This window comes from Thermobia domestica, chromosome 18, assembly GCF_964235325.1.
Source record: "Thermobia domestica chromosome 18, izTheDome1.hap1.1, whole genome shotgun sequence".
Taxonomy (NCBI): Eukaryota; Metazoa; Arthropoda; class Insecta; order Zygentoma; family Lepismatidae; genus Thermobia; species Thermobia domestica.
Window position 1 is genome coordinate 181273293 of NC_137471.1, and position 144179 is coordinate 181417471.

The following is a 144179-nucleotide window of genomic DNA, read 5'->3' on the forward strand; positions in this document are numbered from 1 at the left end:
AGGACAATAAAGTCGAATGTTTGCGTGGTTGGCTGTAATGCACCCTTTTACAATTGAAATGGAGTCGTACAGCAATTGGCATCAATGCCACACTCACAAGGGAACCTTCCGAAAATGATAGTTGCAGTAAAAGATATGGCCTATGCCAATTGAAAGAGCTGTAACAGAGATGAGCACTCCCAAAAAATTAGCTGCCCATAGCAATAGGTTTAAGAAATATAAGGGGTGGAAGTTCGGGAAACAGCAAGGTTGAACAAGGGAAAAAAGTGCAAATTCCTAAAAAAAAAAAAAAAAAGGGGGGGGGGCACTGCAAAATACAATGCTGACAAGTGACGTATAGAAAGAGATTTGCCACAATAGGGAACAAATGAAGGCCACCAGTACGGTTAACAGTGTTGCCAACTGCAATGAAAAGTACATGTTTTGCAAAGAGCACTATATGAAGTGAGTGCAATATTCAGTGTCATGTAGAACATAAGATATAACGTGTATAATCAGTGGTACAATCTAAGAAAAGAGAACAGAAAAAAACAGAAGTACGAAAAATACGGAAAAGACGAAGTTGGCCATAATGCGCCACATTTGATCACGAGCTGTGCATATTAGAATGCACAAAACAAGAAAGCACCAACTATGCAGGAAACCGACGTATCTGGAATCGAAAAGAAAAACGAGTTCCAAAGTTGGCAGCACTGGCCATGAACATCCAGACAAGTCTAGTATAGTTAGCCCACTCGCTTCACAAAAAGAAAATTCCGACAACAGGCATTACTTGGAATGCATCAATGCTAGAGTGATTGAGCCAATGTCAAGTCGGGGAACATGAAATGGTTGGGTTGAGCCAACAACCGATACTAGAAGTAAACATTATGTCATGGTTGGGTCGTATGTGGGAATATACAGGGTGTCCCACCAAACTTTGTGACCTGAAAGATTTGAGAAACGAACAAAAATGTGACGGATCCAGTTGTGCAGAAATGTACCAATATCAGGGGGTGATAAAAGCCTGTGAGAAGCAAGTGCCCCCAGGATCCCCATCATAGGGCCCCAGGATCCCCATCATAGGCCCCCAGGAGCCAACTTCAAACTTTCTAATGACAACAGAGACCGACTGGTACCTCCCTCGATAGATCATGGAATGTGCAACAACACATATAGGAAACATTTGCTATATGAAGCATGTTTTTCAAAATGACCGCCACAATGTTGTGTCTTAACATGGCATCGAACATTGTGATCTCAAATTGCTGCGAAGCGAAAAGAGATGTTGCAAATCCAATTGCACAGGAATGTACTCATGTCGAGGGTCAAGAAAACTTTGTAAGAAGCAAGTCCCCCAGGGCCCCTATAATAAGGCTCGAGGGGTCAACCGCAACATTTCAAATGGGAACAGGGGGCGGATGATATTTCTCTGGATAGATACAACACCGCCTATAAGAAACATTTGCCATATGAAGCACGGGTTTCAAAATGGCCGCCAAAATGCACGTTGTTCTTGTCACCGAGCAGATATTTTTGGCGGCCATTTTGAAATCCCATATAGTAAATATTTCTGATATGCGTTGTTGCATATTCCATGATTTATCGAAAGAAATATAACTCGACCGATGGTGCTATTTTAAATTTTGAAGTTGGCCCCTGGGACCTTATGGTTGGGGACTTGGGGGCACTTGCATCTCACAGAAGTTTGTCCCCGCTGACATGGGTACATTCCTGCACAACTGGATGTGTCACATTTTTTTCGCTTTAAAACTATTTCAGTCGCAGAGTTAGGTGGGACACTCTGGATATATCATATAGGCGGTGATAGTACTGCAGACAGCAACACACAGCAGATCGAGCCTTTGATTATGTTTGCTTTCTACAGGGGTTAATATGTGATAGAAAGACCACCAAAGGTTCCGACACCTCTAGAGTACTGTTTCGAGACATTCACAGGCGATCATTGTACCATGTGTGACGGATTGGCAGTATTCCGCTGTGCTCACTGCAAATGTATCTTCTATTTGGACCATTGTCTCATCGAACAATTGCACGTACAATGTGGACGAGCATGTACAAATGATGCGAATACTAATGCCTCTTGCCGGAATTTTCTTTTTGTGAAGCGAGTGGCCTAACTATATTAGACTTGTCTGGATGTTCATGGCCAGTGCTGCCAACTTTGGAACTCGTTTTTCTTTTCGATTCCAGATACGTCGGTTTCCTGCATAGTTGGTGCTTTCTTGTTTTGTGCATTCTAATATGCACAGCTCGTGATCAAATGTGGCGCATTATGGCCAACTTCGTCTTTTCCGTATTTTTCGTACTTCTTCTTAGATTGTACCACTGATTATACACGTTATATCTTATGTTCTACATGACACTGAATATTGCACTCACTTCATATAGTGCTCTTTGCAAAACATGTACTTTTCATTGCAGTTGGCAACACTGTTAACCGTACTGGTGGCCTTCATTTGTTCCCTATTGTGGCAAGTCTCTTTCTATACGTCACTTGTCAGCATTGTATTTTGCAGTGCCCCCCCTTTTTTTTTTATAGGAATTTGCACTTTTTTCCCTTGTTCAACCTTGCTGTTTCCCGAACTTCCACCCCTTATATTTCTTAAACCTATTGCTATGGGCAGCTAATTTTTTGGGAATGCTCATCTCTGTTACAGCTCTTTCAATTGGCATAGGCCACATCTTTCACTGCAACTATCATTTTCGGAAGGTTCCCTTGTCAGTAGTGATCCTAGCTTGAGGAAAATTTCCCCCAGCGCAGGGAGATTTGGGAAAGATTTTTAAAAGAGGGAAAAAGGGAGATTTTATGAACATAAGATAAAATGTAGGGAAATTTAGATTTTCAATAGATGTTATATTAAGCACTACGGCAGTTCGACTGAAGACAGCGGCTTCTTTTCACAATCTCACCATATGCACAAAATACAAATACAAAATAAGAGACTCTTCATTCCAACAACCCTTCTATGATCTTACTAGAAAATATCATTGCCGAATATGTCTTTGAAATGGGAATGGATCAAAAAATGGAAATGGATCAAAAAATTGTACAGAAAGTCAACTGTACGTGTTGCTTATGGATTGGGTGGCATTATCACAGTAGAAAGAAATGTCTTCAAGGGTGTTTCGCCCTTGTCATAAACAGTGTCACCACAGTTCGATGAGCATAAATAAGGACTGAGCAAGATCAGTGGGTAACTGTAATCGAAAGGTCATTAGGATCATAAGTTTTTTTTTTTTTTTTTTTTTTTTAGAACTCTGTTAATCACAGCAGCGCATACATATGCTCGTTGAATTATAATAGTGTAACAAGCATTATCAATCCATTCTCTGGTATTAAATTTAAATTTAAATGGATATTTTTAAACGTTTGGTAATAGTCTTAATGCAAAGTAGAGTTGTTTTTTTTTAAATTATTATTAATAGTTACTTGTGTTCAGGGATGCATCGACGTAGGTGACCCGAGAGTCTGGATCCCTGAGAACTTTTAATTTTAAGTAAAAGAATTTATTGTAAATTCAGGGTGCAAATACACAAAATTATTTGCATTTTGCAGGCTAGTCCGAAAAATCTTCGGGCCAAAAAGAGAAATCTTAAGTATGCCACTGCTGTTTATACTGTGTTACTCATTGTCTGATTTTGAACGCCTATGTTGGAAAGAGATATGGAAGGATTGAGTTGTTTTATAGACCTAAGGAGCTCTGAAAATAATTTTTGCGGGGGAGACCTTATTTTGAAGTTCCGCCACTGAAACGAAGACAAATTAACCCTTAAAGGATCCTGGCTTTTTGGGCTATTTTTTAGACTTTCAGTCAAGCAGCTACTGTATGGTCACTATTTATCCTAGGATCATGGTTCATACCTCATTCTCTTCAGAATATAGCTGGTACCACTTGCATGCTCATACCATATACCAGAAGCGGGAAAAAAATTGTCAAAGTGAAAATTTCGGAGGTAAAAAAATTTTTCTCGAAATTTGCCCCCCCGGACCCCCCCTGTGTGATCGTAGTCATCTAAAAAAAATCTGATAAATAGTACTTGGTATACTGAATGTGTGTGCCAAATTTCAAGTTTCTATCTTGAATAGTAAGGGCGGGAGAATTTTTATCAAAAATTCCCACAATGCCCCAAATTACCATAAAACACTATGATCTCAGGGAAAAAATTCCTGAGACATCTCTAATTACCCTAGGACTATAATCCGCCAATCATTCTCTTCAGAATAGAACTGTCTTTCAGGCGGTACCATTCACATGTCTCCATCATGTATCTAAGGCGGGAAATTCCTGAAAAAATGGATTTTTTGGGGCAAAATTTCCCTTTTTTCAACTTTTGCCCCTCTGGACTCCCCCTGTTTTTACGCAGAAATCGGGAAAAAACTTCTGGTAAATACTACTCGGTGGACTGAATGTTTGTGCAAAATTTCAATCTTCTACGTCAAAAAATAGGCCCGCCAGAAAAAATTTCCCTACCATGCCCCACTTTTACCCTATACAGAAGTATATTTGGATAAAAATTCACTGAGACGGCCCTAATTACCCTAGAATAATAATTCGACCGTCGTTCTCTTCAGAATGGAACTGCCTTTCAGACGGTATGACTCGCGTGGTCCTATCATGTATGTGAGGCGGGAAAATGACGAAAAACGGGATTTCTGGGGTAAAAATCCCTTTTTTTAACCCTTTGCCGCTCTGGTTCCCCCTCCTGTTTTAACACTGACATCGGAACAAAAAATCTGGTAAATACTACTCGGTGGACTGAATGGTTGTGCAAAATTTCAATCTTCTACGTGAAAAAATAGGCCTGCCAGAAAAACTTTCCCTACCATGCACCACTTTTACCCTATACAGAAGTATATTTGGATAAAAATTCACTGAGACGGCCCTAATTACCCTAGAATAATAATTCGACCGTCGTTCTCTTCAGAATGGAACTGCCTTTCAGACGGTATGACTCACGTGGTCCTATCATGTATGTAAGGCGGAAAAATGACGAAAACGGGATTTTGGGGGTAAAAAAATCCCTTTTTTTACCCCTTTGCCCCTCTGGTTCCCCCCTGTTTTAGCACTGACATCGGAACAAAAAATCTGGTAAATACTACTTGGTGGACTGAATGTTTGTGCAAAATTTCAATCTTCTACGTAGAAAAATAAGCCCGCCAAAAAATATTGAACATAGGCTTAGAAAATGAGAAAAGAAATTTTTGACTTATGACGTCATCACCTCCTATGTCTGGACGCAGGACGGTCTGAAACCATACGTAATGTCTTCTACAAGGCCTCTGAACTTGGAAAACAAAAAAAACCGGACGAAAAAGCTCAAATAGAAGAGAAATAACGCAATGTACCATGAAAAACGCGTATGGTACAAATTGTACCATAGGATCCCCAAAGGGTTAAATGTCGATTAAGGCAGACACACTTCTGTCATTTGTTGTGTATTAAACACGTTCAGCTGGACTAGCTTTGATGGCCATTGAAAATGACATATTCTATGAAATGGATTCGGATGCAACAATAAGAGAGTTTGCCAAACTGAAAGTCAGAAAAATGTCTTTGTAACATGAACTTTTCAGTAACAAAGAAAACGAGAAATCAAGCTAATTCCCAGACCACTAGAAAATACTATGAAAATATGGTTTAGATGAAGCATTGTCAAAATTAAACCTGTGTTAATGTTACACTTGGAGCTCGTGAATTTTATTCTGTTTTGAGTTCTATCTTTCAATTGTACTTGTTAAAGTACATCTTATGTATATATTTTAGATGTGCCTTGTGCTTATTTAATAAAAAAATGCTATTAGTTATTAAAATTGGAACTTTGTTCAGTATTCATCTTCAGTCAATTACTTATAATTTTGCCCTGAAGAGATTTGCAGTTGTAACAATTATTCGAAAATTTTTTGTCTATTATAACTTTCTACTCTTTGATTATCATTTAGGTGGGGACGCCTAAATATTTATTGTTTGCTTACACTTAAGAAATGTCTAGAAGCGACCCTGACCTTACTTCAACTCTTACGAGTGTTAATAGTTTCGTAACGACAAACTTCCCCTCCGACGACATAAAACTTCTTAATCAGGTGCAAAATGTCCTCAAAGACTAAAAGAGAATTCACAATCTAAACCAATGATCTCCAAACTTATAAAGCTTCCGAGCTACCGTACATATTTAAATCATACTGTGAACCACCAACCAAAACAACCTACCAACTTAAAAAAAAAAAAAAAATTACATTTGTTTATTGCCTATTACATTTCCAGTAAATATGAAATCAATTTTAATTAAAATGTATAACAAAAAGAAACTGGAATTGAATCGTACATAAGAAAGAAATTGAAATAAACAAATGTAATGACAGATTTGTTTTTCTTATCAGACTTATTAACCTTAATGAGAAGGATGAAGCTTTTTTTGTCATCAACAAGTGTTTTTCTAGAAGTCGAATCCCCTAGCGACTTTTACCCAAAATTGGCAACACTGATCAAGGTTAGCCAACCGGACCGTTAACGCGATCTACTGAAAATGTCCCCGCGAGCTACTAGTAGCTTGCGATCGACGGTTTGGAGAGCAATGATCTAAATTATATTTATTACAAATAAAATAATATACATGTGTGTCTGCGTGTTTCTTCATCAAAAGCAACGGCTCAATTATCTACAGAAATAGATCTCTGTTAGATCTAATCGTGTACGAAGCCATTTTTCGATTTTCAGCTGAGGTTCAGATTTGGGGGGTAAAAATGTAGGCATAAAAGGAGATGATAAATACCCGGGACAACGAATGTTGAAGTGTAGCATTCTTTTCAGCAGCAAGGCTATATGAGGCGTGTACCTGGAGTTTGACGAGGAATTTGAACCACATGCTACCACCGGAAATCGAACCTGAATCTACAGCGCCTAAGGCGCGTGAGCTTACCATGTAGCCATGAGACAGCTCCTGAAGGATATTTGTGTCAAATCAATAATTTTCAGAATCGCTAAGATGAATAATGGTACTCCCAACGCCGTTTAAGTTATCTTTAGCCTATCATCATCGAGGGTGGAGAGAAAAATATCATTCCAAGTTACCGATATTAGTGTCGAAATCAAAGTTCTCGTGATCATTATGCTGTTTGATGACAGTCCCAATGACATTTAAGCACAAATTTAGGTAAGAAGGGACACATCAGCTGGCCCGGAAATTGCCAGGAGCAACGTCAACCGTTTTGAGAAAAGCGTTTTTAGCAATCGATTCACCGTCCCAAGAATAGGGCTGTTCCGATAATCAAGTAATCGATAACAATTCGATAAAATTTCAAAACCGTTTCATCGATAAAGAATTTTAATTTTATCGAATTATCGAACTCTCGAGACTTTTGAAATGTTCGAGACGCTCGAAATGTTCGAGGCACTCGAAATGTAAGAAACATTAGACAACTTCGAGACACTCGAACTGTTCGAGAGTCTCGAATTGTTTGAAAGCAGTAAATACAGAAATATATCAATATGATCGCATTTGTCAAGTCGCTTGAACATTTTGAAAAGTTCGGGATTATCAGAGTGTTCGGAAGAAACAATGTATTCGATGTTATCATAGTTGTATATAATATGTACTACATATATGCAGGGTGTATGCACTAACTTTCATACGATATGCAAGTTGAACCCCCTTTCCATTTAAACATTTTGAGTTGGACCCCGTCTTGGACCCTGCGGGGGACCCTGTGACAATTTATTGTACTTTGATATGTTGGACTCTTAAAATGATGAAAGACACGTTTTCCTGTTTTCATATCTGTCACACCGTTTCAGATTCTTCGGGGCTGCAACGGACTTTATGGACACGCTTAAAGGATTTAATAAAAATGAGTGAAGTGCACTGAGAGAAATGCATACTCCAGTCGGCATGTAAATGCTGTGTTTACCAGGTTACGCGCGTCACCTCATTAAGTAATGTTGTTTCATCCGTAGTACTGTCTACACCACCGTCCAGCGAAAATTTTGTATTGTAGGACCACCATTTCAAATCTAGAATTAACGCCATACCCATTCCGACGGTGGTAACTTACGTATATAATGTTGTTACCACCTTCCTACGATTGTTCCCTCCTGCTTCTTTCTAAATCTGTGACTCCCTACCTTACGAGAGTAATAGTTTTTAACACGAAACCAATCATATGAATAAAATTATCCAATCACAGCGAGTCTAGTTCGACGCTGAACTCCAGACTTGGCATGGTGTTCCCACTTGCTGTACTTTTATACATGAAATTACATTACTTAAGGAGCGCACCCGCGTAAATACGATGTATCCACACGGAAATCCTAGTCCTTTTTTTCTCAGTGTGCTGTCCTCAAGCAGAATGCTTGAGACCTCCCCAATTTTGGTAACCGGTTTTGATCTTACCTTGACCCAAACTTTCAGGAAATATATACATCACCCCCACTTTGTGGGTTCAGGTTCAAATACATCCCGGGTAAGAGGTATAGTATAGCAGTTTTGTATATGGAACAGAAGGCAATCTAGTAGTGGTAGTAGTAGTAGTACTAATATAAAGGTAACCAAGAAAGTTCTGTCACGTTTTCACCCACCACCTTCGAACATCGATATGTCACATAAGACATACCTGGAAGATCAAAAATAGGCTCCGTCAGCATCGACGACCTTTTGCCAACGTTCTGGAAGGCTATGGAATCAATCGCGGTAGAACTTGGTGGGCCGTGAAGCAAAGAAGGTATCAAGTGCATTTTGCACCTCTACTAGGAATTTGAACTGGCGTCCTCTAACGTGATTGTCCAAGGAATGGAACGGATAATAATCAGACGGGTCAATGTCTGGGAAGTATGGCGGATGGAATAGTGTCGCCCATCCAAGGCATAAAATGGTGTCCTGGATCATCCTAGCCACGTGGGGTTTAGCGTTGTCTTGTAACACGAGGGCCTTTGCGATTCAGAAGTGCTGGCTCCAGAGTTTTGAGTTTTTCTTGAACACGGCTCAACTCCTGACAGTATACAGTTGCATTGATACTCTGACCAGCTGGTAGCAGCTCCCGATGCACGATGTCGCGAGCAGTACATCAAACACACAGGGAGCCTGGTTTCGTCTCTTTTGGAACCGGTTCATGGGATGCTAATCAATGATGACAGCGCCGTGGAGCTTCATACAGGACCCACTTCTCATCACATGTCAACACTCTGTCCAGAAATGGTTCCTTCCTCAGATGAGACAGCAAAGAAACACAGATACCTGCTCGCGTTGCCTTCTGGCCCGGAATCAAATCATGTGGAACCCATCGACCTAACTAGTAGTGCTTCCCAAGTTAATGGGGCTGCTGCCAAATGGTTTCTCCACTCACAATGAATTGTAGTCGCTGTTCCTCAAAAGTCTGGCCACTGTTCGCCTCAATTACTGCCTGAACATTTTCATTTTGTACATGTGTTGGTCTTCCGGCACGTGGTGGGTCTTCGAGTGTTTCGTCACCGTCCTTAAACCTGTTAAACCACCGCTGCGCTGTCCGCGTAGTCATGGCACCCTCACCAAATGCCTGGTATATCTTCCGCCCCGCTGCAGCGGCGTTTGACTGCAGTTTGAACTCGTATAGCATACACGCCCTTATGACGCTCTGTGGTGTCCCATGTTAACTCTGTGTTTATGCAAGTTCGCAGTATAACTGAACTGCCACATCCAGGTATTATGTTGGATATATCCACATAAAGAACATACCTTCGCCTTATCTCCATTCGCATTCAAGTCATAATGTGAGGGCCAATTGAACAGAGGCATCACATAAAGCGAGAGAACTTTATTGGTTACCTTTATAGTATGAAGCTGTTGAGAGATGTGTGTAGTTTTGTAAAAATGATGTGGACTCGAAGAATGAATATTTCAGTTCTTGGGGGCATTTTCCAAATCGAGTTGAGTTTAGTTGATTTTGATTTTACCGCCCCTTTCAGCAGCGAGGCTATATGAGAAGGGACCTACTGATTAACGTGAAATCCGAACGACCTGAGCTCCCGCCGGGAATCGAAACTGGTACCCCACACCAAAGGCGCATACGCTAACAGCTTAGCCACGAAGGAGCTCATTTTCCAAATTGAATTAATACATCGATTACAATGGACCTTTTACAGTATTGCACATCCGCACACCGAGAGCTGCTGGTTAGATTTTAATCAACAAGGTTTTTACAAACGAGGCGTGAAACTTGAGCTTAACGTGAAATTACCTCCGAATGTACCCCTCAGTGATGATTTTACGTAGAAGATTTATCCCGGTAGAACTTTGAAAACATCCGGGGGTGAAAGTATCATTGAAAAAATATTATTGTTGTATGGAATTTCGTAGCTCGTGAGTTTTACGTCCGACGGTTATGAATTTGAGGCTAAAAGAGACGCATAATTAATAAAAATGAATGAAAATAGAATATGTTTGTAGTCAAGAAATGTTTATGGACATTTATATGTTTGGGGCCAATCCTTTCGATAGTGACTTCTCGGGAAAGATGCCGTTTTCACTGATCGATTGCAAATTTTGTGTAAATTGTTCAGTTCTAATTCAACATTTAAAAATATGACCATTATTTCTTTATTACATTTTTAGGGTACAATGGAAGTGTTGAAATACCCTATGAGTTATACATTCCAACACCACATAGTTTAAATAGGGATTGTATATCTCTCAGGTATTTGTTTCATGGCCAAATGATAATGAAAACGAAGGATAACCATTTCTCCAGTCTAAGATGAATCTTTATTGTTTGCCCAATGAACACCATATATCGCTGACGTTATAATTAATTGTGTATTATGTATTTGCTTATTACATACTGCATGGAAGGAGAAAGAAAACAGCTATCATTGTTGGGCTATTCAAGACCTATGCCGTGTACTTAAAAGCTGATTGTTTACTATTAAACTTATCCGTATCAGTAACTACTAATAAAATGAAGGCCTATGTTTAGCAGAAGGGGTCCAGCTCTTTTCTCTAAAAAATGTTACAATTTTGGTAATTTCTGCTCACATTCGGTTAGTTTGGGGTAGGGTTGGTTAGTTTAAGTTAGGTTAGGCTAGTTTAGGTTACGTTAGGTTAGTTTAGTTTATGTTATATTAGTGTAAGAATCCCGCATAATTTTCCAAAAAATGATAGAATTTCGCTTATTTCTACTAATATTACGTTAGTTTAGGTTAGTTCAGGTTAGCTTACGTTAGTTTATGTTAGGTTAGGTTAGATTTGGTTACGTTATGTTACGTCTAAGTACTTGTATCACTCATTTCTCCTGTAATTTTTGCGTTTTTTACGTGCTTCTGGACCCCTTGTACTAAACATACCCCAAAATGAATATCGAAACTCTTCTCAAACCTACTTCAATCTTTAATATGTGTATAAATCTCTAGGTAAACACACATACATATGACAACCACTAAGGTTCGGAGACATCATCTTCTCAAATAATACAATCTTGTATTTTATGCTTTGCAGCTTCTCCAAGCTAACTACTCATCAAATGATTCATACTCAAACCAGTGATGCCCAGCCCCCCTTATGTCCATGGCACCCCCCAATTGTCTACCCGTAGGTGTTCTTTTATGAAAAAATCTTTTTTTTCGATTAATTTTTACACTCCCTCAAATATATTTATACAGATTTTTACCCCCCCCCAAATATTTCAATGACATACTTTGCGTCATTGCCCCCCCCTTGTGGGCACCCCTGCTCAAACCACTTTAATCACTTAAAACTACTACCAAAATCTCAGGCATATATCGCCCAATTCTTCCAACTCAACCTAATTTTCGTTACAAACATAAACATGAATATAGTTACGTCCTTCAATTGTTCTGCTATAAAATTAACACCTTGCCCTATAAAACGTACGTAACACTCACCTAAACCCCAACAATCATACATGAATTAGAAACTGCAACCGGATGTAGACTCAAATCTTGCAAACGATGCGAGAAATTGAAAAAGTAGTCGGGAAACGTCTCCCCTTTATGATACCCCTTGCCGATTTTCATCAAGACATCTTTCACTTGTGTTGTAAAGGGACATGTACAGGTGTTGTGAGGAATGACAAGGAGGTTCATGCTCATATGTGAATGATATGGTGTGTAGGGAGCGCACGTTCAGCTAATTATTAATAAAAATGACTGATAATAGACTAATTAGTAGGATTCAAATGTGAGAGGGAACGAGAGAACTCTACCACAAACTGAGATGTTCTGGGATCAAACTAGGGACCTTTCGTATCAGAAGTGAACGCTCTATTACTGAGCCACCATGCCTCTAGGCCCAGTTATGAAGCAGAGACTGTTTCCAGTTAATCATTATGTGTCTTACAGAATTTTTAATACTAATGATAATAACATTAGTGTTCATTGTATAGAAGTAATGGAGTAACAAATGAGAAATTTATAACACAAACTGGCATTAAAATGAAAACCATCGTTTCATATAAAACATGTGCTAAATACTGTTTCCGCCTACAACTTCGGAATTGGGCTGCGACTATCGCTTAATATCAGCCTGAAAAATCTTCTGAAGAATCAAGAAGAGTCATTGAATCAGCCTACTTGTTACAGATAAAATATGAGATCACTTATCATATGATGTTGTTTGTATGTGGGTGTGTATGCTTTCAGTTCTCCAGTCATTATATATCATTATGACAACCATATATTCTTCACTTTTTTATGGTTCATTTATTGGTGAATTTATTTCTTACATAGATGAAAATGATAAGTGAAGCGATTTAGCGGAAAAGTACATTTTTCTTACTTTACTATAATCACCATACATTGGTTTTAAGCCTTGTACTCGTTAACCTAATAATAAAGTATTTCTCAGATTTTTGTCTGCACAGGTCACTTCTTCAGTATCTCAGACAAAAGTGTGTTCGCGATATGGACACATGCATTGACGAAACTATTGTCCTCATAAACCGTGGAGGCTGAGCTTCCTTGTAGGTCCTCAACGTACACGTCTTTGACATGGGAGACCCAGGGTCGATTCCCGGTAGGAGCTCATGACATTTTGATTTCACCTTAAGCTGCAGGTCCTCTACGGCTCATATAACCTCAAAGCGGACATTTCCCTGAACTTTCGTTCAAAGTTCTACAAATATGGAACTACTTTTCTCGCATGAGAACCAGACGAACGTAACTCCCAAAATGCGGTTTCCGTTTTCTTCATGTTTGGACCAGGGGCGGATCCAGGGGGGGGGCGATCGGGGCAATTGCCCCCTCCCCCAGAAGAGGAAACTTTCTTATTTTCTATATATAAATAAAACCCATCGCAAAGTTTGGAGCCCTTAAAAGTAGCAGTATGACAACCCACCGCCCCCCCCCCAGAAGTCGGCCCTGGATCCGCCCCTGGTTTGGACATAATTTTGAAAGCCCCACTTGGTGTAAATGGAACGTAACGCCATCTGTTCTCCTTGTAGATCATCTGTTGTAATGTAGCTGAATTACCATCTTATTAAAAACATACCTTTCTGAGAAAATAATATTTTTGTCCTCTCACCTGTAAGCCCAGGAAATTGAATTACGTCCCTCTGGTTCTCATGCGACGTTTTGTTCTTCTCCTTCAATGTTTTTCTCGCCATTCTTATTCTACCTTTCACGTTTGTACACTAGCCATTGTTGCCCGCGAGATGACACATTTCTCTTCCCGTCTCGATTCTCATTTCAGAAACGAAGTAACAATAATACAGACTAGACTAATAATAATAATACAGACTCATCTAGTATGCATTATAAACTCTAAAGTAAAGTCACATACTAAGATAATTATTATATTTTGTTAAAAGTTCAGAGGTTAAAATATGTCGCCTATTATTTGGCTGCAATAAAATTTTAGTGCTTGTAGAGTCCGCAGATAGAAACATGCAACATGAGCATGTAAGTTTATTGTGAAACTACGCCTAACAGCGCAAGGAATCAACATAACGTCTAAATGGTACGGATCAAGCCAGGACAAACCTCGGCGTCCTCCCCTGCACACTTATTTTGGAGCAAAAGACTTCGTCGTTCCAAAATAAACTTACATGCTCATGTTGGGGTTTTTTGCTGCGGACTGTACCATACACTGCAACTTTAAAATTCACATTTTTAAAAATATAATCGGAGTTACCCCTGCGATGCATTGAAGAACAGCTAGAGCGTACACACATGAACAGGTGAACATTCAATAATACTTTTCCGGGATATGTGGAATTAGAGCTTCAGTTGCTGGTTATTAGAATTGAGATGGAAAAGACGGAAAGAACAATGAGAAGTCCGTAATATAGATGGAAGGTATAGAAATAAAAGACAATCTAAGACCAAAAGGTGGAATTTGGAAAGTTCCAACATATCTGAATGCAGCTAGCGCTTCTGACATTTTTAATAAGTTGATTCAGTGATGTATCGTGTTCTTTACGATTTGCCATTCTTCTGAATAAATTGAAAAGAGAAAGAGACATTCTTTGATAAAGAACTGTGTGACGTTATACAAGATGCAGTGGCAGGAAAAAGAAGGAAAAACTATAAAAGTTACAGTTCATGAGTGATGCTAAAACAGAAATTTCCTTTCTTCAAGACTGTGATGTATGGAAGCTTCTGAGTTAGCAGGAAATGGCCTCCATTGTTGACATAGTACCTCTGATTATCATTATGATGATTTTCCTTATCATTTGAGAACCAATTGAATAATACTATAATATTTAAAAGTATATTTCTTCTGTACTCTTCAAATAAGAAGGAAATTTGTTGAAAATTTCTTTCATACATGATAAATCATTGTAAGTTAAAGATGGAGTCTTACACGACGGCAAAAGCCTCAGCATTTTTACGACTTGTAATATTACTTACATTGCAGATCTCGATTGGTTGGCTTTCCAAATTAATTAAGACGATAATACTCAGTAACTAATCATTGAATTCACTTTTTATAAGAGTACGTCTTCACTTAGATGACCACCAAAATATCCTGTTTCGCAAGAGAATCGTAAATTTGTTTACAAGTTACGTCCTTGATGTTAGTTGTATCTCGACCATGATTTTTTTTATGCAATTAATAATCACTCTGTTATGTTCATCTGTCCACGCTCCATTTATTAGCGAAACAATTCTTCCAACGTTACAATAACGAAAGAAACGGAGGAAAATTGCCAAAGAGTATCAAAGAGTACAGAGAAGAGTGAAAAATTGCCTTCCGAGAATCTCTACCATGTAACGTTATCAATGTCTCCCAGTTATGAAATCAAATTTTTACGAGCATTGCGAGAGGTAAAAATAATGACTGAACCACTGATACCTTCAACTCTCTGAAATAATTCTTGAGTTAGACATAAAAGTGAAATTGGGATATTAATCAGAAAAAAAAATCTAATCTAGCCACTCATTTGACACGATAACATTGTGTTTGAGTATACACGGATATTGTTCGTGATGAACATAGATCTCTCACATTCACCTTAATATAGATTACCTGGTTTCCTTTGCGATTACTTACAGTTAAACATCTAGCAGAAGTCATTGCTTCCAATCTCAGTTCATTTGTAACTTGAGCATGTTTCTGATTATGTAAATCTTTAATGCCTTGTCAAGAGAGAAAATTAATTTACAGTCTGTTTTGATGCTGTATAACAGTTCACATAGGCGGCGATTAGGGGGGCAACTGCCCCCATTTGCCCCCCCCCCACTTTTTTGAAGTGACACATTAATGTATATATCTAGTTTCATTTCGAAATGTAAAATTATTGTACCGGTATGTATTACTGGTTCATAGAAAAAAATATGCCATATAATATTTGCTGTTGCGTGAGTATGTATTGGTTGTCTTCCCGTGGAATTGAGAAAGCTACAAGAATTGCGTTGTGATTGCCACGAAAAATGGCCCAAAAATTAATCTATTGGAGCGCAATTCCAGTGTACTTTCATTTCTTCTTACAAAGTTATTCGGCTCGATATATTAGTCAGCCGCTTTGAAGCTAATTGAGAGAACATTTCACAAAAGAAAAAAGTCTTTCATAAAGTTATTCTTTAATTGCAACAAAAATTGACAGTTTCTTAAATGTTTTTTCTTCTTTCTAATAGTAAGGCATACTGATTAAAAAGAGAGTAACATGAAACAACTCCTAGCTTTTCCACTGTTTTGCAGTGTAATATAAGAGTCAAGTGGTGTGTTTAGGGATGTACGAGTATATACAATTAAATTTAGTGAATTCAGCATAATTCTAGGTTTTAGGATTATTTTGTATAACTGGAGTGTGGAGTGATTGTAAGTATTTTGATGTGTTCGAAGAAAGTGAAAACTGCACCTAATGGCAATGAACATGTTTCGGGAAGCTGTAAAAGCAAATATGTCTTTAAATGTCGTAGCATATTAAGAATTTCATTTTCATTCTGTTTTTCATTTTCTTGAGTAATAACATACATTTTATAACATGTGTGAATTAAAAATATAAACTGTTTATCAATCCACAGTTTCAATATAACTATTGCAAAACAAACCTCATTATTTATTACTATGATTAATATTATCCTTTCTATTTATTTATTTTGCAAATTTGTTATTAAATAGCTACCGGTAATCTGATCACACAATTTTCCAGACAGAATTTTAAGATGTTCATAAGCAAGAAATCAAATCTCTTCTTACACCTTCGTTGTTTAAGAGTACCAAGGGTTATAGTACCTACTTGTGTTGCTCTTCTCAATTTATTTAATAAAATATAAAATACGATGTACGGTATTTTAACTGAAAAAGATAGTATCCTATTAGTTATACAACCTTTCGTCAAACAAAGTGTTAGAAACAATCAGCAAAACTAACATTGATATACAAATACTCAGATCATGTCTTACCACCCCACTTTTAACGTCCAACCGCCGCCACTGAGTTCACTTAGAATACACTCGATACAGCGAATTCAAATAGCACTACATTATTGACATATAAAGACCGAAGCTTAAGAAGGCGACTAATGCTCATCATAGTTTTCCCTGTCACAATAATCCACTGCTGATTTGTTCTCGAAGTGTTACTAGTCCTTTCTGTCCTCTCTGGTCGCCATTTTAAGACTTCCGTAATATTTTATAATGGTAAATTTTGCTTATGTTTAAGTAGCCATACACTTGACGTTGATGCACGTGCAGCCTACATATTTTCAACGATTTTAGAAAATACATCCGAAGAGAAATTTATTTATAAAAAGAAATCCGATCAATCCAAGCCTCTATTTATATATTGTGTGCCCCTGTCCTCTAAATAATTTGCCGCCCCTCGCACAAAATTTTACCCTGAAAACGACCTATATTAGAGTTGAATCCACAGTATTTGGAGTCACTGAGATGAATAGTGACAGTTTTAACCCAACTTAAGGTAATATTCCACACCGCAGGGAGGGGGCGAGATTTTAAAAGTAATTGAAAATGACAGATACTGGTGTTTAGTTCATAGTTTTCGAAAAAAAAAAATGACGCTGAGTCAGATTTCAAGATGTTTAAGTTTATTTTTACCCCTTGGAGTGGGGGTGGGAAAGGATGTCTTTTTAAAGTTATCAGATAAGCTAGCTAATTACTAACTACTATAATTAGTGCGAATTAAACACATGAACATATTTTCTCACGCTTCCGCGGGACTCTGCGGCTTGCTATTTTGTCAATATTACTTTATTGTGAATTTTACAAAATCCAAAATTTTGTGCCCCCTAAATTCTGCCGCCTTGTGCTCGAGCACAGAATAGCACTTATCTAAATACGGGCCTGGGTCAGTCATTTCATAAAATTAAATATTGCTATTTTTCATAGTAGGGTGATAGTGTCTTAAAGGATTAGCCATGCCATCTGTGGAAAATTACATAGCAGCGAATTGATGTGAGGATTTATATTTTACGTGATAGTGTAAGTTACATAAACTTTCGTTCGTACCAAGACCCTGGGGATAATAACTAAGAAGGAGAGAGTAGGACAGTTTGTTTTGATTGCATGCCAGCTCAGGTAGACTGAATAGCACTGTTGAAATATTAAACATTTTCAGTTCGAACAGCCGCGGTGACTCAGTGGTTCACCTCTGGTGCTTGGGGTCCCGGGTTCGATCCCAGCCCCCACCAAGTGAACTTTGTGGTGGACAAACACCGTGTGTGTGGGTTTCCTCGGGGTTCTTCCGTTTCCTCCCACTTTCTTCATTCCACGATTTTCATTCATTACTCATCATCACTGTCTCCTTGAGCGTAACGTGGAACGTAAAACTCAAAGATTTCATGTCATTTTTGCAACGGCAAATATTATATGGTACATTTTTTTCTATGAACCAGTAGTACATACATAAACTTTACATATCAAAATGAAACTATGTACATTAAGGGATCACCTCAAGAAAGTGAGGGGCAACTGCCCCCTCTTGTCCCTCTAATCGCCGCCCTGCCATGTGAAAAATGAAAATAAAATAAAAAATGAAAATCTTATTACGCTATGCATTGGCGTCTCTGACATGTAAATTTTTTTTGGGGGGGGATCAAAGGAAATGATCTAACTGCTAGTATCTCAGCGGAATTTTAGATTATGTCACTTCAAAATATTGGGGGGGACACGTCCCAACGTACCCCCGCTAGAGACGCCCATGAAGCTATGCATTATATTGAGTTGTTTGGAAACCGAATCCTTTCTTCTGTCCTCCTTCTGCCTTTCCTAACTGTGTACCGTATCCAATTCCTTCGCTATCAAACCCTCCGTTTCGCCACCACAAGCCGTAACCTTCTTTCAGCCAACAACACTTGATTACATTTTAAAATGAAGACGGGAAACCAGAAGAGAGAAAAAAGCCGACAACGTGACCTACTATGTTTTCCGGTCCTCTTGAATACTTTCCTCGCGGCATAAGACGGTCTTACTTTAGACACGTAATAAGTAGCGCATGATGACCACAGTTTCATTTCATACCTTGACGCTAACACTTCTTTTTCTTTTGCAGAATTATACATTCCGCAAAAAAAAATTCTTTCTCATTTATCCATCCAATTTGATCTCAAAAGACGAGTGCGATAATTACGTCTATTCAGCTCACGAGAACATCTCAAAGGCGGAAGGATTGCTTTTGCAGATCTATTGTTTTTATCTGTTTTCATTGTTTAGTTCTAGTAATTGGATTATAAGGAAAGAAACTGATCTTTCAACGGGTTCGTATCTGTAAAGCTTGAATTCTGATCTAAATCTCTGCTTAACAAATACGAAATGATACGGTATTGTGTTTTACAATATCAAAACATCGTAATTGACAATTCATGTTCGAACTATGAAAACGCACATTATCATTTATATCCATGTAATGAACACTTTTTAATGTCTACGACGAACATAGTGGCAACAGCCCATTAATATACTAATGAACTTAAATTTATTTAAGACAACTGGCATAGCAGGCTAATTTATAGTGATATACGATAATAATAATAATTTATATATATATATATATTACAATTTTAAAGAAACAATCACAAGAGTAATTACAAAAATATTCTGGTGTGCAGGAAGTAGCCCCCTGTTGGTAGTGTGCAGGGTCGGATCTACGAAATACTGCGCCCGGGGCAAAGAAGTTTTTCTGGCGCCCCCTTCCTCCCAAGTCTAAATACTTTATGTTAGGAATTGGAACAAATCTTGTGTTAAAGTATATATATTTTAAAAAGTTTTTAATTATTGCCATCTTTCTCCCTTTTATAACTTTTACCAAACTGTGTGTACACATACGAGCTTCAAACCAATTAGGATACGTAGGCATATCCAAAAGTTGAAAAGTGAGAAGTATTAAAAGTCATTTTATCGTTTAATCAACACACAAACCGATACATTATGCAATGTTTACGTTTTATTTATATTAAATATTTATATTTATTAACCCTTAAGAGATCCGGGGTTTTTGTGCTATTTTTTAGACTTTCAGTCAAGCAGCTACTACATCGTTACTATTTATCCTAGGATCATGGTTCATACATCATTCTCTTCAGAATGGAGCTGGCTTTCAAATGATACCATTTGCATGCTCATACCATATACCAGGAGCGGGAAAAATGATGTCAAAGGGAAAATTTCGGAGGGAAAATTTTTTTCTCGCACTTTGGGCCCTCCTGGAGCGACCCTGTGTGAACGTAGCCATCTAAAACAAATCTGATAAATAGTACTTGGTATACTGAATGTGTGTGCCAAATTTCAAGTTTCTATCTTGAATACCAAGGGCGGGAGAAATTTTATCAGGAATTCCCACCATGCCCCAAATTACCATAAAACACCATGATCTCAGGTAAAAAATTTCCTGAGACATCCCTAATTACCCTAGGGTCATGTTTCGCCCATCGTTCTCTTCAGAATAGAACTGCCTTTCAGGCGGTATGACTCACGTGTCTCCATCATGTATCTAAGGCTGGAAAATGATGAAAAACGGGATTTTTTGGGTCTAAATATCCTTTTTTCAACTTTTATCCCCCCTGGACCCCCCTGTTTTAACGCAGAGATCTGAAAAAATCTGGTAAATACTACTGGGTGGGCTGAATGTTTATGCACAATTCAAATTTTCCAGGTGCAAAAGTAAGCCCGCCAAAAAAAATATACCGACGTCCCATATTCCCGTATACAGAGGGAAATTTTGAAACATTCCCTGAGACATCCTTAATTACCCTAGGGTCATGTTTTGCCCATCATTCTCTTCAGAATAGAACTGCCTTTCAGGCGGTACCATTCACTTGTCCCCATTATGTATCTAAGGCGGGAAAATCCCATGAAAGGGATTTTTTGGTAAAAATTTCCCTTTTTCAACGTTTAGCCTCTCTGTACCCCCCTGTTCTAACGCAGAAATATAAAAAAAATCTGGTAAATACTACTCGGTGGACTGAATGTTTGTGCACAATTTCAATCTTCTAGGTGCAAAAATAAGCCAGCAAAAAATAGTACCGAAAATGTCCCAAATTCCCCTATACAGAAGTATATTTTGATAAAAATTCCCTGATACTTCCCTAATTACCCTAGGGCAATGTGTCGCACATCATTCTCTTCAGAACAGAACTGCCTTTCAGACGGTATCATTCACTTGTCTCCATCATGTATCTAAGGCGGGAAAATGAGGAAAAACGGGATTTGTGGGTAAAAATATCCCTTTTTTCAACTTTTTGACCCTCTGGATCCCCCCCTGTTTTAACGCAGAAATCTAAAAAAATCTGCTAAATACTACTCGGTGGACTGCATGTTTGTGCAAAATTTGAATCTTCTACGTGCAAAAATAAGCCCGCCAAAAATACAAGGTCTGTATGATAAGTAATGAGACTCGCCGCGCCGCGGCGCGCGTGTCGCTGGAGCGGGTTTGTCGGTGATGGAGGATGTAGGGGGGGGTCCGAGCAAAGCAACGCACCGCGCGTCAGTTGGCTCCGAGCCTTAGTGGAGCGCGGACAAGCCTTGGACAAAGCCCTTGTGAACATTCTTGTCACGGCGGAAAATCAACAAACATGGAGGGTTCCATCGAACAGCGTTATGCGATCAAATTTTGCGTTCGCCTGGGGAAAACGGCTACTCAGACGCTTTCTCTCATCACGGAGGCCTACAAAGAGGAAGCCCTATCCAAAGCCCAGGTGTTTCGTTGGCACAGTGCGTTCCGGAACGGCCGGGAAAGCGTTGAGGATCTGGAGAGGGCTGGACGCCCGACAACAGTGACTACGGACGAAACTGTGGCAAAAGTGAGGGATCTCCTGAACTCAGACCGTCGATTATCGTTGAGATTGATTGCTGATGAACTCGATATGAACCACACAACAGTGCACAAGATTGTGACGGAACAATTGGGAATGAGAAAAATCTGTGCGAAACTGGTGCCGCGAGTGTTGACTGACGAACAAAAGCAACGACGTGTTGATTGTTGTCAGGAACTGTTGAACCTCATGAACAGTGACCCTAACTTTGAAGATGACGTCATAACAGGTGACGAGTCGTGGGTGTTCCAGTACGACCCTGAAACGAAACGTCAAAGCGCGGAGTGGCACACTCCTGCGTCCCCGCGCCCCAAGAAGGCCAGAATGTCGAAGTCAAAGGTGAAAACAATGTTGATTGTTTTTTTTGACAATGTGGGGGTGGTCCACAAGGAGTTTGTACCCCAAGGACAAGCCGTCAACGCCGCCTTCTACAAACAAGTCCTTGAGAGACTGCACAGGAGCGTCAAGCGGAAAAGACCGGCGATCGCTAGCCGGTGGAAGTTGCATCACGACAATGCCCCTGCCCACACCGCCTTCTTAGTGACCTCCTTTTTGACCCGGATTGGGGTGGAAGTCCTTCCACAACCACCCTACAGCCCAGATGTGAGCCCGGCCGACTTCTTCCTCTTCCCGAAGCTGAAGCCACGCTTGAAAGGAACCCGTTTTGCAGACGTCACAGCCATCCAAGCAGCCGTGACCACATTTCTAAAGGACATGCCGGCTGCTGACTTCCAGGGGGCGTTTGCAGCGTGGAAACATCGATTGCAGAAGTGCATCGACGCAAGAGGAGAGTACTTCGAAAGCTTTTAAGTCCCTGTACAGATCAGATCAATAAAACAATGTTTCCAGACCTGGTCTCATTACTTATCATACAAACCCTGTACATTACATAACCCCCCCCCCAAAAAAGTATTACACGCAAATATAAATTTTAGACTTATGACGTCATCACCTCCTATGTCTCGACACAGGAAGGTGTGAAACCATACGTAATGTCTTCTGCAATGCCTCTGGACTTGAAAAAAAAAAAAAAAAAACGGACGAAAAAGTTCAAATAGGAGAGTTATAACGCAATGTACCATGAAACACCCCGTATGGTACAAATTGTACCATGGGATCCCCAAAGGGTTAAAACTTAAATTCTGAAACCGGTTCCTTTGTTGAAGCTCATTTATTTTGAAAATAAAATACTCTGTTATACTGAAAACAAAATTCTCAAGATTTTCCACATAAGGAATACATAGTTGTAGAAGATGTAACTTTGTTACATACATATGTTGAGACCTATTGTGGAATGTCCTTCAGATTTTAACCCAAAGTAATATTAGTGTTGTACTGAAGAAAAACAAAAGAAATACATAACAATTTAAACAAGCTATAAAGGTAACCAAGAAAGTTCTGTCGCTTTTCGTGGAGGTCTGTGTTTATTTGGCCCTCACATCGCGAGTTGAATGCGAATAGAGATAGATGAAGTTCAGTTGTTGGTGTGAATATATCCAACATACTACCTGGTTGTAGCAGTTCAGTTACACCGTGAACTTGCGTAAGGACAGAATGAACATGGGACCTCCACAGACCGTCCTAAGGACGTGTATGCTGTACGAGTTTAAACTGGGGTCAAACGCCGCTGCAGCGGGGCGGAAGATATGCCAGGCCTTTGGTGAGGGTGTCGTAACTATGCGAACAATGCAGCGGTGGTTTAACAAGTTTAAGGAAGGTGACAAAACACTTGAAGACACACCACGTGCCGGAAAACAAACCCATGTACAAAATGAAGATCTTCAGGCAGCAATTGAGGCGAACAGTGGCCAGACATGTGAGGAACTGGAACTACAATTCAGTGTGAGTTGAGAAACCACTCGGCAGCACCTCCATCAACTTGGGAAGCAGTACAAGTTGGGTCGATGTTCCCACATGATTTGACTCCGGGCCACAAGGCAATGCGAGAAGGCACCTGTGTTTCTTTGCTGTCTCGTTTGAGGAAGGAGCCATTCCTGAATAGGGTGTTCACATGTGATGAGAAGTGGATCCAGTATAAAGCTCCACGGCGCCGTCATCATTGGTTAGCATCCCATGAACCAGTTCCAAAAGAGCCAAAACCAGCACTACACCAGAAGTAGGTCCTCCTGTGTGTTTGGTGGACTGCTTGTAGCATCGTGCATTGGGAACTGCTACCAGCTGGTCAGAGCATTAATGCAACTGTGAACTTTCAGCAGTTTGGAGCCAGCACTTCCGAATCACAAAGAGGTCCTCCTTTTACAGGACAACGATAAGCCCCACGTGGCTAGGATGACCCAGAACACTATTCTACGCCTCGGATGGGAAACATTATTGCATCCGCCATACTTCCCGGACATTGCACCGTCTAATTATCACCTGTTCCTTGTTCCAATCCTTGGACGCCTTAGAGAACGCCAGTTCAAATCCCTAGTAGAGGTGAATTTTGACACTTTCTTCGCTTCACGGTTCACCAAGGTCTACCGTGATGGAATTCAAGGCCTTCCAGTATGTTGGCAGAAGGTCGTCGATGCCGATGAGGACTATTTTTTATCTTCCAGGTACATCTTAGGTGACATATTGATGTTCGAATGTGGTGGGTGAAAAAGCGACAGAACTTTCTTCGTTACCTTTATATTTAGAAACATTTTTCTATGAATACGGGCCCTTAACTTGATAATCTGTAGCTTCCTCTTCTTCTGTTGGCTCAGGAAATTCTTCATTGATTTACTTTATGATTCCTCCTGTGTGTATATTGGTTTTTCAGTTGTATGCTTGGCTTCACTTTATGTGCGGGCCTTCCACCTTTGTGTAGATAAGTATGTAACTCAAAATCAACTTTTCTCAAGTGATATGGACTTTTCTCATGTGTATATTGGCTTTTCACGTGTCTATATTGCCTTTTTCTCGCGTGTGTATATTGGCTTCACTCTATATGTGGACCTTTCACCTGTGTGTAAATAATTCTTCTACTAATATACTTAAGTTTAAGGTAGGTAGTTACACACGTTTCACATCCATTTATATGTAACAATAAATATAGAGAACAAATACATTTATTTATAGTATCTATTAATAACGGTATTCTATATAATTCCCTTCTCGTTTTGTAACATGCGCTCACAAAAATAGTTTTTTGGCTTTCCTTTGTGCTAAGTCCTCAATATTTTTTTCATGAGATGTTGATTGAGCAACCTTGCTCTCTATAACTAATGTTGCCAAATCTGAGAGCCTTTCCTGTCCCATGGATGAACGTAAGTATGTTTTAATGAGTTTTAGTTTGCTGAAACTTCTTTCACAAGTTGCCACACTGCATGGAAGGATAAGCAAATTCTATGAGCCACTGAGACGTTTGGACAGACACTTTGAAGGCCATTTTCGGTAATCATGTCGAGTATATTCCTTAGGGTGGACTTTTCGAGGTCCGGCAAGAATACAGCAACCTGGTCATTAAGACACTCAATTTCTACACATAATTCTACAGCATTCAAATCGTCTTGGTATTTTAAAGCGATATCCGAGCACGATTTTTTCAGGTCCTCCGAAGAAATTTCACACAATGAGCTTCCTCTGAGGAAGCTGAAGTTCTTGCTTACTTCTTTGAACCTGTCCATTCTACTAAAGAGTTCTTCCCGTAAAAGGTCAAGAATTCTAAAGAAAGATTGTCTAAGGCGATCCTCTTCAGTAAAAAGTCTTGTTCCATCCTTTCCTGACATTCTCTTCTTCAAGATACACTTTTCTCTGAACTGATCTTCTACATCGATCAAATTAACAGTAACCTTCGCTTCCGACAGTGATCTGTCAAATCCATAATTCTGAACCTGGAGATTGTGTTCAAAAGATAAGATAACTAATCAAGAGACCTTTGCAAAGTCAAATCCTCATTCTCAGTGTTTCTTCCAGACATGTTTCTAGGTAGGCACTACCCACCGGAGCTTTCAGAATGCCCTTCCGGAGGAGAACAAAATAATACGTCTATAATAATAAATAGAATAGTGCCGTGTGAAAATAATATGTGCCCCTTCAAATACTGTGTGTGTCCCAAAGGAACATTTTTTTTTCTAAAAGAAACACAGCTTATTCTGTATTTCTTTGTTATCTCCATTTATTTCATGCAAAACCGAGTCCCAAAATACTAAATTAATTACAAACTTCAGATCTTTGATTGATTTCAGTTTTTGGCAACTATTTTAGAATGCAGACTTTTTTTTCAGTTTTTGATTGTGCAAATAAATTGTAGATGTGCAATAAATAATCACAAAAGACTCACGCACTGAGGTTTATAACAGTCATTCCCGCTAAAATAAATCAATAACGATTTGAAAATTGGAACATGACAAACCTGCATCCATTTTTTAAAAATTCAATTACGTTTACGAGGAGCTGGACATGCTGTTGTTCGGAGTACTGATAATAAAGATTTAAAAAAAATAGTGAGAACACTCTGTCGACATCCGTCTTACTCCCCAGATTTAGCATCATGCGACTTCTGGCGCTTCCCAAAAATTGAAACCGTGTTTAAAGCAAGATGTTTTGACACCATTCCTGGCATTGAGAGGAATACGACAGAGCAGTTGAACGCCTTTCCAAAAGAAGGCTTCCAGAAATGCTTCCAGTCATAGATTCAACGTTGGGATAAGTGTATTGCTAGCCAAGGACAGTATTTTGAAGAAGATTAAATCAAATTTCATGTAAGCTTCTTAGTTTGTTTGTTATAAAATAATTCACTGTATTTTTTGATCACATCTGGTATATTTTGTGTATATTCACGCATAATTTGGACATAAGTTCACTTGCTTACATTATTCTTTTCTGCTTAAAAGAGTAGGGTTATTGTTGCCTGCTAATCCCATATGAACTTCACAAGGATGGAACTATAGTCTTTGCAGATAGAACTTCTTAATGGGTGACAGTGCTCATTGTATGTTCGATCACCCATAACTTCTATATAGCTACATCTTGTTTTATTTGTTCGTTGGAAAAAGTATAGACCTACTTTAATGGTGGTTCCATATAAATTTCATTGGAATCTAACGCCAGTCTTTAGAGCTAGAGCATCAAATTCTTCAACGCCTGACTGTGTTAATTCACGCATAACGTAACTGCGCGATAGATTTCCATTTTGATTATTCTTTTTCAGTTTTATAGAATATATTTTCTCACAGATTCCATATACATTTTTTCATGATCTAATGAAAGTCTTTAGAGTGAGACCATGAAACTTCTGAAGAGACGATGTGTTAATACCGTGTATTGTCATGTATAATTTCATAACGCGTGAGTGATCATATATATATATAGGCCTATATATATATATATATATATATATATATATATATATATATATATATATATATACGGTATATGTATGATCACTCACGCATGTTTCATAGGCCGACCCATTTTATAGGAAGTTACTGTAGTACCTTCAGTTTAAGTATCTCTAATCAAACTACTGAAGGCGAGGAAAAACTGGAAAAATTAAATAGACTTGAGAAAAATAATCAACTGCAACAACGTACTAAAAAGCAGAAAATATTTTTTTAAAGAAATAAAATATTAAGCAGACTTGCCAAACTCAGAGAACAAAATTATCGATTTTTATAATTAAAATCGTCGCATATTATAAAAAAATGTCGTGAACGCACGTGATAATTGTAGAAATACGTGTAATACTACTAATAATAGCAAAAATATATAATATACATATCTAGTAATCTTGAGTTTCGAACTCCAAATCGGCGGCCATTTTTAAAATTCTTGTTAACACTAGAACAACAATAGTATCCACCCCCTCGTAAACGTAATTGAATTAAAGAATGGATTCAGGGTTGCCATATCCCAATTCTGAAATCGTTATTGATTTATTTTAGCGGGAATGACTTAAAAACTTCAACGTGTGTGCTTTATAATTCTTTAATGCACAGTTACAATTTGTTTGCACATTCAAAAACTGCAAAAATGTGTACATTCTAAAATTATCGTATATTCATCTATTATCGCGAGGGCATTATTGTATATAGCATCAAGGCTGAAATTATCGTATATCACAAGAAATTATCGTATTCGTGCACGATATATCACGAGAATATCGATGGCAAGTCTGATATTAAGCGACCAACAAAAGCGCTAAAAGCGAGGGAATAATAAAAACGCTAAAAGCAGCATATAATTCATCACTATTACATATAAAACAATTTGAAGTAAGTGTCAAGTCAAACAAATTAATATCTAATATAAAATACTGTAGTTTGAATGATAATTTTACGAAACATTAACTCGATTGACTGAATTTTTTGTAGGTAATACTAATAAATCATTTTCTGCTTTTAACGCTTTTAGTTCTCGAGTTTTAAGGGTTTTAGTTGAAGGTAGTTAGAATTTTTTTTTTTCTTAAATTTTTATCATTATTTATTGAGCACCCATTTCTTATCGTTTCCATGGAATCCTAAAAGGCATAAAATGGGAAGTGTATCTCTAAAACTAAATAGGCCTTATGCAGAGTCATTCTGATGCGTGATTAGTATCATACTAACGAGTTCGACTAACATATGTTTCGTGCAGTAGTCAGGCCTTTAGCATGACGCTAATAATTCGTCAAAACGACTCTGCATAAGGCGGAATAAATTTAACTTCCCTTAAATCAACCACAACTCGTAACTTAATAAAAGAAGTAGCAGCGTGACGTGTACACCACGAGAAGGAGTTTGCTTTCTCTGGCTTGATATTTTCTCAGTTAATATTGAAGCCACAAATAATAGTAAATTTCTACAACCTCTGGTTCCACCTGAAATCAAACGAAATCTTTCACTTTAACATTCGACAATTATGCCCTTGAGGCTAAGGGACACAATGATTAATGCAAGTGAATAATTATGGAAGAATTGGTGGAATGGGGATGTGGGAGGAAACGGAAGAAAACGCACAAGCACGATGTTATCCACCACAAACTTAGCCGGGAATCGAATCAGAGACCTCACCCACCAGAGGTAAGAACTCTACCGCTGGACAACCGTGCATCTCTGGTTTTAGTAGAGACATTAGAGATAGAATATATTCTTGAGACTGTTAAATGCTTACAGGACACCGCTTCTCGCAATTTATCATCATCGCTTTTACTCTATAATAATCAACTTTAAAACCGGAAATAGTTAATTTCTACTACTTTCGGTTTGAATAAATGGTTAAAACAGAAGATGGGGACTTACTCTTGTAACCCTTACAACGTCAATTTTAAGGAAAACGCTTCTTACAGTTTTTCCTCCATGTAGATCAATATTGAAACCGGAAGTTGTAGTGGATTTCTATCACTTCCGGTTTTAGGATGGAATAAAATGTATTCTTGGGACACTAAATTGATTGTAGGAAAGCGTTTCTTGCTATCTGATACCATTTTTGCTCTATAATAATCAATGTTAAAACCGGAAATGGCTAATTTCTACTACTTCCGGTTTGAATAAAAGGTTAAAACAGAAGATGGGGACTTACTCTTGTAACGCTTACAACGCTGATTTTAAGGAAAACGCTTCTTACAGTTTTTCCTCTATGTAGATATATATTGAAACCGGAAGTTGTAGTGGATTTCTATCACTTCCGGTTTTAGGATGGAATGAAATGTATTCTTGGGACACTAAATTGATTGTAGGAAAGCGTTTCTTGCTATCAGATACCATTTTTGCTCTATAATAATCAATGTTAAAACCGGAAATGGCTAATTTCTACTACTTCCGGTTTGAATAAAAGGTTAAAACAGAAGATGGGGACTTACTCTTGTAACGCTTACAACGCTGATTTTAAGAAAAACGCTTCTTACAGTTTTTCCTCTATGTAGATATATATTGAAACCGGAAGTTGTAGTGGATTTCTATCACTTCCGGTTTTAGGATGGAATAAAATGTATTCTTGGGACACTAAATTGATTGTAGGAAAGCGTTTCTTGCTATCTGATACCATTTTTGCTCTATAATAATCAATGTTAAAACCGGAAATGGCTAATTTCTACTACTTCCGGTTTGAATAAAAGGTTAAAACAGAAGATGGGGACTTACTCTTGTAACGCTTACAACGCTGATTTTAAGGAAAACGCTTCTTACAGTTTTTCCTCTATGTAGATATATATTGAAACCGGAAGTTGTAGTGGATTTCTATCACTTCCGGTTTTAGGATGGAATGAAATGTATTCTTGGGACACTAAATTGATTGTAGGAAAGCGTTTCTTGCTATCTGATACCATTTTTGCTCTATAATAATCAATGTTAAAACCGGAAATGGTTAATTTCTACTACTTCCGGTTTGAATAAAAGGTTAAAACAGAAGATGGGGACTTACTCTTGTAACGCTTACAACGCTGATTTTAAGAAAAACGCTTCTTACAGTTTTTCCTCCATGTAGATCAATATTGAAACCGGAAGTTGTAGTGGATTTCTATCACTTCCGGTTTTAGGATGGAATGAAATGTATTCTTGGGACACTAAATTGATTGTAGGAAAGCGTTTCTTGCTATCTGATACCATTTTTGCTCTATAATAATCAATGTTAAAACCGGAAATGGCTAATTTCTACTACTTCCGGTTTGAATAAAAGGTTAAAACAGAAGATGGGGACTTACTCTTGTAACGCTTACAACGCTGATTTTAAGAAAAACGCTTCTTACAGTTTTTCCTCCATGTAGATCAATATTGAAACCGGAAGTTGTAGTGGATTTCTATCACTTCCGGTTTTAGGATGGAATGAAATGTATTCTTGGGACGCTAAATTGATTGTAGGAAAGCGTTTCTTGTTATCTGATACCATTTTTGCTCTATAATAATCAATGTTAAAACCGGAAATGGTTAATTTCTACTACTTTCGGTTTGAATAAATGGTTAAAACAGAAGATGGGGACTTACTCTTGTAACCCTTACAACGTCAATTTTAAGGAAAACGCTTCTTACAGTTTTTCCTCTATGTAGATATATATTGAAACCGGAAGTTGTAGTGGATTTCTATCACTTCCGGTTTTAGGATGGAATGAAATGTATTCTTGGGACACTAAATTGATTGTAGGAAAGCGTTTCTTGCTATCTGATACCATTTTTGCTCTATAATAATCAATGTTAAAACCGGAAATGGCTAATTTCTACTACTTCCGGTTTGAATAAAAGGTTAAAACAGAAGATGGGGACTTACTCTTGTAACGCTTACAACGCTGATTTTAAGGAAAACGCTTCTTACAGTTTTTCCTCTATGTAGATATATATTGAAACCGGAAGTTGTAGTGGATTTCTATCACTTCCGGTTTTAGGATGGAATGAAATGTATTCTTGGGACACTAAATTGATTGTAGGAAAGCGTTTCTTGCTATCTGATACCATTTTTGCTCTATAATAATCAATGTTAAAACCGGAAATGGTTAATTTCTACTACTTCCGGTTTGAATAAAAGGTTAAAACAGAAGATGGGGACTTACTCTTGTAACGCTTACAACGCTGATTTTAAGGAAAACGCTTCTTACAGTTTTTCCTCTATGTAGATATATATTGAAACCGGAAGTTGTAGTGGATTTCTATCACTTCCGGTTTTAGGATGGAATGAAATGTATTCTTGGGACACTAAATTGATTGTAGGAAAGCGTTTCTTGCTATCTGATACCATTTTTGCTCTATAATAATCAATGTTAAAACCGGAAATGGTTAATTTCTACTACTTCCGGTTTGAATAAAAGGTTAAAACAGAAGATGGGGACTTACTCTTGTAACGCTTACAACGCTGATTTTAAGGAAAACGCTTCTTACAGTTTTTCCTCTATGTAGATATGTATTGAAACCGGAAGTTGTAGTGGATTTCTATCACTTCCGGTTTTAGGATGGAATGAAATGTATTCTTGGGACACTAAATTGATTGTAGGAAAGCGTTTCTTGCTATCTGATACCATTTTTGCTCTATAATAATCAATGTTAAAACCGGAAATGGCTAATTTCTACTACTTTCGGTTTGAATAAATGGTTAAAACAGAAGATGGGGACTTACTCTTGTAACGCTTACAACGCTGATTTTAAGGAAAACGCTTCTTACAGTTTTTCCTCTATGTAGATATATATTGAAACCGGAAGTTGTAGTGGATTTCTATCACTTCCGGTTTTAGGATGGAATGAAATGTATTCTTGGGACACTAAATTGATTGTAGGAAAGCGTTTCTTGCTATCTGATACCATTTTTGCTCTATAATAATCAATGTTAAAACCGGAAATGGCTAATTTCTACTACTTCCGGTTTGAATAAAAGGTTAAAACAGAAGATGGGGACTTACTCTTGTAACGCTTACAACGCTGATTTTAAGGAAAACGCTTCTTACAGTTTTTCCTCTATGTAGATATATATTGAAACCGGAAGTTGTAGTGGATTTCTATCACTTCCGGTTTTAGGATGGAATAAAATGTATTCTTGGGACACTAAATTGATTGTAGGAAAGCGTTTCTTGCTATCTGATACCATTTTTGCTCTATAATAATCAATGTTAAAACCGGAAATGGCTAATTTCTACTACTTCCGGTTTGAATAAAAGGTTAAAACAGAAGATGGGGACTTACTCTTGTAACGCTTACAACGCTGATTTTAAGGAAAACGCTTCTTACAGTTTTTCCTCTATGTAGATATATATTGAAACCGGAAGTTGTAGTGGATTTCTATCACTTCCGGTTTTAGGATGGAATGAAATGTATTCTTGGGACACTAAATTGATTGTAGGAAAGCGTTTCTTGCTATCTGATACCATTTTTGCTCTATAATAATCAATGTTAAAACCGGAAATGGCTAATTTCTACTACTTCCGGTTTGAATAAAAGGTTAAAACAGAAGATGGGGACTTACTCTTGTAACGCTTACAACGCTGATTTTAAGAAAAACGCTTCTTACAGTTTTTCCTCTATGTAGATATATATTGAAACCGGAAGTTGTAGTGGATTTCTATCACTTCCGGTTTTAGGATGGAATAAAATGTATTCTTGGGACACTAAATTGATTGTAGGAAAGCGTTTCTTGCTATCTGATACCATTTTTGCTCTATAATAATCAATGTTAAAACCGGAAATGGCTAATTTCTACTACTTCCGGTTTGAATAAAAGGTTAAAACAGAAGATGGGGACTTACTCTTGTAACGCTTACAACGCTGATTTTAAGAAAAACGCTTCTTACAGTTTTTCCTCTATGTAGATATATATTGAAACCGGAAGTTGTAGTGGATTTCTATCACTTCCGGTTTTAGGATGGAATAAAATGTATTCTTGGGACACTAAATTGATTGTAGGAAAGCGTTTCTTGCTATCTGATACCATTTTTGCTCTATAATAATCAATGTTAAAACCGGAAATGGCTAATTTCTACTACTTCCGGTTTGAATAAAAGGTTAAAACAGAAGATGGGGACTTACTCTTGTAACGCTTACAACGCTGATTTTAAGAAAAACGCTTCTTACAGTTTTTCCTCTATGTAGATATATATTGAAACCGGAAGTTGTAGTGGATTTCTATCACTTCCGGTTTTAGGATGGAATAAAATGTATTCTTGGGACACTAAATTGATTGTAGGAAAGCGTTTCTTGCTATCTGATACCATTTTTGCTCTATAATAATCAATGTTAAAACCGGAAATGGCTAATTTCTACTACTTCCGGTTTGAATAAAAGGTTAAAACAGAAGATGGGGACTTACTCTTGTAACGCTTACAACGCTGATTTTAAGGAAAACGCTTCTTACAGTTTTTCCTCTATGTAGATATATATTGAAACCGGAAGTTGTAGTGGATTTCTATCACTTCCGGTTTTAGGATGGAATGAAATGTATTCTTGGGACACTAAATTGATTGTAGGAAAGCGTTTCTTGCTATCTGATACCATTTTTGCTCTATAATAATCAATGTTAAAACCGGAAATGGCTAATTTCTACTACTTCCGGTTTGAATAAAAGGTTAAAACAGAAGATGGGGACTTACTCTTGTAACGCTTACAACGCTGATTTTAAGGAAAACGCTTCTTACAGTTTTTCCTCTATGTAGATATATATTGAAACCGGAAGTTGTAGTGGATTTCTATCACTTCCGGTTTTAGGATGGAATAAAATGTATTCTTGGGACACTAAATTGATTGTAGGAAAGCGTTTCTTGCTATCTGATACCATTTTTGCTCTATAATAATCAATGTTAAAACCGGAAATGGCTAATTTCTACTACTTCCGGTTTGAATAAAAGGTTAAAACAGAAGATGGGGACTTACTCTTGTAACGCTTACAACGCTGATTTTAAGGAAAACGCTTCTTACAGTTTTTCCTCTATGTAGATATATATTGAAACCGGAAGTTGTAGTGGATTTCTATCACTTCCGGTTTTAGGATGGAATAAAATGTATTCTTGGGACACTAAATTGATTGTAGGAAAGCGTTTCTTGCTATCTGATACCATTTTTGCTCTATAATAATCAATGTTAAAACCGGAAATGGCTAATTTCTACTACTTCCGGTTTGAATAAAAGGTTAAAACAGAAGATGGGGACTTACTCTTGTAACGCTTACAACGCTGATTTTAAGGAAAACGCTTCTTACAGTTTTTCCTCTATGTAGATATATATTGAAACCGGAAGTTGTAGTGGATTTCTATCACTTCCGGTTTTAGGATGGAATAAAATGTATTCTTGGGACACTAAATTGATTGTAGGAAAGCGTTTCTTGCTATCTGATACCATTTTTGCTCTATAATAATCAATGTTAAAACCGGAAATGGCTAATTTCTACTACTTCCGGTTTGAATAAAAGGTTAAAACAGAAGATGGGGACTTACTCTTGTAACGCTTACAACGCTGATTTTAAGGAAAACGCTTCTTACAGTTTTTCCTCTATGTAGATATATATTGAAACCGGAAGTTGTAGTGGATTTCTATCACTTCCGGTTTTAGGATGGAATGAAATGTATTCTTGGGACACTAAATTGATTGTAGGAAAGCGTTTCTTGCTATCTGATACCATTTTTGCTCTATAATAATCAATGTTAAAACCGGAAATGGCTAATTTCTACTACTTTCGGTTTGAATAAATGGTTAAAACAGAAGATGGGGACTTACTCTTGTAACGCTTACAACGCTGATTTTAAGGAAAACGCTTCTTACAGTTTTTCCTCTATGTAGATATATATTGAAACCGGAAGTTGTAGTGGATTTCTATCACTTCCGGTTTTAGGATGGAATGAAATGTATTCTTGGGACACTAAATTGATTGTAGGAAAGCGTTTCTTGCTATCTGATACCATTTTTGCTCTATAATAATCAATGGTAAAACCGGAAATGGCTAATTTCTACTACTTCCGGTTTGAATAAAAGGTTAAAACAGAAGATGGGGACTTACTCTTGTAACGCTTACAACGCTGATTTTAAGGAAAACGCTTCTTACAGTTTTTCCTCTATGTAGATATATATTGAAACCGGAAGTTGTAGTGGATTTCTATCACTTCCGGTTTTAGGATGGAATGAAATGTATTCTTGGGACACTAAATTGATTGTAGGAAAGCGTTTCTTGCTATCTGATACCATTTTTGCTCTATAATAATCAATGTTAAAACCGGAAATGGCTAATTTCTACTACTTTCGGTTTGAATAAATGGTTAAAACAGAAGATGGGGACTTACTCTTGTAACGCTTACAACGCTGATTTTAAGGAAAACGCTTCTTACAGTTTTTCCTCTATGTAGATATATATTGAAACCGGAAGTTGTAGTGGATTTCTATCACTTCCGGTTTTAGGATGGAATGAAATGTATTCTTGGGACACTAAATTGATTGTAGGAAAGCGTTTCTTGCTATCTGATACCATTTTTGCTCTATAATAATCAATGTTAAAACCGGAAATGGCTAATTTCTACTACTTTCGGTTTGAATAAATGGTTAAAACAGAAGATGGGGACTTACTCTTGTAACGCTTACAACGCTGATTTTAAGGAAAACGCTTCTTACAGTTTTTCCTCTATGTAGATATATATTGAAACCGGAAGTTGTAGTGGATTTCTATCACTTCCGGTTTTAGGATGGAATGAAATGTATTCTTGGGACACTAAATTGATTGTAGGAAAGCGTTTCTTGCTATCTGATACCATTTTTGCTCTATAATAATCAATGGTAAAACCGGAAATGGCTAATTTCTACTACTTCCGGTTTGAATAAAAGGTTAAAACAGAAGATGGGGACTTACTCTTGTAACGCTTACAACGCTGATTTTAAGGAAAACGCTTCTTACAGTTTTTCCTCTATGTAGATATATATTGAAACCGGAAGTTGTAGTGGATTTCTATCACTTCCGGTTTTAGGATGGAATGAAATGTATTCTTGGGACACTAAATTGATTGTAGGAAAGCGTTTCTTGCTATCAGATACCATTTTTGCTCTATAATAATCAATGTTAAAACCGGAAATGGCTAATTTCTACTACTTTCGGTGAACAGATCACCTCTCCGAACTTAACGAACTCGATACCCTCTACATCCTGGCTAAAAGTGCTGGAAATCGAGAGGTCGATCAAGAATTTCTTGAGAATTTATACCTCATGAACAGACAAAGGTTTTGGTAAACAAGATTCCTTAGAAACACAAGTGGCGCACATTCAAGTAGATGTGCGACCAGTGGTAAAACATTTCTTTTCACGACAGATCCCGAAATGTGTCCAGTGAACTATAGTCCGCGTCACCCGAACTGGCGTGTGGCATCAGCCAATAAGCTCGCAATGCGCTGTTACTAAACCTTCAGGGAGGAATCTAATAATTCGTAATTGTCCACAAATATGAACAAAATCAATTATGAATAATTATATTGCTTCCTGAAGGCTTAGTAACAGCAAACTACGAGCTTATTTTCTGATGCCACACACCAATTCGGGCGACGCGGACTATAGTGGCTATTATAAATCAGAATCAACATTAGCGTCGCCAGGAATTCTGCTTTGGGGTTTAGACGATTTGTGTTAAGTAAAACTTGTAAAGTTGGACATTGTTTCAGAAGCCAAAAGATATAAATATCTATCATTGCTATTAGAGTCACCTTGGCGTACTCAGTAAAGTGTCTATCTACGAATCAAATAGCCAGGGTTTGTTCCCCGTTGTGGAAAGGAATTATTCTCTCATTCTACCATTGTTCAATTCTAGCTCAAGGTTTCACCCCCTTATCCGAATGGAATGTACTTTAATACTAATATTACTACTACTACTAATAATAATAATTCCTAGCCCGCTTCGCTGTTTGAGTGGCTAGCACGAGCGCCTTTGCTGTACGTTCTGTGTTCGATTCCCGGTGGGAGAGCCACGAAAATTGATTTTACAATAATTCATTTTCATTAATCATCCGTCTCTAAGCCTAAGGGACATAAACGTGAGACGTTATATATATATATATTTTTTTTAATAATGATGCATTGTTAATCGTCAATTTGTGTAAGCTAGGTCATTTTATTGGAGCTGGTGGCCAAATTAGGCTCGTTTCATTGTATGTCGGATCCTCTGTGAACTATTTAATTGTTTAGTTGTTCTAAAACTTGGTAACTTTCTGATTAACAAACTGGTTTCCAAAATCAATCACTTCTCATCCTCTGCCTCTTTATAGATTTTTGTAACGATTCTACTAGCACTCAATACGTTGCTGTCTGCAACAAAGAAAGTTGACTCGAGGGATGATCATACTGATTTATTATGTTGTTCTGAAGGATTTGCTTTAAGGTATACATTCCTCCAATACTAAAACAAGGATTATATGAGGTCAATATTCTAGCTACGAGTTATCGTATTCTTTAAAACAAAATTCCTATGTAAGTTAGTGTTTTTTATATATAGAATGATGTATTTATGTTATTATTTGCATTTCCTTTTCTTTAGTTGAAACACGGCATTTGTAAAAACCAAAAAGCGAATGAAAGTAAGAAACGATTGAATAATTTTGTACGTGTTGCGTGTTTTTTGTGCGTTTGCTCTTGCATACCATTTCGTCTGCGCTGTATTTAGTTCCGCAGGTTGTGGAGTTGTTCCGCTATGTTGCTTGCAGGCATCTTCAATGCCATTGCGGTCTGTCGGTTGCGCGTTGTTTTCCTGTGCTACATGGCGGTGAGGGTGTGAACTGGGATGTTGAGAGCTGCTCTCACGATGATCAAAACTATGAAAACATTACGGGTAATGAGAAGTGTGTATTGTGATATTTTAATCGTTGCTTGTGATACTTAAGATATGTCATTGAACATGTAATCTGATTGTGGTAATTTGAATAATAAAATGTATCGTATGGAAGCAGTGGAGTGTCTGACAGTTTGTTGAAAAGTTCAAGTGTTGGTGTGGGATTAATAATTGTCGCACCGGTCAAATATCGATAATAAAAAATTACGATTAGTAGATAAATGGTAAAGTGTGTACTCATTTAAGCTCTCTACAGTTAAGTGGTTAACTTCCTAAGTGCTACACAGTAAACAAAAGTTATTTTTATTTTGCGCGATCAATAGTGTTAAAATTCTACAAGTGGTTGTGCATAATGATATGGTTAGTGAAGCGAAACCTATGCTATTAACAAATTCCATCGCAATTTTACTGTAGTGTTGCAAATGAAGGGTATTTATGTATTTTCTCATTGATCAATTGGTACAATTTGTGTCTAGTTCTACAGAACAAAGAGCTTCAATTTTATTCAGAGCTTCATCGCTGCAGATGTAAATTGCGGTCAATCCTGGCTTTTATTAATAACATGATTAATAAGTTAGGAAGAGGTGGATTATAGTGAATGTGTATTACAGTAGGACTAGATAAAGTTGTCGTACCGGTACTAATCCATTTTATGGGGGCCAGTGGTACGTGGGTCCCTGGTTCGATTTTCGGCCAAATAAGTGTGGTGAGCAACGTAGTGTCCATGCATTTTCTTAGAGTACGCGTGTATCCTCTCAGAATTTCATTCCACCAGTTCGTTCGTCGTCATTCGCTTGCCCTAGTCATTCACCTATCAGCCTAAAGGGCATAATCCTGGGATGTTAAATTGAAAGGTTTCATGAAATATTAATTTCCCTTAGCAGGAAATATGTTCTTACTGTCTTAGAAATGCAGTAAAAGCAAATCTTTACTTTTGCAATTTCATTCAATGAACCGATTCGTAACGAAGAGAGAAAACAGCGAGCCCTAAGGTGTTCTATGCCGCCTTCACTCGCTGACGCTCGCTCTGCACTACTATGTGAATTAAATATTAAACTTTAGTACAGAAAGGAACCAATCTAGCTACTACCCAGTATATGGGCTTACAGGCAAGTTCTCAAAACCGGAACTGAAAGATCAAATCACTGAAACGAAGAATCGAAAAAATGAATGAAATGGCCAAAGTAAAATCTTACCTCAAGTAAGTTCAATTGATGGGTGCAAATTACTTTGGAAGGGTTGAGTATAAATACAGCGTGTGCTCATATGGCATAAGGGCTACAGCATGTTAAACACAAACTAACTTGTGGTAGCTAGGTGCCACGAAAAAGCACGAATGCTATGTAACCGAATCAGAACAGACGCGTCACCGATGATGAATATAGGGCCTACACATAAACGAAGATAGTGGAAAAATATTTCATACTTACGTGTAGCACAGCTGTGCGACACTTGTGTGATCACTTTATACACTGGTTGCCTTCACTTCATCATGTCTTCCTTATGGAGTACTACGTGGTAAACAGCACGTTTTTCATTTCTTATTTGTACCTTATTATACAATTACCGGTATACATGGGAGAGGCAATATCCAGATACATTTTGATTACTTATCATATTGTGAAGTCAAGCAATATGTTTTTCCGTAGATTTCAGAGATTTATGCCGCTATAAAATAAGATAGTACCGAAGTTATTTTTCAGTGTAGCCTGTACTATGGAGTTAATAAATAAATAAATTCTTATACGAAATGATAATACGAAAACCAAAGGTACGGGAAGTGCAGTTAATTCCATTTATAAAGTATGGGTTAAAGAGCTTAATGTACTAATTTCCTAGCTTTTGAGCGTGTGTGGAGCGCGTCTTACATTCACAGTGTAGGCTCAAATATTAAGGCTGGAGACGATTATTCTATGAGATACGTAAAAATAAAAAAAAAAAAAAAAAAAAAAAACAATCTGAATAACAGTTGTTCACATTTATCACCAATACAAAACACATGTTTGTAATTATATGCACGTTATTATTAATTCTGTATTCGTGTTAAATATTCAAAATGGCCACCCTAGCATGAATCTCGCCTAATCAAACCACGTCCATTAAAGTAAAAAGAAGTTGCCATTGCTAAGGTATAAATTGATACGTTTCTTGCGAATAGAACCAAAAAATTAAAATTGTATGGAAAATGTAATATTTGTAAACAAGGGTAAGTGTTAAAGGACGATTCACCTTACAATACTTGAGTTAAGGGTTGACTTCCGTAGATGGCTTCCCTAGAATTACAAACTTTATAGGGAAATTGATAGAGTTGTGCGAAATTTAAGCAACAGAGGAACGTAAAAGATAATACAAAGGACAAAGGTAAAAGTCTATCAATGTACATTGACTAATTACAGATTTTAATCTTGGACTATATGAAGGTGCGTAGTGAGGCCACATTAAGTAAACTGACAGTAGAACATAATATGTCAGTGCTTCAAATCTACTGCCTTAATAACTAACCCAGGAAGTTAATGATGCAATAGGAGAGAGAAAACTGACGATTAATTCTAACAACGCTCTACAGTGTCTCACGACGTATCGCCCCTTTGTGACTCATTGGTATCTTATTTAAGGGGCACATAAATTTGTAAGGTGTGCGGAAGAGATATGTAAATTTATTTTACAAGGATTGTACAAGTATTTAAAATATATCGGGATCTTCTCACTAATATGTGTAACAAGGTAGAAATAGGAAATGCAAAGTAGTACTCCATAAGGAAGACGTACTGAAGTTAAGGCAGTATACAAAGTATTCATGGAATTGCCAGAAATCTGTCACACGCAAAGCCTGTACTTTTATGCTGATATGAAGTGCTTTTCACTATCCTGGTTTATGTGTATACCCACCATAGCTGATACGCCTGCATCCTACGGACGGTCCCCTTGCTCTAGCTCGATTAAATAGCATTCTACTTTTTAACGGCCACTTAACACGAGTTGGTTCGTGTTTTATGTTATATGTCCACTCGCTGTATTTATACTGAACTCTTCTAAAGTCAATCTGTCCCTTTTAATGCAACTCTTCCCTCGCAGTAGTAAAATAAGGAACCGAATTTGTATTTCCAAAGAGACTTTGCAACCCTGAACAGTTGAAAGATCTATTCTTGTGCTGTAATGCAATGCGGATGCATACTTACGTAGTGAAGGATAAAAAAGTAGTAATTATGAGTAAGGTATATTAACAAAGCCATAAGTAATTAGGTAAAATAACGTTTAAAATAGCTTTATGTTCCTCTGAACATGGGAAACCTAAGTAGAATAGAGAAACAAAAATTGACATTGAAATAACGGGCCAAATACTTTATCAGAATGAACAGCTACTAGAACACAGAATGTACAGTTCTAAACACATGGCTGTATGTGTAACACTATCTGCTGTGACTTGGCACAGGCCCGTCTTTGTGTCACCGGCATCCTAAACATACTGTTACTCTCTTGCCTCTGCTCACTTCTGCTACAGTACTTTCCAGTAAGTGACGATAAGTAATTCTTGTGCAGTCATAAAAAGTAAAAGTTTAAAGATGGACAATAGAACGGGACTTCGTAAAACATTTGGAAAATTTTGTGACTTAAATGTTAATACGGTATATAGTCGAAGTACTCTTTATCTACATATAAAACTTGTATGTAGATTGACACTATTAAGAAAAAAAATAACGGAACGTTGGACTTACACTATATAAATGATTGTCTTCGGAATCATGCTTTTATTTATTCCTTGTTTAAGAAATTAATGATTGTATAAATGTATGCAGGAAATCAGTTTGCTTAATTAAAAATGGCATCAATTCATGTGTTCATGTATAGATGTATATGTGAGTGCCAGGATTAATTGATTTAAATTGAATGATTGTGTTTTTATTTTGCTAAAACAAAAACAAAATGTGATATCTCTGATCATTCTTGGAACACTTATCAAATGTAAGTATAAAAATCACATGCCGATCCGTATGATGATAACATCTTAGTAATGCAATTTTGAACAAAGTAATGTATATCATCTTTTAGATTAAAGTTTGAAAATAAAATACGTGGTAAGTGCCAAAAATGTAAAAGTTTGGTTTAATGTCAAAATATGGGCTATGTGCCTAACACTGCTCATTTAAACTCGTGCTATATAGTATTCACTGTGGAAGTACTGCAAATAATGGGCAGAAGAATGCGCGTGGGCCTTTTACTTAACATTTTCATTTTGACACCTGGCACGCATTTTATAGTGAGTTGACAGTAAATGAATCAAGAATTTGAAAACTGTACTAACTTCATGATTTCATATTTTGTTTCGAAGTGTGAGTTGCTTGTCTAAGCAGATACGAATTATTTGAGTCCACTTTGGCTTTGACCCATTTATCCATAAATAGATACCAAAGAATACTGATTTCAATAAATGCCTCTCGGGAGTTTGTACGACCCCCTCCCAAGATAGTATACCACTTCGATGTATTGTATCAATAGTGAACATTATTAAAACGAAATAATATTTAGAATTTTCCTTTGATTGCAATTACATAACAATAATAACAAACTATAAGAAAAAAATCACAAAAAAAACATTCATAAACCTATAAGAAAAAGTTGCTTTTGTAGAATAGTCTCTTTGAGTAATGAATAGGGAATTTAGGTCTAAATATAATACGAATAATATACGGGAGTGAAACGTGATAACCGACAAATGTGTGTTCATCAAGATTTTACGAATAGTTACACTTTTACGAACATTTTTCGTTTTTTGGTTTAAACCAGCCAACCGTGGATAATTTCGTTTGAGGCCGTAAAATCATGAATGATGTTGAAAGTAAAATAATAGAATAATATAATAATTAAAATTCTGACAGATAATTTTATTCCTGGAAAGTCTAATTATAAATGTTACAATTGGAAATATTCTTGAGCTTACTGTAGCTACGTGGGGTGACCAGTTATTCAAAATGAAATTTGCAGAATAATAATCCTTACATTATCTGCGATGAGTATGATATGTATTTCACACGTGGAGACTGTAAAATATGATGATTCGAAATTTTAACCGGTGAATTGTAGGAAATGATCAATGATTCTGTTTCCACATTTTCGATCACTTATTTTCATGTTTTGAATAACAAGGCTCCAATTATCGAGTTCCATTCAGATTTGGCAGGAATTCAATAAGGTGCGTAATATTTTATGCTGAATAATCATCTTTAGCTGACACTGGAAAACTGTATGGAATGGTAGTAAACATCGAAAAGTCGAAAGTCATGAGAATATCCCAAGGAAGTGCGCCCTTACGGGTCTTAGTAGAACGAAGTGAACTTGAATAGGTCGAGAATTTGAAGTATGTGAGAAGTATTTTGACAAGAGATGCTTACTGCACCAAAGAGATCAGGCCAAGAATTGCCACAGCCAAAGAAGCATTCAGCAACAAAAGATCAATCTTAACTAGCAGACTTACTATTGGACTAAGGGAGAAACTGGTCAAGTGCTATGTATGGAGTATTGGACTGTATGGTTGATTGCCTTGGGCACTACGGAAGTTAGAGGGGAAATATTTAGAGAGCTTCGAAGTGTGGTGTTGAAGGAGGATGGAGAAAATAAAATGGACAGAAGTAAAACGGATAGGAGAGAAGAGGTCACGTCTAGCCAGCATCCTTCGTAGGAAGGCCAATTGGATTGGACACATTTTGCGAAGAAATTGTCTTCTTCACACCGCCATAGAAAGAAAATGAAAGGAAAGTGAGGAATAGGAAGAAGAAGAACAGCTTGTCGATGATTTCAGAAACAGAAGAAAATGTTGGGTGCTAAAAGAGGAAGCTGAAGATTGAGAAAAGCGTGGAAGAAACATTTCGAGCCCTTAAAAAAATAAATAAAATGAAATAGAATAAAACAGTCCCAGGAACTGCGGAAAGGCAGAATACTTAATAATTTAAAACGATGTATGCGGAGGTCTTGCACCATACTCATCTTGAAGTGCATTATTAGTGAAAGAAAAAACAATGCGGAAGTCCCGTAAATCTAGTAAATAGCATGGATCGAAGTTAATTACTCATAAACATATATCCACGTTCTGTTGCCATTACGTACAAAATATTATTAATATGCTATACTTAAACAGGGTATCGCACCAATTTTATACGGGGAACGACTGTAGTTGGATGTTTTTTTTTTCTTTCTTCTGAATATTGTAGTCTTAATTTTCTTTATTAGTCAATACAAAAAGTAAACAAAAAGAATGCGGGTTAATTGATTTCCAACTTAAAAGAGGACATTGATTCCGAAGAAGATCCCCGTGTAGGTTGAAATATTGATGTCTATTAATGGAAAGCAAGAAAATCACAGTGGCACTAACGGAATGCAATATTTGTTATGTTGCGAGTTCTTTATTTAGAGCTCTTGTATTACATCGATCCACTGATTGAACATTTGTAATTTGTATTACGTGTTTTTATTTATTTGTAAATTATATTTATTAAACAACAATAAGTAGGCGCATGAGATGATGATTCAAATTAACAAAGAATTGGTTATTTATTAATAAATCCTCCCGTGAGGAAACTAAACACTTTCCACACGTATCGGAACAACAAGCTAGTTCCGTCTTGAGTGGTAAAGTAATAGGGATAAAAACGGATAAGAGGAAAAAGGTGAAGAACAAGGAGTACATACCAGAGAAGGAGCAAATATAAGATAAAGGATGCTAAAGTACCAGGAGCATAGCACAGTGTGAAGGAAGAGCGATGCCTGTTTTACATCACTATTGCCAGATCCAAACTATACATCAAAGGTAGGTAATCAGATTCTATCAATGTTAGCAATATCAATATTACATCCGAATTAAAGAACATATTAGACAATCAGAAAGTCAGAAGACGAGCGCATGTCAAGATGGGCGTTTCACTTAAAACAACATACACACAATATAAAACAGGGGGGCGCGGTGGCTCAGTGGTACAGCGTTCACCTCCGGTGCTTGGAGTCCCTGGTTCGATCCCAGCTCGCGCCGTGTGGACTTCGTGGTAGACAAACACCGTGCTCGTGGGTTTTCTCGAGGTTCTCCCACTTTCTTCATTCCACTATTTCACTCATCTCTCATCATCACCGTCTCCTTTAGCCTAACCGGCATAACCGTGGGACGTAAAACTTAAAGATTTCATTTCATATACAATATAAAACAGGTTAATGTGATAGGTAAGGCAAAAACAAAGAAACATTCTATATTCATAAAGATAAACCGGCTTTAAATCTGAATATTGACAACATTGATAGAATTTGGTGTATATTTTGGTTCTGGTGATAGTGACGTAACATAGACACAGCGCTTCCTTCGATTTAGTTCACTCTTCTTGCGCTTCGCTCTGCTCGTGAAATTTCAGGATCCATTCTTTACGTTATATTTATTTAGAGATATTGTTATCCCTTATTTTTCACCTTTTATTTCCTATCCGTTTCTATCCTTGTTACCTTGCTGTTGAAGAAGGAACCAGCGTGGCGTTCCGAAACGTATGAAAAATATTTAAGCTTCCCAAGGGATTCATTGGTGAGTAGCCAATCTTTTTTTTTAATTTGAATCATCCTCTCATGCGCCCATCTAATTTTAAGTATTCGTGTATATTAACTTATGTGTCTGATTTTTCTTGCAGGTGATCATTTAACTGAAATGGACTAACACTGGTTAACAATGAAGGCTGTGACCCCATAAGATCGCGGTTCAGCCTTCACATGCCTCCCCCACCATACATGTAAGCAATGGGTAAAACAATAGTGGTTTCATCGTTCGAAAAGTGACTGTGGTATTTGTACGTCCTTGTGAATCTGTGATAAGGAAGGAAAAGACTCCTTCCATATTTATAACGCAGCTATGAACTTATTTTCCAAGATTTGTAATCCTCCACCAGTGACTCAGATCACAGTGTTTGGTGCTGATAACATGAATCATGGCTGCTTGTAAAATTGGAACTAAACGTTAAATTGTGTCCGTGGTCTAAAGTGAAGTGTTGGAATCGTGTTAAACATGGAGCACGCAGAGTTGGTGGCTGAAATGCCGCATGTGGAGCGTCTGTCCACGCAGGAGAGGCTTCATTTGGCACGGCGGCGGCGCTTGCAACAGCTGAAAATCTGGTCTCAAAGGGAAAAGGAATGGAACAATAAAAAGAGAGGCAGCCAGGTGCCTACGTACGGAAAGAAGGGGAAGAAGAGCCATCGCATTTTCTTTGATGACAGTGTCATGCTTCTGGAAGCAGCGTCCAGGAATGATATTCAAGAAGGTAAGGAAATATTGTCATAATTGTTATTGCTTTTATTTCAAATCACTTTTATTCGAAGTACGATGATTTCAATTCCAGGAATTAGGTCTAAAGACAATGTTTGCTTACCTCTATCCTAGTGGTTGCTATCTACTACTGTAAAGGTTACAAATATATTTGAAGATAATTGGTTCAGCCTGTGAATATTATATGAAGCACTCTCTACCTGTGGCCACGTCATTCTCCAACTCGTACTTCCGATACCAATCTAACTATCTAGACTACAATATAACTATTACTCCATACTTGATATACTTCCATTCTCATTAACATCGTGAAATGCATCGTTCTGTTTAAGCTTCTATCTCAGAGAAATTAATTATTTCCAGTTTCGATCTGCATTAACAGGAAGAGACAAACTATCATAACAGCAAATTCAGTCTGTTTTCCTGTGAGTAACGAACCCTTCCCTAAAGTCTTCCGTAAACACTGCTCTTTGTGTTAATCTAGTATATTGTTTCGGTGAAATAGAATTAATGGAGATGTTTTCTTGTATTAATTACCCTAGTCTGAATAGTTAATTTCAATACAGACTGCTAATTATGGTAGCATAATGAAATACTAAAATTCTAATGCGTACCTTATGACATCTTAATAAAGAAAATACAAATGGATAAAATATTACCTACACCAACAGATTTATTGACATCTTACAATTTAAGTGCGACATACAAATATTGATAAACAAGAACTTCTTTTAATTTGAGCATAACGTATACTTAAAAAAGGTATAACTTACAGAGTTGAGATTAGCATGTCCTGGTTACTGAACGCCATCGTAACACGTCCTAAGCCAGAAGGTCCTACAGTATGAGCCTCTGTGAATTTCTGAATACCGACGTGTACCACAGGATCTTTCCAAAAAAGAAAGACCACTTGTCGTCCATTTTGGAGACAGCTTATAATCTCATCGGTCTTGGTTTTTATCTGTTTTCTTCCTATTTTCATCTACGGTATTGTCTTGAAGCTTCCTCTAGTTGTTTACATCGTCTGTAATTCTGGCTTTCCATCAAACGAGCTTTTCTCTTTTGTAATACAAAAAATATACATTCACAGAAAAAATATAGAATTTGATATACATAAGCTTCAATTATATTACATTCCCCTTTGTTGAAAGAAAGAAAAAAAAAAGTGCTTTCAAGAAATGAATTACTTATCCGACTGAAAATGTTGACACTGATAACAGTATTCTCACAGGAGTCATTAAATGGTTCAGTGTAGGACAAGGGAAAGTGCCTTAACTTCACCATTAAAATAAGAGTTAATAAATAAAATTATATATGAGCACTTTCGATTCGAAGCTTTGTCTTTGTTCTTTCTTCCCCCCCCCCCCCCATTTGATAAAACGAAAGAACTTATAGTGTATTTATTATAAAGGTAACAAAGAAAGTTCTGTCGCTTTTTGTGGAGGACTGTGTTCCATTGGCCCTCACACCGTGACTTGAATGCAAATGGAGATAAGGTAAAGGTCAGTTGTTATTGTGGGTATACCAAACACTACCTGATTGTGGCAGTTCAGTTACACCGTGAACCTGCGTAAGCATAGAGTGAAGATGGGACCTCTACAGAGCGTCATAAGGGCGTGTATGCTGTACGAGTTCAAACTGGGGTCAAACTACGCTACAGCGGGGCGGAAGATATGCCAGGCCTTTGATAAGGGTGTCGTGACTACGCAGACAGTGCAGCGGTGGTTTAACAAGTTTAAGGACGGTGACGAAGCACTCGAAGATGTACAACATGCCGGAAGACCAACACATGTACAAAATGAAGATCTTCAGGCAGCAATTGAGGCGAACACTGGCAGCAATTGAAGAACTGGGACTACAATTTAGTGTGAGTGGGGAAGCCATTCGGCAGCACCTCCATCAACTTGTGAAGCACTACAAGTTGGTGGGCCAAAAGGCGTTGCGAGCAGACACCTGTGTTTCTTTGCTATCTCGTCTGAGGAAGGAGCCATTTCTGGACAGGGTGTTCACATGTGATGAGAAGTGGATCCTGTACGAAGCTCCACGGCGCCTCATCATTGGTTAGCATCCCATGAACCCAGCCGAAATCAGCACTGCACCAGAAGAAGGTCCTCCTGTGTGTTTGGTGAACTGCTCGCGGCATCGTGCATCGGAAACTGCTATCAATTGGTCAGTACATTAATGCAACTATGTACTGTCAGCAGTTGAGCCCTGTTCAAGAAAAACTCAAAACTCTGGAGCCAGCACTTCTGAATCGCAAAGGGGTCCTTCTGTTACAGGACAACGATAAGTCCCACGTGGCTTGGATTACCCGGGACACCATTTTACGCTTTGGATGGGAAACACTATTGTATCCGCCATACTCCCCGGACATAGCACCGTCGAATTATTATCTGGCTCATTCCTTGGACAATCACTTTTTAGAAGACGCCAGTTCAAGTTCCTAGTAGAGGTGCAAAATGCACTTGATACATTCTTCGCGTCACGGCCCACCAAGTTCTACCGCAATGAAATCCATTGCCTTCCAGAACATTGCTGATAGGGACTATTTTCCAGGTAGGTTCAAGGTGACATATTGATGTTCGAAGGTGTTGGGTGAAAAAGCGTAAAACTTTCTTGGTTACCTTTATATATTAATATGTACATTTCGACGCACTATTTTGTATTGAAAGTCAAAGTTTGTTTACCTGAGTGGTGCGTCATGGTGTTTAAGAAAAAAATGTGATATTTCGTTGGCTTTATTTCTGTTAACTTAAGGATTATTTCAACGGCCTCTTATTCCATATTTTTTTAAAGCTATCATCTTCTGAAATGGGATATCTTTACTATAAAACACATTATGCTGAATATAAGGCGCTATCATCTTTGTTTATTATGTTTAAAACAGCATTGTTTTAATAAACAAAGACGACAACCACGTGAGAGACTTATTGTGTTCTATAGTTATACCATTTCAGAATCGAGGAATACAGCTTAATTTTCAAAGATTGCGACCAAGTCTTGCTTACGAAATGGTAATGTGCTGGCAATTTCCGTTTAAGAGAAAATATGGTATATTTTTGTTGGAGGTTCATGTGGTTTGAATTTGACGTTAAGCTGTGTAGATCCATGTCTCATGTATCCTCGCTATTGAAAGGGACGCTGAGCTAAAATCAAATCAAACTCAGGAAAATGTCTGTAACGCTACATTTGGTTAAATATACCGGTACTTATTTTTACACAGGAATTTGCTTCTTTCTTGCAGTGCGATGGCTTTTGATGAAAGGTGTAAGTCCAGATTCTACTAATGAAGATGGCCTCACTGCTTTGCACCAGGTAATACATTTCTTTATTTGTTATATATTGACTGTTGTTGTGTCACGTAGTTCACTTGTATCGTCTTTAAGCTATTAGAATCATATGATAACCAGAACTCTGTTCGAGGTCGATCTTTATCTACTGCTACCCCTATACAGCTCAAGCCAAATACTGGCCCACTTCATAATACACACTCGAGGAAGTGAGAAAAAGATAACCCCTACCAAACAATATAAGATTCGCCCCAGTAAGGGGAAAGAAATGAAAGTGTATGGCAGTGCAAGAAATGTCCTTTTGCTTTATATTAACCAGATTGTTTTGAGATCTATCACACGAAAGAAACATTAGATTTACATTAAGTGTATATTTATCCTCTGAGAATTATGTGTGCAAATATTTAGGCAAAAGTATTTGTTAGCTTATTTTTCATGAATTGTTGAAAATGTTGATACTGTGAAAACCCGTGGAACATTAAATCTGATTTCTATACCTACAGCAGAGCATCTAAATCTGACTCTAATGGGTTAAATGTGTATAGATAACAGTAAAGGTAAATCGTCCAATTGGGATTGCCTAAAATTACTCATGGTTAGTGTTAAGGTAAGGCTTTACGCTTTCATATGTTTTCAACTGTGGCTGTGAAAGAATAACCATTATGAGATTACAGAAAATTCATGTAGTAAATCAGTAATTTGTTCCGTACTTTTAATAGAAACGAATAGTCAGAAAGTTCTTTTAGTATCCTATTTTAATACTAGTTATTCATTTTTAATAAAGATCCTTATTTAGTTGAGATGCAAAGACGCGACATTTTAATAAGGTTCTTTTCTACAATTTGGAAACCTTACTGTTAGAGTGAGAAGCACAAAATTATTGTTTTCGAACCCATTGAGAGAGTTGTTGAATGGAATGTTTGGTTTTTGTATTATCGGATTGTAAGTGTGTGGTATTTCTCTCTTGAGAAATTAACTTTGGTGTACTCGAGTAATGTGGATTGTGTATATGGGACACAAAGTTTTGGTGTGATCACAGATATTGTGCCATTATTTGCAGGTCAATTGCCGTAACTGAGAAGCTTCTATGCAACATGGTCTTCCGCTAATCTGGTCATTTTCACATACGATTTTCTTTGATATCGTCTATTAATTGCAGTCTCCTTCGCCTCCTCCCTCTCTTTCCTGCCACCATACACTGTAGCATGTCCCTCACGATACAGTTTCCTCTTATTCAATGTCCCAACCAGTTTCTCGTCCTCTTTTTACCCTCTCCCCACTATTTCTAACACCCTCTCATTCGTTTTCCGCTCGACCCAGCCAACTCTTCCCATTCTTCTCCACACCCACATTTCGAAAGCTTCCAGTCGTTTTTTTTTTTTTTTCTTTATGTACATGTTTCTAACCCATACAGCACAATACTCTACACGAAGCATTTTATGGGTCTTTTTCTCAGCTCTTTATTCAAGGTCCCACAAGATCGTTCTCGTAAAGGCTTGTTTCGCCATTCCTATCCTTGCTTTTATTTCACGTTCACACTTCATATAATCATAATTAATATTACCCAGGTATCGAAAGCTAGTGACCTGTTGTATTTTCTCCCCCTTCTACTTCTGTATTTGACACTGACCGCTTCGTTCAAATCACGATGGGTTTTTGTCTTTCTGACCTTTATCTTCATCCCATATTCTTCACAGCCCTTCCTTACGTTTTTTAACATTTTACTGATTTTCTCTTCAATAAGTTTTGGTGAGCACTCTCCCAATGAAAATTGAATAAAGAGATTGAACAGATTTGATGTACGTTTTTGTAATACGTAGTGGTTGCAAAACGTTCGTTATGTGTTTAGCTGTTAAGGCATACATATTTTTGGTTAATCTAGTATCTTCGCTTTTAATAAGAAACTGGGCTACGTCTGATAACAGTGTATTTGATTTAAGCGTATTGACAATCTTTCACGTTGTTCTGAAAATACATATAGTAATTGTTAAATTTATTTATTTATAATAGTCCTCTACAGAGCCAAACTCCATTTACAGAGGAACATATGTATACACACATAATTACATATGAAATACATATATATGTCTGTATATTGAAAGAAAGAAAGAAGATTATATAAAGAAAGAAAAATACAAGTTAAATAAAAAGAAAACAAAATTAAAATATTAGTGGTAAAAATATTTTTAAAAAATGAAAAATAATCTCGAGTGTAGGTTCAAAATTCATAGATGTAACACGTCTTAATTAATTGTTATTCCATACATAATGTCCCTTCAAAACATTATTTTTGAGAATACGCAAATATTTAGAGATAGGATAACAGAAATCAAGATCCAGAGCTGATGAAACCAACTGACTGAAATTTTTACAAGCTCTATGAATGATTCCGGGTGGATTCTAACGTGAAATCTCGGTATGTTAAATACTAAATTTTTAAGCAATGATCGTTTTGGGATATTGAAGTTAATATATTGCAGTAAATTACAATTATCTGCCAATGAGTTTAATGATTTATACAAATATATTTGTTGAATAAGGAAACGTCTACTGTAAAGAGAGTACATATCAAATTTAAGTAAAAGAGATCTTATTTTTAGTTGCTGCTATATGATATAATTTAAAACAAAGATCTTTCAAAAATTTACGTTGGATCATTCTGTAATTTGCTTGTAATTTATGAATAGGATCCCAAAGAACACAACAGTATTCCTAATCAACGCTATAAAAAGGTGTTTAAAGCTTGGATATTATGTAGGTCTCTTGTACTGCTTATTAAAAACCCTAGAGCCCTGTGCAACTCTGTAATAATTTTATTTATGTGACATTTAAATGTAAACTTATGATCTAGTAACACACCTACGTCATTAGTAGAATATAGTCTTTTTTAACTTTTCATTATTAGTCTTATATTTAAAGTATAGCAATTATAATACTTCTCTTTTATACGTTTATGCGTTAAAAACAGCAAGAAACATATTCCACAAAGTTTTTACATGAAAGGAACTTAAAGAAACACTATGCGTCAATCCCAGATGACGTGTATCATCCATCGAGAACTGTGAATATTACAGGGCTCACAGCGAGTCACTTTTTTAAACTAAAAGTCACTTTTTTTTCAAGTCACTAAAAGTTACTTTTTTACAAATTTGTCACTAAAAGTTACTTTTTTTGGGGGGGAGGTAAAGTGACTTTTTCTTGTGATTTATGTTTTGCATTGGCAATTTTCTAAGAAAAATATAAAAATAAATGGAAAAGAGCAGGAAGATGTTACTCATTACTCTTTTGAAAGCTTCATTACTTGCTGCCACATGTGAAACAGTGAATTTTATTCTTACTTCAGCTTTTATTCTTTCTAAAGCACAGTGGATGGTTGGTGGATGCTTAAGCTCTCAAGGTGGGGTTGAGAACCCTTCTGTGTCTATTCTTTCTTCTATCATAATAGTCTTTTATTTTTCTCTCGTAATAGTTAACGCTCCGCTCAATGTTGTGTGCGTGTGTGTTTGTATGGTTCATCATGTTCGTCTTGTGTTATGCTTCTTGTATGTTCTTAAGAGTAGGTGATGAATTTGAATATTTCACGTTTTTGAGAACTCTTAATGCGAAGTTAAATATAATATCTGGGATGAAGAAATTCGGAAATAGGCCAGAACTGGTTCCACTTACTCAGAAGCTTTTTACATCTGCTAAGTCTGCTTACCGTAACTACAAAGCATGCTTAGAAAACCTAAGAAAGGAGGAAGCTAAAACAAGAAGTAAAGAAGAAAAGATGAAACAAAACAACAAAGAGAGAGGTGATGGAGAAATTGACAAAGGAAAAAAGGGGTATGATGAGATTTTTGTCACTTTTCAACTATTTACAAGAGACCAGACCACTATGAGCCCTGATATTAGATATCGGAAACTTTTCACACTTCTAACGTGTGTATCATCATACCTTGGATAATAATGGTTGCACTATTTAGTTGCCTTCCTCATTGTTCAAATTCAGTAAGAAAGTATAATGTTCGAGTGAAGTGATTCATATTTGTTAATATTATTAATTGCCATGTTAGTTAATTATTCATATTTGAGGGAAAATAACTTGTTTAATCTTTCAGTGTTGTATTGATGATAATGAAGAGATGATGAAACTGCTTCTTGATTTCGGTGCTAACGTAAATGCAGAGGACAGTGAAAAATGGACTCCTTTGCATGCTGCTGCAACATGTGGACACCTTCATCTAGTGAAGTACCTCATCAGCCAGTAAGAAATGCTAATGATACTCTCGCATTATTGCCTGTTATTTTCTTGATAGTTCATTGCAAATATATTTGAGTTTCTTTAAAGTAATGGTAATAATAGTGATGTCGTTATTTCATCTCCGTTACCATGGTAATCGCCATGTTTTTTTTTTCTCCCTTTTTTTCTGTACAGACGCGTGAAACGAATGGTATATTTTAAAATCTATTACAAACAAGGACAACGGCTGTAAATTTATTTACAATTATAAAATGTTTTAACGACTAGTAAAGTTATTGGAAAAGGGTACAGATTTAGAATATGGAAAAAGATGAATAAAATCAGGAAAATTCATAAAGAAAGAGTAATATCTAAGGAACGTATTTCTAAAAGCGCCACACCTCTAAGTGACAAGGTAGAAATCAAATAATTAATGTAAACGTCATTATCATGTAGTTCACCTTAAAATGCAATTATGCACAATATAAACTCCCTAACGTGCAGATTGACAAACTGTCGGCACAAGGAAAACTAAAAATATACGATTTTTTAATAGAAAAAAAACTTTTAGAACAATGTTAATTCTATTGGAACCTTTAGTTTCCTTATGTCTACTCTTGATAATGGAAGTGCAAAATATTAATGTCTACAATATTGCAAAAGAAAAGGGAAGAAAGCAAACCTTTAGAAATTTTCAATCTAGACCATCGGTGGATATAGATCAAATTTTTCCTTATATTCCCTATCAACTTTAGACAATTTAGAAACAGTACATAAGAGAACATTCAATTATAAATGGTTCAAGATATATTTTGAACAACTGTTAAACATTAATCCTGTTCACGTGTGCAGTGTTATGGTACTTGTATTAATGAATAAAATTTTTTCCAGAATTATTTACGGTTAATATGTGATTATGAACAAGAGGAGTACATTTGTTTTCTCTTTTTCTATATTTCTATTTTTCAGTTTTATTGACTAGAGATATTTAGAAAGAAACAAATATTTCATTCACTCTAATGCTTTTTTGCAATTCCGAAATATTTCATCACTGGTTTCGTTTTGCATTTAGGTCCTTTAGGTATTTAGGCTACTTGTTGTTTTGAAAACAAAATGGCGAGGACCATGGTAACGAAAAGAATGTGACGTCTTACTATTTCAGTGTGTAGTGAAGAAACATTCTAGTTCTGAGTGGAAAAACGCAGATTTCTTCTTTCTTGGATTCAAGTTTCGTCTTCGTTGTGTGGAAACACCATTTTCAAACTAAAAGATGGAAATGAATAATTTCAATTTTGATATTATTAATTAGAATCTTCGGATTTTTTTCTATTCATTGTCAAATCATGCAGACGAACCGGAAGAGAATAGCATTACGTCTACATTGTTACTCTTGATAACATTATGTCTACCTAGTTGTTTTGTCAATTATATGACGTCTAAATCATGTAATACTATGTTTGCGTCAAATTGTAACAAGACACAGTGGCTCATTGGTAGAGTGCTTACCTCGTGCGTTGGGTCGCTGGTTCGATCCCCAACCAAGTAAGTTTGAGGTGGACAACATCGTGTCCGTGGATTTTCTCGGTTTTTTTTTTTTTTTTCGTTTTCATCATTTACTTGCTTTAATCATTGTCTGCCGTAGCCGAAGAGCATAAACGAAGGACCTTGAACTGAAATATTTCATTTCATTTCAAATTGTAATAATTTCATAGTTACTTAGTGCTCATGAACGCATTTCTTTCAAACTGACAATTTTCTGCTCACTTCGAGATTTCGGGTTTGAGACGGCATACAGCACACGTAGTATTTCTCGACGTGTTCAGTATTATTCTTCAGTGGTATATAAACTAAGGACTTGCTTCTGTCACATATTTCGGTCTTTAGTATCGTCACCTTGTTGCTAGTAGACCAACAGCACAAACCTTTTAGAGCCAAACCGCAGCGCTAACTCTGAACTCGACCTCTTCTATGAAAAGTAACTCTCTCAACTACTGTCTATCCAATCTCTTTAAGTTCTACTGGAAAAGTAATGAATCCAGTGAACTTGGCGTAGTCTTACTCATCGTTATATGAGGACAAACCGTTACCAGATTCACAAGAGGAAAAGCATCTACATCATCAAAAGCAAGTGAGTGAAAGAAATATGCTCCTTACGTACACAGTTGACTACATTACACCAAACACACTACATTTTCTCAATGTTCACTAAAAAATAATTAAAAGACCTTAAGTTGTATTTCAAATGTATATTTGTAATATAATCATCTACTATTTGCTTTGACTTTTTATTGGTAATATTCACCTCACTGTTTCACTTCATATGCTTGCAAGGATTCAATTTTCAGAGCTGTGAACTACTAAGTAAACCTGGACCATGTTTTACTTAAATACATCTCGTTTCTGTAACATACATAGAGTTGAAAAAGTAACTGACTGGATCAGGACTCCAACCCGGGACCTCGGACATACCGTGTAGGTGCGTTAACCACTACGCTACCCAATTCACTTTCCAGAACAATCAGTCCCTCTGGAGGTCGGTGCTCTCCATTCGGAGCATGCGAGTTTTACCACAGACCATTGGTGTGCTTGAATAGTACCTGTTTCCATAAACGGAGCACCTATCACAGTTGTGATTTCACATATCAATGGAACAGGAAACAAACCGATTTCTTAACACGCCAGATCTTCTGTAGATGTCAATTCTTTAACATAGAAAGAGTTAAAAAATGACTGACTAGACCGGGACTCTAACTTGGGATCTCTGGCATACCGTGCCGATGCGTTAACCACTACGCCATCCAGTCCTCTTCCCAGAACAGCCACTCACTCTCGAGGTCCCGGGTTCGATTTCCGTCCAGTCACTCACTTTTTAAGTCTTTGTGTGTTGTAGAATTCACATCAACAGAGGATCTTGATGTGTTAAAAGAAAGAGAAAGAAGAGGTTTTTCTTCTTTCATTGATATCTCTCTCTTTTGTATCCATTGAGAATGAAAAATAATAAAGCAATCTCTTTCCGTGTAAGTAATATCTTGAGTATTTGAGCCGAAAATCATTGACTTTGATCACGATCATAGGATTAAATTGTTTTAAAAGTTTTTGGAAGAGAAATATACAATGAGGATTATACAACTAAATGCATTTTTTTTATGATTGAAAGTAGGATTGGTTTATAAAATTGACGGTTACCAGTTTTTGCAACTATTGTACTTGTTTTTATTGTGTAAATTATTGTTATTCAACAGCTCTATCTATTTTTATCTAAATATATTTGGTCATAGTTTAATTCTGGATAGTTTTAATTTAATGAGAATTTATTCAGAAACTTTTTTTTGCTACTATTATTATTATTTTTAATGTACAGTCATGTATGTAGGAATGAAAGTAAGGTTACAAATTACAAAGCCTGCATTGAAACGTTTACCTGGTATACATAATTTCATACAACCAATACAGCCAACACAGAGTACATACCTTAGGTTATGTTTCGACATAGTCCCCATATCAGTTGAGGCGCTTTGAAAATTCCCTCTTGGTACAAATTCCTGTCCTTGCATGTTTAGCCACGTTGTCATGAAGTGTTTCACCTTCTCGTGTGAAGCAAAGTAACGAACGACATTCCCAATTCTGCCATCAGATGCCGCAACGTGATCTTCCTGTTGTCCTGAATCAGCTCTTCCACGCGAGCTGTGTTCAAATCTGTTAATGGCGTGCTGGGTCGCCACTGCGCTTCTTGTCGGCGACGTTTTTTTCTACCAGCCGCAAACTTTCGACACCATTCTGCGACATACTGACGGAACATTACAGTGTGTTCGTAAACCTCTACCAGCCGCCGGTGAAGAATTCAGTCGCGGTTACATGTTTCGCCCACAGAAATCCAATAACTAAGCGGACTTCTTCGCGAGACCAGTTTTCCAAACGATCCGCCATTTGTGTTTACCTGCAACTAGCACCGTAGGTGACGGGTGGCTGAAACTCTACATAGTTGCCAACTCTATGTATTAAAATTATTACACATTCCTCTATAACGAAACTCCAGAAATATCGACTTTGTAACTTTAGTTTCTGATCCTCCCTCGTAATTTGTCGTCATCTAGGTTATAGATTTCCAACCTATGCTATCCATAAGTATCGGAAGAACGGCTATATCCAGGTCCGTCGAGAGCCATTTTGGTTCCCGGGGTTGAGTTTTAAACGGACCCAGTGTAAAAACTGACAAACTATATCTCGTATATTTACTAGTTGCATTATACTAATTACATTAAATACATATACTAATTACATTACTAGAGTTATAGTTCGTAATTTACAAAACAGCCTTTCTTGCTTTTTTGCTAGCAAATGTATCTGTGATATCACTGAAGTTTAGCTGACGGATTAAATTAACACTCCATTATAAGATTTCCAAGTCGGATAATCTTTGTTAAATCATCGATGATCAAAGGTCATTCTTTGCTCTTGGAAGTGCACTAGACGCTCTTTCAGCCTCCGCCACAGAAATGTTGTTTGGAAAAATGTTGACTAGTTTTTGGTCAAGAATTGTGTTGAGCAACTCGAATGGTGTCAGAGCAGCACTGAAGTTGACATATTGAATCGCTTATAGATGAACTATTTCATTAATGACATAATCTGATGCATCATCGCTGTATAGTTCTAACCACGTTCTTCCTTTTCCCTTAAATTTATCATTACTCAAAGTTGGATACTTCCACAAGAAATCGAATTTCGTGTTTAGATCATGTATTGTCTTATGGCGGCATTTAAAGTTAACATAATCCAGAATAACAAAAACAAAAAACAAAAAAAGAAGAAGAAAAAACTGACTAAAAATTTCTTCGGGGTACTTTCTTCTTCAACAGTTCCGTCTGCTAAACGTGCTTGATTATGCGCTTTTCTGTAAAATCTGAAGTCGTTCCTAGATTTCTGCTCACAAAACATAAAGTTTGCTTTCTTTGAAAATGCTTGCCCATTTACTGCGTGTGGTAGTATATTAAATCTTCTATCAAACTTATGGTATTGTCAACTTTGGTATTGACACCCAAAGTAATTTCTTTTACTTGTTTGGAAAATATTTGTATCGATTTTCTCTTTAGTAAAAGGGTTATAACATTTTTGTATTCGCTGGTGCCCTCAGCAGCCCGAGCCCCGGAGGAAAAGCCCCGGCTCTCCCACCCTGCCGTCGGGCCTGCCTATATCGACAGGTATCACAGCAAAAACGTTTAGGAACTGTTGTTTGGAATCGATTCAGTGTCCTAAGAGTAGGTTCCATCCTGTCCGTTAACCTTCTATTTAAACTGGAATTGGAAGATATCGCATAGAGCATTGGAATCGATTGAGCACCTGTTCACTGAAGCCAGAAGTGGTGGAAGTTTTCTACTAGTTTCGGTTTCAGTATTCATCTCTATGAGCAAGAACGGTAAGACATTGCGAGAAACGACTTTTTAAATACAATAAAAGACAAATTCTGACCAAAGCATATACTATCTAATAAATAAATAATATTGTTACGGTTTCGGCAAAGTATCTTTGTGTATGATGAAGGCAAACATACTTTGTCGAATCTATAATGCTAAGTGGATTAAGCGCCCCAGAAATGAGTTTTGTCGTTTTGTCTCGACCTTCAAATGTCTGTCCAAACGAAAGTGGTGAAAATCTTAATTTCCGGTTTCAACACTTATTGCTATAGTGGAAAAACGATAATAGTGTTTTTGGACTCAGTTCTTCATGTATGTCTTGATTCCTCTATTGCAGCTGGAAGTGGTAGACCAATCACCACGTCTGGTTTCAGTATGAATCTTCATAAAGCAAAAACAGTCAAGATAGCCAGTAATGACTTTTCGATATGGTCTCAGCGTCCAACGAATACGTTCTGTCGATCTTACCCCTCTATTGCAACCACAAGTAACAAATATACAACGTCCAATTTCAATATTGTATTGACATAACTTGGAAGTCAACCGAGTGAAACGAATCTCAGTTGTACTTATTTGACGTTTCTAATGTGTTCATTGATCTTAGTTCTGAAGTTGCATTTCATTATGCTGCAAACTCACAGCATTAGCAGGCTCAGGGTTCCCACTGACCTAGAAAATCTAGAGAACCTGGAACAGTCACATACTTCAGCTTACTCGTACGGAATTCTATAAAAAGCGGGGGCTCAGTGGTAGAGCGTTCACCTCTGGTGCTTGGGGTCCCGGGTTCGATCCCAGCCACCGCCAAGTGAATTTTGTGGTAGACAAACACCGTGTGTGTGGGTTTTCTCGGGGTTCTCCCGTTTCCTCCCACTTTCTTCATTCCACCATTTCATTCATTACTCATCATCACAATCTGCTTTAGCCTATTCGGCATAACCGCAGGACGTAAAACTCAAAGATTTCATTTTCTATAAAAAGCCGAAAACCTAAAAGGTCAGGGAATTTTAAGCACGAATTTTTGCGGGTCAGATCCCGTTTCTCTTTCTGCCTTGTCCGGCTATTTGGTAGGTGATATTTTATAAATTAAATTAGTTTGCTCTCCAAAACTTCTGTACCTATACACGTTTTATATACATGTACATCCATAATAAATGTGGAACCCACTGGTCGGGAAAGATATAGTTGCTTTCTTACATTATATATATATATATAGACCTTGAAGTTTATAAATTATGTCTTAGAAAATGTTGAAAAGTCAGTGAATTGATGTTTGCCAAATTACTTCAATATCATTGTAATAGCTGTTGTAACCAATCTCCATATTTATAGCGGTGCCAATTTGCTGGCTGTGAATGCAGATGGAAACATGCCCTATGACATATGCGAAGACGACGCATGTTTAGATTATATTGAGGGGGAAATGGCGAAGCGAGGCGTAACGCAGGAGCTTATTGATGATACACGAGCTGCGACGGAGTACCAAATGCTGCAGGATCTACAGGAATTGGCAGCTCAGGGTGGAGATCTCGAGTATTACGACGAGCAAGGAGCAACTCCGGTAAATATTTGCTGTTTCTTAAATCTTCTTATGAGAGTGCAATTTTTCTATCATTTATTATGTTAATGAAAGACAGGGAGATAGCGTAGATAATAAATATGGGTTAGGAGAAAAACCTGAGAGATGAGTGGGATTGGTGACTTTATATTCAGAACTCATTAGTAGTAGAGAATATTTGGTTCTAGCAGCGCAAGTGAATATTGTATCTAGAAATCCATAATAGATGGACAGGGATATGAAAGTAGATTTCGTCAGGGTTTGAAGAAACTTTACGAAGTAACTTGAAGAAGGGGAAAGTTGTTCGTGAGGGCAGACATGTTAGATCAACGTTTGGTAGTGACCGAAAAAATGTATTAAGGAATTGTTTTGCAGACTGACGTAAATATTCCAAAGCCAGCTCGATATCTATCTTCGAATAAAAATAAATAAATAAAAACAGCAGACTAAACACACAGATAAAAATATTATTTGAAGATGTGATGATAATTGTATATGAAGGAAATCGTTCAAATTGACAGAATCTTAACTGATTCTCAGATCTATGCACCAGTTTCTGTATCTTACCTGATCAAGCCGGGAGATTGACGTAAAATACAGGATGTTTCAAAACAACACCGACAACGTGTGGGAGGTGATTCCTGACACCAAGATAAGACCAAAAGTATAGACTAACCTGGATGCACAAATGCTTCCTTTCGGAGTTATAGGCTGCCGAAAACGTGAAAAAATGAAGCTTAAAGGTTCATAGCTCCAAAACTATGGGACCTACCGTAGTCGGCTCAAGACTTCACTTAGGAACTAATATGTGCGCTATCCAAAAATCCATGTTTCAGAATCCTAAGGTACTCACGAAGAAATTTTTGTAGAGGAAGTTTGTCTGCGGGTATATTATTTGAAGTACTCACCAACTACCTGTATAAAAGTTGTTGCGGAAGTACCGGAGGATTCTGAAACATAGATATTTGGATAGGGGACCTACTAGTTCCTAAATAAAGTCTTTACCCGACGACGGTAAATCCCATAGTTTTGGAGCTATAAACTTTTTATGTTTTCAGCAATTTATAACTCCGAAAGGAAGCATTTGTGAACCCGGGTTGGTCTATACTTTTTGTCTTATCTTGGTGTCAAGAATCACCTCCCAAACGTTGTCGGTGTTGTTTTGAAACATCCCGTGTTGTGACATTCCTTTACCTCAAATAAGTTACTTCGCATAATGTGTTACAGACACAAAGACTGTATGGCTTGAATATACATATAAGCATTTTTCAAGTGTTATCATTTTAAGAGCATAAGTCATTTAAATTTTAGTATGTCTCATAAGCTGTTGTGTTTTTAGTGTTTGTTCAGAAATCCAGTTTAGGAAATAATTAGAAAAAGTAAGTTTTTTAAAATGAATTGAGATAAAAAGTAGAGAACAGCAAACCGACTAAAATAAACAGCTTGTATTTAAATTATATGTAAAGTACCTGTTTTATGTTACGAAGTTGGCGGACAGTTGTGAGAAACGGATGTCAACCTTGTTAATCAAATGATAAATTGTAATGATATAAACTTAATAGAGAATGGGAGTACAGAATTGTACTTGATCAATTGTTAATGTAATTATTCTGAATTTTTAGCTTCACATAGCAGCAGCTAATGGATATCTGAAAGTGGTAGAATTTTTGTTGGACCATCATGTGTCAACGGATGTCAAAGATAGCGACGACTGGCAGCCTGTTCACGCGGCTGCTTGTTGGGGCCATGTAAGTCATTATTTCTTTATTCTCTTATGCAAAGCATTAACTCTTTAAAATGTTGTAGCTTTAGTACGCGAGCGGAACGTATTTTATAAATTTAACTTTAGGATTAATAGTATGCGAGCGGTTATACGTGAATAAACAATAAATATATTAAGTTTTTTTTTTTTAATTTTTAGCTGCAGACAGATTTGTGGATGGTAAGTATTATAAATAATAGAGACGAATTTAATATTTTAGTTTATTTGTAGAAAGTAAAGTTATAGTTGAAGTTTGTTGGTTAATTTAGATGTGTATATATAAACGCCGAAAAGAAGGTTGAACGACGGACACCCGAGGTTTATAGTATGACGTGCGTTTACGAAGTTACATCAATTTTTGGAGACACATTACATTTATAGTAAATGCAAAAAAACGTGATAAGTTTTTGCAACTTACGTTAGATTTTATGACTATTTTGTATTTTGGTTACCAATGTTAACTTTTTATATACACCCTTTTGTGCACCCAGCACTTCAGCTGCGTGCGCACATAGACTCTAAGTAATTTTTTTTCGTATACACTTTTTCTTATATTAAAAAAATTGACACATTGATATTCAGTGCTTAAGTTCTCATCACGTGTAAGGCCTGGTGACCATTTTTTAACAAACATTTCCAAAAATCTCTTTTATATCCTGTCCTGAATTACCCCTTTGACTTTGTTTCAACTTTGAAGTTTTTTCTACGATATCCAATGTTAATAGGAATTTTCCATTGAGAATATTCTATCATTGGGATTTAAGAACACACAAAACACACACATTGAACAGATGAAATAAACGAAACAGATATATATAATATAAATAATTGGTAACTTCTCAATGAAGAAGGGGAGATCGGCCGTCCTTTTTTCATCCCATGGCATAATTAAATATAGTTAACCAACAACAACAATCACATAATATTTAATTAAAGAAAAGAACGAAAAATATACTAATAAGATGTACGGCTATGACATCTCCCTCCCCCCTTAATTGAGGAAATTTGTTATTTGTACAAATTTCCGTAGACAATATTGTTTTATTTAGGTTTACTCTTTTTTTTTATATTTGATAATTTACTTTTTTAGTTTGAAGTGGTGCGACATTAATGTTTGAAGCATTTTACTTAGTTATATGCAGTACTTAACTTTTTGCATGTGCACTGATATGCGGTAATTTATTATGAGAACTAAACTTATTTATTATGAATGATTGTATATATATTTATGGCAATAGTTGATAATTTTTTAAACAAGATGTTATTGAAGCAAGAATAATACAATAAAATTAATTAAAATACTCCTAGGCACCAATAGGTTACCAAAAGTGGAGTAATTATATTTGCGTATAATATTTTACACTGTTGATTAGTTCTTTTTATCTTTATTTTTTTATTTTTTTTTATTTTATTTTATTTTATTTTGTTTTTGTTATACTGGTATTTTGGTAACTAGTAAGGTTCACGTTTAAAGCCGGATTACTATATTATGAATATATTTGTTTTTTAGTTATATTAGTATGGAATATTTGGAAATTTTTTGCACAGTAATTATTTCGTAAACTATACGATTCACATTTAATTTTAATATTTCGGTACTAACTACATTGTTTATGCGCTGTATGAATTACGATTTGTTTTTGACTTTAGAAGTAACATATGACAGTTTATTATATTTTAGAGTAAATAAAATACACTTAGTTAATTGCATTGTGTTATAACTTGGTGAATTGTTAGAGTTTTTTTGTAATTTAGCTTTGCAAATTGATGTAAACGCGTGATTATAAAGGAAAGATTTAATTTACAATTAAACCGATAATAAGTTGTAGAAATATATTATTTATGTTACTTTTAGCCAGTTTAGCAGAAGGGTGCTTGAACTGATTTCAAAACCACGTATTACTTTGAAAGTAGAATAAACAAAACGAAGCAGTTAAAAGATAGTTTAATTACGTACAATAAGCCACTACCTTAGAATGCAATATTTTTATGTAAAAAAATTATAATTGAGCTGAGCGAAGCGAAGCTCTTATACTCGGGTTAGCCGTTTGGTTGTCCGCGAACTCCTCCTAGACCGTTTGGGCGATCTCAACCAAACTTAGCACGCTGATAGAGTATGTCGTGCTGAGTGACAACATAGGTCGAAATCAAAAATCCGATGTACCATCGAGGAATAATCACCGAAAAACGCTTCCTGATTACGTAGTTTAAGCTCGCTCAGCTCATTTCATTGCAATCGGGTATATACATTGCATTCCTAGTCATATTTGGAGGCAACTGGTAACAATGATTTTACTTTAAGTATACTGAAATAGAATTATTTATGGATTGTTTTAGAGAGTGCTAGTTATTTGTTGTTAATTATTATTTTATTTTATTTTATTTTATTTTTTATTTTTATTTTTTTAACCTTTAGAACCGTTTTAACAAACTTTGTACTTTAGAAACAATTTTCTCAAATACATTTTGATGGAAAGAATAATATTTTTAAGGTAGTTTTTAAATTCGATTAATTTGTATTATTTTGTTTTGATTGAAATTAAAGAAATTAGCAACCTTTTCAAAACTATTTTTGTTTCAAATTTTTATTTTTTATTTTGAGCAACATTTGCAAATTATATTTAAGGTAAAAAGATAAGTTTATTAGAACTAATTGTTTTTAACTTAGTTTTTAACAATTAAACTTTTTTGGTTTTACTATTTATTTTATTAGTGTATTATTAAACATTTTCTTTATCTAGGATACTCAATAATACCTTATACACATTTCCATTCAAACTTAAACACAGTTTTTCTCTTCTTGCAAGTTCGTCGATACTACTAGAATTACCTCATTTTGGCAGATTTCACTTATTTGTTTTGCCAACGTAATTATTGTTATGATTTGTTTAATTATCAAGGCTTATTTTACAAGGACGATAATTTTAGTTTAAGCACCATGTATTGCACCAATTTAAACACTTGAGTGTATTTTTTATATTTTGTTTTCTAAAATTTTGATAAAATTTCCATACGCGCAATGCTTTTTAATAAGAATTATTTGCAATAATTCTGGAATATTTGCAACTTTGGTATATTTTGAGTGAATATAGGAAATGGGAGTGTGCATAGTTACTTCATGCACAAACACTGCATACTTTATTCATTGGTATGCCAATACGCAATGTTAAAGAAACTGATTAAAAAGGTATAGATACATTTTAGAGTGGGGGCCGCGGTGGCTCAGTGGTAGAGCGTTCACTTCTGGTGCTTGGGGTCCCGGGTTCGATCCCAGCCCCCGCCAAGTGGTGGACAAACACCGTGTGCATGGGCTTTCTCGGGGTTCTCCCATTTCCTCCCACTTTCTTCATTCCACCATTTCATTCATTACTCATCATCACCGTCTCCTTTAGCCTAACCGGCATAAGCGTGGGACGTAAAACTCAAAGAAAGATTTACATTTTAGAGCACCTTTACTCCCAGACAGGTTATTTTTTTATGTTTAGTAATTTATTACGTTTTAATTTTATTATGGTAATTTGTATTACAATTATTGAATCATTTGTAAAAGATTAGTTTACTACATGATTTTTAAACCTTAAGTGATACTTTTACCTTTTTTTTAAGACAAAGGAGTAATTACTATAGGAGACTATGACAAATGATTTTGCCTGTGAATAAACATGTTTTTATTGACATTGTTGGGAGAATTTCCATTATATTTAAGATACACATTTTCTTTATACCGCGGTGAAGTATTGAATATAAAACTATTCGCACTTTTACTTATCATTTGTGTTTTTATTTTACTGACGAGAATAAGAGGATTTTTTACTGTTGCAATTTTTTTTAGTTTGTATCAAGAATTTGGGCTATTAAAAATTGTAAATAAACTTATCTAATTTTATTATGATTTGTTTTAAACTAACGATTATGTAAGGGGTTGATGTGAAATTCATATAAAATAGCTTGTTGTTAATTTACTTTTAATCGTTCACATAGTATCTATGTTTTAGGGGTGCATATTATGTATTTCTTACTGTATTTGTTTACTGGAAACCTTTTATTCCAGACACGTTTATGTATTTATTTATCACTAGCCTGCGATGATTTTATTGCATAAGTGCAATATATTTCTGTGATGTGGCGATTGCCACCTAAGCCTAAAAATAAGGTTAGTTTTGTCTCATCACATCACATTTTGTGACAAAATCGAGATAATCGTTTTACCTATTCGTTCATATGCGTCTCAAGCCAGGAGGACTAAACATCCTGATTGGCTGAAATGCTATTACTCTCATGGCGTGAAATGTAATGGTACGGTAGCTAACAACACCTTATTGTTTCCGCCTAGAGGTACGGTACGGTAGTGATGCCTAGCGTTATTGTTTTGTTTCCTATATTGCTTTTCCTGCGAATGATTCATACAGTTTCGTTGTAAACTACCTAACTGTGCTCAGTGCTTTGAAGCTCCTAGTATCGTGGTGTGTGCTTAATAGTGACGAAAGTGATATATAAGGGACATATGTGCCCATGAAAACGGCGCAATATAACTTCCTTAGTGCATAAAAGCTTATCTTGCGTATTCTGGTATAGCATTGGGAGATCAGGACAAGTCGTGGGCACGACATAAGGTTTGTCGAACACGCATCGAACAACTGTGGCAATGGATGAAAGGTGAAAGACGAGCATTGCCGTTTGAAATCTCCACTGTGTGGCGTGAGCCTACTGGCCATAGCACCAATTGCTACTTTTGTTCTGTGAATGTGAAAGGTTTCAACAGTAGGAACAGGGCTAATATTGCTTACCCAACTACAATTCCATCAATCAGTTTATAAGTATCCCATGGTCCTGATATACCTGTTCGACAGCCACCAGACCAATTAAACGAAGCCTCTTCCGAATCTCCTAGTTACAACAATGATGATTCGGACTTTGACCCACAAGAATCAACAGAGCCTATACTTTTCGAACAGAGTGGTTTAAATTATTTAATTCGTGACCTTGGTCTCACAAAGAAATCTGCCGAACTACTGGGGTCACGACTAAAGGAGAGAATCCTGTTGATGCCTGAGACGACGTACTATTGGTACAAGCATCGTGAACAAGAATTTGCTGCTTTCTTTTCTACAGAAGATAATATAGTATTTTGCAACAACATTCCGGAGTTAATACTAGAATTAGGATCGCCTGACCATGATCGATTCCAATGGAGACTTTTCATCGATGCTTCCAAGCGGAGTTTGAAGTGTGTACTCCTACAAAACGGAAACAAGTTAGCATCCATTCCAGTTGCATATTCTGTTGTCATGAGAGAAAGTTACGAAAATCTTGATTTGATGTTGAACAAGATAAAGTACCACGAACATCAATGGCAAATATGTGCAAATTTTAAGGTCATCGGTCTTCTGTTGGGTCAATAGTCAGGCTATACCAAATTCCTATGTTTTCTGTGTGAGTGGGACAATGGGCAAGGGCAGTCCACTAGACTCAAAGGAATGACCAGATAGGCAGTGGAATGTTGGTTCGAAAAACTTACAACGTGCAAGTCTTGTTAATGCACATGATATACTGTTACCTCCCCTTCACATTAAGCTTGGCTTAATGAAGCAATTTGTAACGGCTCTAGATACCGAAGGTGAGTGCTTCAAATATCTGTGTCAAAAATTTCCTGGAATCAGTAATGCAAAAATTAAAGAGGGCGTCTTCGAAGGCCATATATTAGGAAACTTTTTGGTGACGCAAATTTTGAAAATGTCATGAATCAGAACGAGCGTTCAGCATGGCAAGCTTTCCGAGATGTAGCGAAAAACTTTCTTGGCAACAGAAAGGATCCAAACTATAAAGACATGGTGGAAAGAATGCTACTGTGTTGTAAAGAATTGGGTTGTAACATGAGTTTGAAAGTGCATATGCTGTTTTCCCATTTGGACTATTTTCCAGACAATCTTGGAGTCGTGAGTGAGGAACAAGGAGATAAATTTCATCAGGACCTCAAGGAACTCGAACGTCTTATCAAGGAAAGTGGAATTGTAAGATGCTTGCAGACTAGTGCTGGTTGTTGCAGAGAGAAGATTCTGCCACTAGTCACAAACGAGCCGCGACAAAACGTTTTCTCAGGGAAGAGGCGTAAAACCCACTTGTGTGGATTTTTTGTGCGGCATGTCATGACCCATGGGTGCGTAATTCCTCCTTTAAAATGGCGCAGATGAGAGCACAAATTCAAAAACAGTATGGAGTTTACGTTTGCTTGCTTTCGAGTCTTACTGTTTTATAGTCAATGCTTATCCATAAACATTGCTTCTTTTTTTCTTTCATTGGCAATGCTGATATGCAATTTGCAAGAAAACCTGATGTGCAATGACTAAACCGATTTTTCTTCTGAATTCGGTACACCCGAAATATGAAACGTGGCATACTATACTTCATGCAATGATCTAAAAGTTAAAATTCGCAGGCTAGTGCACTAGCCTGCGATGATTTTATTGCATAAGTGCAATATATTTCTGTGATGTGGCGATTGCCACCTAAGCCTAAAAATAAGGTTAGTTTTGTCTCATCACATCACATTTTGTGACAAAATCGAGATAATCGTTTTACCTATTCGTTCATATGCGTCTCAAGCCAGGAGGACTAAACATCCTGATTGGCTGAAATGCTATTACTCTCATGGCGTGAAATGTAATGGTACGGTAGCTAACAACACCTTATTGTTTCCGCCTAGAGGTACGGTACGGTAGTGATGCCTAGCGTTATTGTTTTGTTTCCTATATTGCTTTTCCTGCGAATGATTCATACAGTTTCGTTGTAAACTACCTAACTGTGCTCAGTGCTTTGAAGCTCCTAGTATCGTGGTGTGTGCTTAATAGTGACGAAAGTGATATATAAGGGACATATGTGCCCATGAAAACGGCGCAATATAACTTCCTTAGTGCATAAAAGCTTATCTTGCGTATTCTGGTATAGCATTGGGAGATCAGGACAAGTCGTGGGCACGACATAAGGTTTGTCGAACACGCATCGAACAACTGTGGCAATGGATGAAAGGTGAAAGACGAGCATTGCCGTTTGAAATCTCCACTGTGTGGCGTGAGCCTACTGGCCATAGCACCAATTGCTACTTTTGTTCTGTGAATGTGAAAGGTTTCAACAGTAGGAACAGGGCTAATATTGCTTACCCAACTACAATTCCATCAATCAGTTTATAAGTATCCCATGGTCCTGATATACCTGTTCGACAGCCACCAGACCAATTAAACGAAGCCTCTTCCGAATCTCCTAGTTACAACAATGATGATTCGGACTTTGACCCACAAGAATCAACAGAGCCTATACTTTTCGAACAGAGTGGTTTAAATTATTTAATTCGTGACCTTGGTCTCACAAAGAAATCTGCCGAACTACTGGGGTCACGACTAAAGGAGAGAATCCTGTTGATGCCTGAGACGACGTACTATTGGTACAAGCATCGTGAACAAGAATTTGCTGCTTTCTTTTCTACAGAAGATAATATAGTATTTTGCAACAACATTCCGGAGTTAATACTAGAATTAGGATCGCCTGACCATGATCGATTCCAATGGAGACTTTTCATCGATGCTTCCAAGCGGAGTTTGAAGTGTGTACTCCTACAAAACGGAAACAAGTTAGCATCCATTCCAGTTGCATATTCTGTTGTCATGAGAGAAAGTTACGAAAATCTTGATTTGATGTTGAACAAGATAAAGTACCACGAACATCAATGGCAAATATGTGCAAATTTTAAGGTCATCGGTCTTCTGTTGGGTCAATAGTCAGGCTATACCAAATTCCTATGTTTTCTGTGTGAGTGGGACAATGGGCAAGGGCAGTCCACTAGACTCAAAGGAATGACCAGATAGGCAGTGGAATGTTGGTTCGAAAAACTTACAACGTGCAAGTCTTGTTAATGCACATGATATACTGTTACCTCCCCTTCACATTAAGCTTGGCTTAATGAAGCAATTTGTAACGGCTCTAGATACCGAAGGTGAGTGCTTCAAATATCTGTGTCAAAAATTTCCTGGAATCAGTAATGCAAAAATTAAAGAGGGCGTCTTCGAAGGCCATATATTAGGAAACTTTTTGGTGACGCAAATTTTGAAAATGTCATGAATCAGAACGAGCGTTCAGCATGGCAAGCTTTCCGAGATGTAGCGAAAAACTTTCTTGGCAACAGAAAGGATCCAAACTATAAAGACATGGTGGAAAGAATGCTACTGTGTTGTAAAGAATTGGGTTGTAACATGAGTTTGAAAGTGCATATGCTGTTTTCCCATTTGGACTATTTTCCAGACAATCTTGGAGTCGTGAGTGAGGAACAAGGAGATAAATTTCATCAGGACCTCAAGGAACTCGAACGTCTTATCAAGGAAAGTGGAATTGTAAGATGCTTGCAGACTAGTGCTGGTTGTTGCAGAGAGAAGATTCTGCCACTAGTCACAAACGAGTCGCGACAAAACGTTTTCTCAGGGAAGAGGCGTAAAACCCACTTGTGTGGATTTTTTGTGCGGCATGTCATGACCCATGGGTGCGTAATTCCTCCTTTAAAATGGCGCAGATGAGAGCACAAATTCAAAAACAGTATGGAGTTTACGTTTGCTTGCTTTCGAGTCTTACTGTTTTATAGTCAATGCTTATCCATAAACATTGCTTCTTTTTTTCTTTCATTGGCAATGCTGATATGCAATTTGCAAGAAAACCTGATGTGCAATGACTAAACCGATTTTTCTTCTGAATTCGGTACACCCGAAATATGAAACGTGGCATACTATACTTCATGCAATGATCTAAAAGTTAAAATTCGCAGGCTAGTGTTATTTAATCTCCTTTAAATACTATAATGTAATCAAGTTTATTTTAAGAAAAGGCAATTTCAATTTTACTAATTTAGAGAGGAATTTTAACTTGATATAGTTACCTAAGATATTTATAAGTTTCTAACCAACTGGAACGCAATTTCATAATAGTGTATAGCCTAGATGTATTCACTGCAAATAGAACGGCGATTTTCTTTTTACTGTTACCAGTAGTTTTAATTCACTAGTTAAATACTTTGTTAAAATAATAAATAGGGCGGTATTTATTATTCTTTTTTTGTGGTAATATGCCGTTTAAATAGCATTCGTAATGATGAATGCTGTTGCAAAACTATATTGCAAACTACAATTGTAATACATATTTTAACAATGCAGGCCTTAATAGAAGTTAGTTTTCGCTTCAAGGTAACAAAACTTTGACGTTTATAGTTTATGTAAATTTTATCTTTTTCTTTTAAAGGGACTATAATGGTGCTGTATTTTTTTTTTTTTTTTTTTTTTTTTAATGAGACGACCATAACTATGACGCAACTCTAAATATCGTTGCGCTTGTTTCTTGTTTAGCAAAAGGGGTAGTTAGAGATCATTTTAATTAATCGGACATTAGTTTTCTTAATTTTGCTCATTTAATGCCTAAGTAGAATGCACCGTGCTATAGGTCTATAATTTATGTTATTACTATTACTATATTCATTTTTGAGAGACTTTTAAATTCATTAATTGAAATGAATCAATCATTTGCATTAATATTAAATGATGTTGCTTTTAACGGCTTTTTTGTTTTACTAGAAGACCAGAACTAAAATTTTCGCTAGCGTCTGCCTTGGAAGTTAATACAACATTTCTACTGTAAAACCTTGTAAGCCATGTACCTAAAAACTGAATCAAACCGGATTTTTTGTTGGTACAACCAAAGAGTTACTCTTGCATCATATTATTTTATAATATTACTTTTTTTGTGCATTAAGTAATTAGTTGTCATTGAACTTAAAAGATACAAATTTCATTGTATTTTGAAAATGCTTAACAATCAAAAATGAACTTAAGAATGTAAGAACCCGCTTTGAAAACTAACCTTCACTGCAAATAAATAAATATACATATTGGCATTTCTTATACCATAAATTGAAATCTTTTATTGATCGGCCTGAATGCACCTGGAAGTCGAACCGCTGACGTTAAGGTAATGAACTATTGTAGTCTCCCAACTGTTTAATTACATTTTGTATGTTTACTAATGGGAACCGTGTAGGAACTGAAGGTTCGATTACGGTTTAAAAATCATAAGACTATACTTATCGACACTTGGCACTCCATATTCTCATTTACAAAGAAAGGAAGAGTATTCGATACACTGGTGTGTAATTCAATTATATATACTGATTTAATAATTATTGAACAGATGAAATAAACGAAACACACACACACACACACACATATATATATATATATATATATATATACAATATAAATAATTGGTACTTTCTCAATTAAGAAGGGGAGATTGGCCGTCCTTTTATCATCCCATGGCATAATTAAATATAATTAACCAACAACAACAATCACATAATATTTAATTAAAGAAAAAAAAAACGAAAAATATACTAATAAGATGTACGGCTGTGACAGAAATTACATATATACTATTTGTAGTATATTGGGTAGTGTCTTCATTATTCGACTAAAAAAGAACGAATAAAACTTTTTACTTTTTGTTTTTTCAATCCTGCAGGCATTGTAGAATACGTTACGTATGGTTTCATGTCTTTACGGCGAGATATAGGGTGTGATGACATCATATTTTAACTTTTTTTTCTTTTGTTTGTTTATGCCTGTTTTTATTATTTTTTGGTAGGCTTACTTTTGCACCTAGAAGATTAAAATTTTGCACACTCATTTACCCCTTAGTGCACTCCTTAGTATTTTTCAGATCTCTGCGTTAAAACATAAGGGCAGAAGGGGGTCCAGAAGGGCAAAAAAAGTACAAAATGGATTTTTTAAAACAAAAATTCCTTCGCGATTTTCCGCAGAACCCACGACATCCCTTCGCAATATCTCCTCAAATACATGATGGATATATATATATATCTCCATCATGTATATGAGTGGTACGTTTTGAAAGGCAGTTCTATTCTAAAGAGAATGATGTACGAACCATGACCCTAGCATATATAGGGATGATGCTGTAGCTCCTTGACTGAAAGTGTATAAAATTTAAAAGGGTTATTTATTTATTCACTTACTTAAGGATTCTCAGTATGTTCCCCACTACCTTTTTGAAATTTTAGTAAACAACTTAAAAATGCATTAAAAAAAACTAAAAATCTAGATAGCCATATGGTATATACAAAATGGTATGAAACTAATATGGCTGGAAACATATTAAAGTGGCATAAATACAACAACAATGAAAATAGTAATCAATCAAGAAAGGAAACGTCAGCATCCAGAACTGCTTCGAGGGGCTCTGAAACCTGGCACGGTCTTCTGAGAGACAACCTCAAACGCCGCCCAAATCGTGTCGGTCAGTTGGATCTTGGTGTTACAGGGAGTGCGGTTCTTTACTTGCTCAACCGCGCCCCGCACATAATCATAGGATTGGAGTGAGTAGTTACGGAGGCACACATTAAGACTGATGAAAAAAAAAAAAAAAAGCACCCCAGGTGTGTCTTCCGACCCTGGTCACACGAAAATTATTGGAGACTCCAGGCCCATTCTTGGCCCAAGTTTACATTTGGCACACTTATGCCGGACATATGGGGCTACCTTGGAACCTAATTTCAAGGAAATCAAATGGGCACTTTCTGAGATATCACTGATACAAAATTTTTGCTGGAATTTCTCGGAAAATGATATTTGATTTTCAAATAAATATTCGTGACACATCTTGTAGCCTATTCTTTCCTCTTCAAAATGGTATACTATTTTTCCCTCTAGCTCAATATTTACAGGGAGATATGACCAATTGAAGCTAACAGGATTGTACAAAAAAACTTCAAGTTTGTCTATTTTCTTTACCAGCCACTACTCTAAAACTTCAGAGGGTACAGGTCTACAATTTGATGCCTGATCATCTTTCATAGAGGCCAACATGTACACAAAGTTTCATCAAATTCTGAGACGACGAGTTTTTTTTTTTTTTTTTTTTTTTTTTTTCGTCTGAAAGTTTGGTTTATTTCACATGAAATGGCTGAGAGGGAAAATTGTTGGCACTCATTTATATTGTGCCAGCGTGACAAAACTGTCAAATGTGTTAGATGGGACAGTGTCCAAGTTTAATATAGCCTGCAAAATTTACGGCAAAACTACATCGATGAAGAGGGACACTTATCAGAAGAAAACCCTCAATGACAGGTCCCGCCGAGCATTAAAGCACATTATCTCTTAGAACCGTCATGCGACGGAGGAACTCAAGTAGCCTTTCCCACAGCCTGTGTTGACAGTGATAATCCACACATGAAATGGACAGACTGGATCAGGTTGCAGAGCGAAACCGCTGATAAAGGTCATAAGACTTTAGCATGGTGCCACCGGGAACATGCAAATGGGCAACTAATGACTGGATGAGTCATCGTTCACCTCATTTCAAACCACGGGCCCTTGTGTGGCGGAAGCCCAGAGAATATGGTCGTAATGTTTCCGTCCAACCGTGAAACATAACGGCTGCTCTGTGATGCTGTACGCTGTAATGTCCTGATTTACCGTGCTGATGCTGACCGGTCTCGTCACTGCCTGTGATTATGTTGCCACTCTAGGAGACCATATGCTTTCTATAGTTCAGATGTTGTTTACGAGCAATGACGCCATATTCCAGAGTGATAATGCGCCCATTGACATAGCTGGAGCTGTTGCTGTGTGGTTTGAGGAACACTGGAATGAAGTAGGATACCCGCCCAGTTCTCGGATCTCAAGTTGAGTTGATTTTGAGTTTAACGTCCCGTTCAGCAGCGAGGCTATATGAGACGTGGACCTACTGATTAACGTGGAATCCGAACCACATGAGCTCCCGCCGGGAATCGAACCCGGATCTCCCACACCAAAGGCGCGTACGCTAACCGCTTAGCCACGAAGGAGCTCTCGGATCTCCAGTTAATTGAACATCTATGATCCGATTTGGAGATACGAATCCGGCTCAGATTTCCGCTTCCATCATCTTCTACCGAACTGAGTGATGCATTTCAAGCCACATTATGTAATTGCACTTACTACCTTTCACGATCTCTGTGACTCCATTCCACGCCGCATCAAAGCTACTCTCAAGGCGAAAAGTGGTCCATCGCTACATCAATCTGTAAGTTTTTCACATTACTTTGATAAGTGTCTCTATACATTACTCATACCGACAAGTTACAGGTAATCCTAGGAGAAAATGCTCAAGACAGCTAGTTACGGTAATCAGATAGTTAGGATCTTTTTAGGAGGCTACATCCTACATTTTTCAAAAGTACTTCGTTTAAATGAATATTCTATTATTTTAGGTAGGTGGAAGAATCTAAGTTAATTAGCTCTTTTATTTTCAGTTGGAAGTTTTGGAAATGCTCGTACAAAATGGTGCTGATTTGAATGCAAGAACAAAACACGACGAAACCCCTTCAGGTGAGCGTTTTATCTTCTGTAATTGCATCATGTTCTTTCTAATATGTATTCTTATTGTGATCAATACAGTAAATGCTATAGTAACCAGTCAAATTACAGAATAGCTTTGTGAAACTTTATCATGATACGCTTTATATTTCTTTTCTTGTTTGTTGTTCTTGTGTATATTTGGTTTCCGAGATTTGGCAGACGGCAAAAACATCCCCAAGCTTGCTTTTACCTTGGAAGTCGCATTTCGTAAATTTCTGTTCTATTTTCAGTTTAGGGTTCAACATTGTACAAAATTTTAATTTTCTTAGCCTAGAGTTCATGAACATTTAAAGTTCTGCGCCTTTTAGAAATTGGTGAACGGCGAAAAAGGCTTTTTACTATCACTTTCTCCCCGTGGAGTTTGCATTTCGCAAAACTGATTTATCCAAAGCTTAAAGTTCGATGAGAACATTTGTACGCAAGTTAAAGGTCGTAGCCGAAGGGTTTCAAAGATCTGGTTACAAGGTGAGTCAGTGGATTCATTGTGTTATGTGCACTATTCATTTCTGTAATAAATAGATAATTAGGAAAATGCATATACAGTAGATTTTAAGATTTAAACAATAGCTAAAATTACGAATACTATGTACTTTTAAATAATAATAATGTCTCGCGAAAGTATTCATTAGTGATTAGTCACCGATAGAAGTAAATGCCATTTGTGGCATTTCAAGGAGGCAGCCATCAACAGCACATATCCTGGAAGTTTCTCCCTCACCTGTACTATTAACCTACAGTGTTATTTTTGCAATCTTTTAACATTCTGCCTTATATTTTGGTGTTTCCAGACTTGTGGACCACCCTGTATATCTGATATGTTCATTGGACTTCCAAATCTCATCTTGATGGGACTTCGGAATTTAAGAGATTTGTCATTTCTCCTAAAAGAGTTGAATGCAGTTTATCCTTCGTTATCTTCTTCTTTCTTTCTTTCTTTCCTTCTTAATTACAGTTAAGGTTTTATATCTTCTGGTGAAGATCTCCATCCCACTCAACTGACTTTTGTTATAAATATTTTTGTAATATAGTAATTTTAATGTAAAAATTTATGAAATATTGGATGGTGTTGAAAAATGGCGAATAACTCTTTTCGTTAATATGATGTAGACAAGACATGTAAATCCGCTACTACAGAAATAGTATTGCTGGATTTTAGTAATCGATACATTCACATTGAATAAAAATAAAACTATAAATTGTGAATCTATTTAAGTGACAGTTTCTAACTAATGTCGAAATAACATTCCAGATATTTGTGAAGATCCCGAATTGCGTGAACGTATAGTCCAGTTGCGAAGTGAACAAGAAACGAAGCGCATGCAGGAGGCCCAGAGGCGAAGAGTGAGGCGGTCGCAGTCAAATACTCGGACGCAATCCGTTCGTCGGACTTCGATCCGAGATAAGACGTTAACGTCCAAGAAGGAGGCGATGGAGGAAGCGAGGCTTAGGCTCAAGGCTCAAGAGGTTAGTGTTTTCGTTCTTTGTGTGGAATCAACTAATTGAAGAACTTATAAAGGTCTGTAGCTAAACAAAATGACAGAGCAAACAGTCACATATCTCCTTTGCGATTAAAAGTATCTGTAATATGTATTTGGTACTGATATATTATCGAGTTTCGAAACGAGGTACGTAAAAAATCGTCCCCACTTTTCAACTGAAACTAGATCCGGGACGCGTATTCGATACTTATTTCCAGCAGTTTCTTTGTTGAAATTTAGTGTTCTTTTTCAGCACTGAGGTTATACAGGGTATTTTAAAACAACACCGACAATGTTTGGGAGTGATTCCTGACATTAAGATAAGACAAAATGTATAAACCAATCTGGGTGCACGCTTCCTTTCGCTGTTATAGGCTGCCGAAAACATGAAAAAATCAACTTTAAATGTCCATAGCTCCAATACTATGGAACCTACCGTAGTTGGGTCAAGACTTTATTTAGGAGCTAGTATGAGGCCTAACCAAATATTCATGTTTCAGAACCCTGCGGTAATTCTGCAATAATTTTTATAGAGATAATTGGTGAGTACTTCAAATTATATGCCCGTAGCCAAACGGCCTCTATAAAAATTGTTGCGTGAATATCTTAGAATTCTGAAACGTGTATTTTTGGATAGCGCACATATTAGTTCCTAAGCGAAGTTCTTACCCGACTATGGTAGGTCTCATAGTTTTGGAGCTGTGGACCTTTAAACTTCATTTTTCTACGTTTTCAACAGCGTATAACTCTGAAAGGAAGCATTTGTGCATCCTTCGTCTTATCTTGGTGTTGTTAGGAATCACCTCCCAAGCATTGTCGGTGTTATTTTGAAACACCCTGTATAAGACATAGACTTATAATTAAATTGGAATCCGAACTACCATAATTGATTGAAATTTTAATGCTCTCCTACCGGAAATCTAAGCCGGGACTACCTGCATCAAAAGTTCACGTGCTGGCCACTACACGAGCAGTTAGGGTTATATTTTCAGTAGCGTAGTGTTAAGATTTGTAATGAATGGACATTAAAAGCATTATTTTTATTACTAGTAAATCCAAATTAGTAGTTTAAATTTAGTATAATACATCAGTATTTGTACAATTCTTCAAATATTTATTAAAAAATTATCCATTTACTAGAAGGTAGCAAAAAGTTGGTGCAATAGCCGCCTCTAGATTTGGAAGACCATTTTCACTGATGATGCCACCTTGACGGAGAAAGTCGAAATCATAATGGAAGACAGGAGGATAACCATTGAAAGTATTACGTGTGCAATAGATATGAGTTATACAGTAGGTCTGCCTGTAATGTTATTCACAATTAGCTCCATCTTGAGAAAGTGTCAACTCGGTGAGTGCCACGACTGCTCATACCATTCCAGAAGAGAAATTGCGAAGACGCTGCAATATAAATGTTGAATCGTTGTGGGGTACATGAAGGGATTCCTTTTCGGCAGACGAGTGACAATGGACAAAAGTTGGGTTTATCTGTATGACCCAGAAACAAAGAAAATGAGCAAACAATGAAAACACATTTTCTTCCCCACCCCCAACAAATACAAGTGCAGAAGTCTGTTGCAAGGTGGTGCTATTCGTTTTCTGGGACTGTGAAGGGGTCATCATTGATAGATTACGTAGCACAGAGGCAAACTATCCTTATTCCCATATCCTAACAGGGTGTTTACTAAAATTCCAAAATGAAATTTCGTGACTTTTTCGAGACCTTTTCTTTACCAAACCAGAAAATTTCGTGACATTCTCAAGAGCGAATTTGGGTGCGAAGTAGGCCGAATTTTCATGCATGCAATAGAAGCGTGCTTTGCTTGTGATGTAGCGTTAAAGCCGACCATAGACATTTTTGGTGAATTCCAATTTTTTATGGAAAAAAATCCAGTCTGTACTTACATTTTGTACAAATAAGAAAAATCGTGTCCTCCCAAAAGGTAAATTTCGTGACTTTTTCTTGACTTTTCATGACCGTTTTCTGATTTTGTGACTTTTTCGTGACTTTCGTGACCCATAGACATCCTGCCTAATTAAGTTACGAGAAGAATTAAAGGAGAAACGTCGTGGAATTGTTACAAAATAAGATCTGCTGTTGGCAGAGAATGACCAGCTCATTCCGCCCATGCATCCATGATGAAAGCAGAGGAATTAGGATATGAAATATTGCCCCACCCCCATACTTACCGGACCTAGCACCAAGTGTTTTCTTTCTCTTCCCAGAAATGAAGCGTCCACTCAGAGGACGCCATTTTGACATTTGGGATGACGTCATTTCTAAGGTCGAACTGTGGTTTCAAAGCCAAACAACAGACTTTTACAAAATTGGTTTATGGAAAGTGAAGAACCACTGGCGTAAATGTGTCTCTAGGCAGGTTGACCACGTAGAGAAGGACTAATACCATCGTGGTGTCAGAGTTCTCCAGAGTAAATTTCTTCTAGGTGATTTTACGAACTTTATTTTATATACCGTCGTACACTATCCAATAATAGAATAATAATAGAATGTCTTTTAGAGTTTTGAAACTACTAATAGTTACTTTTCGTATTAAGGCTGTGCGGGAATGAATGTAAGCACCTTGGAATTATTTAGTTCCAGCAATTCATTGGAACAAATTTTTGTTAGTGTTAATAATTACATCAGTGTAAATGAACTGAATTTAATAATTGATTTGACTGTGAACATTGTTAATTTTTGGGGTCGCGGTGGCTCAGTGGTAGAGCGTTCACCACCGGTGCTTGGGGTCTCTGGTTTGATCCCAGCTCGCGCCGTGTGGACTTTGTGGTGGACAAACACCGTGCTCGTGGGTTTTCTCGGGGTTCTCCCGTTTCCTCCCACTTTCTTCATTCCATCATTTCATTCATTTCTCCTCATCACCGTTTCATTTAGCCTAACCGGCATAATCGTGGGACGTAAAACTAAAGATTTCATTTCATTTCATTGTTAATTTTTATAACGTAAGCAGAATCGATTTAGAAGTAAGAAATTTGATGAATACATTAAACATGTCTCCTCTCAGATTTTCCTGTCTGTGTTTCTGTAGTTATTTGTTTATTGTGTAGGGTTACGAGTCGTCCGGGGAGTCTACAGAGCCGGAGAAAGTTCCTAAACAAGAACCTGTACCTGCCAGCACTGAAGTCGAAGTTTCTCATCCAACGTATCCATACATGAGAAGGGACTCCGTGGGAGAAATCTCAGTGCAAACAGAGGAGAACCAAATTGTTCCATTCCAACGGAAAGCGCCTGAAGGAACAGAAGATAGATTAGATACGATATCGATTGAACATTCCAGTCCCAAGAGTGATGGGATATACACAGGAAGCGGTAAGAAAACATTCTTTTCTTATTAGAAACACTTTTTTTTTTTTTTTAATTCATCTTCATTAACCTTTAAACGTCCATTGACACATTTGCGTCGGGGCTTTAAACCTTAATAGCTCAGGCACTAATTAAGGCAAAAAGATGATTTTTATACCAATGTATTCCTGAAGGATGCAGCTTTCCACCGGTGTACATTTATATGTATGTGGCCGGGGGAGGAGCGCAAAGGTCGTTTTTTTTTTTCAACAAACTTTTTGGGGTCTTTCTCCCCCTTGGGGGTACACTCATAAAAATTGGTATGTGAAACAGTGAAGTAGGCCACTACATAATTATATCCTAAATACATTTGTACTTGCTTTATATGGGAGAGTAGGGTAGTACAAAGTTTTTGGAGTTTCGGTGTTTTGATGTAAATTACATCTATTTTTACGACTTATAGCTAATTAAGCTAGAAAGATGATTTGCTACCAATATATACTGAGGGAGGAAGCTCTTCAGTATGCAATCTATGCATATGGGGGGGGGGGACCACAGCTGACAGGGGGAGGGTGAAGTTCGTTTTTTTCTTTTTCCATCAGGTTTTGAGGGACCATTCCTCCCCCTTTTGTAGTACACCCTTAAAAATGGTATTGTATTGCAGCAATGGCTACCACTTTTTTATTATTATTATTATTATTATTATTGTCACAAGTATCTGGCCTACTCATTAGCATCAGTTTGTCAGCGTAGGGTGACTGCAAGGGTTCCCAGGACCGCGCAAAGTCAATTTTTTATGTTTTTTAAAAAATAATTTGTGTTGTTTCTTCTTCTACTTCTACGAATAGGGTGGGAATATGTTTATAAGAACTTTTTCCTTTCATTTCATATAAGGAATCACCTCCCAAAGTTTGTCGGTGGAGTTACCTTCCACCCTGTATAAGCATTTTGTATGCAACTGTATTTTTAGTTAACATTTGTAATTTAATTTAAAAGTTCATAATAATTGTATAAACATAATTCACATTATTTGCTTTGATCTTATTGTGTTAAAGGAGAATGACGTATATTACCTGTTTACAGTTGACTTTTCATTGTATGTGGAATGTTGGTAGAAACCATACCAATGTTTACCAATCGTGTGGTACCAAACCAATTATACAAGATAAAATTTTATTACCAGTTAATGGTAATCTAGAAAATATAGAAATTTGGCCTCCCCCCCCCCCCCCGAGATCAAAGTTGAAATACAAAACCGTGGAAAGTATGTAATTAATAATGAACCTCTAAACACAAGTAATCCAATTTTTTAATTAGCTGACAAACTTAAGTAAAATAATTTTTAATCTTAACTTGTTCAAACATTGTGTACTTTAGCTGTGATCCAGCCGGCCCTATTTTGATTGAAAAAAAAAAAATGTAAAGTTAAATTTAAGCCCAAATTTGGCATCAAGGTTTAAAGTTATTTTTTGATGAGATTTTGGTCACGTTTTGATGTGCTTTTGGTCACTTTTCAACTATTTAGAAGACACCAGACCACTTTGAACCTTAAAATCATTTAATAGGACTTGTAATATTGTAATGGTAGTATGTCCTTACTCCACACGTCAACTCCTGAACGGAAGCCAATTTTTCAATACATAGGTAGAACAACTATCTCGGTCGAGTTGGCCAGTGGAGTTAGTCCGTTAACATGGTAACGGGTGACGGTGACTAACGGTAGTTATTATGTCGTATTCAGAGTCGGCTCTACCGTATATGCAACACATGCATTTGCAGGGGGCAGCAAAATCTATCGTAACTATATTATTTAAAACAAATATTTCTTGTTGGAAATAGACTTCATGATAATAATAGTTTAAATTCACTAAGCTGACCTATTTGAATACTACATTCATAAATCATGATTAGGTCGGATTAGTTTGTCACATGGACATTGCTAAAACAAAGGTTAAACAAATCCCGGCATGAATTGCTTGATTGTTGTCAAATGCAAGAACTCAATTCACGAATAGTAGCAAACACCTGTTCCATTTAGTTATTTAGCAGAGTTTTGATATGAAAACTAGTCTTGTCTTTGTCACAAACAAGTTCCTTATCATTAAAGGTGGAAACAAGGTTTTTAAATGTTAACAAATGTTGAAGGAAAATCAAGAAATAAAGATAAAGAGCTAGTTGCATTGGAATTGTAAACTGATATATTGAGATTGAAGCTTGATATTGAATTCTATAAAAAGGATTACCATCTTTCCTCTGCAGGTATATTTACTTTATCTTTCACTAACATAATAGATTATGATTTAAAGAAAAAACAGGCATAAGAAAATTGTATTTGTGGTGTTTAGGCTTTTCTGAGTACGAGTGCACTTTCCCTTCCCTTCGTTGTTCATGATGGGGTAGCATACTTAAAATCGAGGCTTTTAAGATTTGTTTTTTTCTGGAGAAAGGGGGCGGCAAATGATCCCATTGCGCGGGGCGGCAAATTGCCTAGGGCCGGCCCTGGTCATATACCATTTTCTATTATTGAAATAAAGGTAGTAGAAATCACAGGTGGTGGCGTTTTTTGGTGATTATTTCTCAGTGGTATGTCCGATCGCTCTCTCCAATCACCATGTCATGTTTGGTTGAGAATGATCCAGGCATCTCGGAGGCAGCGAAGGCCTAAGTCCAGTAAAGAGAAGCTTCGCTCCAATCACGTAATTCTTGTAATCTTTCGACAAGATTTTCTTTCTACTTTCTTTCTATACATTTACTAGTATCATATAAATCTCTCCAATCACCATGTCGTGTTTGGTTGAGAATGATCCAGGCATCTCGGAGGCAACGAAGGCCTAAGTCCAGTAAAGAGAAGCTTCGCTCCAATCACGTAATTCTTGTAATCTTTCGACAAGATTTTCTTTCTACTTTCTTTCTATACATTTACTAGTATCATATAAATCTCTCCAATCACCATGTCGTGTTTGGTTGAGAATGATCCAGGCATCTCGGAGGCAACAAAGGCCTAAGTCCAGTAAAGAGAAGCTTCGCTCCAATCACGTAATTCTTGTAATCTTTCGACAAGATTTTCTTTCTACTTTCTTTCTATACATTTATTAGTATCATATAAATCTCTCCAATCACCATGTCGTATTAAATTAAAAATGTATCACCATGAAATTAAAATAATGAACATTCAATTTTTACAAGATGGTTCTTCGTTCTATATTTCTTAGTTACTCTATCAACGAGATAAACAGGTCGTCATAGCAACCAAAACAATAAATATGTCGTCACCTCCGGTGGTTGGGGTCCCTGGTTCGATCCCAGCTCGCGCCGTGTGGACTTTGTGGTGGACTAACACCGTGCTCGTGGGTTTACTCGGGGTTTTCCCGTTACCTCCTACTTTCTTCATTCCAGCATTTGTCTCATCTCTCATCATCACCGTCTCCTTTAGCCTAATCGTCATAACTGTGGGACGTAAAACTTAAAGATTTCATTTTCAGGAAATATGTCGATACAATACAAATATTTAAATTATTTCCTTTCATATTTTCTTCTTCTTCTTCTTAATAGCTTATGTCTTTTAACTAGCACTTTTGTCCTTAAATAGAAATAATATTGTGAAGAACATACAAAATATACATTATCGTTGTATGCATGGCTTCCGAACTATAAGACTTCCTGAATTGGTTACAATTAAAGAAAGAATCCTGGACCGTTAAACATTTCATATACATGGTTACCTTACTTTTTAAATAGCCTTTACACATAAAAATTAGAATTCATAAAACTATGTATTATTTTTATCTTATCTCTATATCATTTTTATATTTTTCCTATAATCAATTTTATTTTAATTTTATAAAATTATTAATGACAAAGACATATTCAAAATATAAGTTTGTTGATTATTTAGGTCCTAAATAGATTCTTTAACTCAATACCATTTATATTTACTAACAATAAAGTTGGTGTAAGTTAAAATACAGCATATTTCATTTATTCGGGGATAATTAGCATAACTTTGAGAGAGACTATATTTGTATTGTGATGACAGAATTCAGACGAAGTACGAACTGCAAGGAAATCATAACAATATTCAAAGAAAAACAAAATAAGAGCTACTTAGATATGTTTTGACGCATGTCATAACTTTAGCTCAAGTGACATTACCAAAAGATTCGATTAAGTTGCATTGAATAGCACAATCTTAAGTACAATCCTGTATAATATTTACTTCACCAGTTCTTTGATTTCTATTTTGAAAACTTTTGCCACCTATGTAATTACTACGAAATGTGGGATTACGTGGAAAATTAGATCGGTTGTGTACATTTTTCCTAAAGCTGTATGTTTATTATTTCTGTTTCTTCCTAAATTAGGTTCGGTCGTATTGCCATTACGAGAAAATCCAACATTACCTCTTGTATTATGATTACAATCTTCTTTAACATTGATGTTTCGAACAGGAATATGATTAGCTTGATTTCTGTTGGTATTACCGTGCAACCTAGACTGACTCTCTTAATTTTGAACTATCATAAGTAAATGATTAAAATTAATACACTGCGAAGAGACCAATATTTGCTGTAACCTAAACGGTAATAATATTCGTATTGATGCAATAACGCGTGATTCCTGCTGATATGGATTGATCAGTTTCAAGTCGAAAATCTATAACTTTTATCCACCTTAGGATCAAAACGTCGGTTTCTAATCTGGGCGTCCCGGTGTGCTAACATAAAATCGTTCTCAAAATTTGCTATCAGCGCATTTTATATATATATATATATATATATATATATATATATATATATATAATTACGTAGAGTACCTCTATAGCTTTATACCATACCGAACAAGGTAGTAATAAAATATGTGGCAAGATTTTGAGGAAATTAGACTTGTTTACACCAATTAACTCACATTCCTCTTCAAATTTTTCTAAAAAGGTGCTTGCTGGAGTATCCTCAGATCTACCGCTAAATTTAGTTAGAAATTTTATTTCACGAAATTTTACGCAGATATTAGTACTAAAATATCTTAAACTTCTAGGTTTTACGTGCGTATGGTTCCTTCGATGTGGTCTTCTTTCTTCATCTTCAATATTAGAAATGGTGTCCTCCCTTTCAGAATAGCCTTCTGATGGATTACTGTCCTCTTCACATGGCCTTGATTCAGCTCTCTTATGTTCCACATACGCTACGTTGATGGCAGGGTCAGGATTACAATTTGCTGTACTAATTTTCTCTTTGATGATCTGTACTTCTTGTTGCAGTCTCCGAATTTGGTTTGTATTGTCATTAACCTGTGTTTCTACTACTTCAACTGTACTTCTCACCGCTGCAAAACTATGGATAATTTGCCCTATCCTATTGTCGGTTAGTTCCAGTTTGGTATTTATCTGTTGCGTTACTTGTTCCAATTTGGAATCCATCTGCTGTACTATTTGTTATGTTACTTGCTCCAATCTGGAATCCATTTGTTGTCCTACTTGTTGTGTTATTTGCTCCAATCAGGAATCCATTTGCTGTCCCATTTGTTGTGTTATGGAATTGATTTACTGTCCTAGCTGTCGTATAAGATCAATCACATCCGTCGATGTCTCAGTTGCTGATATATTGACATCATCAATTCTAGTAGTGGTATCTTCGTCCCTTTGAATATTCATTTTAATTCTTCGATATATTTTCTTTTTACTTCGTAATAGAATGTAATCCGTGGTGTTTGAGTAAATGAGATAATTTACTGTAACTTCTAACTAATCTCAATGGTTCTCGGGTTTCGGCACCATCTATATATGTAACATGTTTCCTTCGTTACATTCCCTAGTTCCCAATATATTTTTAGTATTTATAAACTACACAAGATTGTGATAAATCAACCACGATTATGCACTTTAGGATATTTATATTTCGTAATATATCGAATTTGACAAATTAAAATAATGAACATTCAATTTTCACAAGATGGTTCTTCGTTCTATATTTCTTAGTTACTCTATCAACGAGATAAACAGGTTGCCATAGCAACCAAAACAAGAAATATGTCGATACAATACAAATATTTAAATTATTTCCTTTCATATTTTCTTCTTCTTCTTCTTAATAGATTGTGTCTTATAACTAGCACTTTTGTCCCTAAATAGAAATAATATTGTGAAGAACATACAAAATATACATTATCGTTGTAATTTCAAAACATTGTGTAAAACTGAATAGGTGGCTACCACAGAAGCACTACGTAGCATGATTTATGTAACATACGAGCAAGGAACGGACCATTGAACACAAAGAGAACTAAAACGTAAAACGAATTAAAGGGAACCAAGCTGAATTAAATTATTAAAAGTTGAAATAAAGCAAAGCAAAGGGTGAAAGTGAGAATAGTTGCTAGCCAAGTTTATTACTATAATTTTACAAATTAATTAAATTCTTCCAGTAACTGATTTACAAGCAGATCAAGAGTTTTGGCTAACAAATAATTTCCTGTAGAGACGCCAGAGATGGATGAACTTCCACGCAGGCAATAAACTATGTTTGTTGTCGAGATGTAACACGAACATGCACAAGTTTTCCGTGTGCATCGTGACTCCAAAATAAGGATGAATAAATATAAATTTAGAAATCCTTGCCCCATGATCCTGCGGAACTGATATCTAACACTAAGGACAGGATAGTTAAAGTAACTTAAAATATTGCGCAGTCGGTGGAAATAAGTTTAAACCCTGCAGCATGTTCCTAGCCCACGTGCACAAGGAACAAGATGGTGTATAGCGTGAACGGCGAATGAGTCTGCTGTCCAACATGAAACAGTTGAATGAAAGGGAGGAAATAGTGTGTGTCAGTGAGGGAGCTGTTATGGTGCACTGATAGTATTTTTCACAACAGTATGGTGCGGAGAAAACATTTGGGTCACTTTACGCGAAAGAATCACGAAGGATGAAAGAAACTTTATTGTCCACAGCATTTCTTACGTGCATGAGGAGCATTCCGAACCACAGGCAGTCTTGCGCCAAGGAACGATGGTACGTGATCATGGTGAAGTATAGCAGAGAACGACTGGTACACTGTAAAACAGGCGAAAAAGAACCGACATCAAGCAGCAAGTGCAATTTCAAACATATTTAACAGGACTACAATACGCCCGATCTCTCACTTTAAAGTGGCACGTCAACTGCATGGGCATGGTATGTTTGTCCGATGGCGATTACGTTGTGTCCGTTGACACCCGCACAACGACGACGCCGTTTACAGTGGCGTCAAGAAAATCAGAAATGGACCGAGAATGAGTGAGGTCGCATTCTCTTCTTAGATGAGAGTAGATTCAGTCTGAGGAGGGATTCATGATGTACACTCACCTAGCGAGAAGTGAAAACATGCAGTGAACCCATTAACATTGTCGAGAATGATCGTTATGGTTGTCCAGGTGGTCTTGCGTTGGAAAGCTTTTTAAACGCAGTACATTCGTCGGTCTACGTTATTCTGACACTGTACTTCTTCCTCACGAGCGTATTTTCAGAGTCGTCGTCTCAGATGAGGAGTGGACAAAATACTTATTACTACTATAAGTATCAACTAGTAAAAATATTTTACTTGTTGCGTACTGAAAAGATATTATGGCTGTATTATTTCTGTTGTTAATTTATTCCTTTTTGCCATTTTGATGCTTTTACTTTAATTTTGTTGATTATCCGTGACCAAGGTCTCAGGAAAGTTAAACATTTGTTAACCTGTACAGGGATTACAGTTATAAATAAAGTTAGTAATACATGTTGTTATGAGAATTGATAAGGGAATTTTATTTCAGAACTGCCCACCGAAACCAGTTACTCCGAAGGTAATGGAAATATCAAGATTCATGTGTCCGTAACAATTAACGCTGGCACATTAGCGGACTTGAAGAAGCAAAGATCACAGTATCGGAATAGTCCTGAATCAGACGTGGTTCCAAGATCTCCTCGGGAGGTTGTCACCCCGGATCCAGTGATGAGTCCCTCGCAGAGTCGACTGCTTTTCAAAGGCGAGAATGTGAGCGATGTAGTTGGTGATGCGAAAAGTCAAAGCTGTTGTTGTATATCGTAGACTGTGTGAGTGCTGGCAGGTAAGGGAGAAGGCATTTTGATATGTGCCACTTTCTGTGTGTATGTGTGTGTGGCGTGTGTACATACAATGTGATAATTAGAAATGATTGTAATTTCTCGAGTTGTTTATTCTAGACTATTAGTGATTACTTTGTTAAAGACGTACTTTAAACATTCCATTGTCTTGTTGTAAGATAATACTATTTTGTGAGTTATATATACATGTATATCTATATCTATATCTATATCTATATATATTATACATAATTATATTAACGTTGCAGAACATTTAGTACTTAACTAGAATGTAGCTGCGAGCATTTTACGCGTGGTATTTTTTGAAATTTTATTTATTATTTTCGACTTGTCACATTTTCATAGTGACGTTAGCTAGTTAAAAGAACAGAGTATTAAGTGAATGTATCGCGAGATTTTGTAGCTAGCGGACGATGTTCCAAGTTTTCTTCCAATACATTTTCAGGTATTAATACAGTGAAATATGAACTGGCCTACTGTTTAAAAATACATCACATGTTATTAAGAATTTCTTATAAAAGAATGTGATATATGTTGTTATTGGAGGTGTTTCATTTTTTCTTCTTCTTCTTTTTGACTGTCTAATTGTATTTGTTAGCTCGATATTTCTAGATTTTGTTGTTACTTAAAAATGATGGATTTGAACTAGTTGTTTGTAATAATGATAGATGAGTTGTAGAAATAATGTATTCTCTTGACGGTTTATTGCAAATTAACATCACCTTTAATATTTATCTGAAGTCAGTATTTTATTGTACGTAGTGGAATAAAACAAGAGAAATTAATTTCTCTATTTTTTTGAAAATAATAATAACATGCAATGAATTGACTAATTTATTACCGCATTAATCTACACCAGGGTTTCTCAACCTGGGGTTCGCGAGAGGGTTTCATGGGGTCGCGAAGATAAGCGGAGGAGATAAATACAATTAGAATCTAATACCAGAAAATATTTTTAAATATTATTTTCAATTTTGTTTTGATAGGCATATTTTTATTTTTGTACATTTTGTAAAGAACAACAAAAAATAGGTCTACTAAACATTTTCAATAGGTGCAGAGTTGTTTAGAAGTCAGTTTAAATGAAAGGTGTTTGATATGAAACTAGTGAGAATTGGATATACCAGAAAAATACAAATGCAACAAAACCTGCATATTCAAATACAATTAAAATTGAAAGCCAATTAGATACTTGAGCTTCACTAGTGCAGTAATGTCCGGTTCAATCTTCGGGACGCACATGATCGAGTCATTCAAAATATTTCTTTTTTAACAACTGTCCGGGTTTTTTAAACCAAAATTAGAAATCACGTTATTTTTTTTATCATATGACTTAAAGTTATGGGAGTTACGAAGTTGTAAAAGTTCCAAATGGCCTCTATTTTGAAACAGTATAACGAATCGGATTGCATATTTGTAATATGAATGAATTGACCAAATTTGGTGTTAATCCATTCGCTTTTAAGGAAGTGTGTCCATTATATACAAGAAATAGATGCTGCTATTATAGAAGAGATGGATATCGTGAGATTTCTGTAATAATTATATTAAAAATCCCACACAACCTTATGACAAACCAGAAATTATAAGGAGGTTGTTGGCAAGAGAACGTGATAAAAAAAATGGGGGTCGCGATAGAAGTTAGGTTGAGAATCACTGATCTAGACAGCGCTTTCTATATTTCCATTTCTAGAAGTGTTTGTATAATTATCTTAATGTTTTAATCATTTACTAGTAATTTTGCTTAAAACTTCATTAATATATATATAGAATCATTTTCTTAGAACGTTCAGTATAGGTGTCGCTGCATAAGGCTGATCATATTCAACAGTGTTAGTATATTTCGATGTTTCGGTAAGCATCATCTTTAATTGTTAAATCTGACTTTCGAGCTGAACAAATAAGAAAGAGGAGATACTAATTTTGATAATTTTGTTGTCCCTGGTGACAGGCGGCTGTCCGATCTCAAATGTGAGATCCCTTAGTACTTCCGTACATTGCAAGAAATGATGAAAACAGCCGGAAGTTGACGAACCTTCACAGATAATTTCAGTGTACTTGATATCCTCTTAGAGACAACTACCCGTTTTGCGTCCGTTTCTTCAATAGGGATGTATCCTATGTAACGCTTTACGAAGAAGAGCTCTTGCACTTACACGGTTGACAGTATCTTAAAGTAGATAGTGTTCTTCAGTAATGAAAAATATATTTGAAACTGACCTTAAGAAGTGAATAGATTGTTTAACAGGCAGCTAATGTCTTCAGCTGTATTTTCTTCTGTCAAATATATCAGACTTACGACGATTTTTCCTTCGGTTTCCATAGCCTTCATTTTGGTATTCTGGTCCATTCGTTTTGTCATTATAATATTTAATTGTACGGTTTCTTCTGTTTGTATCCAATCGTTTTTGGCTACACATGCTAATCATGCTGAATAGGTGATAGTAATCTTAATATCAATAGTAATTTTCCACAAGACTTACAAAATACATGGATAGATCAAACGCAAAGAAACCTGGAAACCGAACAGTATAATAATATGAACGAAAACTTTACAAATATAAATATGGACTTAACTAAATTTTCGTGGTAAACATTGTTGCGAGATTCTGAGTATATTTTGTACTTTCGCTAATTCGTATTATAACAACCTCGTGTATTGTATTCTTGTCATAGATACCAAGACAAAATTAAAACCCATAAACCAAGTATTAAAAAGAAAAGTATTGTTAAGACTTCTGAAGAAAATAGCGCATTGCTTCTGTATTTAATTCTGTGCCTGATGTCATTGAATGATAAACTTCCATGTACTCATATGTAAAATTGATATTCTGTTGTGTGATATTGTTGGTTGTTTCTAATGAACTGAAAATTTATTGTTTGAAGTTAATGGTATCATTAGTTGGAGCTTTTTTTTTAAACTTCAACTAATGTAATATTATTTTGTGTACTGAACTTGATACGGAAATTGAATTTCTATTCTTACTTTAAATGTTTATTGATATGAATATTCGTCTGTTCTTAAGTTTTTGTGGTGAAACTTTGTTGTACTTATTGTGTGTGTGTGTGGAATCAGTAATTTCTGGATTTTGTTTAAGTACTAACGTGGCCAAGTTAGCAAATATTGTAAAGTTGCGTAAGTAAGAGAAGCAAAATGAAAAATGTAGCAGTTTTGAAAAGTCTACAACTTTATGCTTTTAAAACAAATATGAAATATAGCAGAGCATGTTTTGGACGCCATTGGTTTATAAAAAAAATATATGGTAGAAAGTGGCTACTGTAAGAAGTTTCTGCACTTATTTTCCAGATTTCTCTCATAACCCAGAAATTAGAAGACATTGTGACGGGAATTTAATGTAACGAAGTCTTGAAAACAGTTCTTACTGTGATCAAGAACATTTGAACGTAGGGTCTAGTTCTCAAAATCGATTTTATTATTATTATTATTATCATTGTCTTTAACGAAAGGAAAGTCGGTGAGTTATTTAATTAAGGATAACAATCACTGACCGTTACCCTGAGGCAGTCGATGACAACAAAATTGACTCGAAATGACACCAGGGAGTCAGTGATCGGATTAGGCCTTCCAGGGTCTATATAAATGTTACTGATTGTTAGTCTTCTCATTGTCTTGTTTAAACAGAATCCAGGCATCAAAAATTATTCAAATTACAAATACGTAAAGGGATAGGAAACGTTATATATGTACGGATCCTTTCCTGTACACCTACGATTGTGGTTTCAGCTATCCTATAAAATACAATTTTACTTGGAGAATTTCGGTTATTAATTGTCGTCTATTGGCTGTTACTGTAATTTTAACAGTCCACTCGCTGTTTCATAAGTGGACTGAGTAACAAGTAGAGTGTAGTACTTACAGCAGCCACGGAAAGTGAATTTTTAGTGACAGTACATCTAGTAGAATCAAAATTAAAAGACCTACTGTGGAATCCACACAACCACTAATTCGAACCATCAGTCCTTTCGTAAAACAGCGAGTGGTCTGTTAAAGTTACGATGACAATATCCAAAGGAAATACTTGGTCTAAAGTTATATTGTACAGGATAGCTGAAACTACAATTGGAGATTTAAATGGAAAGGATCCGTTAATACAGAAAAAAAAAAAAAAAAAAAAAAAACTCGTTGAAGATGTTCCCAGCGCGAAAGGAAATATTCAGTTAAAGAAAAAAATTAAGGCACAAGGTAAGTCAAGTTTTGTATGAGTAGCTCTTTAGCTTCAATCAGTAGTCACGTGAAGGGATAATTAAAAAATTGTGGGAATGAAACATCATTTCTAGCATAAAATGTAAAAGCAGATAACTAAAAATTATAATAGTTTCTGATTGGAAAATATATTAACTGATAAAAGTTACAGTATTCATCGCAGGTACTCGTTTTGCAGTATGCTGCATTTAATTTTGAAACATATAATTTATTTCTTTTTAATTAATTCATAATTAAGTTAAAAAAAACTATTGAGTAATTAAGCAAGCGGCGTGTGTACTTACTTGGTGTGTACTATTGTAACTTCAATACCAGCTGCATTCTGTGGTAACTTCTGTGCTCCAGCACATGTTCTTGACCAATTTCATGAGTTCATTATTAAACCAAGCCTATAGCCAGATGGAGCTAAGGAATCTGTCTCTGAGTGTGGTATAAACGCTCCCTGGAATTATGAATTGGGTTTTGTAAACTGTAATAGGAATATACAACATTTACACTTACATAAAAAGCTCGTGAAGGAAGGGAAAAGCTTTGAGACTAGTTATAACTGTTGTAAATGAAATAGTTCCGATATTTACATAAAAATTCTGTGTGCTTTTATTAATTTACTTGTATATGTAGACGTAATGAAATAAATTATTTGTCTGTTAAATTAGCTGGAAACTAACCGGGAAGTGTAAATAAACCAAAATGTTAATTCATATTATTTTTGTTTAAAGTGCGTAGGAGCTTAAACAAAATCGCGTACATCGAGTAGCTTTATGTTAACTGTTAGCCGTTCTGATTATTACTGTATCCTGTCTTAAAAGAAAATATGCCATTGCTTAAACTTACAAAGACAGATTATTGTTATAAATACAGAGTCCACCAGAAAAATGTATACACTCTTTGTCATTCTGTATCAGGATACTGGCATCGACAATTGTTCTGAAGTTTAACTATGATGTAGTACGTTTTTCTCCCAACAGATGTCAGCATTGTCAATTGTTTTCAGTTAAAATTATGTTGTAGTACGGTCTTTCGCTCAACAGATGTCAGTACTGTCAGCACGGTTAGTGAGATAAAGAAAATGGCAGGAGCACGCTTGACGTTCGAGCAGCGTAAGTACGTTTTGAATTGTTTTATCAGGTTTGGGAATGTCTTCGAAGTGTAGCGTCAGTGGAGAGGGGAGTTTGGTACTGAACCACCAACCCGCCTAATAATCAAATGCATTGTTGGCAAATTTGAGGCGCATGGAACAAAGAGCAGTCGCAGCTACAACGGTAGCTCAATGTATCAATGGAGACCGATACACATGCCTCTGTAATCTTCTGGCGAAGGCTTTCGAGCGTCCCAACTGAAAACAATTGACAATGCCGGAAAACCATACTACAAGATATTTAAATTTCAGAACAATTGTCAATGCAGTATCCTGATATAGGATGACAAAGAATGTATACATTTTTCTGGCGGTCTCCCTATTATGTAAAGGAAGTTTCTTCAAAGATTCCACAACCTTCAATTACATCATATTTTCATTAACAAATGGATTACTTATTTTGGTATTATTCCAAGACATATGTGCAGTAGGAAGTTGAAGAGGACAATGTACTTACTTAACACATTGTAATGATAAATCTTTAAAAGAAGAGAAGGGGTGGATAGATTGTTTGTAATGTGTTTTGTATTTTCTTATTGTACATTTGAAACCTGAGTTTTTCTTTATATATATATATATATAATCTTTTGCTTTTACAAACATGATATGTTTTTAAAATAGCACCTAGTCTCAACAGGATGCAGAAGGCTACATTTAATTGCTGTGTAATATAAGCACGAAAACAGTAAACGTCAGACAACAACAAGCAAAATGTCTACTTTAAATGCTGCTGTTTGTAAGTATCTGTTTTACTTTATTTTAATACTTGTCACGTTAAGTTGCAAAACAAAATCAAAAGACCGTCTGTTGTGGATAATAAAAGTACTGTTTTATCCATCCCAGTGAAAAGACGTAAATTTTTGTACTTATATACGAGAGGACGTCTGAAAATAAGTTTCTCCAGGCGACTGTAGACAGAGGTGAGGATGCAAAACCAAAAATAGCGTGTGATATTGGAGATCAGACGTACGTTTATTTTTCCACATAAGTACCATGTACATTGAGACATTTGTCATATCGGTCTATAAGCTTCAAAAAATTTTCCAGGAAAAATTCACGGCTTTGCATACGGAAGAAGCGTCGAACAGCTTCTGCGACTTTTGCATTGCTTCCAAAGCGCCTTCCATAGCTTTAACCATGTCATCCACCATCCTGACATTTACGTCCAAAGTGGCCATCCACGTCTTTCTAGGTCTCGGTGTGTCGAGCACGTGCTTCTTCCCCTCACTGAATTGGCGACACCATTTGTTTCGACATCACATCAGGTCCATAGGTTTCTATGAGGCGGTTATGGATTTCTGCTACCGATACGCCACGTGCCTATTCATAGCGGACAACCGCTCACAATTCCTCGTTTGATCAAGACGTCAAAACGCGCCTTTCACAGCTACCAGACCCAGACTGAGAGACTCGTCATCACTTTGCGCAGGCGCCTCTACGGCGTCATCTGCCGGATCGCGGGCGAACGATACCCACTTGTGTCTGGATGTATAACGCGTGCAACTGCTGCCTTGTTTCCTGCATTGCTGTTCGCTATCCTGGGAAAAACTTATTTTCGGACTCTCCTCTCATAATTAATAGTGTTTCCAGAAAATAGAAAAATTGTGCCAAAACCTGACACGAAGGACGAGTGGTCTATTTAATTTATTTATAAATCAAGTTGCTGAGGTGTAAGTACTTTTAATTAAGATAGTGCTAGCAATGCAGTTGTAGTACAATGTTGATAACTTTTCTTTTTGTACATACGTTTTGCACTTTGAAGGTTCATGTAAAAAATATTGATAATTTTTAGCCAGTAATGGAATTTAAGGAATGCATAGGGTACAGCGTGATGTTTATAACATGCAAATATTTTCTTAACATTAGTTCTATTGTTGTTAGTAGTATTCATGTTTTAATATTTAGGAGGTAACACGTGTGATAGAAAAACATATCTGACAAGAAACATGCCTTTTTTATTGTCTTGCCGTTATATATTACGTACTATTGATTAATTGAACATGAATTGATTGTTGCGTCAAGTTCACTTTAATTGTTGCGAACATGTTAATTTCTTTGTTTCCTATTGTTCTGATGTCAGTTTTTTGTGTCAAATAACCCACTATAACAAATGAACTGCTTGTGACCAGTATTAATACATGGTAATTACTTATGTATAGTATTTCGAGCGTTTTTGTCATCAACAATAAGATAGATTTATATATTGATATCCAGAACCCTTAAAATTGTGAAGGATATGTAAGATCTAAGTTAAAAATTCTACAGAAATATCCGTGATTAACAACATATTCAAAAGTTTTGTGTGGTTTTGGAGCTGATGTATGACAAAATTGATGTTTAACTGCTAATTTGAAAAAGGATTGCCATAGCGTAGGGAGCTTTAAGAACAAAAACTTTCGGTAGAGAGGAAAAACTGTTGGAAAGTCCCTTAAGAGCCTGCCTTACTAAAAATAATACAAAATTTACCATTTGTCTTTTGCTTGTTTTTCATAACTGAAAGGAGATAATGAAATGCACCTTGCCACAATCATAGATAATGTTATTCTACAACAGAAAATATGAACCTAAAGAATTTTCAGTGTTGCCATCTATAGAAATTCAATATTGTCAGAATAACAATTCCCCCAAAATCTAAGTAAAGGCAACGACTAGAGGAACGAACTCAACTGCACTTGATTACGTATCATCTTGTTTTGGTATCCTGTGAACTACTTTTTAAATAACATTATTATTTAATTTTAATAACTGTATGTTAAAACTCTTTTGTTTCTTACAAACTAAATACAACCATTATTTAAAAAGTAGTTCACAAGATTCCAAGACAACATGGTACGTAATCAAATGCAGTTGAGTTCGTTCCTCTAGTCGCTGCCTTTACTTAGATTTTGGGGGAATTTTTATTCCGACAATATTATAATTTCTATAGATGGCAACACTGAAAATTCTTTAGGCTCATATTTTCTGTTGTAAAATAACATTATCTATGATTGTTGTAAGTTGCATTTCATTATCTCCTTTCCCTTATGAATAAACAAGCAAAAGAAAAGTGGTAAATTTTGTATTATTTTTAGTAAGGCATAAACTGGAAAGAATTCGCTTCTTGTAACGTATTACTTATACATACTTGATGAACTATGTAGCGAAAAGAACGAATACATGGTTAGCATAAAACATGCATTCAAAAGGCTATATTTTCAAAAGTATTACACATCCACACATGAATTATAAAGATTTAAAAGTATTCTTAAGTTAAATGGATATTGTCATAATTAGCAACAACAAACATTAGGTGTTCTGGACGAACTATTAAATTATATTTTTAGTAAATATGTTAAATTTAACAATGACTCGTAATGTTAGCAGCATAATGTCTACAGTTAACGTATAGAAGTACAGGTGAATATGCGAAAACTATACATAAGTAAATACAATTCTAAGAGGAAAAAAATATTGTAATTTTCATTTTTTCTTTGGTATCAACATTGTGTCTTTGTCGCTCTTTGTAATACTATTACTATCTGTTGCTGTCCCATACCAGTGAAATAGATGTTCTGTGTGTGTTTGTGAAAAATAATTAGGAAGAAATGCCAGTGGGAAGAAATGTTAAAACTTCTGACTAATTACCAGTACTTAAAAGAAACAAGTCTTTAAAATTGCATAAAACGGTATACTTTTACAAGATATACGGGTTCTTTATAATGATAAACCAACATAAAATTAATATTTAAAAAAGTATTTATCTGTACCTAACATGTTACCTGAAGCTCATTGTATAGTTGTAGGTGTGAATACAATTGAAACATTCGAAATGAAATCTCGAAGAGTATCCAAGAATTGGATAGTGCCTCTTGTGTCAAACCAGGACTATACCTGAAATTACGGTATAATAATAGTATTTTTTTATTCTTTCGTTATTTTTACGAATTTTCAGTATTCGTATGTACAACGTAGCATAGCGATTATAAACACAGCAAATGAAATAATACCATATATATATATATATATATATATATATATATATATATATATATATATAAAGAGAAGTCTCGGTCTTATAAATAAGACATTCGTGCTGATACAAATTAAATGCACAAACAGAATTGGAACTTGTTATAAGTCGTATGAGGACGAGTGGTTACTACTGAATATATGAGTAAATAGTTCATTTCTATTGTGGATTTCGAGTTTAGTGTTCGTTTTGAAAACCATGGTTCAACTCGAAACATTTGACGAACGATTAATTTCAGGAAATGAGTCTGTTAACTGGCTACCTCTTTCGTGCGATTTGACCCGCTTTTCTCTAGGGATATGTAAGGTCGCATGTCTAAAACCGAAAAACCAGAAACAATTCAGCACTTGAAAGCCAACATTCGACGCGTTATTGCGGAAATACAGCCTGATTTACTGCGGAGTGTTCGTAAAAATTGGACCTCTAGATTACGCCATGTACGCGCAAGCCGCGGTGGGCACATGTCCGAAGTCATATTCAAACATTAATGCCATAAAATGAGCTGTCAAATAAAGTCAATCTAATGGATATTAAAAACATTTGACTGTGTTTTATTTCAACATAAAGTTCTTCGTCTTTTTTAAATATATATATATGGCATATATTCATTTCTGTCGCTGTGTTGCAATAATTAGCCACGTAAATGTCATTCTTGAAATTCAGTTATAATAAATAATAAGGGCCATATTGAGATAATTTGAAAACATAATTATAATGTTACTTCATAAAACAGTCTTATAAAAAAATAGGATAACTGCGTATTGTAATTATATATAATATGCTGATTGCGATATATCTCTCTCTCAATTAATAATTAATTAATTTGAAAGGTGTTTGTTGGATTTTGTTTGTTACCCTGAGCAAACTTTTTGAAATGATTAGCAAAACACCATAAAATCGTGAGAAATTGTTGTATAAATAATTTTTTTTCTAAATAATGCTGTAAAACTTTTAACTGAAACGTAATGACATATAGTGTTGATTCAGGTGAAGTTAAAGGACTGATGGGACCAATTATTCTTGCTAGTAATTGGTACATAATTCCTACATGTAGCGAAAATCGTTAAAAAAGAAATGTCCTTCCTTTGTAAACTTCCAATAAAATACGCTTCCGGTTGAAGTAATTCACGTGGAACCTGACGCTTTCCAAAAACGAAAACAGCAAATTGTCTTCCTAGTGAACCATCGTCTGTTGTAACAGTGAGATATAAACAAAGTGGTCCAACTACAAAATAATAATATACAATTTATAGGAGGAATAACTATATTTTTCCAGCGGCCAAGTTTTCCTCCTCGCGTTTTTATCATCAGTATTAATAATGTTAACATGACCAAAACGAAAACTGCACAAAAGAAGTCTTAATCTCCAGAAAATGCGAATTACAAGTTCTCTTACGTAGCAACTGGCCAGAACTGCTATGAATTTCTCGATATAAATTTTATATTCGTGTGACAGTGTTTGTTTTATTTATCAATTTATGAGTATTCCGGTAATGAACTTCTGCGAAAAATTTCCAAGTTCATATCTGCGTTAATTCATTGAGAATCCAAAGCGGACAGCGGGAATCTCATGTTGAAATTGGTACCGTCTCTATAGAGTAAATTATTATATACTACATTATGAAATAGTATATTCTGTTTGATACCAAAGCACCCATTCGTTTCATTCCACGAATGCTTTGGTTCATGATTTTCCGTCTGCAGGACATGAGTTAATTGTTAAATTTTTAATTTCCTGCTAATTGTATGTGGAAGCAGAAACATCTAACTAACTCTATGGCCTATGGAACCCGAAGGTTCAATTATGCGTTCACAAGACGTCTCAATTGACTTTTGTTCTTAGCTATCTGGATCCAGTTCCTATTTTGTATTCCTATTTCTGCGAGCTTCATCTTAATATTGTCCTCCCATCTGCGCCTAGGTCTTCCTAATGGTCGTTTTCCGATTGGAATTCCAGTCAAAACTTTGAAAGCGTTCCTATTTTCTTCCATTCCGACTGATGACCTACCCACCTGAGCCTCCTAGACTTGATAACCCTAACAATGTTTGGTAAACCGTATAAATTATGCAGTTTCTCGTTATGAAGTTTCCGTCATTTCCCATTCCCGTTCCTCTTGGGTCCGAATATTTATCTCAGGATCTTGTTCTCAAATACTTTGTCTGCGTTCTTCCCTCAGAGTAAGCGACCATGTTTCGCAATCATACAGAACAATAGGTATGATTATCGTTTTATACATTTTGAGCTTGAAATCCGTCGACAGAATTCGCGACAACAAGAGATTTTGAAGTGAATAATAACAGAATTCCCTGCTTTTAGTCGACAGTTAATTTCTTCGTGAATATGATTTTGGTCTGTTAATATTAATCCTATATATTTGAAAGTATCCACTTTATCGAAAGTATTGTTCGATATTTTAAAGCATTCATAATTTGCAGTATTACGATCTCGATGGACTTCCATGTATTTAGTTTTCTCTGCATTTACTTCGAAACCCAAGTCTGTGTAAGCGTTTAATAAGACCTCTCAATAAGCAGAAACAACATACTTAAATAAGTTTGATGGGCGGTTTTTGGAGTCAATAGTTTCTAATTATAAGGCCAGACAAGTTATTGTGTTGGCGAGCATTGGTGTAACAATTTTCTGTAGGATTTTCTTTCTCGTCGCTTGAATACTAATTAGTTCCAAATTAGTTTCTCTTCTTCATTTTGATTACCTGAGTCTTCTTTCTTTCTTTTCTAGTTATCACCAACACTTCGTGTGTTTTTGCCATCCGCCTCATTTCTTTCTTTCTTGGCGATACACGTATTTGGAAGGTTCTCGTCTTTTCATATCTTTTGCGACGGGACGAAAGATCCTCGATTCTGTTGTCCATGTTAATCGTCACGTACTGAGTTTTGTACTCACTAAGATGGAACAACCGTTATTCACCTACAAATTTGGCTTCATTCTTTCGTTTCGCACATTGACAACGTTTTCATGTGTTTCTGGCACGTGGACGAGATATTTTTTTGTAACGAATTGTGCCAACAGCTTCCAATATTGCATTTGGAAACTTCTTTCGTAGTTTTTTGGAAAGCGTCAGAAGGAGAAACTATTCTAAATAATGTAAATGGCAGGTAGGCCACTATAATTTTAATACGAATTATAAAAATGAAACTTTAAATACTTCTTGCCGGCGGTGCATTTAAAAAACAAAGTAGTGCTGTGAAGTTGGTAGGCTTTTGTGTTTGTTGATCGAATGTTGTTATTTGAAAAAAAATAAGTCATTTAAGATTTTACAAACTGAGTGCAAGTTTGTGAGAAATATATTGTGTTTTTTCTTTGTAAATATATTGTTAATATGTATTTTCATGTAAAGTGCATTTGTATATAGAAAATTTAAGTCATTCCAGAAGTTAGTTCATGTCATTATTAAATTATCAATAAAAGATTAAAAATGTTATTGTTCGTGTTGTTATTAATCTGTAAAGCCCGACATAAAAAGCACCATCTTTAAATTGGTATTGGACATGCATTTTTTTTTTTTTTTTTTTTAATAGTACAGTAGTCTGCAAACTAATGTGAATACAAGTTCGGAAACATACTTTTTGTTTATTGTGCAAAGTTTAGTATAAAATGTATGTGCACTTTTTGCTTTGAAGAGTTATTTTATCCTATTTGGCGTAGAATGCACTAGTTCATGGATGTGCAGTTGGAACAGGGGTTGGGCTAATCACAGAGGACTTACTGGTGTCGAGGGCCGTACGTATTCATTGGGGAAACTTGCTTATCGTATACTAATATCACAGGGACACAAAATATATTATAACTAGAGACCGGATGTTAGGCAAAATGCCTATTCTTTAATATTAAAGATATGATCAAAAATAACGTTTTAAAGTTTATATGGGGGGTTATAGTTTCGATTTAAGGCAATTTTATTTTACCTATTTCGCCTATTTCGACCTTTACTGTCTAAATAATTGCTTTAGTGCCTAATATTGCCTATTCTATGCATTTTCTTCAAAATAAGCCTTCATTGGGAAAATATATAATTTATGTAACATAATACACACATTTTTACGTATATTATGTGTTTGTAAACACAAACATGTGGTACGTTGCAATATATAGCTATACAAGATGAACTTCAAAGATGTGCACATACTTCGGGAGATGATTCCTGAAAAGAAGACAAAAGTCCTCTTGAATGTCACGAATCATCTCCTGAAGTATGTGCGCACCTGTATGTCCCGTTCCAATTGTCAGGATTCGATTTTCGATTCCAAGTTGGCACCCCTGTCACTTGAACACGACGCAGAACTCGACAACATGCAACAGCACTTTTTGTCTTCTTTTCATGTCACGAATCACTTCCCGAAGTATGTGCACATCTTTCAGGTTCACCCAGTATGTGGAATGCATAACATGCCTCGTTTATGTATATACAGTAAAAGAAGATATTCTTTAACAAACAAGTATATTTCTATATTCTTTGAACCTTATCTATGACTTCAATCTATTTTTTAATGGTATTGAGTATTTATCTTTATTATCTAGAGTTATATTTTAGTGCCTATTTTACTGCCTATTTTTTAAATTTTAAGTGCCTATTTGCCTGCCTATTTTCCAGGTTTTTAGTGCCTAAACATCCGGTCTCTAATTATAACAGTAACTAACATATTTACTTACTGAAGAAAAGCAGAAAAATTATTTATTTACCATTTTAGTGGGAAAGTTGACCCATTGTATTCTGGACTATTCTCTCAATGTTCGGTGATACTGAATGTTCCAATGCGGGGAATATTTTCAAGGTGGTATCAGTGAACCACGGAAAAGAAATTCAGTTTAGTTTAAGAGATTATTTAAGAAATGCATTTTCAATAACAGGTCAAGCGGGCTAGATGAAAGGGAACTGGCCCGAGAGCCGGCTGTTGCACATGGCTGCACTAGTTCGCAGCAAATATCTTTCACCGCAGAGTCGTTAAACCAGATTTTTACACACACACACAAATCTTCTTTTGAAGTGTAGTTCTTTTTTTCTCATCCTCGCCTTAATATCGCCCAGAGGTTCTCATTGGGATTGACGTCAAGTAGGTTTCCTGACGACGCGAGATACTTCAGTTTGGGTTTCTTGAAGATCATGGTAACTTAAAATAAGTATGTGACAGAGTGCCAGGTTTTGCTTTAAAAAAAGAATTTTCTAGCATGGTGAAATTATGGTTTAAGAGACTGATGTGAGAGATATATGCCAGAAACTAGTGTGTTCTATCGCAAGCAGAATGAAGGATTTTATCAAAGCAAAAGGTGGCCACATTTGAAAGTATATTAACCAGCCGGCCGTACATTAACCAAATGACAGGCCAGCCGAGCCGAGGTTCAGCGCTGTGAGCAATGCAACAAAGCCTCGTAAAGAAATGGCTCTTCGACGTTGTGACAGACACAAACACATTCAGGTAGCCAGAACAACAGCTAATCACAAGCCCACATTCATAGCTTCGCCTCTAAGTAGTCGCCATACTATATATATCTGGTCTCTTCACAATCCCTAAAGACGAATACGATGTCTGCATTCGAAACGTCGGATGTTAATAGCTTCGCCTGCTTGATAGCCCGACAACACTTACATATGCAGATTGCCGTGTCAATCTCAATATCAGGAACAGTTAGTGCCTTTGTGAATCAAGAAAACAAGTCAGTACCTATCTATACCTGATGTGGACAGATTGGCATATTCACAGTATATCGGAAAAATAACGGAACTTTTTAAATTAATAAAAAAAGAATTAGATATTTTTATCAACTGTAGTTCTTTTTATTCAAAATACATCCCTTCCGCATCAATACGCCGCTGGGCACGTCCAACCAATGCTAGCATAGAGATTTTAATGTCCTTCGGAATCGCCTCGTCACGGCAGACTGGACGTGTGTAACATTGTCATAAAATGTTCCTTTCATGGGCCGATTTTAATTTTGGGAATAGGAAATAAGTCACATGGCTTTAAATCAGGCGAATACGGATGATGTGGAAGCACACAATTTGTATCTTAGCCAAAAAGTTACGATCTGTGACATGGTGCATTGTTGTGCAATAAAGACCAACTGTCTGACGCTCGATACTCGGGCCTTACGCGAACGATTCGCTTCCACAAATGCTCCATAACACCCAGATAATATTCACCATTGACAATTTGACCGTGGAACGAATTCCCGAAGTATACGTCATACCTTTGGAATCGTACAAACAAATCAATATTGTCTTCTCACATGAGTTTTGAAAACGCTATTTTTTCGCTTTCGGAGAACCTGGGGACTTCCACGTAGCACCAAATCTTTGGCTTTTTGTTTGCGGGTCGTACTTGAAGCATCAAATCTCATCACCAGTTACAATCGATTCCAGGAATGTTACGTTCCGTCTGGCTATTTTAACCAGGTCCTTGCAATGTTCAACGGGAGCAAATTTTTGGTCGTCAGTTAAGGTGTGCGGAACAAATCGAGCACAGACTTCCCATCTCTAAATCTTTTATCAAAATTTCGTGAATAACATCTTTAGTCGTATTTAATTCCTCCACCATCCATCTCTCAGTCGAATTTACATCGTGGGGATCATTTCCCATATTTGTTCCACCAACTCACCGTGATTTTTTGTTTTTCAGTCTATCTGTCTTTGGGTCATCTTCCAAGTACTCCCGACCTCCTGGAGTCTTATATGCCACTCGAACACACGTGTACGAGATAAGCATTCATCACATACATTTGTTTCAACATTTCCAATGTTTGCGTAAATGTTTTACCTAGCTTGAAACAAAATTTAATATTGACTCTTTGCTCCATCGTGTTTTTGTGACGAGGTGACACGAGATACACTCACTTTTGTTGCTATAACTTGACATTCCGTTAATGGGTTATTATTACTGTAGTCTCGTTTTGTTGTGCATATATCCAGCTTTCCGATGATACGTTACTTCAACTTCTGTAAAGAAAAAAAGTTCCGTTACTTTTTCGACATACTGTGTATCAATGTGCATTGCTGCTAAAGATATCAGAATATTCAAACATGTTCCCAGACAGTGAAATTCTCGGGATTAACGCAGCTTCAACGTGACAAAACAGTATACACTTCAGTTTATGGATTATCACCATACTATAAAAATGAACTAATCCAATTGTTGAAGAAGTGATTACATGTTATGTTGTGGGTTTTGATTGATGAATCTCTTCTGTAAAGTGTTTAAAACAAGCAGATTGACGTAAAAGGACAAGTATGCACTCGTTATTTGACATCGGCGCTTTAACACATTGTATAACTTGTAATCTTTTAGTTGCTTTCCCTCTTGAACTTAAAAAAAAAAAAAAAAAAAAAAAAAATCAAATATCAATGAATAGCCGCAATGTAAACTTTAAATTTCTGCATATGTTTAAGTCTGATAACAAGACGTCGCCAAATGACGCTGTAATACTTGGTAGAGGAAACTGTGGGTTACTTACTTTGCAATAATCGTTTAAGGGAGTAATCTACACCCCCCAACACCCCTCCAAATTTCTTTACACACACCCCTGGATGGAAAAGGAATACTCCCCCAAATCCAATTGTATCAATCAGTATCATATAGGCTATTTATTACATCAAGTTAAAAAAAGGTTTAGCGTTTAGGAAAGAAGGCAATATTCTTATTTATTTATTTCACTTCAAAATAGGAAGCGACCTCTTTCTCATGTACGGCTTCGAGAACCACATGACCTCATTGTTTCGGGCGGTGTTTCGTTTGAAACAATTGACAAAACAGACCGCTGATACCTACCCTCCTGTGCTCCGCAGTCGTTTCCGAGAAAAGAGATTGATGGACAGATGCAGATGACTGAAATTGGCAACGTCTTGAGCAGTCATTCACCTACCTCCTCCTCAATAAGGAAAAATGTGACAATATAGTAATAAGTTTATACCAGATTCAGTTGGTAAGTGCTACTCTGCAACAGGCTCGCAACTAGAGGGGGGTTGGGGAGAGCCTGGCCCTCCCTAAATTTTTCATGTCCCCTCCAGACCTCAATACAAAATGCACAATTTAGATATTTGTAAGAGAATTTTTAATGACTTGACCCCTCCTAACATATTCATGGGCCCCAAAGCTCTGTGGCTGGTTTCGAGCCTGCTCTGCAAGTGGTGTATCAGCGGACGGACGTTAGAAGGGTGTAGTCAAAACGTTTTTAGAAATGAAGAGATCGATTGAAGTAAGAATTATATATATTTTAGACTGAGTCTACTGCTATGCTGGAACGCATTTGGCGCAGCTTAATTTTTTGTAAAGTATATTTTTATTCACGTAAATTCATTGAGCGGATGAGGGCTCATAACGAGACACTTCTTTAACTAAAATTTACTTTTTTTCAAGTTGGTCACTAAAAGTTACTTTTTTGAGAGGTAAAGTGACTTTTTCGTGTGATTTATGTTTTGCATTTTGGCAGTTTTCTAAGAAAAATATAAAAACAAATGGAAAATTGCAGAAACTTGTTACTCATTACTCTTCTGAAAGCTTCAGTATGTGAAACAGTCAGCTTCATTCTCACTTCAGCTTTTATTCTTTCTAAATTACAGTGGACGGTTGGTGGATGTTTAAGTTCTCAAGGTGGGGTTGAGAACCCTTCTGTGTCCATTCTTTCTTCTATCATAATAATCTTTTAGTTTTCTCTCGTAATAGTTAACGCTCCGCTCAACGTTGTGTGTGTGTGTGTTTGTGTGGTTCATCATGTTCGTCTTGTATTATGCTTTTTGTATGTTCTTCTTAAGATTAGGTGATGAATTTGAATATTTCATGACTTTGAGAACTCTCAATGCTAAGTTAAATGTAATGTCTGGGATGAAGAAATTCGGAAATAGGCCAGAACTAGTTCTACTTACTCAGAAGCTTCTTACATCTGCTAAGTCTGCTTACCGTAATTACAAAGCATATTTTGAAAAAAATAAGAAAGGAGGAATCTCAAAAAGAAGAAGTAAAGAAACAAAACAATAAACAAAGAGAACGAGAAATTGGCAAAGGAAAAAAGGGGCATAATGAGATTTTGCGTGCTTTTGGCCATTTTTTGGTCACTTTTCAACTATTTACAAGAGACCAGACCACTATGAGCCCTGGGATTATTAAAATTAGGGTATATTAAAGAAGACAAAACAGTAAAAAACAAAATATTTGTAAATTGAAAAACTGGATTTCTGGAAAACAACTAAATCAATGAATAAATTTCTTATGAAAGATATTCAGAGCGAATAATGTAGCCAGGAAGGGCAGGATTGGAGATTAAGAGATCAAATAATATTACAACAATTAACGTTAACTACAGGGTTAGAATATTAAAATAATGAAATTGGAACTGTATACAGTATTAATTACTAAACGAATGTGATTTCAGCATGGGACGAGGGAATTTTTTCTCAATATTTTGGAAACAAATCACCCACTAAAACTTGCTGGGGGTGAATAAATTGAAATAATAGCAGAATTTTGCAAAATAATTACAATTCACATGTAGGAGAATTATTGGGTAAAATAATGAAGGTTAATTCCCAATATAGTGAAACCTCTCTTAATGGACATCTTCATACGAGGACAAACTTTCTTATTTTTCCATGCCATAAATATGTGTGGTGTGGTGTTATGAGAGAGAACCCTTCCTTTTAGGGACACCTCTCATTTACAGACAAATAATCGTGTTCCACCGATGTCCGTTTTGAGAGGTTTCACTGTATTACTTAGTTTAATACTAATAATAAATGCTCAAATGTGTGAACTTACTTTATTGAACCTACCACTGCGAAGAGCTGATATTATTATTATTATTAGTAGTAGTAGTAGTAGTAGTATTGAAATAGTTGCGTAACAAAATATACTGTTTTCTTGTTTGAGTCTGTTTAAAAATTATATCGCTATTTTGAGACCACACACCCCCAAGTAAAAATTTCTGGCGTACTTACTGGTTTAAGACTGTAATTGAGGTAACGGACTGGAGGATGGTTGAATTTCTAAGAGCGCTGGATAACTTATTTAAGGATGTTTCAACACGCCGCGCCGAGTACACTCAGAAAATTTTCCAATGAACTTTTGTTCTGTGTTGGTTTGAAAATAGTAGTTTTGCTCAGCGAATAACATTATTATTATTATTATTATTATTTAAATTTAATAACTATACGTTAAAACTATTTTGTTTATTACAAATTAAATACAACTCTTATTTAAAAAGTAGTTCACAGAATTCCAAGACAACATGATACGTGTAATCAAATGCAGTGAGTTCGTTCCTCTAGTCGCTGCCTTAACTTAGATTTTGGAGGAAATGTTTTTCTGGCAACACTGTAATTTGTATGGATGGCAACACTGAAAATTCTTTAGGTTTATATTTTCTATTGTAGAATAACATTATCTATGATTATCGTAAGTTGCATTTCATTATCTCCTTTCACTTGTGAAAAACAAGCAAAGCAAAAATGGTAAATTTTGCATTATTTTTAGTATAAGGCCCTTAATCATGTTGTTCAGCAACTCCACATAGCCACTGGAATTGATCCTGAGTCCCTATTCAGAGACGTGTGGTGGAATCACATCACCCTCACTAGGGACATCCAAACACACTACATTTTGGAGAAATTTAGTATGTATGAGACGATTAACGTCCAACGAATTATAGCGAAGTTATCTGTCGTTCTGGAGTTAACCTGATCCTAACATTCTTTTTTTTAAACCGAAGAAAAGAACCACCTTGTTCCTATTTCACTTTAATAAGAAGTTATTCTTGAAATGATCAGGCTGTTTGTTGGAGTCTAGTCTGTACGGATTTGGCCTTTACACCTTTTGTAAGTGCGACAGCAGAGGTTTTGATTGACAACCAGCTTTATGGATGATGGTGGAACAACTATTTTTCCCGCTAAAAGTCGCATTCGATGCCGTAAACTTCCGTCATTTCTTCCTGCAATTGTTTGATGAATTTCATCTGCATAGCTACCTGTGATGGCTTCGTCTCTGTTTCATACAGAATTGAACTTTAGGCTTCTTAACCAGACGTAAATCTTGTGCAATTATACGATTTACGGTCGAGCCGGACAGTTGTGTCTTACAAGGAACGCACTTTTTTGCAGCACATCGAAGGCCGACCCGAGTCTCCGATATTTACGATTCTTAATATTGGGAGCAACAACAGGGATGCCCGTTTCGTTGTCACGTAACACAATACTGATCGCTTTCTTTGGCACAGGGAAACTTTTTGTCATGTCTGTTTACTTATATGGCTACAACCAATATTGGAAAGGGCATAAATGTAGTCGCTGGCCTAAATTTTCTAAAGCTAATGATGAAACGTGTGAGTACTGTTAGAAGGCTAAAACAAAGGTCGAATCATCTCAGTGGATCAGAGGGTCCTCATTATAGCCCAACAAGCGTTAATGAGTGAAATCCATGTTAAAATTGTGTCGATGTCCCAAGAGATTGTCCATTCGAAGTTTGTGTCACATGCTTCTATAGTATACGCAGCATTCTACGTTATCGCCCTGCAAACATCACAAGCGAAAGCGCGATGAAACAGGCCAGACATGTGACGGTGGAAGTCCTATACGTTTCGTCACGATAAAGCACATGCTCACTTCTCACCCGTTTCTGACGAAACAGCGATATTGCCCCGCGATCGACATGTTTTCCTGATTGTCAACTTACCACTTGAAATTAACCTTCAACATTAGATGTCACACCATCTGGGATCTAAGAAATCGCTATGGGATTCCAGTCTATGCCGCACCTAGAAGTGTTGGCACCAATGTGCGCAGTGGATGCGAGCAGTTTGCAAGGGCCAGGTTCAGTTAGGTCGTAAGTGTTACAATTCTCTTCCTTTCTTAAACTTCGGTTTCTCTTAGCTTTTGTACTCTGGTTTTATTTTATAGTAAAATTGATAACTATTTCCGTAAATAAAATCCATGTCCCTGTTTTCATATTGCTTGCATGCACTTATATTAAAATGGAAATTGTACTGTTGGATGCCATCAGCCGAAACATTGGAATAAAAATAAACACTACATACTTCGCATACAAAGGTAAATACAATTTCAAATTTTATTATCCATGTCCTGTTGCTTATATGATCATCATCGGGACACAAGGTATCAAACAAACAATAATAAGATACATGGTGGTGAAATGATACTTAACTTTATGCTGTATAAATTATTTTAATATACTCACAGAGTATACACAAATATATTTACATATAATTGGTTAATGCGTAAATATATTATAGAAGACACTTGACAAAGTCAGTCCACATCTCAACTTGAGTACAAAGTTTTTTCTTTCTTTCTTTTTCAATTATTGCAAGATAGTTTGGGTATAATATATTGTGCCTTAAATATAAGTTTAAAATAAACGTTTAACGAAATTTTACTTTGTACATAAAATAACACATTCTATTACTAATCCTAAGAAGTAACTCCCTTTTAGAAGATTCAGAACCAAAGTATCCTTTTTTTCTGGGGGATGGATTTAATAACTTAGCATTGTAAAATTACAGTCTAGTAATTATTCTCTTAACCAAATGTCCTTAATAATGGAGCCTAACATATATATATATATATATATATATATTCAAGCAGTTCTCTTATGCTTAACGAAATCTAATACAGCGAACTTCTTGATTACCTTCTTGTAAAGGGCTTCTGTAAATATCCATGCGAGCTAAGTTACTTGTTTCTGATTGTAAAACTGGTACAACTAAGATGTAAAAGTTTACGTTCTCAACACAGTGAACCGTTGGAATTCACTATTTACTTTGACTGACAATGACTGTTGAACCAATGGAAATAATGAAACCTTATACTAACAACATTGTTTTTTTAAGCATGATTCGTGTAATCGTTTGTAATTTATATTCGTATAAGAATAACAGAAGGGGACTACAGCCTAGTGGTTAGAGCGTTCGATTCCCAGCCCCTGCTTCCCAATTTTTGGCGGCCACCCGGTGTCGTGGGGCAAACTGGGGAGTCACGTGAAAACAAGATGTGACGGCCGCTACATTTAGAAAACTCCTGATGCGCCTGTTAGGGACACAGTATCACAACGCGCTAGACTGGACATAGTTCAGCCGGTTGCTAGCAGATGGCGCTGGAGTAGGCTTAGGCTCACAAATGGGGCATTCGAATCAACAAACGTAACTTTCGAATTGAAATATCTATAACAAACGGTTAAATTACGGTTGACTATCGTTGCGCTTATTTTTTTTCCACTCACTCTATCAGTTATTACAATGGACAATCGGAAGTTCGCTGTATTTGAATTTCTCTACGTACTATGAACCCTTCTTTTACTATATACAACATATCAACACACAACTACGGATTCCTAATTACTTGATCACCCTACAATTTATATACACAGGTAAGAACCTATGGAAATACTTAGGAGATGGACGAATGTAGAGGAGCAGTTAATATTTCCAACGTAAGTAAAAAAAAATGACTGTTTTCAAAATATTCATCGCTACGTATACATTACTCAAAACTCTGCATAAATAATTTTACGTATGATCTTAAGACACTGACTTCAGACAATGAAAGAAAAAAATACAATTTTTTATTAAGACAATATTTCTATTGTTAGACAGAAACTCATCCTTTTATTAACAAACGCAGTATTTAAGTTATCACAGATGTTACAGTCAGTACAGAAACATGATATACAACTGTATACGCTAGTTGTCCACAATATTCTAGAGTGATTTTTTTTTTTTTTCACAGTGTTCAAAATCACTATTACTCTCCAAAGTTTGAACACGCCTGAAAATAATAATAATTGTAAACACAACACAGCAACACAGTGGTTTCCGTTTCTTTCGAAATTTCAACAGAAAAGTTTCAAGCTACGAACACAACACTCCCCAGTAAATACTTTTGTTAGAGTTTAGTTTTCCTTCATTTTCCTTTTACAAAAATCCAAAATTGTCTGGTAGACCTTTAAAACAAATACATTTTATAACAGATTAAAGATCGAAAAATATTTTAACACAGTTAGTTATCAAAATTTGATCACAGTGTACAACCTAATTAAATGTTAAATGTTCAACTTTCATTTACGCATGATTGCATTTTACTTTAAATTCAATCTTTTGTACAACCCAATACATATTGTGATAAACTGTACTGACAATCATATTAGAAGAACGTACAACATGATTTTCAAAAACTAGCGTATTAGCTCCTAAAGATTGTAGAACGCTACATTAAATGGTTTCGTCGAACCATTGTCGACTTCCTTAGTTTCACAGCTTTCTACAATTTCTAGGATGCTTAGAGGTATGTTCTTTACAATATGCGTTTAATAGCAAACAAAATACACTCACATTAGATCATACATCTTTTATCATTATTATTTTTAGAGCAAATCTGTGTGCATCTTTGATGACAACTGTAAAAATACAAATACACTAAGAGAATTAATAAATTGTACATAAAGTCGCAACATGGTGCAACTACATTAATATCAGCGGTTGCTTTTGCAATACGAAATATAACAACAGAAGTGCGAAAAAGTATGAGGCTGTAGCATGATTACAACATGCAAAATAAATAAACATTCAGTATTTTTGTTGATTGTCTGTTGTGCTGCATGAAATATGGTGCAGTCTCCATTGAGACAAAGAACACTGAATGTTTCAATAAATTATGCAAAATAAACGAGCAGTGACCGCAGAACTACAACGTACCACCTGTCAGGAAAACAATTTGCAACTTACGATATCAATGACAACATTACGATCTTTGTGTTTTATTCCTTATTTCTCGGGCTTGAACTGACCACATAACTCCTTTCAACATTATACGACACACATTGTTTTATTATGCAGAAAAAACAAGTCAAGGAATCTAAATAGGAAAAAAATAAGAAACTAACGTAACATAATAAACTAAGGTACAGATCTAAACATAAATTTATATATTTTAGACATAAATTTCATTCAGTCTCAGCTTCGCCATCTTGATCACTCTGATTAAAAAACTATATCCACAATATTTAATTGCAATGAAAGAGTTTATCCACTAGTTTAGCTCTCAGGAGTTTTCCTCGTTAAACTACAAAGGAACAATGTCACATTCACAAAAGGGTCTCAAGTATCAAAATTTCACTGTTTTACAGTAGATCATATTACAGGGCATAATAGTCATGCATGCATAGGAACTGCTAACAGTTGTCAAAATAACTACTTATTCTCAGAACCCCAGTTAACAGTTTGCGCTTTTCGAGTTAATACAGGGTGATACAAAAATGTCTCACACTATTTTGAGAACAGATTCGTCACATCCAAATAAGACAAAAAAAAAAGTTCATATCGACTTGTAGTCAAAAGTGGATAGTTTCGGAGTTATTTGGTACCGAAAGCGTGAAATAAGTGAACTTCAAAAGTTCATAGATCCACTACTATGAAGCCTATCGCAGTCGGGTCAAGACATCACTGAGGAATTAGTATGTGAACTATCCAAATATTCGTTTAAGAATGCTCCAGTACTTGCACATCAATTTTTAGAGAGGTAGATGGAGAATGATCAAGTACTCTCAAACAGCCTCTCTAAAAATTATTGTAGAAGTACCGGATGTTCTGAAAGATAGATGTTTGGTTAGTTAACATACTAGTTCCTCAGTGATGTCTTCACCTGACTACGATCGGTCCTATAGTAGTAGAACTACGGACCTTTAAAGTTCAGTTTTTCACGTTTTCGGTGTCCTGTAACTACGAAACTATACACTTCCCACCACAGGTCCATATCACCTTTTTTTTTTTTCTTATTTTGATGTGAGGGATCTTCCCAAAATAATGTGACTTTTTTTTTGTAACACCCTGTATACTTTAGATTTTCTACTCCGTTAAATCAGCTGCAAAATATCTCATTCTTTTCTGCAACTGTCTTAAAAGTAAGTCAGATGTTAACTCTTACAGAGCGAACTAACGCAAGAATTTCAAAAAAATAAGTAACTATTTTGATTAACAAATTAGCTTAGAATTTCAGAAAACTGAACTGAAATCAGCCCACTAATTTCAAGTTATCGGAGATATATTTTGTGTCAGACAATACTTTTGAATCTGACACACACTTTATATTACAAAATCTTGAACATGGTTATCAATTCAAAACCTTCACAAACAATCAACGGGAACTGAATTTTTTACGAGAGGTTTTTTCAAGACACTTCAAACGTTTACACAATGAAATCATTCACAGGAATCATCGAATCATGTAATAATATAACTTTGGCACTAATTCTGTCACATTTTTTATCGGAACTTCACTTCAGGCTGTTAATTAAGACAGCACAATGAGGTGCATGAAAAACAACCAAAATTTACTGATTTCATTTTAGACTAAGAAACAGTGTTGATAAATGACTATAGTGAAAAAAATTTGAGCCCCGGCACATTTTGAGTTAATGCATAAAAAACATACTTTTTCCAGAAACCAGTAAATACGTACACAACATTACTTGTTACATCATATTAATAATTATCTCCAATACATATTCAAGTTCACTGTGATAGATTAGCAACTTCAATCTAAAATGAAAGTACATTTTTCACAACGTATATACTAACTCAATGGGTTTAATTTCACAGGTATCACTGTTTGTTATACCAAACGATAGAAAATAAGTGCAACACATCAAACTTGTGTCATGAAATGGAAGGAAGTCAACATTTTGCAAATTCTTCTGTATCTCCGCGGTCTTGGCCTCTACAAGGGCTGCTCAATATTCGCTGCCTTCAAAAATTCTGCTGAGTATCTTTCATGTGGATTTACTTCCACCTGAAACAAATAAACATCAAATACTAAGATATTGAGATAAGGACTTGATATTCTCAAAATTCGTTTATATTACATACCCATATTCTAATGTACCGCGTGCTTATATACAAACAATACTATGTGCTTTTGTTTGTAAACATTGCCACATAGATTTACTACACAATACGTGGGATTACTACGAGTAGCAGACGACAAACCACTGGCATTTCCTACAAAGCACATAACGACAACACAGTCCCAGCGCCACTGCTACCCTGGAGGCTTATAAATTCGACAGCAACCAGCGGACTAGCACGAGTTTTCTGATGTCCCTCTCACTGCTTCCTTCGGAGCACTACGAGAACCTAACCCCAAAGCCTCTAGCTTGCTTCGGGACTCTGTTGGGAAGTCTACCACAGTTGCTTAGCCTACTTCGGAGCTCTGTAACTTCTAACCCCCTCAATGCTTGCTTTGGAGCACTGGGGCTTCCTTCGCCACTCTACTTAGCCTGCTTCGGGGCTCTACCACACGGTCAAAAACTAAGCCTAATTAATTTCAACCTAATAAAATAAAATGAAATCTTTAAGTTTTACGTCCCACGGTTATGTCGGTTAGGCTAAAGGAGACGGTGATGATGAGTAATGAATGAAATGGTGGAATGAAGAAAGTGGGAGGAAACGGGAGAACCCCGAGAAAACCCACGCACACGGTGTTTATCCACCACAAAGTTCACTTGGCGGGGGCTGGGATCGAACCCGGGACCCCAAGCACCAGAGGTGAACGTTCTACCACTGAGCCACCGCGGCCCCTTCAACCTAATAAATTAGAGGAAAGCACTGTTGTAGTATTTTCCCTAAATACTGTTATATAGTAATTTTTTATAAAATAAATCGGTAATGGAAGTCAATTCCAAACCTTGTTTTATTACCTACGTCTACGTACTAAGAAATTTTACAATATACATTACTTCGTAACACTGAAGAGTAAAATAATTCTAAAGATACTCTCCACTCATTTCCCAATCATAACAAGTGGAACACTAAATACTAGGTGATAAACCAATCATTTAATAAACAAAAGTTATGTATTATACCACTATATACACACACACACCTATTATGTTTTTTCTTTAATTGTAATTTTCAATCTATGCGGAGATCATATTCAGCAACGGCTCATGTAGCGTTACCAGATCCTTTCCTTTATATCTCAAATACTAGCTTTCCTATAAAATTTATTTTTACACAAGGTATTCCTCGCTATTATGTTGTTTCACATCATGGTTATTTGTGGAATTCCACGATTTGTCCTTTATTTCATGCTACTATGAAGTTCTTTTTCACTCAAATTTTCTTTTTGTGACTGCTGTAAACAGTACATTCCACTACTATAACCGCTACCAGGTTATACAAGTACTTTTTGTGGACGCCCTGTATATTTCGTAAAGACGGTCATTATTTTTTTCGATTTATACTTTATTCTGCGACGCATATAAGTTCTTTCTTCGGTGGGAACTGCTTCTTTCCCACACAACTGGACAAAGAAGTCTTTCATTGCTTTTTCATATATATATATTTAAAACATTGCTTTTGGTGAGAACATTTCAGTTAGTGACGAACCATTTCAGTTTTTCTCCCTGACTTATTATTATGCACAGTATATATATTCTGCACTTATTTGGAACTAAATTAAGTGCTTTCTTTAATCGCTTATGAAACATTGCAATAGATTAGAGCAGACTAAACCAGAACAGGTATTCAAGTGACCAGAGTGACGCCCGTTGCGTTGGTTTTGCAATTCCTTATCTGTACTTTCTCACGCCCGACTTATCGCAGTGTCTCTTGCATTGAAGGCAGTTGACTAAAAATTAAGCCCTAGTTATCGCAGTGTCTCTTGCATTGAAGGTAGTTGACTAAAAATTAACATAAATTATTTTCCGTATTCTGTTTGTATGTGCATACAGGTGAGTTAACTGAGTGATTTTTGGAATGAACTGCCAACACTCTTGAGTCGACCATTGCAACCCGCACCTTGAGCTTTGGTGCTCAGGGAGTTTGACTCCGGTACTGTATGCAGCCACCACGCACGTTGCGTTGGGAATCAAGTATGATTTTGTGTTAAGGGGCACAAGCTATTAGCCGGCGAAGGACGTTTTCTTACGGCTAGCCCCACCTAGTGAAGTCCCAGGTTCACAAACCTTGTGCGTTTAAAAAGTTATACACGCGTCCTCCAACATTACTTTTTTTTTTCTTTCTGAAGACTCATCTTTACGCTTCAGGATTGTTTGGCGCAGCAACTGGATTCCTACGTGAGATTGTCCCAACAACTTTTCCCCAGTGCTAATCCCCCAAGTGCGTCAATGGTGTGAGAGAAGTATTTGCAGTGAAATCTGAATTATAATCTCATATATATATAAAGGGCTACATTACATCAAAAAGGCAAAGTGTGATTTCAGTGATGAAAATCATTACACATTCCGTGTTGTGTTGTGTTCATTTCTCTTCGGCATATATATTAGTATTCTAATAAATAAGCATAGTGTTATTTAATCCAGGGTGTTTTCGTTGTTTGTGTGAGTGATGTTTATGTGCGTTGTGGTCTGGATGACCTTCTGATCGTCCGTGAGGTTTCCGAGACGAGACACCCGAACCTCTCGGCGCCTAATGCTCATCTCATCATTGAGACCGACGAGCGATTTGGAAACAATTTTGTAATCCCTTTTTGGAGAGGTCCTTCATCGTCCTGTCCAGGTAAGTTCCAGTCTCAGGAGAATACTTATGGGTAGGACCACGAACAGCGACCAGATTAAACGAGTTGGTTACAAATAAATGTTCACCCAAATAGAGACCTCGAATTGAAATGGTTACACTACTACAATTGAAGATGTAAAGGAAATTGTCCAGTGACACAGTATAAATCGCTGCTGAAGATCATCTTTGCATACATCGAAAATTACAATTAAACAAAGAAAATCGAGGTACGAGATAAGTCAAGTTTCTTATGAACATGTGCCCCATAGCTTCAATCAGCAGATCTACACAGTGTCTTTATGAATTATGGGGCTACCTTCGGGAGAAGATTCAATAGCTGATAGAAAGTTCCTATCAGCTTATCAGCCCATGTCTAGCAATGACTAGTTTAGGAGGAACAACGAATGTTTCAAAATCGTGGGAAAATGAACTTTTGAACCAAAGCACGTTTTCTCCCTAAACTCGTGATTGTTTCATCCAAAACTGCACGTTTCAGAATTGTGCATTGGTGGGAAAAGAAGTTCTTTCACAAGGAGGAAGTGATTCTTAGTAAACTTTGGGAACTGAAATGAAATCTCTGAGTTTAATGTGAGACGATTAAGCCTGTTAGGCTAAGGTAGACGGATGACTAAGGGAAGTGAATGATGGAATTGGGCAATGAAAAATGAGAGGAAACGAGAGCATCCCGAGAAAACGCACAGACTCGATGATGACCACCACAAACTTATTTGACTTCGAGATCGAACCAGGCACCCCAAGCACCAGAGGTAAACGCTCTACCACTGAGACATCGTCCCCCTACCCTCAAGTTTGGGAAGTAAATGTCATCATGTCTGGACTACTAATATTTCGAGATACCAACTATATAATGAGCAAACAACGCCCGAAGTTGGAATAGAAAACGAACTACTGTATTTACTAGCAAACGGAGCAAATATAATGCCAACCCTTATTATTATTAAAAAAAAGAAAGAAAAGAAAAGAAAAAGTATTCAAAGAATTTCGTTAAGACGCTTCATCCGAGAGAGAAAAAACAAAAGTAAGGAAAAGAAAAAATAAAGAACAGAGGGGGGGGGGGTTAAGAAGCACTGCACTGGAATAAATGGTCATATGGTCACGTGATACTGTTACTAGGGTGAAAAGTAGCCGAAGTCTAGTACAGAAAGATAAAACATGTAAGAACAAAATATAATAATAATTCAAGATTAAAGAACTTAAGTAATAACTTAAAAATCAGAGATAACGTACAGTGAAAAAATAGGTTGTCAAAAAGCTTTTTTAAAAAGATAATTTGCTTTATTATCTAGATTGATATGAGTAGCAATAAATTCATTTGGCTTTAACATCGTTGTGCAACAACGGGGTTCTGAAGGGTGGGATCTACAGCTTAAATGTGTTGCTAGATCTTACATTGTTCGCATTCTTCGTTGATAATTTTAAGTTTCGCATGTCTTGCGTTACAAGTTTTTATTTTCCCCCTAAACCGATTTCTTCCAATTTTTAATAATAAAAGAAACCACAGTAGTGGGCATTTATAAAAGGATTTTATGCAGGACTTTTCAAATTTTATTTTAACAATGCACTCGATTGATGTAACTTAGTGTCCAGATAAAAAATATAAGAGATTCCATTTTTACGTTCTACCTAGCCGGCATCTAAGCTTATGATTAAGAATGATTTGTTTTAGGATTTCAGCCTTAGTCTGTTAACATGGTATCATATTGCACATTCGATTGATCAATTGTGAGATATTGCGAAGATCGCAAGTTATTGTGAACTAACAAAAGCAAAATTACAAGTGCCTATAAGTTTCGATATGTGCTACGCGGACCTCCAGCTTAACGTGGAATCCAAACCACATGATCTCCCACCGGGAATTATTATATGTTTTATGAGTTGCAATTGTTTTTAATGAAACTGACTCAGTTCCCAAACCAAATTGACATGTGGATATATGTTTCTTATATGTTAATTCTCAATATCACAATTTTTTTTTTTCCTAAAGATTGTAAGATCTTCCATCTTTCTCTATGAAAAGTGTGGCAACCCTAAGCTTCCAGTGGGATTCGAACTGCTACTCGGTTTGCATCCTCCATCTGGACTCGAATGTGGAATCACTTAATTACAAAAGCGACGAGTCTACCAACGTATTCACGGAGGACACCTGAAAGAAATACCTTGTAGTGATCTTGTGAATAGTTGAAGAGTCACTTCAGAAGGACAAACGATATACAGCTTCACAAGTGAAATTGTTATACTGATTTTTATACAATAATTTTAAAATACTACAGACTACAGAGGATCTAATTTCGTCCAAGTTAGCTCACTGAATCAGAACTACAGCGACTTAATTCAATTTTCATATCAATAAACGAAGTGAATAAAGATACAAATCAGTGTGTATGCGAGCAGTATTGCTACTTAAAGAACATTGTTTTGCGGTGAGTACTGTTTTTTTTTTTTTTTTTCCTTATATTCCTTTCTAAAGATATGAATAATTTGAGTTCATTCTGTCTTTAAAGCATTCATACATATACGTATGTAGAAAATAGTTTGGTTTCAATAAATCACTTAATTAATATTTTGTGGGTTTGTAGCGTATGAGAAAAAATACTCTACATGATTTGTGACATAAGGAAATGTCGCCATGAGGTTCACATGATTTGGCATTTTTGCTTTTTAGTTTATTTCTTTGGTTTAAATCTTTTTTTCTTGTATTTATTTACTTATTTGGAAAAAAATGGTTTAAACCAGTCAATCCTGATGAAAAGTAATTTAGATAATAGCACAAAGTAATATGTACGTGTACAATCCTATTTATAAACAATAAAGGTCTCAGTGCGTCACCCTAATGTACAGTCACGCTAATAGATGTCGCCAGCGTGTAGATAATCTGTCAATTTACAAATATTGTGACGGTTTAACCGCATTGTTTCAATTTAATTATTTCAAAATAGGTCAACGGCCGTAACCATTTTTAGATGGGGTTACACTAGATGTACGCCAGTAGTTTTATACTAAATGTGTACATAGCGTTCGAATACCCAAGAAGTGAACAAATGCCAAGATCATAGTGCTGCATAAGAAAGGCCACAAAGGAGTTCTACTCAATTATATATCTATTAATCTACTTCCTGCAATCTACGAAAGGATTGACGCTCAGATTAGAAAAACAGACTAACCAAGAAAACAGGCTGGATTTCGAATTATAACAAGTAGAGAGGGAACTGACAGAAAGCAGAACGACTATGAATTACTCTTCTGTGCTGCGCTCATTGATTATGAAAACGCTTTCGATTTAGTGAACTTATCGGCGATCAAGGTCTCGAAGACGCTTATATAAAAAATTATACATAACACCTACAAACAAGCCAGTGCTAAAATGGAATTGTTCGGTTCTACAAAGACCCTAAGAATAAAGAGAATACGACAATGTGTTTCAACCTTTTTACAAATCTATTGAGTTTGTGAGTTTCGATCCTTGAACGGGAAGAATAAAGAAATAAACATAAATGAGGAACATCTGATTGATTTCCGTTTCCCTGATGACATCGTTCTCTTCCTAAGTAAGTCAAACTGAAAGATACCATACAAGAACTTAGTTTGAAAAGCAAGGAAGTTGGATTAAAAATGATATGGAAAGGACTAACATGATATTCAGACAGTATGCTAACAGGCTCAGCAATTATAACAATTGGCTGCTTTAAATGACGTAGTAAAAAAAAAAAAAAAAAAAAAAAAAAAATGTGGACTTCGTGGTGACGTCTCCGTATATCTTAAACCATCCACAAGATCTTTTCTCATTCATTACAAACCCAGGGGACGTAATTTGTACGGGTTTATTGAGATCAAAAATATTTACTGGATATGCATATATATACTAATAGTTCAGAGCCAGAATGAACCCAAACGATTCGTATCTTTATTCACTTTTTTATGGATATGTAAATTAAATTAATTCGCAGTATTTGTGACTCAGTGAACTTAGACTAAATTAGATTTTTGTGCTCTGCAGCCTTTGAAATTAGTTACCCACTTATTTTAAAAATGTATATAACTCTGTACAACAATTTCACTTGTGGAACTGTGTATATCTCTTTGTCACTCTGAACTGATTCTTAAAATAATTCACGAGTATGCAATACCAGTGCAACGTATCAGGTGTCCTCCGTGGACGAGTCGGTAGCCATCGCTCTTTTTTAATCTAGCGGACCAGATGGGGCGGGGGGGAGAAATTTTCTAGGGTGCAAACCGAGCAATGATTCGGAAGGACGTTAAGGACAAACAAGCTTATTTCTATCCATATATAATCTAAATAAATAGAGCAAACCTATTTAAATCAGAAAGTATGCTTTAAACACTTTTTTTAATACGGTTTCTTCCAACCGTATTTGTAGGGATGCAAGGACTAGCAAAAGAAAAAAAAAAGTTTTTGAAAAAACAGTTTTTTTTTCTACTTCGCTCTTTTGCTTGGGAAATTTTGGGCGTTTTTTTTTTTTTTTTTCAAAATTCTGCTTTAAATTGAAAAAGCAGACTTTGTTTCGCTACAACATAAAAGCTCATTTAATTAGTGGTTGATGCAGATAATAATATAAAACCTCGAAAATAAACCATGAATTTCGAAAATATTTTTCAAATAATTTTAATTCTTAACATAGATACATTATGAATCCCAAAGAATTAACCAATGTATATAATAGAATTTTTTTAACCTCTTATACACAAAAGTAAATACTTTAAAAAAAATACACAAATAACTAGCAAAACTGTATGTAGTATTTTTACTTCAAAATATTTCACACCCTCTTATGAAACAAAATAAAATTAAAATATGAGAGAAATACATTTATATGATACTCTTAGTTAAGTTTTAACTTTCATATACATTGTATAAATATTTCGAACGTATTTTCCATTCATTGATCATATACATAATAATCTGACCACCTATCAGATGCTTCGGACCTGCAAAATCGGAAGTGTCCCGAAATTTCTGTTTATGGGTCATATGTGTAATAAATAGACTGTTCATCTGAGCGTGTAGTTTTCTAGGCTCTAGAATAATATGATGTCACCGCTTTTGAGGCTCATCGATTGCTCTTAATTAAAATAGGAAAGATAATGCAATTTTTTAAAATTATTAAACAAGCCTCGTATATGAGAACAAACTTTTTCTTGGACTTGCCTCTCGCGCAGGCATATACATGTATATTTGTTTGAGTGTGTGTGGCTTCGAGTCGCTCAGAAAACATTATTAGAAGAACTAGAGTGCAAATCGCCCACTCACTGCATTCCTTGGGACCATGTCATCGTCAAGCTTGGGTTTCGTTCTTGATCCCGAACGAGTCAGAAAGATCGGGAAACTTTCTTTTCCACGCGCACTTTCTTATATGCAGAAGTTGGTTGGAGAGGCGATTCATTCGTGCGTATAGTATTGAAGAAGCACGACCCTTCTTGGTTGATGCTTTATGCCACCTTGAACTTTATAAATAAATAAATAAATAAAAAAGCCTGTGACAAACATCTTGGCATTTCAGCTAAACGAATAAAACGCAAGCTCTGACGCATCGTTGCCGAGTGCTAAGGGGAGGGGATGACCATGGCTAAGCAGACGAACTACAGCGCGATCAGGTGGCAGAGGATAGACGTGGATGTATACAAAATAAACATGGCAATACAGCTGGCCTCTCATTTGCTAGCAGCATTTAAAGGGAACTTGGAGCGCCGCCTTCAAATGCCAAGATGTTTGTCACGCCGTTTTGTTCCCAGATAATAGGGGCATATTTAAAGGGATCCTATTCCCTCTCCGAAACTTATTTTTCTTTACATTTTGTAACTTTTTGCGAAATGTATTTCGTGCCGCAAACTAGTTCCGATTTTTGTAAGTTGCAGATACATGATGAATCGTACCGTTTGAAAGGCTGTTCTATTCTGAAGGGAATGAAGGACGAACCATGATATTAGGGTAAATAGGAATGATGCTGTCGCTGCTTGACTGAAAGTCTTGAATTTTGAATTAATCCCCAATCGTTAACCTATTTAATTAAAATGTTTCTTAAGTATTAAGGAAAACGTACAGCAACGTTTATCAACATGACATTTTTTTTCCCACAAAAGTTACTGATATTTGGCAGAGGAATGTTTCAAAAAAACTGGAACTAGCTTGCGACACGAAATACATATAGACCTAAAATACATAAAATTCGCTCTAAAATCTAGTTTAAATGAATCCCAAAGTAAAGTCCGGGTAGGAAAATGCTTTTTCACGAACTTTCACGTCGAAAAGGGCCTGAAACAAGGAGATGCGTTGTCGCTATTATTATTTAATTTTGTCCTGGAGTACGCTATAAGGAAAATCAAAGATAGCAACCAGGGCCTAGAGTTGAATGGTATTCACCAGGTTGTGGCGTATGCTGATGACGTAAATTTAATAGGGGATGATAGGAGAACAATAGGAAGAAGTGCAGAGATCTTATTAAACAATTGCAGTGACATGGGTTTAGAAGTAAATGCAGAGAAAACTAAATATATGGAAGTGCGTTGGGACCGTAATACGGCAAATTATGGATGCGTTAAAATATTAAATAATACTTTTGACAAAATGGATACTTTCAAATATCTAGGATCAATATTAACAGACGAAAACCATACTCAAGAAAAAATTAAATGTCGAATAAAAGCAGGGAATTCTGTTATTATTCAGTTTAAAATTTCTTGTTGTCGCCAATTCTGTCGAGGAATTCGAAGCTTAAAATATATAAATCAATAATCATGCCTGTTGTTCTGTATGGTTGCGAAATATGGTCACTTACTCTGAGAAGAGACTGAAAGTATTTGAGAACAAGATCCTGACACGAATATTCCGCATGGAAAAGTAGTTTTTGTTTTAATTTTGGTGATAGTGTTCGATAGCAACAGATGGCGCTGCTTTTAGTTTCTTCATTTTTATGCTGCGGAAAGTAGTATTACCGGTATATTTTTCACTGTATTAGAGTTGTGGGAGAAGGGAGGGGTTGTCTTCCCTGAGTGTGTAATATCTATTATTGTAAATTATTTGGGGTGGGTGGCGGGAGGCTTTTACCCCTTTAAGCGTATTATTTTTATTTGTTAATTGGGTTATAGCTGGTGCGGGGAAGGTTCTAGAAAACAGGCCCTCCTTTATAAAAGTTATGAAATATACAGGATGGCCCAAAAGTAGGTATACAGTACCGTATTGATCAGCTCATTGCACTTAATATCATTTCTTAGTTTTATCTATCAGGTAAACTTAGTTTTGTTATTTTTTTACCCTTAATGTGTTTTTACTTATATCTTAAGCTCGGAAGAGCTGAAGCAAATAAATCTATAAAAACTTGATTGTTATACTTGATCAATGGAGGGGTGTATACCTACTTTTAGGCCACCCTGTATTCTACGTACCTTGTTTAGATTCATTATTCTTTTCTCCCAGTTTTTGGACTTTTTTAACATAGAAATATATTATTACCGAAACTAAGATAACTGAACTTTAATCTTTGAATAGTCCATTACCATGTTTGTTTACTTAACCACAATAGTAATATGTAGGTCCACTGTTTTATACATAATATAATAATAATGTTTTAATTAATTATAATTCTAGATAAATGAAGTTTTCGAAAATGTTTACCAACAGGGGTCCAGCAATTTTTTTTTCTAAAAAATTTTACAATTTCGGTAGTTTTGTTCACATTAGGTTAGTTTACTTTGTATTAGATTATATTAGTGTAGGGGTCCAGCACAATTTCCACAAAAATGATAGAATTTCGCTTATTTATAATAATATTAGGTTTGTTTAGGTTAGTCTAAGTTAGTTTTGGTTAGGTCACGATAGGTCTAAATTGTATTTTCCATTTCTCCCATTTTTTATTTTTTTTTATTTTTGCGTTATTCTGGACCACTTCTGCTAAACATTTGCCGAAGTCTTTTGTTATTTCTTTGATTTTACGTGCATAAATTTAATTTTAGTTTGCTTTTCATTGTATTCGAAATTCCATTCTGTTTCGTCTGCGGAGTCGATGTTGAATTGTTTATTGACGGTACACGTGATATGTGATTGTACTGTGTGAATCTGTCCAAGTATTTATATATTGCAATATATTAGTTTCTGTGTAGATTTTATAGTTTCTTTTAGTGTTCTATTTCTTGATTTTTCTTGTGTGTGTTAGCGTTTTGTAGGTTTAGAAAATGTTTTTTTGTGGCATACAGTGTGGTGTTCTTTGAAATTCATTTGTTCGCAATGAGTATATTGTTTTGCATTGTCTGATGTTATTGATTTTCATGTTTCCTTTTCTTTTTTAGGGCAAATTGGATGAATTACGACAAAATATATTATTTTTAAATTATTAACTAACCCAAATTCCACTTGCATTAAAGGATTTCTTCTAATAACATATTGTAACATCCGCTCCCATGAGCAAATATTCTTATGCATTTTCAATATATAACGTTCAAAATTATTTTGTATTAGAGCATTTATTTTTGGCAGAGTCAAAGTTTTTTTTTTTAAGTAAACATCCCTTCTCATAACCCCCGAAAACCATTGCCTTGCATCGACCACCCACTTTCACCGAAGAAGGGTCAGTAAGGTTCCCCCCTACTCTGGCTGAAGGAAGCACACCACCCAAGTTGCAAAACGTATTTTTTTAAAAGAAAGCAGAAAACTGGACAAGGGGCATCTACTCTACTACGCCATCCTTCACAACGGATTTTCTTTTAAAATAAACCAGCCACTAACACAGAGAGTTTCTAATTTTTAAATTTTCAAAGAAGAGAAAAAAAATATTTTTGTTGGGAGTTAGTTGAAAAGCACTCGGGGAAGTGTGTGGCTGCAAGCTGTTAGTGGTGCAAAGACCCACACAACTCAAGATTCCTACATTCCGTTCACATATTTTTTTGTGTGTATAAAGAGAAGAATCAGAATGTGTGGCTAAGTGCATAATAGTGGTGCTTTGCTAGGATAACCCGCGTGACAACATAAGTGACAGTTACTTGCTCCAGAACCATTTTATATGTATAAAATCTAGATTTACTTACGTATATAAAAACTATATATATATATATCGTTCGCAATTTTTTTAAACATTTTTTTTTATTTGGTTAAACGACGTAGTAAGCGGTAAAGTTACATTCCCGCTCCATAGTGGGGATAAAATTCAAGATAAAAAAGAAAAGAAAGGAAGAAAGATTAGATGACCAGTAGGAGATACCAGTAGTGGGGAAAACCTTCCAAGAATCCTCGTCTCGAGAGGAGGTAGCCCGAGGATCAGAAAAGACTCATCTGCTAGAGATGCAGCCGTCGGGTTATGAAGGAAGGACTTCCATGATCCACGGTGTAGTGTATAGCAGGAGCTACATCGCGTGCAGTGTAGTGTGGTGGCTTCGCATCACTGAGGTAATTACATCTATAGTGGACGATCCAAAGATGCAAGGCAACGGCGAAAAGGTAGGAGAAGTTTTAAACATTTTTCTCCCTTGTTACGATTCAAAGCCGGAGTACTTTGGCCGATCCCATCCTCTCATCTATAAACTCTGTGTAGCATCAGGTCGGAATAATTATCAATATTCCAATTTTCTGTCGTTGGACGGAAGGAACGATTTATAAACTTTATCTTTTTAAAATTTACATAAAATAGCCAGGATGAGTTTTCTACATTATTTTTATTTTATCATGACCATGCAAAATATAATTGGAATTTCTGCTATGATTAATTAACGTTATGTAATATATTTAAAATGGAATTATATCTTAGTGTAAAAAGAAGTTAACAAACAACAAGGGTTTCAGATCTCAGTTCAGCATTTACAACATTTTTTTGTTGTTGTAACATAAATTTATCAATTATACTGGTACTCGTTTAATACTGGTAATGCAGTGTTGTAGAGATATCAAATTTAAATCACTGAATAGGCATTATTTGCAAAGAGAAAAGTTCTTTTTTTTTAAGTATGTGATTGTAAGCTTACTGTTCCTAAAATGTGAGAAATGTGTCAACAATATATATCCAGGTTATATAAGCTATGAATAAGGGTAGTGTTGAATGACTACCACATTATAATGAAAAGAACATGTAGTTAGAAGTTATGTGCAACTGTATGTAGTTCATCTAGACCGAGTGATAGAGAGTAAATAAGGGAAATGAAATATATATATATTGCGGCATCAAACTATGAATTAACGTGACTCAAATTAGATTAGTTTAGATGAGGAATATTAGGCTTAGGCGTATCCCCGCAAAAGAAATATTTAGAAAGACAGATATTCCCCAGCCTAATTATCGTTACTAAGAAATATTTACAAGAAACGTATCTACAAATTCAAATGTCGACATTCCCCAGCTGGAGTACTTGGCCAAATACTGGTTTAACCTCCTTAATAACCACCATGAATATTTGTTTAAATATATATATTCTGTGTATATGTAAATGTGTATGAAAATACCGTATATTATTATTATTATAGAAATAATTGATATCATTAAATGTCTTGTCTTGAGGTGATTTATTTTTTTTAATGCTAAATATGTATATAAATTTGCTTATGTGTTTACTATATAGACCAATGCGTAAACAATAAGGTTTTAGAAGTGCACGTCTGTCCTATCTTCTTTTCTATATATATATATATATATATATTGTGATTGTTCTCATCTTGCTAGCAAGTCAAAACCTATGTTTTTTTTTTTCACTCGATAACTCACCTCTTTCTACTTTCATCAATTTCTTTTTATAGTTCTCCTTGAGAGATTTAATTTGTGTGTAATGAGTACTTTTATATTCGCTAAAACAATTATTTTGCTATTGTGTTAAGTTAACAAATCATAAAAACAGAGAATTCATTTCAATCTTTCTTTGTAACTGTCCTAAACTGTCAAAAAAAGTGCTCTGATTTTGTAGTATGTTATAAAAAAAAAATAACAAAAATAGTAGAACTACAAACAGGAAGCCGAAATCCTTCAGATTACGTGAATAGTACCAAATTTAGCATCAGTATAGAAGGATCTGGTTACTGAAATATCCTTATTTGAAGGGATTGAGAACATTTGTTTAATTCTTTTTTTTTTTTAATCTATTATTTTTTTTTAGAAATCCCTGTCATTGTTATTTTGTTAACTAATTTATGATTTTTTTATTCATTTTTAAATTCTTAAAAATAAATTTTATCACTGTTACCTAAATTTCATGTAACTGTTGTCATTTTTTGCATTGCCATTTTTTTTTTAACTTTCTATCCTCTCCAAATTTTGGTAGATCATTTTTTTTTTATTGTTGCACAAACATAGGGAGAGAGAAGCTGAGCTGACCGTTTCAGGCTTAACAATCTAAATTCTTCTTCTTCATTTAATTTCTCTTTTTTTTTCTAAATTTTATTCACTCGGCAATTATTATTATTATTCACTTACTGCATGTGGTATAGTCAGCACAGCCCGTCTCTTGAGTACCAAACTAGTATGTTATGTTTCTTTCAGCTTTGCAGCATGTGGATATTCTGCGAATATTAACCGGCGATTTCTATACCTAAACTTTCGTAATAACTACGCGTCTACTTTTTCCTAGCGCCCTGGTTACACCGTTTTGGGGAAAAAGTAGAACATTTATTAGTTAATAGTATCACTTTTACTTTCTCTTTTATCTTTCGGAGAACAATAATCCATTTTAAACTTGGAGACCTGGAGTTCGAGCCCCGTGGCATTAACTTCAGCTCTCCATGAGCTACGTGCATCTCGGTATGATAATTTACGCATCCATTCTCAGGAATTAAAATCAAATTTATCCCATCATAAATTTGATTCCCCTATAATAGTCTCTCTTTAGAATATATTCTAAAATAATAAAAGTTTCAGGGGTACTATTATTTTATAATGTAGGAAGAAATCCTTTTATACAAGTGGTATTTTGGTTAGTTAATAGTTTGAAATAGTTTATTTTGTTGTAATTGACAGAACTTGGCCTATGCGTCGTGCACTTGGAGGGGGATCTGTGTTTTAGAATCTTCCCCATGTGTCGTTTATTTCTTTTTTGTTTCTTCCTCTTTTTTTTCTCAAATAATGTGGTAATAAGCATTTTTTGTTTTAAATATGGCTTTGTGTTTCTTCGGTCGAAAGTAGTTCAAATGCGCCAAGGTACTACCTACGTCATTGGGTTATCACTGAATCGGGCTTTATATAGTTCACTCCAGGAAAAGTGATTTCCTATACTGCAACAGATACTACTTGTCGTTTCTGACAGCTCGCTGCGCGCACGAGGTGCTCAATGCTGTGTTACCAGCTCTTCCGATGGGTATTGAAACACGGAATTATTTACTGCAAGTAAATCTGAGTTTTATAAAATTAAACGACGCAAAAGAGTAAAAAGAATTCTATCCATAACCAGCATATCCATTACTCAAGTTGACACTCGACTAACGTGCATTTGTTTATATTAAGGTAAGTCTTTACTTTGGCCATTTCATTAATTTTTTCGATTCTTCGATTCAGTTATTTGATCTTTCGGTTCCGGTTTTGAGAGCTTACATGTTCCGCTAACTTGATTGCTCGTATGAAGTCATGTGGCACGTGATGTTGTGATGTTGATGCGTTTTTGTTTGAACGGGGATTATGGATATGGTGTGACCTCATCTTCTGTCACAGTCTTCAATGTTTCACGTTGTTAGTTGTGGCTGGAGGTGGTTTGTTTCTTATTTCTCACTGTGGTGCCGCGATATATATTTTTTCTTAATGAAGGAGTTATACGAAACCGAATTTTTTTACAGGCTGTCCAAATTACTGTGCGATAATGATATTGATGCTTATAGATTTTTGTTTTCGTGTGAAATTATTGGACCTTAAAACGGAGTTCCAGTGTGTTAAAAACAGCAGAAGCTATTGAGTCCGACATAATCTGTTAAAAGTGTAGTTTTTATGTTAACGTGAGAATCGTTTACTTTCTTAGATATTTGTGTCTGCAGTTACGAAGTATAAGAATATTATTTATGAATGTTCATTTCGCTGTTTTAAGCACGGATTGCTGGAAAGTTTACTCGTCGTTTCGTAGCGGTCAGTGGAAGCATTTCACTGTGAACCATTCTTATAACGTTGTACACCTTTTAAGTGGCCATATTGAGAACCTTTGGTCATATTTGAAGAGGAGTATGAGCTGCACGCGTGGGTGAGAAGGGGCGATGCCGCAGTATGGATATTATTTATGGAATAGGATATTTTGTTCCGGTCATAGCATTGGACAAAATTATTATTTATGAGGCATACTATGGAATTGTACACGCAACATTGAAATATCAGGTACCGGTATTTACTTTCATTTCGAGTATATAGTTCTGTGAAATTTCCACTGCACGTTAATTGCCGTTTTTTAAAACTGTAACGGGGTTAGGAGGGCATGCTCCCCTCATGTGTATAATTTATTTTATTTTTATTAAGAGGGGGCTTGTGTGGGGCTTGCCCCCTCATGTGCTTTTTTTAATTATGAAAGTACGGTAGTTCTTACTGTAGTTATATCTATTGTTTAATACGTAATGTATTTCAAGTTTTGTTACATTTAGAACTGATATGATGCGAAGTTTGCTTAGTTCTATATGTATTAATACTTTGAAATATGAAATGTTGTAAATAATAGTAAAATCATTAGTCGGAACCACCATGATTTCTAACCGATTCGATTCGTAAGGAACTGGTTCCTGGTGATATTTAACGAACTGTTCCGAGGAACCGGTTCTTAATGAATCAGCTCATTGAACGATTCAATTGAATGAAATGGCCAAAGTAAAGACTTGCCTATATTAAAATTGGCAACGTGCGGAAAGAATGGAATGTTTACCATTACAGAGCGAAAGAAATGAGGCACGTGAACGGAACTAATTGGCTGAACGTGCTGTTGCCATAGAAACAGTTCTTCTTGCCTCATTGTTATGATCACGTGCAGGGAGAAAAAAAAAAACAGGAAAGCAACTATCATTGAGGACAAGTTGTATCAAAATGGACTGTAAGTAATTTTTTATGAGTTACTTCTGTTCATTAGCTAATGGGGCTTAACGGAATAAATGCCAAAGGCAATATAAAACTTAAAACTTGAATAACGTTAAATTAATTAAAATATAGTTGTTTTAAAGTTAGATACTTCTTTTTCATAGGAATGAAGAACCAAATAAAAATGACTGGCTATACGTAGATTGATTTTCAAAATATGTGAGGTTGGTGATTGCCCTGTTTCTCTAAATGTGATCACCCTACCCTAAAATGAATGTGTACAGTCAGAAACAATATTATCATCTCTTATAGATCCAACCTATACTTAATACCTTAATACTGTTTCTGACTGTACAATAGGTTGAGGAGGATAGTTGCTTCTCTATGCTTGTACCTAATGTATAAAATTTACAATCGCTTATTAGAGAAGCTTTGCTATCCACAAAACACCTGAATTACTACCTTTTTTTACTTCAATTTGTAACTGCCTAGGTACAATACTGTAGGCCTAACCATGTACTAATTACGCTCTTTTCTCTATGTATTTACCTTTTGATTATTAATAGGGCCTCATCATCGTCCACATTGGCTGCCCATCACTCCCTTGACTTGAACAACCAACAACTTTGTATCCAAAGAAGTATTCCATTTGATTCATAACATAGATCGCAGAATTATAATATGTCAGTTCATCCTTATTTGCATTCGCTGGTCCAGGTCTCAGCGTTTTGTTCAGTTGATCAGCTTCGATTACTGGAAGACCATATACTTTCGTATTGGCCATGCCAAGATTTCCACGCACTACTACATATGGCATTTTGAGAAACTGCTTTCAGTTCCAGTACATACAGCTGTAATATTTGATAAATACTCTAAACTTATATTGGATATACTACAACAAAATCCTGGATACTTGAACTGAACACACACGCATTAATTACACTTACGCCGTTTTAACAGCTACAATCGTATACTTTTCGTTTCAGAAATACAAGAAAGCACAACACTTCAAAGGAACATCTATTTCAGTTATGAATTTTTATCCTAGTGGTTTGTTGACAAAAATTTTCTCACACTTGTTTTAACACGTTCACCTTTGCGCTTTAGTGACAACTTGAAACAATTGAAGAATGAAATCCGAGATGGTCTCGTATATTCTCGAACAAAGGTTGACATTCGTAATGCGTTCGATTGAATATTTTATCAAGTTTCCACTCAGTTCTTAAGAAACCTCCAAGCCTTCGGTTCGCTGTACACCATAAGTGAAAATTGTGCTTAATTAAAAGTTCTAGTTCTATACATTTTAACTCTTCTTCTTTTCTTGGTCTCTTCCTTTCTTTTTTCTGTTTGCGCATTAACTTTCGGTTATATCCAGAGGTAAAAGTTTGGGGGAAAGCGGAAAATGTCGTCCCCTCACTTCCAGAAAATATCTGTGGCATCCCCCACTTCTTAAAAAAAAAATACAGTGGGCAAAGATACGCACGGGAGACAGCGTGATGTAATGCGTCCCCCTACCTTTTTAGATGCACTTTTATCTCTGGAAATCTAAATATAATTACGGCCCTTGTCTATTTTGAAATAATTAAATAGAATTATATACAATTTGAAAGATGTAATTAAATTGCTACAATAGTTGTATACCTGCAAATTGCCTTCTATTAGCATCAGTGAGACAGTAAGGTATCGATTGTTAACTATAAGGAATTAGCCTTACGCATTCCCTTTTGTAATAAGTATGGAAAATTAATTTAAGCAAATAAAAGAATTAATTATATAATAATGTTGTAGTATTTGTACTACCTTGCGTACACAGACTGATTATTGGGCATAGAATTCAGATTCCAGCAGAAGTAATAAAGTTTCTTATTCGTTGCTATAATTTTTTTTCTTGCATTAATCAGATACAGTACTTTTATTGCATAAATATTTAAAATATGAGTACTTCAGAACATCTTGAATTTGCATCGATAGTTTCGGGCATTTTGTCAGTGAGTGTTCTACGAATACTGCTGACTGAGAAACGTTTAAAGAAAGAAAGAAAGAAAGACATCATACATAGCATCAAGCGTGCATAGTAAAGTAATTAGAAATCTTTGTTTCGCAATCGTAGATCTCGGGCTTGAAACCAGAAACTGTTTTTTCCAGTTTTCATCAGTCCCGCTAGGTAAATGTCAGAATGGTATCGTACGTGTGAAACACACACAGTGGTTGAGTTCCTTCAAATATCCTTTCAATTTCCCTATTTTTTTTTTTTTTAACGTTCCACGATTATGCTCGGAGGCACGGTACTGATGACAATAAAATAATTGATGGAATAAGGTAATGGAGGATCGTGAGAACACCCATAGATATGAGTTGTCCACCACACACTCACATGGCGTGGAATTGATGACTGCTCATACAAGAGACGAAAGCACTACTATTGAACCACTGAGCCCTCATGGATTTATACATCAATCCAGGGCCGAATTTGCGTATAAGGTAAGCAAGCTATAGCTTAGGGCCCCATACTTTTGGGGGCATCAAAAATTCAAGGAAAAAATTGAATGTACATTCCCAAAATATAAGGAAAACAATAAATAAAGTACAATCTACAAATAGAAACAGTGTTTCGTTTCTGTAAGTTCCTATGATGTAAGTAATGGGGCACCTTCTGCTATTCTGTTTCCTAAAATATCGCTGGTTTCTTCATTTCTGTACATAGGGTCCTACGTTCATCTGGACCCATAAAGGGCCCATTATCTTCAGTAGCTTAGGGCCCTACCAAACCTAAATCCAGCTCTGCATCAATCTTATAAAATACTAATATTCACACATTACTCGCTCACCCATCATATTATCTGCTCTAACGATCGTGACGGTATTTATAGAAAGATTCACAAAGTTACAGATTCGAAAGAAAGAACAACGAATGCTCAACTATTCTAGTTCTGAAGGAAATGAGTAAACAGCCCCTTTGAGTGACGTGATGTTTGTTTACTTGTGTGTGATTCACGACATTGCACTTTCCCAAGCTGATTATTACAAGAGGAAGGAGTGTCATCACATTTAACGTCACAGCTACTAGGCAAGTTGCCAAGGGGGGGTGTATGGACCCCCCTTTCGAAACCAGAAATGAAGCAAAATTTAAGGAAGAATGAAACAAGAAGAAACGAGAAAACAGTGCTGATCTGTAATAGTGTGGACATTTATCATAATTTTTTGTCATCTTTTCTCTGCAGGATAGAGACCTGCACGGGCCGGGCCTGGCCCGAGGCCCGAGGCCCGAAGCCCGGCCCGGCCCGCGGGCCGACTCTGCTATTTCTTTGGGCCGGGCCGGGCTTGGGCGGGCCGACACTGTTATTTCTTTGGGCCGGGCCGGGCTTGGGCTGGCCGACACTGATTTCTCTTCAGGTCGGGCCGGGCTGGGGCCGATCAATTGTAATTCTTTAATAATTATTGACTTTCGTTAAACGATAATTGAAATAAAGCCAAACGTTGTAGAAGTGTGTGCGTGAAAAATGTTACAAAGGATGGAATAGGGGCTAGCTATTTACAGTTTGTTTTGCTTAGCGGCTCCACTTTCACTATAGAGGATTGCAGGCATTATGCGGTAAATTGATCTCTGACCTTGATCTTCACTGAACTCAAAATATAACAAGAAGGGGTGGGAATGTTTTGCCTGTCGCTAAACAATACTGCCATCTTCACTTTATGCTTAAAATCAATTAAGTTAGATTTTTGTTACAGGGAATGGAGTTTTTGTTCTCTCGATGACAGGCAAAGTTCTAGGAGGCAATGGTACCATTCGGGAGGCAAGCGTCAGGTTGTGAACCAGAGTTTAGAAAATATTTCTGAGGGTTAGATCAAATTTAGTACTAAATTTTGAGAAAGATTGGGGTTCGAGCTAATTTTTTTTTAAAAAATTATCGGGCCGGGGTCGGGCCAAAAACTTTTAAAATTTATCGGGCCCGGGCCGGGCTTGGGCCAAGAATTTTAAAAAAAATTATCGGGCCGGGCCGGGCTCGGGCCGAAAATCTCCAAAACTTTCCGGCCCCGGGCTGGGCCGGGCCTAGGTACGTTCGGGCCGGATTGGGCTCGGGCCGAAACATTCGGCCCGTGCAGGTCTCTACTGTAGGACCAAATATATTATTTAAGAAACCATTTTCTATTGCTCCTTTAACTTGTCATTTGGGATAAACAGTAGTTGACGGGATAATAAAAACAAAAGGCGATATTGAAAGAATGCTCTGTTAACATTTAATTCAACAGAAAAAGGGACGCAGATATTGTAAAATATTTTACAAGACAATATTGGATATGTACTTCTGATAATACAGTATTTGAAGTCATAATGAAAGGAAAATTGTTATATGTGAATGAACAGAGGAAGGAACTTAGATATTGTAAAATCTTTTCAATATATTTTTAAAAATATTCTTTTATTCAAGATTTCTTCATAGTTTATTAAAATACTTACTAACATATCCTCATTTTATTGTCCTAAGAAAACAATATGAGTATGTTGCCAGTAAAATAGTTCAGATTGATCGAGCTCCTAGTATGATGACCACAGTATTTCATGTCACCCCTCCTATTACGAAATCCTGGCTTCGTGCCTGGAAACACCCACAAAATTTCATGACATCCGAAAAAGCAAACAGGATTCAACTATATCTAACAACCTTTATGTGAACAAAAAGGTACGATGAATGTACACGAGCACAAGTTATGAATAGACGACATACACTTGCGTCAATCTTTACAACAAGATTTGCAAAGGTTCAGTCAAATTTAAGATATTGATTTTGAAAGTTGCTACCTTTTCCATATATACGGGGGGGTTCATTTATTAAGTGCCTAAAATTCACTTATGAAATTCTCTCACCTAAATAAAGTTTTAAAAAGTCCGTATATACATAAGACGAAAAATGCGTTTTTACCAAGTTACGCGGTGCCGAAAACGAGGGAACTGTAACTTTGAGGCTGTCTAGCTCGAAAACCATAAGATATATTAAATAAAGGTGGTTAAAGAAATATCACAGAAACTAGTATACTCTCTATCTTAATATCCATGTTTCAGAGTTAGATCATACCGACGCAACGAATTTTATAGAGGGAGTTGGGGTATCGGAACCCTGAACGGATACGAGAAAAGAACACATGTTTTGATAGAAAATGTCTAATTATCGTTTCATTAACCTGTTACATTGAGTACATAAGTAGCCTATTATCTTTTGTAAATTTTATATTATCCTAATTGTAATACCTGTAATTATGCAACCACACATAACAGAGCTTAACATCAAAGAAAAGTTGTTGATAACACTTGCGAACCAAGTTCAAACGTTAAAAATCATTTGATGACGGCAGGGACGGATCCAGGACGGACTTCTGGGGGGGCGGTGGGTTGTAATATTGCTACTAGAGGTACTTATAAGAGCTCCAAACTCTGGGATGGGTTTTATTTGTATATAAAATAAGAAAGTTTGCTCTTCTGGGGGACAATCACCCCCCTGAATCCGCCAATGCTATTAACGATATTATACCACTGCGCATAACCAGAGAAAGGACATTGTTATTATATTGCTTTTGGTGATAGAAAAGGTACCAACACTTACTATCAATATCGTATTTAAAAACTTCCAAATTTTTAGCATGCCCTACGAAATAGCTGCCCTCATCTCATATTAGTCAGGGGCGGATCCAGGATAGACTTCTAAGGGGGACGGTAGGTTGTAATACTGTTTCTTAGAGCTACTTTCAACTCTGGAATGGGTTTTATTCATATTTACAAAGAAGAAAGTTTCCTCTTCCGCGAGGGGCGATTGCCCCGATCGCCCCTCCCCCTGGATCCGCAATTGGATGACGGTCATCTAAGCAAGATAAATGTCATACAAACAAAATATGGTAAATAAATGCAGAGATACAGAAATCCGAATGCTGTGAAAACGAACATCAGGACAAAGGATTCGAAAAACTATCGAAGAGGGGGTGTAGCACGATAAACTGCTCCACTATGTGCTGTGGCGTAGGATCATGAGTTTGTAGCTCAGAATAATCTCTAAACACTTATAAAAGGGATGTAACAAGTGGGGATGAAACTGATGCCCAACACGGTACTTTACTGTAAAAGATATGGTTGAATTTAAATGAAATTCAAATGTTTTGATTTTATAGAAAATGACTAGTTAAGAGAAAGGTAAAAGAGAGAGAGAGAGAGAGGTTTGAATTGTAAAGCAAAGGAAGAGCACTAGCCAGATTAATTAAAAAAAAAGACTGGTGTCGTCCTTGTCATGTGGGTCGATGAATGGATCTCTTTGGAGGAATCTGGATACACTAGAGCCAGCCAACAATTGGATCCCAATCATGTTAAGCTGTTAGGGGCGTTAAGTTCTCTTCTGTGATGAATCTTCAATGATATACTCCTTCATTTCTACTTCACTTGTCAGGTGTCTTATCCGGCGATGAACCCACAGAATGGTATTACATAGACATGGAGTTGGTAGATCTCCAATAGTACGTTGTGCTTCGTCTGACGATCCTGCATCTATCCAAATTTCATGGCGAATACCACTGTGTACGTGTCCTCGGTACTTTTATTCAACAGAAAACGATGAGTCTTGCGATCAGTGAGCTCGGAAGCATCAGGTTAGGCGGAAGGGAATGCGCGAAAGCAGAAAGGAAAACTAGTCTTGTTTATTAGTAGCTTTAGTAATGACAATCAAGAAATGCTTATTTAAGCTGTCTACGAATGTATAGTAGGGGGCCCGAATATAGTCCACCTTAACTTTGTTCCTTTTTTCTGTGAGAGAAACTATTTCTTCGTGCGAATTGACTGAACTATCAAGTTGGGTGATCATTTGGGGATATTAAAATAAATAGTCTGATTCCGAGAAATGACTATAAACTTTATTAATTAAAAAGCTAAAATGTTGCAAGTCGGCCATATTGTGAACAGGGTGTTCCCAATATGGCCCATAGGTTATTCCCAACATGGCTCGCTATAACAAAACAAGAATATTATGTTAATACATAACTTTAATGCCAACATTTGTGAAGTAAAAGAACATTCTGATTTCACTTTTTTTTTGCAACGAATTCCAGTCATTTGAAGGAACAGCCCACCCAACCAGGTACATTCTAGGAACGTGCCATTTAAGTTCCATATGTACCGTTTACGTACCTGGTACTTGAAAAATGTACATTTCATATGCATAGCACGTGTCGCTAGGTACGTGCCTTTCGAGGAATTTCTGACACTTGAAAGGTACTTTTACATGCTTCACTGGAATGTGAGGAATGTGAATGGCACATACCCCATGTACCATGGCATGGTTGTGCGTAAGTTGCTTCGTATTGCGACTAGGGTTGCCAATTTAGCCACTTTGTGACGAGATCTGGCCATTTTGAGAACGTCGTTAGTCACATAATTTCCAAAGAGCCAATAGTGGCTGTTTAGCCATATGCTTTTCACTTCTATAGCCACTTTCTGAGTTTAGCCACATTGTAATATATTGTGTGTGTCATTTTGCAATTTTCTGACGTTTGATGCGTTCTCTAGGTTGTAACATTCTAAACCCCACTGTCAGAATTGTCCTCATAAAATTAGCATTGATGGTTATATTGTGACGTTACACAGCAGAGAATTAGTTCAAAACCTGTACGTTAAAACTAGACGTTAAATAAAATTTTCGGGAAGACGTAAGTTTAAGTATAAACTAACTCCTTAAAGAAATTCAGCCTGATAATATAGACATCCTTCAGGAAATGTCGCTTTTCAGTGGCAATAAGCTTGAAACCGGTGAAACACCTTTTACTGATTTAGCTTCTTCTTTCACCTTCTGTGGAATTTGAAGATAATATCGACAAAATTGAAAATCAGTGGCGATTATAAATCTTCGATTGAAGAATTTTTGCAAGAAACTAGCTGAACCTGCGCTCTCTACACAGCGCATTATTCGCATATGAGCATATATCGCCTTATCATTCCTTACAACATCTGTACATGTCTCTTTACAGACACAAGTTAAAGACGTATTGATTTAACAATAGCCAAGGGGTATCATAAAGGGGGATTTTTCGATTATTTTTCTGAATATCTCGCACCGTTTGCAAGATTTGAGCCTACTTCCGGTTGGAGTTTCTAATTCATGTACGACCAGTGTTTTCTTTCTTCTTGCATGCAGTATGTAATAAGCAAATACATTACATACAAAATTAATATATTGTCAGTTATATATGATGCTTATTGGGAAAAACACTCCCCAAAAAAGTTCATCTTAGACTGGAGAAATGGTTATCCTTCCTTTTCCATTATTATTTGGCTATGAAACAAATGCCGGAGACATATACAACCGCTATATACAACAGTGTGGTGTTGGAATGTGTAATGATTAGGATGTGATGTTTTATTTTATTTTTTTGAAATTTCAACACTTCCAATGTACCCGTAAAAATGTACTAAAGAAATAGTGCCCATGTTTGTTAAATATTCAATTAGAACTGGACAATCTACATGAAATTTGCAATCGATCAGTGCAAACGTCATCTTTCTAGAGCCTGTAGTTTCTGAGATCTCATTGTCGAGAAACATATATGTGTATTTTAAAAGAGCTCCAAAGATGGCAGCACAATTCATTTGCATGTATTTCGGAGAAGGCTTACTAAAGGCAAAGGCCTTTGAACAATAATTTAAAAGGATAAACTTTGTGAAAAATATTTATTTCAGTAATTTATTTAAACTACACTCTTTTAAAAATATTTGTCTTTGTTATAAACGTGAAATCACAAATAACCGTAAGTCAAAGGTTTGAATGCTAAGATTATAGGTTAGAGCTCGGTCGCTCGTAAACACATACTTTTCCAGAGCTTGCTCTGAAGCGTTGTCAAGTGCATGATAACGAGTTTTGAATTATCCTTCCTCTTCCACATCCTGAGCTTCTTGTCTGTCTCTTTCTTGAGATCCTCTCGTCAGACTTATCCAGTCAAGGGCGGTCGGATCTACGGATCGAGTCAGGGGGGTTGCTCCACCTGGACAGCTATCCAAACGGGTTGTCCTACCTTCATCATCTCATTCATCCTTGATCAGCATCACATATACGAGAGTGACGGCTTATTATTCTCCCGGTCTGCAAGATGGCGGACCCCAATGCTTCTGGTGGACCCATAGTGGATGGCCGACATGGTAACTTACCACCTGTTTTCCTTCCTCCCTCCGCTTCGACCACGAAGGTGGTCAAGCGGAAGGATACGGGTACTAGACAACGAACCCAGTCGGGCAGTTCAACTGCTTCTACTACATCAAACGTTTCCACGCGGTCCAGATCACCACGAAGCAAGCAGTTATATTCTGATACTGTAACGCAGCCTCGCCATCAGGCGAAAAAGCAGCATCGAGATAGACCGTCAGACTCTTCGGATATGGATGCAGCCGATAGCCACACTGATAACGCCGCTAATCATAATAAATCATCTCTCATGGACAATCATATTGCAAATAAACCCTCTCTTCACTCATTTCTTCTTCAACAATACGATACCAAGTTCAGCAACGAAAAGTTTATAACTGTTCAACTTCGGAAATATTTACCTAGCATCCCTTTAACAGAAGTCGTTAAAACCAGAAACGGATACATTTTCAAATCGCCAGACCCACAATTCGCCATTACAGTCCGGAACAAGGCTTCATTCGAAATCTTCGGCAAACAGGCTACCATCACACCACTCAGCTCTACTCGACGCAAACAAGCACCGCCACCGAGACGACCTCCACTACTTTCCGTCGTGATTCGGGGAGTCGACCCCACTTACAGTGATGAGGAGATTCATGAAGAACTTCAATACGAAGGACATACCGTCAGCAAAGTTATTCGTATTCGAAATAATGCTGGACCCACTTACATGGTACGTGTCCTCACCTCATCTCAAGACACGATCGATAACCTCCTCACTGAAGGGGCACTAATCTATAAACGTAAACACCGTGTCGAACCATCGCGTTCTTCACCACCTTTGCCTCTCAGGTGTGAGAAATGTCAGGTGTACAACTCTCATCATACTTCTCAGTGCACCAACTCTACTGTGTGCGGTTACTGCTCTGGGCCTCATCAAACTCGTAACTGCCCAAACATGCAACAACCTCCAAAATGCCCCACGTGCAATGATCAACACCCCGCATATAGTTATAAATGTAAAGGCAAACCTACAGCACAAGAATCTCATCCGGAGCTTGTTGTTCCTTTGCGGGCTGCAGAACCGACAGTTTCTACCAACCACACAGTTGACGATCCGGTTACCGTTAGCAAACTTCTCGAATTCATTGCTCTGACATTGCAAAATATACATCCATTCCAACGTCAACATGTTCTTCAACATATTATTGCTTCCGCCAAATCCACTTTTCATGTGTCATTATACGCTACATACTCCAACAACTACGTTCACTTCCACACCACCAAACTCGAAACAGCAGTATAATTCTAGCAACTATGGATATAATTTTCTTATTTCTCAATATCCGTTCTCTTCTTAAAAACAAAGCAGTATTTGAGACTCTCTTAATGGAAGAAAACGTTACAGCCTTTCTGTTAAATGAAACCTTTCTAAAGCACACTACTTCCTGCACTATTCCGCGATACATATTATTACGTCATGATAGTTCCATCCCAGCAATCAGAGCCAACGGAGGTGCTGCGATAGGTTTTCGTCATTCCATTCCATTTCGTTCACATCCGTGTCCTGTATTACATATCCCCGAATACGTCATCGCTACCTTATATTTCAAAAACATCGCTCTTACCCTAGCCACAATCTACATCCGCCCCGGCCTTCCCATTCCGCACGAGTTCTTTTCACATATCTCTCAATCATATAAACATTTTATTATTCTTGCCGACATCAATCTTCATAGCCGTTCTCAAGCAGAACGCGATGACTTTAAGGACTTCATCACAGTCAATACCAGCGGCACTCTGCTGGACCTCCCGTCCCCAACTCGTCCCATCAGTAATACTACACCGGATATAGCATTGGTCTCCAACACTATCATCACCCGTTGTACAGTAACTGTTTTGGACTTAATGGGGAGCGACCATGCGCCCATCAAGCTCATTTATCATTCCCGCCTTACTTCTCCTACAGCATCACCTTCACCACGTCTATCACCACGTTACGATAAAGCTGATTGGTCATCGTATCGTTCCTATATATCAAACTCATTGGCAGATTACGAATCCCCAACTACAGAAGATGAACTCACACACCAGGTTGATACAATCACCACTGTAATTCAACAGGCTTCCTCTCTATATATTCCACAGTCTGAATCCATTCCATATCGGCCGAAACTTCCACCACAATATCTGGCTATTGTTCGCCGCTCACGTCAGTCATATCGAGAATTCTTGCGCACCCGCAATCCGGAAGCTCTACGTCTTCATCGTCAACTCCAAAGACAAGTTCATAACTACATTTCGGCTTATAAATTACGTCAGTGGGTGAAAACCTGCAATCATCTTTCAGACACAGCTCATCCTACTCTGTACTGGAAGCGCTTCAATACACTCTGTGGTAAACACACCAGGACCCCATACCCTCTTCTACTACATGATACTCCACTTCATTCAGACACAGATAAAGCAAACGCCTTTGCTGACTATCTGCAGGGAATTTTCACTCCATCCGAGTCGGACAACCCAGACATGCCTCATCCAGTCGATCAAATCAATCTTAACACTAGATCTTTGCAACCGAACATCACTCATGCACTTCCCGACCATGTTCTCACTTGCCCTATCACAGTTGCCGAAATCTCATCTGTCATCCAGCGAAAACGAAACACTGCACCTGGCTTCGATTCTATTACTTACAGACACATTAAAGAAAGTCCTCTAGCACTACTGACACTTTTGGCATTTATATATACGTTTATACTCCGAACAGGATTTTTTCCTACCGACTGGAAAGTATCAAAAACACTCATGTTCCCCAAACCTAATAAGCCTCCATCGAATGTCTCATCCTATCGCCCCATACAGTTAACGTCTACATTTAGCAAAATATTCGAACGAATACTTGTCAAACGCCTACATCCCTATCTACTTGACCGCCAACTACTCCCATCACACCAAGCCGGTTTCCGACCATCATTTTCAATCAACGATCAACTACTCCGCCTCACAACTCTTATCACCAATCATTACAACTCCATTCAGCCCTCCGTTCTTCTTCTCTTTGATCTCGAAAAAGCATTTGATAAGGTTTGGCACATAGCCCTCATATTCAAGCTCATCAAATTTAAGTTTCCGCTAACCTATGTTCGCATTATTTACCAGTTTCTAGCATGTCGTATCTCATACATTGCTATTAATGAGCAGCTTTCACATCCTATTTTTCTTATGAGTGGGGTCCCTCAAGGCTCTGCTCTTTCCCCTCTCTTATACATTCTGTTCGTTGCAGATTTTCCGCAGCTGCCTCCCGACGTTCACCTCTTCCAGTATGCTGACGACACTGCTTTTCTTGCTCTAGGCAAAACCATCCAAGCCATAAATATTTCATTACAAGCCGCTATAAATCGTTTCACTCACTGGTGTTCTCTATGGAAGCTCAAAAT

General features: G+C 36.3%; 1 protein-coding gene and 1 long non-coding RNA gene across 6 annotated transcripts; one reads left to right on the forward strand and one right to left on the reverse strand.

The window, feature by feature from the left end:
- Positions 1 to 37706: 37706 nt before the first annotated feature.
- On the forward strand, positions 37707 to 101523 carry MYPT-75D (Myosin phosphatase targeting subunit 75D). Of its 4 annotated transcripts, none has more exons than XM_081745971.1 (10): positions 37707 to 37872; positions 45521 to 46144; positions 49394 to 49464; positions 53540 to 53685; positions 60402 to 60630; positions 62250 to 62375; positions 75726 to 75801; positions 77081 to 77295; positions 80376 to 80637; positions 88399 to 101523. In XM_081745971.1, exons 2-10 carry the CDS (start codon positions 45892 to 45894, stop codon positions 88671 to 88673), a joined length of 1653 nt encoding a protein of 550 aa, XP_081602097.1. In that variant the 5' UTR covers positions 37707 to 37872; positions 45521 to 45891; the 3' UTR covers positions 88674 to 101523. The 4 variants fall into 4 exon arrangements, with proteins under 4 accessions (XP_081602097.1, XP_081602096.1, XP_081602098.1 ...); XM_081745970.1 differs by having other exon boundaries at positions 37707 to 37862; XM_081745972.1 differs by lacking the exon at positions 37707 to 37872 and adding an exon at positions 37893 to 38086.
- An 8719-nt stretch (positions 101524 to 110242) lies between these two features.
- LOC145675839 (uncharacterized) lies at positions 110243 to 133024 on the reverse strand. 2 transcript variants are annotated; one of them, XR_014129226.1, is made up of 3 exons: positions 132137 to 132933; positions 113734 to 114879; positions 110243 to 113534 (listed from the first exon to the last, which is right to left on the reverse strand). It is a non-coding gene; the product is annotated as an uncharacterized LOC145675839 (long non-coding RNA). The 2 variants fall into 2 exon arrangements; XR_014129225.1 differs by having other exon boundaries at positions 110243 to 114879; positions 132137 to 133024.
- Positions 133025 to 144179: the final 11155 nt, after the last annotated feature.

Bases quoted from the DNA above. Each gene is read 5' to 3' on its own strand.
- MYPT-75D (XM_081745971.1), top strand. From the start codon at position 45,892: ATGGAGCACGCAGAGTTGGTGGCTGAAATGCCGCATGTGGAGCGTCTG. The intron at 62,376-75,725 runs GTAAGTCATTAT...TTTTATTTTCAG, and splicing joins CGGCTGCTTGTTGGGGCCAT to TTGGAAGTTTTGGAAATGCT. The intron at 75,802-77,080 runs GTGAGCGTTTTA...ATAACATTCCAG, and splicing joins ACACGACGAAACCCCTTCAG to ATATTTGTGAAGATCCCGAA.